The 144179-nt window shown below is 39.9% G+C and overlaps 1 protein-coding gene and 1 long non-coding RNA gene across 2 annotated transcripts; one reads left to right on the top strand and one right to left on the bottom strand.

Annotated features, from left to right (window-relative positions):
• Nucleotides 1-1126: 1126 nt before the first annotated feature.
• Nucleotides 1127-59201, bottom strand: LOC121378324 (histone acetyltransferase KAT6A-like). The gene is made up of 6 exons (XM_041506435.1): nucleotides 58146-59201; nucleotides 18791-20112; nucleotides 12297-12511; nucleotides 10247-10877; nucleotides 9200-9875; nucleotides 1127-8788 (listed from the first exon to the last, which is right to left on the bottom strand). Exons 1-6 carry the CDS (start codon nucleotides 58683-58685, stop codon nucleotides 8603-8605), a joined length of 3570 nt encoding a protein of 1189 aa, XP_041362369.1. The 5' UTR covers nucleotides 58686-59201; the 3' UTR covers nucleotides 1127-8602.
• LOC121378325 lies at nucleotides 22291-93549 on the top strand. The gene is made up of 3 exons (XR_005958706.1): nucleotides 22291-22433; nucleotides 90827-90990; nucleotides 93420-93549. It is a non-coding gene; the product is annotated as an uncharacterized LOC121378325 (long non-coding RNA).
• The last annotated feature ends 50630 nt before the right edge of the window (nucleotides 93550-144179 follow it).

A 144179-nucleotide genomic window follows, 5' to 3' on the forward strand; every position in this document is an offset into this window, starting at 1 on the left:
AATAAACATTCCTGTATCAGTGATTGCAATTGCTTCCATTAGCAAACCAATTATAGATTTTGATTTCTGTTTAACGACACCACTAAAGCTCATTGATTTCTTAATAATCCGCTAATGAATGTTAAACATTCGGTAATTGTGACATATAGTCTTAGAGGCAACCTGCTAATTCGTTCATAGTTTGGTATAATATATAAAATAACATTTTAAAAAACCGTCTCGCCTTTACAACACAAATCGACCGATCTCACAAACACACACAATCCGCATATTTAGCTCAGTCGGTTGAGTGCACGCTTGAGGTGCTTGCGTCGCAGGATCAAACCACCTCGGTGGATCCATTCGACTGATTGTTGGGGTTTTTTCTCGTTCCATGGTGCACCACAACTGGTAAAAGGCCGTGGTATGTGCTTTCGTGTCTATGGGAAAGTGCACATAAAAGATCCCTTGCTGTTTTATGAAACATGTAACGGGTTTCAGCTGATACGTGACAGAATTACCAAATGTTTGACATATAATAGCCGATGATTAATTCATCAATGGTGCTCTAGTGGTGTCGTTAAACCAAACAACCTCTAACTTTAGCCATCCGCATATGCACAACTTACATGTATGTACACGTAAGCATTGTCACAAGCACACACACACACACACACACACACACACATACATTCTCACATGCATTAAATGTAGATAAAAGAAAGAAAGAAAGAAATGTTTTATTTAACGACGCACTCAACACATTTTATTTACGGTTATATGGCGTCAGACATATGGTTATGGACCACACAGATTTTGAGAGGAAACCCGCTGTCGCCACTTCATGAGCTACTCTTTCCGATTAGCAGCAAGGGATCTTTTATTTGCGCTTCCCACAGGCAGGATAGCACAAACCATGGCCTTTGTTGAACCAGTTATGGATCACTGGTCGGTGCAAGTGGTTTACACCTACCCATTGAGCCTTGCGGAGCACTCACTCAGGGTTTGGAGTCCGTATCTGGATTAAAAATCCCATGCCTCGACTGGGATCCGAACCCAGTACCTACCAGCTTGTTGACCTATGGCCTAACCACGACGTCACCGAGGCCGGTAAAAAAATGTAGATAAACAAAGCAATAAACGAATGTTTTATTTTTGTGATATGTTTTATTCGTGCCGAATTGTTCTTGTACTGTCCAAACGAATATACATGAACATTTTGACGAACACATACAAACGTAATTATTCCTGACAGTACAATGCCGCGCCCATATGTGGGCGTGGTTACAAATAAATAACTAAACACAGCATGGTGAACATCGCGAGCAACACAAATGGATTTCTGCAAACAATGGTTGTGTCAGCGTTTAACAAAGAAAGATATTGGTGACAATAGGTACTGACCGGTCGTTGCCCACCGCAACAATAGTCAGTCGTCATGACATTAATTTTCCAGTTATCATCGTGTGGAGGCAAACTGGAATTGGAAATCTGCATCAATCTGTTTTGTTTTAAAGGAAAACAAAATTAAATTGTAGAATTTCAATTAGTAGATGATGAGTACAAATATGGGGAAAACCACTCTTATAAATTTTGTGGAACTGCCCTAAAATACCCTCGACCGTTCTGCACTGAACACATTTAGGTCTATCATCATAGTTATTATATTATTGCTAATGTTGGTATTGAGCGTTAGAGAAGAAAAACAACAACAATGGCACCGCTTAAGCTACTTGTATCGATTCAATTGAATACACCTTCCCACAAATTAAATATTTCATTTCAAGGTCTTTGAAACTAGATCGAATACTCTATCGTAGTAGATATATTTTGATATACTAGCCGAGGTATATAGTAATGTGTTTAGGAGGCTCAGCGCTCGCGAACAGTTTCATTGTACCATCGTTTTCTATCATATCATATTCGTTCTAACGTCTTGCGAGCGACCGCAGTGGCTCGCCCTCTTGAACATGCCTCTGACTACAACGGGAAATAAGGCGGGCATAGTTCATGGAAAAGCACTCGCCTCACGTACGCTATGTCTTAGGATCGATCCCCAACCAGTGCCAATGATTTATATATGCATGATTGTGATATGTGTTTTGGTGTCTGTGGGAAAATACAAGTAAAAGACCTTTGCTGCTGTTCGGCAATAGCAGTAAATGTGGTGACAGCGAGTTTTCTTTCTAATACCCTAGACTAAGTGACAACATAACCGTGTGTTAGACAACCAAATAGCATAGATTACAGTGTCCTGCACGGTTTTCCTTTCCTCTCAACATATTAACCATCACTATTGCTTGTCCGGACTGTTGTGTCTGTAGGTTTATAAAAAACAAACAGCGATTTACAATTCAAGATATGCAGAACGATTCAAAGGATTTGCTTTTGAAGATTTAACAAAAGTATTTTCTGGTAATCCTGTTCCGTTACACCAGAGCCATACGAAATACATGGTGTCAAATGTGTCTGGTGTAAATATTAAGATTAGTCGTAAGGAAATCATTATTATCTAATCGTTTTTTGTTTTTTTACTTTCTCCAATGAAAACGCACCAGTCAGGTTTGTAGTTGTAAAAAAAAAAAAGGATAGGAGAAGAAAAAATAATACATTTTCACTGATTTTGTACAACTACATGGCAGGCAATAAATATTAATAACCCACCAATCATACACAACGGTTAGGGGTTATTCACACATCACACATCAGAGCAACAACTAAAAATTGGGTGGTGCCTTTTCAATGGAGATCAGTATAATTTCAATGTCCTACCAGTCGCTCGGCACATGATCTTAATATGCAAACAATACAATATTCTTCAAGTTCAAGGAAACTCACGACTATTCACACATCACATGGCAATCATATGACAACAAATGAAGTTGAGTCTGGAATTAGTTGTATTACAGTGTTCTCATAGTACTTGACAAGTACTAGAAAAAACACAAAAACACCTCCCCTGAAATGCTTTTTGGGACATCCCTAAATGCTGAATGCTGCAATCGCATGGTAATTGTTTTTATTGTAAACATGTAGACGTTCCACTGTGAAAACGGACTCCATGAATGTATAGAATGCGAGATGAATATAACGTTAGGTACACCAGAGCCCTCCTGGTTATGCGCAACATATGAACCAAGTGCTCTAGATGGCAATGTATTATGATGGAGTTTGTTGGAATTGTCAATGGATGATTATGCTCGGAATATGCAATCCGTGGTGACGCCCGAAATGCTGAATGCAATGCTGAGTATATATGATGAATATTGTGGTTAAAAGATAACTAGTGGTTATTCTGGATATATAATGGATCGCTATGCGTGAAATGAACAATTGATTGTTACGACTGAAATGTGCACGGCGTGGTTATATTGTAGTGAATTGTTAAGGTGGAATGGTTGCGCTGTAAAAATGTTATGGATTGATACGGTGGAAATATGTAAGACACGGTTATGCTGGAAATAATCAGTTTTGGAAATACGCAATGAGAATAGTAATAACTGTAACCTATAATGGATGGTTTACGGTACTCGGGAAAATATGTTTAATGCCCAGTTCTCCTTCTATTAATGTCTAATGTGTTTATCGTATTGGACCGATATGAACCACGTGATTGCAGCATACAGAATTATATGCTTCAGTGTATTATGATTCCAGGATTCATGAACCTACTTTACTACAAACGTATTGCAAAGTAAAATTTTCAAGGGAAACTCGATCTCCAACACAGAACAAACGCCTATCTACAATCTGGATCACCCTTCTACTGTTAACTAACAACACACATGAGTAGATTCTGTACACACATCATAAACTGTGCATAGTTTGCTTAATGCATAGTGCGGGACATCTCTGTTAAGCCCTTCGACAATCAGACACAAATCACATCCTAATGTCCGTCTATAGCGCGTACACTACAGCTCGTATTGTATAGCACACGTACGTTATTAAGCTCGTACGTTAAAGCTGCAATCTCGTGTACGTTTGTTTCATTATTTTCCCATTTAGAAGACAGCCCAGCAGACATAAATAAGGTTAGGCTGGATTGCCACCTGGGACGCAGCCCACAAATTATAGACATCTCATCAGACTCGTCGCTCAGAGCTCGAGAACAGATCCACGTTAATAATTATTATCTTACCACCCAGCACCATTGTTCCATATGTTTCTTCATTTACGTCATATGATGATGTATTAAAGTCCATTACGTCATATGATGATATATTAGTCCATGAGGTCATATAATGTTATATTAAAGTCCATTTTAACATTAAAATGGGGGGGGGGGGGCTATTCCACTGGAGGTTTTTTTGTGTGTTACAAATACAATCATAACGAGAGACCTCAAGTCTTCAAGTCTTACTCCCATTTTGTATGAAGGCAGTTGACGATAACAGCTGATATACCAACAACACATGAGTTTATACCAAATGCAATTGTGTTTGTATTTTGCATTAGTAAATAATGTCATAATAACGTGGAGCGAGATTGCAACTTTAAACGCTCTAACGTTCAGCTGAATAAACACCACTAGGTCCAAACATCTTTTTATTAATGTTCACTGCGAATGAAAAAATAGAATCTTGATTAATTTGGCATTGTATTGAACGTTGACATTCCACCATCAGTATTGTTAAAGATTAGCAAACATGCCTGAATTTTAAGAGACTGACACGAGTTCGCCGCCATTGTAACGTGTCTTCAACATACATGGCCGTTTTAGCGTTAATTTCAGTGTTGGTATATCCAATTTGTTTTTGGTCGTCATACTGATTGTAGTTGCCCAAAATGGATTAATAATTTCGAAGATACAAAAACACACACACAAAAAAGATATTATGAAGTAAAATGAAATTTGGGCTACTTGCAAACAATAGAACGACCAGAAACACACTGAATATACAGATAGCGATATTATAAACAAGCAAATGTTATTAATTTGGAACTGTAATCATCAAAGGGGCTCTCTTTGTCGGAAACATCTTACAAAGGCAGCAAACCCAGAATTGTTCCTTTAAGGTACAATATACAGTGCACATATATAGTCCAGTATAAACATACACCACACTATTATTAATTGAACAACCCGTTTTAAAACGTAGAGTATAAGATGGTTGCACGGAGCTAGACAGATAAAACGTTGTGTTTGAGCCACCATCGATCAAAGGCAGCCCAGCAGACGTAATGGTAGGATGGACTGCCACCTGGGATCAAGGTCACGAATTAAAGACGTCTAGGCAGACGAGAAGCCTCGCCACTGATAGCTCGAGTTGATGCCACGTATTTATAAAAGTTTATTAACGCCCAGACTAAAGATTTTAATATTAAATCAAGGCTCGAAATTAAGTTTGTGGAATGAGAAGCAGTTTTAGCTTGTGACATTTTAATCCTGAAAGCAAATGCTAAAAAATATAAAGTTTACTCTTATTTTTGTGTAATGATATTTTTCTTCCCTTTTCAATACAAAATTTTATTTACTATTATTTAATAGTCGTTGTAATGTCGGTTTTGTTGACCTGAATCGTGATCCATTTTTAAAGTTGGAAAGCAAAAGCTACTTGCGAAATTGATTATCATAAAATATATTGTGTATTTTGAGTGTCAACTGCCTCTTGACCCCTACCTCTTGACCCCTGCCAATTTCAAGCCTTGTAATAAAGTATGACCCATCCAAATTGCATGATATCGTTAAACTGACGATTTCGCTCAATTCTTGAGTGTGGATGTTAATATTTTATAAGCACAGGCCCAGATCACAAGTCATGGCAGTGTGATGTTCGCAATTCAACAGTGGCTGATGATTTTTCAATTTGATAAAACTGGTAGACCTATATTTTGGTCACTTTGTAGCATTTCTTTGTTGTTAGGTCCATACCAGATGACCATATGCTACCTAATGCTGGCGTAACAAATCCATAGACTACCCAACTGTAAGTACACTTTGATGCCATTTAACTGTCACAGAATTGTCATAAAGCCAGTTATATTTGTACATTGCTCATTTCCACTATTAACTATGCCGAGAAAAAAATCCATTTTACGTTTTAGGACTGGACTGTCTTGTCAGAAACATTAATGCTAATGATTTTGTGCTCGTGTTTCTATTTGTTTGTACACTTATCCTGAAACTGAGACCCCGTAAAACATAAATACTGTACAGGCATGTTGCAGACCAATGCTACGTCTTCAAAGACAAACGTGATCACAGCTGGACAATACGTCAGTAGGCCATGGACCGCGAGTCTGGGCCGATTAGGGCAGATACAGGTTAGTAAAAGTAATTCTGGTCCGTAGGTGCTGATAATCTCAATGTATCTGGGAGGCCAGAATACTCGTGCATTGCCTCTCTGTCCAGGATGGTATCATTCCACCAAGGATATAGTCCATAAGTCCAGGGTAGTGTCAGTCTGACAAGGATACAGCCTGCGTGTCTAAACAAAGGTTAGTTGACCCAACATACTCTTCGACCGTCCAGGACACTCATCAGTACAAATATAATATAGTCAGTCCACTCAAGGATATTTCAAATAACTTCAGGAAGTTGCCAATATAACCGGTGTAGTTACAATCTTCCCTAGATGCGCCATTGCCGCCAAGGATATGAGCACAAACAGGATATGGTCAGAACTTTGTTACTAAGTCCAAACTGAGTCTTTTCAATAAGCCCAGGATACTGCCAACCTGCTAAACATTTTGTCCAGTCTGCCTTTAGCTCACCTTACTCTTTACTCTTTCAAATACAATGCATCTGGAAACCATGTGATGTTTAAAATGGATGATGGTGGTGATGATTAATAGTTACAGATGATCTTCTAGGAATGTTTCATAATAATAATATAAATGGATGACCTAAAATGATAATGAAACTAAAAACGGTCTTGGTTGTCTTTCCGTGTTAATCTACAACTAGTTATTTACATTATAAGCAGGTCCAACCTGATGAATTAAAAATGTTTTCTGGATAATGGTGTAGAAGACCATCCTACAATATGATTGCTATTAAAGATATTTCATCCTCCAGGAATTCACAAAAACAACTCACTTAAGAAATAAAAAACTAAGGTTATTCCACGATGGTACATTCCATACATACATGATACACTGGAATGGTAGAGTCACAAAATACTCATATTTAGTCTTATGATAATCCAGTGATGAATGAATAAATACCACGTCTTAAACATGTGGCACAATTTTGGAAAACAAAATGGTTTCACATCACTGAACAATGCTGGGATGTGTTGAAAAATTATCGACTCCAGTGCAATACAGACACATAGTTTTGTAATATCATGGGTTATATTAATACACCCACATTTTCACCACAATTGTTTTGAAGCCCATGCATCTTGCATAGGTTCTTCATACGGGCAGTATCCATATGCCCCAAAGAGGATCCTAACCATAGTGGTCTGACCAGCGCGTTTATAAGGCTTGGCCAGGATTTTAATAAAGTTTAGTCCAACATTGTCCCTGCCGACCACCGCTTATAATACTATATCCGCATGTTGAAGTCCACCTCACATAAATAGCTGAATTCTGCGGCCAAACAGATAAGCTGTTTTTCTGTCCTGGAGAACTCTTTGAGTACATTGTGTCATATTATGAGTTGTATCCTGTGTTCAACAGAATGATATACAGCTGTTATCTCACACACGGTAATTCATAACGATACTCCATCTATTTTGCAATGAATACCAACGCCAAGTGTTTCTTATCGAATGCGTAATGCACGGCTGTTTACGCGTAATATAAGAGTGTGTGTCTTTCTTGTAGTCGACCACTCATTCCCGCCATTCTAGATGGTCTCGTCTGCGCTATCGTCTGTAAGTCCCATTGTGGGAATATGACGATCAACACGTCATGCATGATGTCTTCTCAAATCCCAGTAAGTTAGATTTAATCCGTTATAACCACAACTGCGAATATTCCTCAATAGATATCCCATGCTGCATAGTATCCGAGAAAACACACCAAATCCGTAATCCAATTTTATCTAATGCACCAAATATCCAGTGCAAAATATTGCTTGTCATCAACCATTGCAAAAAAGTTTATTTCGGTCTTGTATCAGTTAAGTGTTCAGTTTTGACTCCCGTACCTTGCCAAACTTCATTTCAGAAACACCACATTCAGAATGATTCTAGTTTTGAATCAACAACAGGGGGTGGGCGTGATTGGAATTACGTTGAACTGTGCATGAAATGGCACCCTGTTTTGTCTTACTCAGAAATAAGACTTCCAAACGAAATAGGGGATATATGCCCACAACGCCCATCAGCCACCACACCCAAATCCTTATCAGACATTTGCATTTGTTATCTTGTTTACTAAGATTCCGTAACCGTAGTGTCTCCTCGTCAGAAGATGGTGGACACACACAAAACCACTTCTCCAAGAAACACTACATTTTCGTTATAGGCGCGTTTGCATATTTCCGTCACTGAATCTCCTTCACACAAACATATTTCAGAACATCAACGAGGTTTACAGTAATTGGGTCACGTCCATATCGTACCGTTATTCTCTGTTTATTTAATTCTCTGAATCTCCTTCACACAAGCTATATTTCAGGACACCCGTGAGGGTTAAAGTTAACTGGGTAACCGTCCATCTCGTATCGTTATTCTCTGTTTATCTTCTTCCTGCAGTAGTCACACGGGACTATCTGACTGATGTCCTGTAACTTTCTGGCAATGGCGCCTGTGAGAATGAGAGCCGACCCGAGCTTCATGCCAAACGATTTGGTCAGGTGATCTGTTGTCAGCAGTGGAAGACTTTGACCATCAACGCGGTAGCGAAGGAATATCTGGAATATGTCAAAAACGATATATTTTACAAAATATACGTTGGATAAACATTTACTATTATATGAAAAGGAATGTTTGTTAACAACGTCATAATTTTTTTTATCCTATGGTTATTTGGTGTTTATCCTATGGTTGGGGTGAGAGAGAAACAGAAAAGAGAGAGAGAGAGAGAGAGAGAGAGAGAGAGAGAGAGAGAGAGAGAGAGAGAGAGAGAGAGAGAGAGAGAGAGAGAGAGAGAGAGAGAGAGAGAGAACAATATTAAAACAGAAATCCATTATATTCTTCATTTAAACTATTATATTTTCGTTAGTTTTAACGTTTGGAGAGGAGAACACCTCCTACCTACGCCAAGATCCGCTCCTGATTGAACAACAAATCGGCTTTGATAAACACTGTGGGTGATGACCTACCTCTGAGTACACAGAACAACTATCGAGTCTCTTCACGAAATGACACACGTCTTTGACAGACCAAGTCCGTATATCGTCAACATGCTTGAGACCGCACGTGCAGCCCGAGACGCCGTTCTTGCGTTCGTAGTCTGACGCCGCCAGAGACCCGGACTTGCCCTCCTGGAGACTGCGCCTCAATGTCTGGGAATGCGAGCCACTGTTCGCCAGTTGATTCTGTATAGCTTTGGCACGCAACGTGGCGGCGTCGCTGCCACCCAGACTCGACGATCGCCCAGAATGGACGTCGCTATTTCTCGACGTCTTCTGTTTTTTCGTCGATAAGTCGAGCGCCGATGAGGGCGTCGAGGAAGGATGTTTGAGACTCTCCTTAGAGGTCCTGGCGCTGCTGTTGAGGTTTGGAAAGAACTGAGTGAGTCTCGTCATCTCCAAGGAAGGAGGTGGAACAACGAATGGGAAACAGGATGACCACATCTGCTGTGGTAACAGGGTCCCCGCCAGTGGAGAACTGCTGGGGGCGGGCACACTCTCGGGTCTGGGGTGGGTTGCTGCAGTTGTGCATGCTATGAACGGTGATGGGTGGGATGCTGATGACGGCTTTACACTGATGCTACTGCTGCTGCTGCTAGGATGATTCGTGGTGTGGTGACCGTGTGCTGCAGGGGGGTTCTGTAACCTAGAGAGGAAAATACAGAAAAGCTATTATTAAATGAGCATAACATTTTGGTCATGTGAAATGTATTTCTGGGTACATAATCACCTAAAAATACCGAAATACTTCCAGGATTCCAAAATCCTAAATTTTTAGATCTTGTTTGGAAGCAAGCAAATACTTCGTGTTCGTGAATAGTCTAAACATTGTGAGTTGTCATGGTTACCATCTTGATTATACCTAAGAATGTCCTTACAAATCTCACTATTGTCAAATGAACACATTGGTTGTACACTAATTAATATTCTAAGTTAGAAACTTAAGCTGTAAAACAACAATGCCGTTAACAAACTCCGTACTTGATACAAAACAAAATTATACAAACTGTAACTCACTTGGATTGACTATGCTTGTCCAGCTGTCTCGTGTCCGGCACGTGTCTGTGAGCTGGCAGAGCTTTCGTCGGCAGATGTTGCGACTGACCATGACTCGCCTGATCACGATGATGGTGGTGCTGCTGCTGGTTGTGATGGGCGGATGCACGCTTCTCGGAACCACCACTTCCGATCTTCTTCTCACCACCATGCTTGCCAACGGCGACGACATTATTATGCTGCTGTGAGACGACGCCACCAACATGCCCGGGATGGCCGCTGCCTCGAGTGATCCGATCGTGGAGCTTGCCGATGAGCAGGTTGTTCTCGTGGATCATCTGCCGACTCCTGCTCTCCGCCATCACGTACTGCTGTCTCGCCAGCTGTTCCATCGTCTGCATGTAGTGCAGCTCCATCTGGGCCCTGTGCTCGGGCAGGCTGTAGATGCTGAGTTCGGGGATGAAGGGGTTCATGTTCTGGGCGATCATCGACTCGAGGTTCTTCTCGAACTGGCGGTGGTACTTGGACAGCTGGTCGTGCGCCTCGCGGCTCACCTTTTCCAGGTGTTCTGGAGAAGGGTAACCAAAGGGGAGAAGACTCGCTGGGTATCTGAAGGCGTTGTGAGGTCGATCCTTGGAGATGACATCTTCAGCTGTAAACATATATAAACATGTATACAGCCTTGTTTGATATATATCGATATATACTGTTTGGTATATGGAAGGAAGGAAGGAAATGTTTTATTTAACAACGCACTTCAACATTTTATTTACATAGATATTGAGAGAGGAAGGAAATGGGTTTATTTAACGACGCACTCAATACATTTTATTTTCGGTTATAATGGCGTCGGACATATCGTTAAGAACCACACTATATTGAGAGAGGAAACCCGCTGTCGCTACTGCATGGACTATTATTTTCGATTAGCAGCATGGGATCTTTTATATGCACCATCCCACAGACAGGATAGTACAAACCACGGCGTTTGTTACACCAATTGTGAAGTACTGGCTGGGACGAAAAATAGCCATTGGGGTCCACCGACGGGAATCGATTCTAGATCGATCGCGCATCAGATGAGCGCTGTACTACTGAGCTACGTTCCGCCCCCACTTTTTGGTATATGGTAACTTAACAAGTTTTATTGACCTGAGACTTATAGTTTGTGAGAAAATTATCTAAACGTTAAACTTCAACACAAAAGCCGTAGGATAGGCAATACGTATATCTGGCTTTTTTACTCCGTGTCAGCTTATTATAACATCACTTACAAAATTAATACAATATATAAACACCTGCAGGTTTTAATAAATACGTGTATTCGACATCAAGGGTTGTTGTTAAATGCAAAATACTAATGCCAAATATCTCGTTATATATATATTTAAATACTTGTTTAACATAAAACATTGTCAACAAGACTACACAATAATTTTTGTTGCGAATTTTGAGATTGAAAGATTCCGCGCTTGGAACGTCAGTTTTATCCAACTACAACAAATAATTAACAAATGGCTCAGAATGAAGGAAAGTTTAAACAGGTTATCTCCCTTGCGCCATATAACACTACACGGAAAATGATTTGTATTATAAACCTCGCAGGAAAACTCTTTACCATGTGCGCGCGGTTTTTGGCGTGACGTTAGCGCGGTATGGGTGCAGGACACGAAAAATAAACGTATAAAAATCGATTCTGTTGTTAAGAATAACACTATTTCCAGGCCCGTACGCCGTATATGTGGGGGGGGGGGGGGGGGGGGGGGGGGGGGTAATCGACGGTCCAAAGGGCCAGAGTTGCTAGGGGGCTCCAGGGTCATGCTTCCGTGAAAATGTTTTTAATCTAGAATGCAGGAGATGCATTTTCAAATTTGTTTTTTTTTACACATCCACGGACAGACCTCGGCAGACTACGTAAAGAAGCGCGCAGTTACAGAACAATAACTCACGATTTTCGTGCTTATACCCAATTAAGGTTCAGGCACGCTGTCCTTGGACATGCCCTGGCTGGCTGTCCAGGACAGGGGTTAGTTGTTAGTCCTTATCATATAAAGCCTCAAAGGTTGGTTACCTGTGACCGATTTTGGTTTGGGCGGATCTGGTTTTTCCCGTGGTTTGGGTACACTGGGCGTGGGCGGTTCCACTACAGGTTCTCGGGGAAGGGGAGGGCGAGATTTCTCACTGGGTACTCTCGGCTCGGGCTCGCTCGCCGGTTTCTGACACTCTCGTTCCTTGGATGTCCTCAGTATGTCGATAATACTGCTAAGACGGGACTTGCCCTGTGAACTGAAGAAAATGAAGGAGAAAAAATCCATTAATCAGTCAAATCAAACGTTTTCATGACGATGAATTCTGCAACACTATATTTAGCTTTGTAGGTGAAAAGTTAAAATCTTTGAAATCTTTCTACCTTCTACCTTTGAAAAGCTTTTGTTGGAAACTGTCTACGATATGCGTCCTTGGTCGATAGTTGAAACAAAACGTCTTGACTGTATGCGAAAATTCATTTAAATGATGATGATGATGATGATGATGGTTAATACACAATTCTAAATTAATTCCTAATAATTAATCACACAGAACCGAAGCATTAGGGGAGAAAATTCCTTCAAAATTGTTTGTATTCTCTCTCACTCACTCACTCACTCACTCACTCACTCACTCACTCTCTCTTACTCTCTCTCTCTCTCTCTTACTCACTCACTCTGTCTTACTCACTCACTCTCTCTTGCTCTCGCCCCCCCCCCCGTGTGTGTGTGTGTGTGTGTGTGTGTGTTAGTGTGTCTCTCTATCTGTGTGTGTGTCTCTCTCTGTCTCTCTCTCTCTCTCTCTCTCTCTCTCTCTCTCTCTCTCTCTCTCTCTCTCTCTCTCTCTCTCTCTCTCTCTCTCTCTCTCTCTCTATGTGCGTGCGTGGGTGCACACATTCGCCTAGTCATTCTTGCTCAAAACACAACATTATCACGTTCATTCATTGAAACCCCAAGCTACCTCTCAGTGCCACTGTTAATATTCCCACTTTCTTTTGTGTCTGCCATAAAACCTATGTCCTTTGAAATTCAATACGCTGAGGAATCGGGGCCTGTTGGCTACCATTTCGATATCACATTAGCACCATTGTAACCGCGAAGCGATCTTAAATCCATTTCCGGCAGTACATCCTGAACGAACGTACTGCGTCATAAAAACACCGGCTGGTCAACGGGCTAAGCTTTTGTTACAACGCACGACGGGTGAATAATTTACTAAAAAGACGATGGTAATATAGTACGCCATGCTTGGTTTCCCGTCATTTGTGTGTAACAGTATTGTGTGATTTTTTTTATCAAAGATTTGTAGCAGGTTCATGGAAATAAGCGCTGGTGGACGCTTGCGCTCTGTACAACACTAGGACTCGTTCCATGAAGCGATGTTAGCGCTAACATCACCTCAAGTGCATAAATACACTTAAGGTGATCTTAGCCCTAAGATCGCTTTGTAGAACTTATCACTGTGCGATAAATCTGAGAGTTCGCTAGCGTCCGCGGGTGATTCGCCTCTCCTGAACATGGACCGGGTTTAGTTCGCTAAATCATTTACGTCATGGATATTGACGGGGCAAATGCAAGATTTACCTATGAATTTGAATTCTGATAAACCCAGAATGCATTGGAAAATGTTTTGCAAAACAGAGTAACAGAGTTCACGCCAGTTCAAAGTGTTGAATGGCTTGGTTAGAATCGTGTACAGAAGAACATCTGCGCCACATTTCGTCAAAATCCATTCTGGGCTTCAAGTTAAAATGACAAAATCAATAAAGACCAAGGCGACCATATACGGCGCCGTAATTAGAAGGGGGCAAGGGAGATTTGCCCCTGAAAAACAAGAAAAAGTACACATTCAGTTTAAAAGTATCTTTTTTGTCGCTAGATTATACCAAGGGGTACATTTTCATGGGAGTCAGAAACGGCCGGGGGGTGTGAGTGGAAGGAGGGGCACTAGCTTTCAACTGTAATTATATGTTTTAACCCAAATCCACATTTCAGACCAATTCCTGGCATCTTCTAACACCTGTGGTTTTAAAAATATGTTTTATGGGACAGGGCTTTTGCCTACAGCTTTCTGCAGTGTTGCGTTTAACTTGCAATAAATTAGGCCCCGGTGTCGTGTACCCTTATTGTTTTCTTGACCCCGTGTTAACTTTGGCTACGGACGACACAACTATAATGAAATCAAGAAAAGCCATGGCGGCCAGATTTGGAGAGAAAATATCTGATTTGAATCCAATTAAAAATTAAAAAATAAGTTAAAATAAATCGCGAATACTTAAATACTTTGTTTTTTATCCCAGGATACAATTAACTCGATAAATAGACTGTCAAAATGGGCGCAAATTGTTCACAAAACAATAATAATTTTAACAGACACAAAAACTAATAATTTTAACAGTTGCACAAAACTATTGGAATTCAAACTGAATAATTTTAAAATAAAATAAAATTAAACTGAACTAAACTAATGCGTTTCTTTTGCTGTTCGGTATATTTCAATGAACTAAAGGGAAATGACATATTCCGTAAACATTTCTGCGGCTAAACACAATGTGGATGTTTTAAACCGTTTTTCTTGGTGTTACATAAATAAATCATCCTTTGTAATACAGTACACGCGGCGTGCTGCTGGATTACGTTACTTAGTAACTCGTGTGCACCTACAACGTGAATAGTCGCCGTCTACTGTCTGGGTTTTTATGAAGAGAGAGATCTGCATTAAGACTGCTTATGACAAGATAAAACCCCGATATCGGGATTATTTATAATACCATGAGATATGAATAGACAATCCAGGGCCGTACTAGTGGTGCTCATGGGAGGAGGGAGGGGGAGGGGTCAGTCTTGATGATTTATTTCATGTGTTTTTTCAGAAACGTACAAAAAAACAATCATAAAATTTTTGGTGCACACCAAACGGTTATGCCTTGACCTTCTATAGACATTACGACAACCAAGAAGACACCGGGTATACACTAATTAATATTCTTACACACCCGTTGGTGAGAACACCATGCGATATTTTTTTATAATACATGGTTGTTCACACATGTACGTGTGTTAACAATTTCAAGACAAACGACTGGCTGCTCCTAGGTGATGACCAAATCACCACTGCCATACACCCAATGAAAAACTACACGATAGAAATCGATTACATTGTGACGTATAGTTAACCTGACAATGGATCTGTGACGCGTAGGTTAACTACTATGTACAACGGCTGTAAACAACTTTTGGTCGAAAAATATGTTAAAATTTGTTTAAAACTGGTTTTCGAGGATATGTAAGAAATAGAATAATACATTCGTGTCCGTTAGATACAATTTATCTCACAACTCGTTGTTTAATAACGTATCAAACTCGCTTTCGCTCGTTAGATACATTTTACAACAACTCGTTGTGATATAAATGGTATCTAACGGCCACTCATGAATTATTCTCTATGCAAATAACTCGTTGTGATATAAATGGTATCTAACGGCCACTCGTGTATTATTCTCTATTTCTAAGCACGGAATCGTAAGTCTCAATCAGATGTCCAGTACAATGTCATCAGGGGACCATGCTCCTTTAATACTAAATGTCACATTCTCAACATGCTTGATAATAGCATCAATACCTATAAATGGGTCTGGGAGCGGGACGTAGCCCAGTGGTAAAGCGCTCGCCTGAATCGCGGTCGGTCTAGGACCAATCCCCGTCGGTGAGCCCATTGGTTTATTTCTCATTCTATATGTAGTATATCAAAGGCCGTGGCATGTGCTAAACTGTCTGTTGGATGCTGGATATAAAAATTCCTTGCTAATAATTTAAACTTTAGCGGGTTTCCTCTCTAAGACTATATGTCAGAATTATCAAATGTTTACTAACTAGTTAAACAAAACAAACTTTCTTTCTTTCTTTTTAAAGTGACTGTCCTGAGTTTTCAACCCTAGCAAGACTTCCTGTTTCTTTCTATTTTTTTAAAAACACTATCTTACTGTAACATTCTTTAAATATAGCATTATAAAGATAAATACATTTTGAATGTCGTTTGGCCGAATTATTTAAAAGTTTATATGGCCGTTGGAAGACATAATAAATTCGTACGTACGAAATTATTTTAGAAACAAATCGATATTGAGGTATTACGAAACATTACGATATCCACAAATGCACTGTTTATGGAAAGAAAGTTTGTTTTGTTTAACAACACCACTAGGGCACATTGATTTATTTCTTATCGGCTATTGGATGTCAAACATATGGTCATTTTGACACAGTCGTAGAGAGGAAACCCGCTATATTTTTCCATTAGTAGCAAGGGATCTTTTATATGCACCATCCCACAGACAGGATAGCACATGCCACGGCCTTTGATATACCAGTATTGGTGCACTTGCTGGAACGACAAATAGCTCAAAGGGCCCGCCGACGGGGATCGATACTAGACCGATCGCGCATCAGGCGTGCAATTTACCACTGGGCTACGTCCCGCCTCTTATTTATCGATGTATGTGTATTCTAAGCATGGTAAAATTTAATTTTAATTAATCAATTTGCCGAATATATTTTAAAATGACTACAAACTCAGAACAGTTCCTGTAAATGATGACGAAACCAAAATCCATAAGAAATACTAACGGCGGCTTTTCTGTTGTTGCCAGTGTAACAAAGAAAGGGAAGAAACCGGATTCCGGGGATTCGGGCGCGGTAATTAGAAAAGCCATGCTAGAAGATCAAGTGGCCTAATAATTGTTGTTGAAAGACCAGACCAGTCGAGAAACTAGACGTATGCTGGTCGTTGAGTAATCAATGTCAGTTGCGTAACACGTGAGATAACGTAGATATTACGTATTGATCGTGACCACACGTTCACAGTCCCACGTCAGACAAATATTTACAGTATCAACATCATGACGCAACTGTTTCATGATCTGGAACACGTTTTTCGACAACCGGCACGACACCAGCGTCGGCGGCGCAGTGAGTGGGACACATAGGCTGCGGTGCTCTTCACTCGACTAGGGCCGTACCTAGCCAAGAATAATCAGGCCGGGGGGAGGGGGCGGGGGCAGGGACATGACCCCCCCCCCCCCCCCGAAAAAAAGAAGAAGAAAAAAAAGAGGAATTAATCCAGGATCTTCTCCAGTTTGAATCAATGGTTCACGTAAATTTAGGACAGATTACAGACATGGATTCAGATACCCAGAGCGGGAGTTGTTTTTAGTTGATAACCATCAAGTTGTAACTACTAGTATTTGTTTTAAGAATTAAAAATGATAATAATAAAAAATAAAAATAAAACCTAAATTCGTCCCCGATTGTAATAGACGTGAATAGACCATTTCTGGGTTATTTTTATTTATTTATTTTTCATTTTCTACTTGTCGTTTTATAAGTGGAGCATAGCTAAACCATTTTCACAATCCACCAGAGACCGAGTACATAGTTACGACGTTAGAGAATGACAGAAAACAAAGATTTTGTAACTGCATCAGATCGACTAGCTCGCACTTTTTGAACTCCGCCTAGCCCTGAAGTCTATTTGCCCTCACGCCGTAAGCGAAAAAAAACATTCCAGACAAATCGCTTCTGCACAATGTAATGCATATCTGAAAAATCGCATTAGTTTACGCCAGTCGTTTAGCGACGAGTACAATTACAAGAGCGCTATTACCAAATGGTGTGCTCTAACAATATACCCCGAGCACAATGCTGAACATCCAGTCACGAGATTGGAGATGTCACTCGGACAGCGACCATCCCAGCTATTTACGACAGTAACGAACGAACATCTGTATAAAACACGAACAAAACGCATGTTTGCATTATTGTTAGGAAATGTTCACGATTATACATTTTCCCCCACGATTCGTGAATAAGTTTATTTTGTTTAACGATACCACTGGAGCACATTGTTTTATTAATCATCGACTATTGGACGTCAAAGAAATGCCACACGATAACTCTAAAGATAAGGGCACAATCATTTGGACCATCATCCCTTCCGCAAAATCCTTTAATTCAATGTTAACCCCCATTTCGCACTTTAGCGATGCTCGGACCACACTTACCATATCTCTTCTGTAGTCTGTCCAGAAAAAGCGTTAATCCCAGTTACAGGTGGATTTATATACATTTTAACAGTAATTTCTTGCTTCTATCAAGACTCAAATACCTGGGCTGAATGTCATGTATGATAATATAATATTTGGATTATATGAACATGGGTTAATGGCTAGTTGTTCGTGGTTACTGAGAGAGACGTTAAAACTCATCCTGGGCGAGATTCGGTACCAGGAGACGAGCCCAGGACCTGCCAGGCTTATGACTAATGGCTTAATCAATACGTTACCGAGGCTGGTTTAACGTGGTATTTTTACCCCCGTATAATACTGAGCACCGGCCGCTTTTTTTTACGTAGAATACTGACCCGTTTCACGTAGAACAACTGACTATTTTGCCATAGAAACGTGACCGAGGGTCAGTATTCTAACGGGGTCAAAATACCACGTTACACCGGCCTGCCATACTTGTGCACTAATTTATTTACCTGTTGGCTCTGTCAACGCATCTTCTCGCCGGACTGGCTGGCGGTGTGTTGGCAGGAGTTGTCACTCTTTCTGCTGGAGATCCTGGGACATTTGCCGCTTCTCCAGTTGTGGAACCGTCCTTAATATTATTATCGCTTGGCTTCACGAGCTTTTCCTCTTCTTCTACTTCAGCTTTAACCTCCTGCAGCTCTTTGTCCACAACAGAATCTTTCTTCACATCCACGGATATCGTTTCAGTGGAATCCTTCTGCTCCTCTTCAGAATTAGAAATGTCGGCGTCTACTTTCGTCGTATTATAAGACCGATCGTCAGATTCGTTACTTTCTGTCATGAACTTGATCGGGCTCGGCGTATTGCACTTGATCGGCGAGGCAGGCTTACTGTTCTGTTGATCCTCTGTTGTATTTCTGATGACCTCAGCATCGTCCTTCTCGATCTCTTGTTCAATTGTCTCGGCAATCTTGTCCATCAGCGTCGAGCACCCTATTTCCTCTAAAGGTTTCGGTACCTGGATAGTGTCCAACATGGATGTTGACTTGGCATCATTAACAATCGCGGTCGTTATTGGGTCCGTTTTTTCACTATTCGTTGAAGATTTATCGTCCTTGTCGGCGTCTGCGAGATCCGCGTCATCCTCTATTTTGTTGTCACTGGAGAGGATAGCAGTGACATCATTATCCGTATTGTCTGTCCTTATTACCTCGTTCATTTCCACGCTTTCTTCTTCTTTGGAGAATCCATTAGAAGATGGTTCTTGCGTCTTCTTTGCGTCATCAACCGATGACTCTACAGTATCCATATCTTCTTCTTCGTCATCCTCCTCCTCTTCTTCCTCATCCTTCTCAACCTGGTCAGTGTTGTTAACGTCAGCGGCCTTCCCGTCCCCGTCGTTGTTTGGCTCAGTGTCGGAAGAATCGGACGAAGATTCCGATTCCGAGGAACCATCGGAGGACGAGGCCGCCGCCGTATCTTTACCTTCGTTGCCGGAATTATTTCGGTCATTTCCGTTTTCTTCTTCAGTTTCTTCGCCGTCGTCTCCACCACTGTCCGAAGCGGCACCACTCTCGGAGGCGTCGCCGTTCTCGTTTTCGCTTTCCTCGTCCGCACTTCCGTCCTCCGTACTGTCCTGATACTCGTCCTCTCCCATGGGCTCGGTTTTGCAATTCTCCGACGTGGCCTTTGCATCTTTTGAATTGTTTTCACATTTTTGAAGCTTGTTATTTTCTTTGTTGTTTTTCACTTTCCTTGGTCGGCCTTTCGACTTGGATTTACTCTTTGACTTCTTCACGGCTTGTTTCACGATCAGACTCGGTTTCTCGTCCTGAAAAATACAAGCAAATATAATCTTTACTGATAGTAATATCTACATGGGCCGGATCCAGGATATTGTAAAGAGATCAACAAATTCTAAAATGGGCAATCTGAGTTTGTCGAAGTTCTCAAAGGGTTTCAGGGGCAGCCCCGCCCCCCCCCCCCCCACCCACCCACCACAGCAAGTTTTGAAATATAGAATCTCAATTTAGTGTTCTCTTGTGGGTAATGAAAATATACCGCCCCCCTGCCTCCTCTTCCACCAAAAGTCATTAAAAAGGGCACTTCAAATAGACTGGGATGGGTCACAAGACCCCTGTGACCCCCCCTCTCCCCCCCTCCCTCTTTCGATCCACCTATGATATAGATGGTCAGGTACAGGACCGTACCCAGGGAGCGGGTGGTGTAAGCAAGACATGGCAATGTAAGGTCTCCTCCGGCTAGACAAAAACAACATCGCAATTAAATTAAAACTGACGCTTATTCGTATTCTTCGAGCTAGTGAGTGGGGGCACTGGGGGGGGGGGGGGGGAATAGCTCCCTGCCATCTCAGTTAATTTCGGCCACGAACTACGATCTAAAATAGCATCCGCACCCTTTAACGACCTTTTCATTTGTATTATTATAGTATATTATATCCAGCGTTTCGCTAGTTACGTTACACTGTTATATAATACGGAATATATATTACAATTAAATTAACTATATGACGCACAGTGACATAGGCGGTGGTGCATCTAGGATTCCATCAAGCAAATGGGGTTGGGTGCCAATAACAAAATGTTCAAAAAATTAGGGCTTTTTGTTGTGTTGTGTTTTGTTGTTTGTTGTAGTTTTTCCTCGAGTCTTTTTTTGTTTTGGGGTTGTTGTTTTTATTTGAGCGGTCGGGTCTCCATCCCTCCACCTGTTTTGTTTTGGGTTTTTTTGCCTCGCTATTAGTTTTACAAAAAATCATTATACTTTTCAATTTTGGCATGAGGCGGAACGGGGACAGGAGAGGGCATAGAGGCACAGTGGGGGGGGGGAGGAGCTTTGTTTTCCATTGACCGCCTCCCAACTGGTACGGCCATAAAACTGGAAAACATTTGCGTTTTAAGCGCCCCTACGGAATAACACGGAAAGTTTATTGGTGGTTAACTGGTACCTGGATCGCGTTACGCCGCTGTGACGACGTCTCAGCTAGTCTATTCACGTTATCAAAAGGTCACATAGTTATTGGAATGCAGACACTCGAGCGAATACTTGCGTTACACGCTACATATATCACAGTGACGTTAGTTCTGATAGGTATTCCATGCACGCGCCAGTCATCACGTTTCGCGCCAAAGCTGACTAATTTCAATGGGCGATATAGGTGTACTAGGTAAAAAAAAAACAAGAGGAAAAAAGCCCAACAAATCGGTGATATGTGAACCGTAGGTGGGCCATTTCATAATAGGACGGTCTCCTTTTATCCCGTCCGGAACACGACCTTTAAAGTGACAGTCGCTAGTTTTTTAAAACACTACTAGTGTCACTACGGCGTATTTTACACTATTAGAGCCGGGTTTTTTATTTTGATAATTGAAATGAGATATTATTTAAAATGTATTGTTTAGATTATCCATTTCAGTACATCCGAAGTGTTCGGGTCATCCTAGGCTCGTGCTTATAAAACGTTTTGAGTCCAAACGCAATCTCTAATGACGTCACATGCATACAATTTGTATGGCGTTGTCATGACATTAGTGTCTCAGACTCTATAAAGAGTCTCGAGTCTAGATTCTAAAAGTTTTATAAGCACCAGGCCTGGTGTTTCTAATACCACAAAATTCTTTTTGGGGGTATTTTTAAAAACACACGTACCTCTGAGAAGTAACGTTTGTGGAGACGATCTGCAGTCTATTTTTTTAAGGTATTTCCCCCATTTCAACGTCACAGGCACTTATCGTCTTTCACTCTGTTGTAACTTTATCCATTATATATTACAGGTTTGTAGATCAACGAAATTTAGTGTCCATTGTTTACACTTTGAAACTAGGGCCTGTGACTTTAAGAGCCAATGTCAGAAGATAGAACTACTTTGTGGAGACAAAAAAAAACTGTGGAAGTTCAGCATTGCGCCTAGGGCTAATGAATAAACTAGACACGTTTAAAACATTGTTTTTGTTTTAATATTATTTGCGATAAAGAGTGTTTCGGACGCGATAAAAAGGAGACTAATACGCCTCTGATTTAACCCAGGCTAAGACATCCGTGTCATACGATGCTCGGTAACTAATAGGGATATCCCGTATCCTGGTATTGCATCACTTAAATAAAGGAATGTTACAATCAACGGACCGGATTCACGTAAGTTGATCGTCTCATGTTCTGTTTCAGATGCGTTCAAGTCTAAAATCCGGACAAAATATGACGTGTGCAGGTATATAATACCATGTGTCTAAGTTCAGCCAGCCGTTTTTCGCTAAACGTTTGCAAACTATTTTAACTGTGTCCCAAAGTGGTCATCCAGTTTATTGTGTAGCGTAGAAACCAGTGTAGTAAACGTTAGTGACAAACGACTGGATGAACATACCTACCACACACAACATTGATCGTAAATTATTCAATATTCACGGTTGTTTAGGGCGATTAAGTAATAAATATTGTATTTTTCATAAATTCGGTCCTTGGTGTTTGATATATTGATTATACTGTGGTGTTGAGAGAAAGTGTGTGCATCACACAGAGAGAGAGAGAGAGAGAGAGAGAGAGAGAGAGAGAGAGAGAGAGAGAGAGAGAGAGAGAGAGAGAATCATTTATCCGCTTTACAATTGAGTATCCGATGCCTGTTTGTAACAAATGTACCTTACTTGGTCCTAAAACATGATATGGATGACGCTCTCCCCCCCCCCCTACCCCCAACCCCCAACTCTCTCTCTCTCTCTCTCTCTCTCTCTCTCTCTCTCTCTCTCTCCTCTCTCTCTCTCTCTCTCTCTCTCTCTCTCTCTCTCTCTCTCTCTCTCTCTCTCTCTCTCTCTCTCTCTCTCTCTCTGTCGCTATCGGTTTATGACAATCTCCTTAGTGAGAGCTATATTTATCCTGTTTTATTGTTGTCGAATGACACGCAAGTCCCGGAGCACTAAAACCGATTTCCGTCGAGGAACCCGATAAAAATGATCTAAGCGGCAATCACATGACGTGTTACGTCACGCCGTCAAGCGTAATCCGGCCATCTTGATGCGCCACGCTGACGCGACTTCCGTAGACTAATACCATCTTGGCCCGTCCATCACGAGGAAGAGGAATTATGTCTAGCCAGGAATTCATTTTCTTGTTAAAATAAATGTCAGTATAATTAAGTGTTATGAACTATCAAGAGACAGTTAAGGCGTGGGGGAGAGAGAGAGAGAGAGAGAGAGAGAGAGAGAGAGAGAGAGAGAGAGAGAGAGAGAGAGAGAGAGAGAGAGAGAGAGAGAGAGAGATGGAGGGGAGGGAGAGGAGGTGAGAGAGAGAAAAAAAAATTGAAAAAAAAGGACGGGAGAAAATAGAAAGAAAGAAGAAACTTTAAGGTCGTCGTACAAAAATAGTGTTTTAAACAAAAAGATTATTTTTTTTTATATAAATACATTTTTTACATTTGCGCAATAACGCGAAGCTCAAGTTGAATAATTCATTTCGCTGGCAATATTAAATTTCTACAGTGTGTAATCACTAATATCGATTATCTTGACGACCACGTGCTATTCCGTTGTTTCTTCGTCGACACGCGTCACAGCTACACCAAAATACATAATCGCATTTCTGCAGAAACAGGCACGGTTCACGACCATACCGTCCTTTATGTTAGGCATGGGATGGTCCCCTAACAAAGTTTGCTATACTCGACAAAATTAATGATGATATTTACGTTGTTTTTCTTTAAATATGGTTTAAAAAAAGATTTAAAAAAAAATATATATATAGCCTCTTCCGTTGTAAGGTGCCAGAATTGTGGCATGTTCTTAAAATTAATGATTTAAACAACAATTTAGAGCGAAAAAAAAAAAAAAAAAAAAAAAAAAAAAAAAGTATCGTTACGAACCACCGTGTAACCATTCCTTAATTAAACGAATGCGGATTTCGACGTTTTCATAACTGCACGAAAAATATTTTAGGTGTATCACGGGTTAGATTTTAGTGAAACTATATGTAGACGTCATATATATTAAAACTTGCTAACATGTTATGACTCAAGCAAAGAATTACTAAAAACTCTACTTGCCCTTTAATTCCCGCGAGCCTGATAGGGATCGGTGAGGCAAGTTAAAAAAAAGGTCATTAAGGTCCAAAGTTACACAAGGATAGGTCCCTTATTGTCAGTTTTAATATTCACGCCAAGACACTGACGTATCGCTAAACAATTTTACGGACTATCACAGTCTATGTCCGATTAAGCGGACACATGAGTCGACAATAAAAAAATAAAAAAAACATATACAAAAAATGCAGTAAAAAATGATTTCTTATCGCGACGAGTTCATCGACATATTTTGCGCCAAACCGGATTATTCTAACAACCCGTTGCAGGGGCGTAGCGTGATCTGGACCTGGGGGGGGGGGGGGGGGGGGGGGGGGGGGGGGGGGGGGGGGTTCGAATATGAACCAAGTAGACCTTTTTCTATTTTGTTTTTGCACCACCCCATATTTATAAACCTGTATGTTTTAGTACTGAAAGCGGACCATTTGCTTCAGCGGGGGTTCGTCCGAACCCCCCCCCCCCCCCCCCCAGCCTACGCCCCCGTTGTATTAAGCGGCCAGAGAAACACGAGATGCAAAATAATAAAATGTCTTGTTTCAGGAGGGCGGGACGTAGCTCAGTGGTACAGCGCTCGCCTGATGCGCGATCGATTTAGGATCGATTCCCGTCGGTGGGCTCATTGGGCTATTTCTCGTCCCAGCCAGTGCACCACAACTGGTATAACAAAGGCCGTAGTATGTACTATCCTGTCTGTGGGATGGTGCATGTAAAATATCCCTTGCTGCTAATCGAAAAAGAGTAGCCCATAAAGTGGCGACAGCGGGTTTCCTCTCTCAATATCTGTGTTGTCCTTATCCATATGTCCGATGCCATATAACCGTAAATAAAATGTGTTGAGTGCGTCGTTAAATAACCATTTCCTTCCTAGTTTCAGGTGGTGGTGTGTTAGACACAAAAGAACATTGAAATGTTGTACATAGACGTAGGCTGGGGAGGGTCGGATTTTTTTTAACAAACTGTCGCCACTGAGTCAAGTCAAGTCAAACTTGTTTTACATGCTTCTATCCACTAGGGTTCAGGCATGTCCCCCCTCCCCCCCCCCCCCCTCCTGGGTCCTATCCCTGGCATGGCCAGCGAGTTGACCCAGGGGAGAACGCCACTGAGGCTAAAACATTATTATTTATAATGCAATATTACGCTATTCATAGAGGTGTTCAGGGAAATATAAACAAAGGGGTCCGCTAGGATCATATTCGACCCACCCCCAGTTTTAGACCACGCTACGTCCATGTTGCGGTTTTGTGATTTTATGCTAACGAGGATTTAAAAGAAGAGAGTTGGTTGTAGAGTGGTTAATAAAAAAAATTATCGCGCCGGGTTCATCGACATATTATATCTTGAACAAAATGGATTAATCAGTTAGGTGATGTGAGAAAAGTCAGTGATACGACCTGTCCAGATGACATACATTCAACCAGTCGAAACACGGCTTATGTAAATCTGCTTACAGCTTAGTGCGTTTGGAATGACTCTTGAGAACGAAAGATCGCCGACTACTATCAGATCTTTTAACGTAAGCCGGTTATCCCCCCCCCCCCCCCCCCCCCCCCCCCCCAAAGAAAGATAAAAATTAATGTGCCCTTACTAATATCGTGCCATTATAGTATGACTGCAGATCTCCAGTTACTTTATTCTAGGTACTATTCTGTAACTTCCAACGTAAGTTACAGCCGTGTTCAGAAAACCGAGCGCTCGCGAAATATTTGACTGGTACCATTGTCTTCTATCATAGTGTATTTACCTAACGTTGGATGGGTTGGGGGGGGGGGGGGGGGGTGTTAATGAAGTTAAAAACCCAACATATAAATGTAAACAAAACGAAAACGAAACAAAACTGGGGAGCACTCGCTTTCGCTCGCCTTCCTGAACGTGCCTGTATTCATCTTTACAGATCCGTAACAAGGCGGTGGCCCTGTCTGCATCGATCAGTGTTCGTTACAGAGTTTATGGAAACCAGTCTTTATTTGAAAACATAATACACATCTGTGTGTTTTGCTCCAGTGTAAAATGGCTGCATTTAAATTACTAACACGGCTATAGACAGGACAACAGTGACTGCAGACGTGTAGTCAAAACCCAAAACCGATTTTCTTTAAGTGCTGCGTTGAACCTTAAGCTCCGAGTGACTGACGCACGCAGTCAAAGTTCGGAAAACCAGTCTACCGTTGACTTAGATTAATTTATGAGGACCAACGTCAACGCAAAGCAAAATCGATAAAATTCCCCAACGATAATGCAGCAAATTAGCCTATACCACGTAATCTGTCGCGGAAACAGACAGACTGCAATCATCCACTATTAATTAAGAAAAAAAAACTAAAAAAAAAAAAATGAAAGAAAGAAAAAAAACCCAGACTTTTTGATTGATCGTTATTCTTCAGTCTACTATTATGTTATATCTATAGAAAAAACCTTTCTGTAGTATAGACAATCGTCAGCATACTATTTGAATCTTTTATGAGGGTGAATTAATAAATGGAGGAATAATGGATGGAATGGATGAATGAATGAATGAATGAATGGATGGATGAATAACTATTTTACCAACACTTCATATTATCAGTGGGACCATTGCGCTATTTCTCGCTCCAGCCAATGCACCACAACTGATACATCAAAGGCCGTGGCGTGTGTTATCCTGTCTGTGGAATGGTGCATATAAAAAGATATCTTTCTGCTAATCAAAAAGAGTAGCCCATGAAGTTGCGACAGCGGGTTTGCTCTCTCAATATCTGTATGGTCCTTAACCATATGTCCGACGTCATATAACCATAAATAGAATGTGTTGAATGCGTCGTTAAATAAAACATTTTCTCCCTTCCTTCCTTCATATTATCAGTTACACATATTGGCTGGTTTGACATTGTTATTGTCTGAGGCGGGGCTGGTTACTGATGATAGAATACGCGCCTGAAGTGCATGGGTCGCACAATCGTCGCAGAACTAAGTGTCCAACAACTGCTACATCAAATACCGTGGTATGTCCTGTTCTGTCTATCGGAAAGAGCATGCAAAATAATATTAGCTGTATTTTCGGCAAAATTATCTTTTGTGGCAGTTTCGGATTTCCTGTCTCTCTCTATATTTGATGAAACATTTTTAAGGCGAGAAGTACTGTTTATCAACGCCCCCCCCCCCCCCCCATCCCTTATTATTAGGCCTTAATTTCTAAATTGTCCCCTTCATATTACAACTCCCACTTCCCCCAACCCCCTCCCGTCGCGGAATTGCCCACTGACAATGCCAGAGATCCAGTCCGGGATAGGCGTGCCTGAACATTTTGGACATGGGCAAGTAAAAAAAGAGTTCTCTTCCTTACCAAACCCCATGTTACCCCCTCCTCCTCTCCCCCTTTATAAAATGTTGGATCCGCGCCTGGCTATTTTATGCTATTGGATTTAGCGACGGCCTTGTATGCAGCAAGCGCCAACAGCTGTGTCTCGGCGACAGACACAAAAGGGGAGTGAACCATAATGAAAAGCAGGCAGGGAAATTTATTCAACGTCGTCAACATCATCTGTCAATATCTATTACCACAACTGTCGCTGACCCCCCCCCCCCCCCCCCCCCGCTCTATCTGACGTAACGAAGACGAGACACCGGTCTACTCACGTGACGGATCGTCAACGAAAAGGAAACAATTATTAGTTGGACGACACCCCCGCACGTTAAAACTACGACTCTTTGGTGTCTGACAGGGGCGGAACGTAGCCCAGTGGTAAAGCGCAAGCTTGATGCGCGATCGGTCTAGGATTGATCCGCAACGGTGGGCCGATTAACCTACGACTGGTATATCAAAAGTCGTGGTATGTGTTATCCTGTATGTGGGATGATGTATCTAAAAGATCTCTTGCTACGATTACTAATGGAAAAATATATATAGCGGGTTTCCTCTATAAGACTATATGTCAAAAAGTACCAAATGTTTGACATCGAATAACCGATGATTACTAAATCAATGTGTTCCAGTGGTGTCCTTAAATAAAACAAACTTTTATTTATTTAACTAGAAGATTAACTCCATTCAGAACCACAGCATGTCTAACATGTACAAGAAGTTGACGATAACATTTGGCAGCGAAAACACGAGTTTAATAAAAGTGTAGATGTGTTTGTATTTTGTATTAGTAAATTGTTATAACACGATCTGGAGAGTTTGTAGTATATTTCCGAATTATTCCTGGTCATCCTAGTGTTTCTAATACCACAAAAATGCATTTTTTTTTTTCATATTTAAAAACACACACGTACCTCCGATAAGTAACGGTTACTGAGACGAGCTCTAGTCTATTAAATTTATAAAGGGTATTTCCCCGTTTCAACGTCCGAGACATTTGTTTCACCCTAATCTAACTTTATCCAAACGTTTTACAGCTTTGTAGATCAACCAAGCTAGGGTCTGCGGCTTTAAAAATATGAAAACTAAAACTACAGACACAAGTCTTTTTTTCCTTTGCTTACAATAGGTTTATTGTTACAGACGAAACAATGGCACTAAGGCCGCTACCTCGAGTCTCGCTGTGTTTGGCAGACTGACAAAAAGAGTTTATATATCGGGTAAAGCCCGTCATAATACACAAAACACCATGAAATACAACTGACAATACCAATTATACATATCACGTTGTTTACCGTAAATGTGTCTTTTTTTTTTAACTTTATCCATTACCGTAAACCAGTCTAACCGCATAAGTTTACCACAAGTGAAAATGGTAGTAAACTTGGACGAGCTAATAGTCATCGGCGAATATCGGAACGGGAGGGTACAATGTCAGGGCACAGAAATGAAAAGAGTGCTTGTTTGGTGATACCCTAGGACTTCGTTGAATAACCTTGCAATAAGTGGTTGTGTCTAACAGTCGACAGTTGTGGTATTTAGCTTCGAGAAAATGGGAGGAAATCCATTGTCGCCACGGCAGAAACTGGTATTTTATTTGCACTGGACAGAACAGCACATACCACTGCATTCGTCGAGTATATGTCGAAACAGTAAATACTGGTACAGGTCATGATAGGTCTTGTCTATAAGAAAAATTGCATATAAAAGATCCTTTGCAGCAAATTGCTGCTAATAAAAATGTAGTGGGTTTCCTCTAAAACTACTAGTCAAAGGTTACCAAATGTTTGACATCCAATAGCCGGTAATTTGTAAATCAATGTGCTCTAGTGGTGTCATTAATCAAAACAAACTATACTTTTTTTTTCTTTTTTTTTTCCTAGTCATTATCGTTTTTATTATCTTCATCGTCGTCATCTTCGAAAATATATCGAAGGGGTATTTTGGATATTAAACCTGAATCCCCCCCCCCCCCCCCCCAAACCCACTTCCTTCTGATCATCTCCTGAGTCCGTCCTTGCAGAAGATTCGTAAACATTTCCTTTCGATAATGGCAAAATGGCCCTGTTAGATTGTCATCGATGTTTTTAGCTGCAAGGCAGAAGTCCATTTTGTGTGAAGTGCTTTCTTCAACGGACGCGGCCGCCCATTGTTTGTGAAAAGCTATTCCGCAAATCGCCCGACGTTGTTCGCCTCTGACAAGACGCGTACAGTAACGGAAATGTCTTTACATTACGGCGTCGCCTGGGAAGGGATGCGGAACGCGTAGTTAAATTAACAGACTTTTGGTAAGGTGCCATCCTCATATCCCATCGCGTCGGGACGCGTCGCATCGCATCACGTGACCTCGCGTCTCGTTCGGCGCGGCGGTCATTAATCGGTGAAAGATAATGACGTCGTTGCACTGGCGGGCCAAGTCCAACATGGCGGACGTTAGTTAGAGATAAATTCAACAATCTCTGGAAGAGCTTTATGATGATACTCAAACTGGTAAACCTTGGACCTGCCGTGACGTGAAGTTTTACAATGTAATAAAGGTCACTAACTAAAGAGCGGATCTAGAATTGACCAAAGGGTTGGGAATGCAAGAATTAAAAAACATATTTATTTTAATTATAATTATAATTATTATTAATTTATTCATTTATTCATTCACAAATAAGTGTCAGAAGATACCAGCAACAAGAAACAGTTATACATTAATTCGTCTTTCATCTGGTGGAGGGAAGGGGAGGGGGGCAAGGGGACGGGGCGAAATGCATAATCTTCTTCAGAGTTGGTAGCCCGAGTACTCTGACCGTAAACAGACCGGTCTCGGTGGCCTCGTGGTTAGGCCATCTTGCCTGTGGGAAGAGCAAATAAAATATCCCTTTCTGTCTGTCGTAAAATAGTAGCCTATGTGGCGACAGCGGGTTTCCTCTAAAAAAAAAAAAAGAGTGTCAGAATGACCATATTATATTTGACGTCCAATAGCCGATGATAAGATAAAAAAAAAAAATCAACAGAGCCGGTTTAAGGATCCGTGGGGACTAGCACAAATAACAGCGGGTCCCCCTTCCCAGGGTATATATTTTGTAAACCCCTCGGGGAGAAAGGATAAAATGACCCGGGGAAAATAAATGTACACATCACCACGGAGCCCCCGAAGCGCGGGGGCGGTAGAACATGCTACATGTGCTACTCACGGTGCCACTGCAATTTCACGCACCCCGCTTCTGACGACAGTTATATTTTATTTACATTTATTGAAATGGTACATTATTGTGAAACTAAGTTTCTCAAACGAAGATGTGGCACGTCCGCCCGAAGCCCCCAAACACTGCCCCGAAATCCGCGCCTGTAAACCGTAATCGAATCCTAACTCATTCAATAGGACTTGGATCAATAAGCAAGAAGAATAAGTCAATGCGGACATCTAAGTCGAGGATTGTGTTCGTTAGATCGATATCGGAACCGAACTCCCGCGAACAGCCGATCTATTAACGTCAAGATGTCGTGTGTAAACCAGCATATATTTTTATTTTATTTATTTATCTAAATACTCCACTCTGGCAAGCTGCCAAGGCGGATACACGGCTTCTCAAGCAAACGGAGCGGAAGTCACGCACGGCGCCGTAGACCGTTACTTTAATTCCCAGGTCCCGGCGTATCGATAAAGCAAGCCCGTTTCGAGGCACGGTCGTCGGTCTAAACAATTATTGTCAATATTAAAACACGGTTCGTTGCCATGGCGACTGACGTAAAACAGGGGTCAGCACGTGATCGCCCGGCGTAACTCTGTTTTGTGAAAACGAACCCGCGAGATTGCCGCGTGCCGATAAGCGGCGTGTTACGCCTCACAGAGCTCCAGATTTCTCGTCTGCAAACTGAACCGATACCGAGGTCGAGGCTATTGTGTGACAAAGTTCACGCGCGCTTCCCCCCTCCGGGCGCGCGCAACCCAAAACTCGTCTCCGTCGCTTCCTGTGTTGCAGAAAGCATCAGAGAGAGAAAATTACCATTATAAAACGATCGACCAGATCTCTTTATTGGCCATAAATCATGGGTGTGTGGGTTTTTTTAAGACAAAGAGACTGGCGACTAAAGTCCTCTGTTTAGTAGGACTTTTAATCGTGGTTATTAAACACGAATAAACTGTACTATATTAGTGGTGGAGTTTGAAATTTTTAGAAACAAACAGGGGATCCTGTTTCGCTGCGTTTCTTTTGTTCTTCAGCAAAGGGTAATGCCCACGCATATATTTACGGCGCCGTAATTTTTGCAGTGATAGAAACAGGGGAGGGAACTGCACGCAGGTACACGCTCTGTACCCAGGTTCTGAACAATACCTGTTTCCCTTCTAGCCTTCCCTCACCCCTTTTCCTCTCCTCCACCATTAGCAAGCACTATTACCTACTTCTTAAAACCGACTCTGATTGCTGAATTTATAAAACATTTAAGTAGAATCGGATATATTTAATTTAACATACTTGTGTCAAGTAAAAACTATTTTGTCACTTTAAAAACTACTCTTTCTCCTCTCCTTCCCCTCCCCATTAGCAAGCATGATTATCGATTTCTTAAAACTGACTCTGATCGTTGAATTTATAAAACATTTAATTTGAACCGGATATATTTAATTTAATATACTTGTGTTGAGTAAAAACTAGTTTCTCTCTTTAAAAAACACCTTCTCCTCTCCTTCCCCATTAGCAAGCATAATCACAGAGTTCTTAAAATCGACTCTGATCGTTGCATTTATAAACCATTTAAGAAGAGTCGGATCTATCTAATTTAATATACTTGTGTCAAGTAAAAACTATTTTGTCTCTTTAAAACCAATAACAGTAAGGTGCTGTAAAATGTTAACGGGAAAAACTGTGGACGCGGTACGCTAACCATGTCACGTAAACAAGATGTTACAGCGGATATAAAGACGAGCATAAACCAAACGCTGCGCAAGCGTTGCTAACGGATCAAATTAGTCGTAGATTCCTTAGCAACGTTACCGATCTGTCGCTTTTTTTTTCGTGATTATTTTAACAACCTTCGCCCAGTATTTTACAAAATCTTGTAGGAACTGTATTTGAATGTTTGTCAACGAATTACTGTATTCAAAATACGTTAATATAAATAGGTTTTAAAAACAAAATTTGATAAATCATACTAAAGTTATAATCTACTTTATAAAATATATTTTTTTGTTTTAACAATTTTAGCCATTTTCTTTTTAAAATTAGGACATTTTTCTTTCTTTAATATTTATAATTTTGAATAGTTAAAGTTTGTTTTGTTTAACGACACTACTAGAACACATTGATTAATTAATCATCGGCTACTGGATGTCAAACATAGTACTTCTGATACGTAGTCAACAGAGGAAACCCGCTACATGTTTTCCAATACAACGAGGGATCTTTTATATACACTTTCCGACAGACAGGAAAACACCTACCACGGTCTTTGACCAGTTGTGGTGCACTGGTTGGAACTAGAGAAAAACCAAATCAGCTGAATGGATCCACCGAGGTGGTTCGATCCTGCCACGCAAGCACCTCAAGCGAACACTACACAGCCCCATAACTTTGAATAGAATTTTTTTTTGATAACATTTTTTTTCCCCTGACTCGCCATTCTTGCACTTCCGTTTGGCGCCATCTCTAACCTAGGTAACGGGTAAATGCGGTATTTGCTATGTCAACGTTCAAAGGGCGCGTTCCGCTTCTCGAATGTTCAGTGGTGCAATGTATTTTCTTTTAATGGCTACGAGACGAACACGCACGGAATCGTTAAAACTGTAGGTCTAGTCGTGTTTGTTTTTTGTACATGATGAGTTAAGGATGTTATAAATTAGGAATGGAGGGGCAGGATTTAGTCCAGTGATAAAACGCTGGCCTGATGCGCGGTCGGTTTACGATCGATCCCCGTCGGCGAGCTCATTGGATTATTTCTCGTTCCAGCCAGTGCTCCATGACTGGTATATCAAAGGCCGTGGTATGTGATATCCTGTGTGGGATGGTGCATCAAAAAGATATCTTACAACTAAGGGGAAAATGTTGCGGGTTTCCTCTCTAAGACTATGCATCAAAATTACCAAATGTCTAACATCCAACAACCGGCGATTAATAAATCAATGCGCTCTACCGGCGTCGTTAAACAACACAAAACTAACTTTTAAAATAGCTAAATAACATGGCCACTTTAATTGATAAGTTTAACAGTAATCCAATGTGTTGATTTTTTTTTTTGATTTTTTTTACGGGGGGGGGGGGGGGGGATCTAGCTTAGTCGGTAGAGCACTCGCCTGAGATGATTGGGTCGTAGGTCGACCCAAGCTCAATTCCCAGTTTCAACCAGTAACTGTCATGACTATAAAATATTTTTGTCTGCTAATAAAGAAAACTGAGGAGAGTTTCCTCCAAAGTCTGTCTGTCACAATTACCAAATGTTTCACATTCAGTAACCGATGATTTATCAATCAATATGCTCTAGTGGTGTCAGAAACAGGGAAGGAACTGCACACTCTGCACCCAGTTTCTGAACGATACTTTAGTTTTAAAGAGACAGAATTGTTAACGCACTAGTCGTAGATAAACAAAACAAACTTTAAACTTTTGCTGGAGGTATATACGGAATACCTCTGGAATTCTTACTCCAGCATTCCAGACAATGGAACTGAAGACACGTCATAACAATGCCACATGTATCGGTTTTGTCGGTCAAGTAAAGGTCACAGTCGATCGGTCGTCTGATCGGGGACTCCGTCTGGTTTTAGTGCAAATTATGTTGTTATGACACGTGTGCTTATTTTCATCCTCTCTGCAAGTTCAAAAGTTAGAATATACCGAGTATTGCACCACACCCCGTATAATACGGCTTTCGTTTGTTATGTTTTACCGACATCACTGGAGCATAATGATGAATTAACAGGTCCGTAGGAACGATATACGGAGGGGGAGGGGGAGGGTTGGCACAATATCTAGTGGGAAAGAGGCACAGGACATATTTAACCTCTATATAGAGTAGGACAAAAAATACCCGTAATTTTCGTCCTCAAACCCGGTTCCTGATTAAAGCCGCACGCCCTAGTTCCATCCAGCGAAAATAAATTATAATTTGGTTAATCTACAAACCTGTAACACACTTAGATCACGTTTTTATCAAATGGAGTGAAAACGCAGGTTTTATATCGATAAATACCATGAGAATCCCCATGTCCCAATTGCTTGAAATAATTTTGAAAGTTAGTATTCTGATGTCACCGGTAGATGTCGCTCGAAGCTCAACAATGCTTACGTCACGACAAATTTCACAGAGTGCGCACAGACCTGGGGTGCGTTCCGTTCACCTCTCCTGGACATGTTCCAACTGTTCTGTCCTGGTTGTATCCCCTCTCCAGATATCGTAAGACTTTATGGGTTTTTAACGTTTTGTATCTCACAAATGAATAACAAGCAAACGACAACAAATTGGATGTTGATTGCGCGAACCGTGTACGAGAAAACAAACCGAACCAAAATGATAACGGTCACATGGTATATCAACGTCTGTGACGTTTACACAGGAAGATTCCCTCTAAAAATAGATTGGACCTCGCTTGCTTAACGGTTTTTTCTCGAGTGCGCGCGGCTTTTTAAGAAATAAAAAAAAATGCATTTCGTGGTTTTACAAACATCAGGATTACCAGGATTACCAAAAAGCACTTCAGGTGAATGGAAATGTGTATTCTAAATAATAAAATGTAAGTAAAGTGCAATTTTATTTGTGAAAAAATGGGTTTAATAGCGAAAAACAACGCCGTAATGGTTAACAACTAGCCGTAACTAGGGCGTGTCCCTTTAATCACAGCTTTTGAATACGAATTATTTGAATATTCGGGCTCCAGTCTTCAGAAGAAACCTGCTATATTTGTTCATTTGTGCAAGGGATGCACTTTCCCACAAACAGGAAAATTATATTCCCTAGCGAGTTAACGTAACTGCCCCACCCTCTAGACGCGTGTGTAGGAATTTGAGTGTGTGTGTGTGTGTGTGTGTGTGTGTGGTGTTGGGGTTTATACTGTCGTGATCAAGATCATGTGTGTGTGTGTGGGGGGGGGGGGGGTCATGATCTCCGCAAAACACTGGAAAAAATATTGCTTGAGCGGAGGGGGGGGGGGGGAGTAGTTCGACCCTCGAAATTCCCCATATATATAGGCCCTACCCGCTTCATTTTGACGCCTATGATCAGTGCTTCCGTATACATCCACTTGCAACAAACCCACGTTAAAGAAACAAGGCATTGTCCAACAATATTTAGCGTTCCTTTAATACCAATGACGTAATGTCTCTCCGTAGGAAACCAGCTAAGTTGTGCGACAAAAGGAAACTTCCTGTTCGGTTTTGTGTTGTCTCAATGACGCTCTGTTATCTAATATATGTGACAGTTAACGTCTGGCACCGTTACATAAACATGTGAAAAAACACTTATCCTTCAAGAGGAAGATTTCGCATTGATAGTATTTGGTACATACGAACCCAGTTGAAATGTTATCATGATCGTTTATATTACGTAGACAGGACATTACGTACCACATGCTATTAAACGCCTTGTATTTGCTATCTTAGCAACGTGCTGTTTTGCTAGTTTTGGGGGCAGCTATAGGGCTATATTAGTTTGCTATGCAGCTAGAGGTGGCGTGGGGACAATGCAGACGTCTTCGAAGTTAGGGGACACTCAATATCCTATGATTTGTTAGATCATGTTTCACGTGCATTACCCCAGCAGAACACACATCACAATATAATAACCATGTAGTACGTGTGGGCCTACCATAAAATATGATATAAAGATCTGTTTCACTTTTTGTAAAATCCATGCAATATTTTACGTTCCAGCTCCGCCGTTTACCGATTTCCATGGACCAACCTTTCGACCATGAACTGATTGGAACTGTTGTTGTTTTTCTCTCGACCTAGTAAACTTTACACGGCCGCTCCATTCCCGGCAATGTCGTGGATTCCATGTATTTTTATTAATACACTGACGCAACTCGATATTTTATGGATCGTTTACGACCACGGGCGAACACTGCTCATAAAAGGCCGATCCGGCCATAAACGAGCGAAGCAGATTGATGCATTTGTAAGATCACTAATGGCCGTTTTGAGGCTCGGTAAATGTTTTGTTGTTGTGACGTGTTGCGCGCCTTTTTCAACTGCGACCCCAAGTCGTCTAAGTTTTTAAAAACATCTTTCGTTGAGACTGTCACTAGTGTAGGTCTTATTATTATAGAATAAAAACGGGAGTGTTCAGTTTGTGTGTATTATATTAATATTGTGCTTAGTCTAAGTTTGGAAAACACGATTTCTACATCAAAGCTTTTAGCAGGAGGTAGCGATGGGTCATTGGATGGATCTCTGGTATACCAATATATTCGTAAAAATAAATAAATAAATATTTATATACATATAAAAGTAATTCAGTTTTAAGTATAAAACATTTTGTAATGTATATATATATATTTTTGACTAAAATGACGGACAGCTGTTTCAGTTCTACTGATGTAATTTACAATGACAAATTCATTATAGTCCTAGGGTCAAAACTGGCTATAATTCGTGCCCGATATTCGAACCGGAAGCTACAGGCACCGGAAGCTGCCAGTCGAAATGAAAACGTGCCGGACCAAACACGATTGTGTCAAACTACTGTGTGAATATATCAACGTGAAATAATTGCCTGTCCGAGCGGACGACAGGTCAAAAGAGTCTCCCGGCCTGTGGTGACGTTGACCGGACAAAACCTGGTCTAAAGATTTGACGCTGAAGCTTATTTTCTTCATCACAAAATGGCCGACTAAAAATTTTCATTTATTTTAAAACCTCTGCGCGTTTTTTTGGTATGAAAAAAGAAAGAAAAACAAACGTTGTTTTGAAACGAATTTCTTTCCGTACACAGACAACCCTCTGACTTGTCACTACTGAAAAGAACCAAAATGTTCACTTTACGTAATACATACTGTTTCGCGTAATAATCAAGTGTTTGGTGTGACCCTTGAAATAAACGGTGGGCTCTGTGAAGTTTCTTTTGTCCACTGTCGGTGTTTTGTTTCCACCGCGTTATAAGGGGCATTAACAAAGTGACCGGCAGACTAAAGGCCCCGCGGCGGCCGTCTTGCGATCGGTAAACACGATCTTTTAGATATTCGAACCCTGACACTATATACATATTTACAGAGCTATTTGTCAACGTCCATCCGTGTAGTCTAAGGAAAATGATCGATGCAAGGACATTTTTAAACAACAAATAATGACCATGGAGAGAGTTATTTTCTAACGTAGGTTGGGGGGGGGGGGGGGGGGAGGGGAGGATGAATCAGCGTCTGATTGGTTTTTGTTGTAAAACAATAATTTGTCAAATAATAGCAAGAGAAGAATCAATGAGGAGAATGTTTTAAATATTTATCCCTATAAAACCAATACTTTAGAATGTATTTTGTTGTTTTTAGTCGATTTCTTCTTTCTGTGGCGTACCGCAAGAAATAGGCCATCGTGTCTATTTTTTCCTGTCTGTTTCCCACCTCCCTCCCCCTCTCTCTCCCCCCTTTCGCCCCACCTCATCTCCCTAGCTGTCTCTTCCCCTTTCGCCCCACCTCCCTCTCTTTCGCCTCCCTCCCCTATCTCTCCCTCCCCCCCTCTCTCTCTCTCTCTCTCTCTCTCTCTCTCTCTCTCTCTCTCTCTCTCTCTCTCTCTCTCTCTCTCTCTCTCTCTCTCTCTCTCTCTCTCTCTCTCTCATTTTCTGCCGTCCTCCAACCCCCACCACACATACAGTTACGATCAGGAACTAACCATTTAATTCTCCAAATTTCAAACTAAAATTCCTCAAACTAACAACTTTATCTTCTAAATCCACATTATCTAATGTCTATCTAGTCCACGTGTCCTCAAATATTTATCCGAGTTACAATTTCTCAGTTTTTAAGACGAAGCGCGCGTTTTCTTTTAACATTCTCTGTCTAGAATGCCTAACAAAGAGGAACTTATGCATCCAAGTATACACCCCGCCATGTAATATTTGAACGAAGACGGGAAGGAAAACAACGTTAGGGTTGTTGGTTCATTATTGAAAAGGGGCGGCGACTCGACGTATTGACAAAACGCGCGAAAATGTCACAAGGGAGTCTGCAAACTATGCAGGCGCATTTCAGAGATGGCGATAATGGCTGTGCAAGTTATGTCAATCAATACCAGCTGTTCACCGCGCCAACAGAAAGAAACCATGATTACAGACTCTCCTCACAGACTTTACTTTCTCTTCTATAATTTACATATAGGTCATTTTCTCTAGTCTCTATTACAAACAGGTCACTGTTCTGAAGTCTATAATTCTATTTTTTTAAACTTTTTTTTAATTTAAAAAAAAAAAAATTGTATAAAAAAAATAATTGTAGTTTTGATTTCTATCATTACACACATCTTCTTTTGTTTGTTTTGTTTTGTTTTGTTTTGTTTGTTTGTTGTTGTTTTTTGTTTTTTGTTTGTTTTGTTTTATTGTTTTGTTTTCTGATCTGTAATTGTATATAACATGTTGTTTTCTCTATTTTTACATACAGGTTTTTTGTTTTAGTCTGTAGTAGATATACGTCGCTTTTCTCTAGTCTATAATTGCATAATAATTATATGTTGTTTTCTCTGTTATTACATATAGGTCTTTTCGTCTAGCGTTTAATACATTTATAGGAAAGTGCATCTAAGAGATCCCGTGCTACTAATGGAAATAATGTAGCGAAATTTCCTCTAAGATTTAGCGAAATTTTCTCTATATAAGAATTATCAAATATTTGCTATCCAGTGCGTTCTGTTGGTGTCGTTAAACAAAACAAAGTTTTACTTTATTAAATATAGGTTGCTTTTGTATAGTCTATAATTCGGAATCGTTTTTCTACTCTTACATGTAAGTCGTTTTCTCTAGTCTAATTACATATATGTTGTTTTCTGTGTTATTACATATATGTTGTTTTCTGTGTTATTACATATATGCTGTTTTCTTTGTTATTACATATATGTTGTTTTCTTTGTTATTGCATATATGTTGTTTTCTGTGTTATTACATATGTTGTTTTCTTTGTTATTACATATATGTTGTTTTCTTTGTTATTACATATATGTTGTTTTCTTTGTTAGGCCTATTACATATATGTTGTTTTCTTTGTTATTGCATATATGTTGTTTTCTTTTTTATTACATATATGCTGCGTTTTTTTCTTATCTTTAGTATATAAAGGTCGCTTTTCTGTTCTATAATTACGCACATGATATATTTTCTACTGTTACATATCGTTTTCCATAGACTAATGTGTAAATTGATTATTACTAATACTAATGTTAGGACATTTGTTTTTGAGGGTGGCTGGTTGTGGGAGGTGTAGTTGGCGGGGTAGTTTGCTAAAGGTAAAGTATTTATTTATTTATTTATTTATTTATTTCAAGTACCATTCAGTTTTACTAAAGGTAAAATACTTATTTATTTATTTATTTATTCCTCGTACGATTCAGTTTTGTTAAAGGTAAAGCATTTATTTTATTTATTTGTTTATTTATTCCAAGTACCATTCAGTTTTTTTTAAAGAAAAAGTATTATTTATTTATTTATGTATTTATTTTAATTCAGTGAGTGGGGTGGGAAACGGCGTTATCCCGTTAACACTGACACATCTATATCCCCCTCCCCACCACACACACACACTTAGCAACGTCCACCTAACGAGATAAGCGGGAGATCTGGTGCCCAAGGTCTTTTAGCTTTGACCTTTTTTTGTACACACCGACAAACGTGTTCTACGGACCCGTAAGCCGTGTTTACTTCCCTCCAACCACAACGTGATGTTTGTATGAGTACGGTCTCCAAAATAGATCACCTTCCTTCACGTACACATGTGTTTGGAAACCCGAGTCGAAAGCCAGATAAATCGCTATTTGCGTCGACAGTCTAACGCCATCTATCTCCAGGGGCAAAGAAAAAAGAAAAAGAAGAAAAAAAGCAGAGACCAAACCCGTCGGCCTGTCTATATGATACGAGACTTGTCTTTCACGCACGCGTTTTGAGTTCAGTTACAATCTGAATGATCCATTTATTAGTTATATATCATATACGAAATAACAACAAAATAATAGATGACACTGTATGATACGAGACTCGTAATTCACGCACGCGTTTTGAGTTTAGTTACAATCTGAATGCTCCATTTATTTGTTATATATCATATATGAAATAACAGTAACATAATAGATCATACTATATCATACGAGACTTTTATTACAATCTGAATGTTCCATTTATTAATTATATAATACATTTGTATATGAAATAACAATAAAATAATAGATGATACACATCTAAAAGGTTTTCATTGGTCATAAAAAAAAACCAAACAACCTAACAAACAAAGAAACTAAATGCACAATTTATATTGTTTGTGTTAGAATTCGCTTTTGTGATTTAGCGTATGAACGTTCATGAAACGGTTCATAGTTTAGTGTGAGACAATATTCCGATGAACAGTTTTCGTAGAAAGAGTTCATAGAATAGTACAAATTACATTTCCGTAGCGCATGAACCGCTTTTTAGTTCAACGCAAACTACGTTTGCGTAGTGCGTGAAAATGTTTGTAGTTTAATGCAAATTACGTTTCCGTAGTGCCTGAAAGAGTTTATAAGATAGTACAAATTACGTTTCCGTAGAGCATGAAACGGTTCTTAGTTTAATGGAGGAAATGTTATCGTTGTTACGAACACAAAACAGATCATATGTCATTGCACAAAACGTTTCGTCGATTAATATAGTTAGTGCATCAAACATAAAATGACTCTGTAGCTTTGTACATGAAGCGAGCTCGTACGTTAATGCATGAAGCGAGTCCGTACATTAACGCATTAAGCAAACCCTTACATTAACACATGAAGCGACCCCTTACATTAACGCATGAAGCGAGCCCTTACATTAACGCATGAAACTAATCCGTACATTAACGCATGAAACTAATCCGTACATTAACGCACGAAGCGTGTCCGTACATTAACGCACGAAGCGTGTCCGTACATTAACGCATGAAGAGAGTCCGTACATCAACGCACGAAGCTAATCCGTACGTTAATGCATGAAGCGATCCCGTACGTTAATATATGATGCGTGTCAGTACATTAACGCATGAAGCGAGTCCGTGCATTAACGCATGAAGCGAGCCCTTACATTAACGCATGAAGCTAATCCGTACATTAACGAACGAAGCGAGTCCGTACATTAACGCACGAAGCGAGTCCGTACATTAACGCATGAAGCGAGTCCGTACATTAACGCACGAAGCGTGTCCGTACATTAACGCATGAAACTAATCCGTACATTAACGCACAAAGCGAGTCCGTACATTAACGCACGAAGCGAGTCCGTACATTAACGCATGAAGCGAGTCCGTACATCAACGCACGAAGCTAATCCGTACGTTAATGCATAATGCGTGTCCGTACATTAACGTATGATGCGTGTCCGTACATTAACGTATGATGCGTGTCCGTATATTAACGTATGAAGCGAGTCCGTGCATTAACGCATGAAGCGAGTCCGTACATTAACGTATGAAGTTAATCCGTAGGCTACGTTAATGCATGAAGCGATCCCGTAAGTTAACGCATGAAACGAGCCCGCATGAAACGAGCCCGCATGAAACGAGCCCGCATGAAACGACCCCGTACGTTAGTATATGAAGCGATCCCGTACTATGACGAGTGAAGCGAAGCGTGTTGTAGATACCTAAAAATAAGATCATGCGGATCAATATTTTATATAGTAATTTTCCATATATGGAATGGCACCAACTACGCATGGGATAACGAAAACAAAACATATAGAAACAGAAACCAACATTTAGATATATGTTTTGTTTTCGTTGTATATATATAATATAATTGTTTACCCTACCATCTATACGCAATAATAAAACAAGAAAAGGGTTAGTGGAAACTAGGAGTTCTCGGGGGGGGTTTTCTAAAAAAAAATCTTTCTTTTTTCGCAAGCGGAAAAGTACTTTCTTTCTCTCCCTCTCTAAACAGCGTTATTAAATAACACAATAAAATAATCTGGGTCAGGTCAGCGTATTATTTAGCACAATAAAATTGATTGAATAGCCGTAACGCCAGCGCCCGATAGTTTTCGTCGGCGACGCTCAACTATTTCTTTGTTCTCGTAGCTACATTCGCTATGTAGCTCGTAAACAATTTTGTCAGAAAATACCCAACCGCACCGACAAAACCTTCTTCGTTTACGACGAACCGTGACTATCGTATGACGCTTCTGCGCTTTAGACCTAACCTTCTAGCAGACAAAGAACTTGGGAGGAATAGCTCCTTGCATGTGAAACGAAAAGATCCCATTTGATTTAGTGTCGACACAAAGACGCGCGCGCATGACCCAGCGTGCTCGGGGCGGTCGAAACGAACGCGTCCAACTTTTATGTAAAGCGATCCGACCAAGTTACGGCTCCGTAATTTGTTCGTAGCACGCACACGTTCCGGCGAAGTTAACTCGCTATCGCGTGCTATTCTGGGAAAATAGTTCATTAAAGAACTTGAGGTTATTTTTCTTCACGCCATTTTACAATGACTCACTTTCGTTGAGTGATGATGGACAACCCAGACACACCGTCCAAAAAAGAAAAAAAAAAAGAAAGACAAACAAAAAAGAGGAAAAAAAGAAAGAGTAAATATAGCTTAGTCACGTGGTATAATTACGTGATAGTTACTAGTAGGTGATAGATCGGCAACGCGTGAATGTTTTGTTTTTGTTTTGTTTTTAAACAAATTTTTTTCTTTAAAATCTTTAGAACTCGTCCTGTTCACACATTTCGCCTTTTAAAATTACAGTGTTCTTATTTTATTTGTAAATCGTTCAGCTACGCAGGCATTGTAAGGTGCCATTAACTTGGGGGATGGAGACAGCTATATATTAATTCGCCTTCAGCTGGGGTGGACCTATACTCTTGACAGTTGATGAGTGGGGTAGTGCTTTACACGCCTTCATTCATATCACATTATTTTCGTGATCATATCTAATTAAGGCTCAAGCATGCTGTCCTGGGCACTCACACACACACACACACACACACACACACACACACACACACACACACACACACACACACACCTCAGCTACCTGGGCTGTCTGTCTACGACAGAGGGTTAACTGTTAGTGGTTAGTGAGAGAGAAGACGGCGTCGTGGTCTTATACCTACCCATTGAGTCGTTAAAACTTGCTCTGGGTGGGAGCCGGTACCGGGCTGCGAACCCAGTACCTACCAGCCTATGTTCGATGGGTTAACGACGACACCACCGAGGCCGGTTTTAGACACCTACAGTATAGATGCTATATATGACTATATTTTCCCAAAAAATATATATATATACCTTGCGGGTCTGTTAGTGATGTGTGAAGACTCGAGAACACTTACACTCCTACCACCACGTAGATATTAAGTCCAGGGTCGTACCTGGTCTAAATAACGGGGGGGGGGGGGGGGGCAGCTGCTAAAAAAAACAGAAACAGGGCACGGTAACATAATTATTTCTCCACCTAAACAAAACGGGCACTTCTATATACTATAAAAACCAACAACACTTTTTTGGCATATTTCTGAGAAACAACCGCCTCATTGCTTCCCCTTCTCTCCCCCCGTCCGATACGGTCATGAATTCTTATAAATGGCAGGATGTTTTCGACGTTAACTTTCGTCACGTGGAATCGCATGCAGTTTCTTGGAGGTTTTCGTTTCCTGCCTTACTCGGTTCAGCCCCAGTTTTCGGCTGATTAACGAGTCATTCGATACGCTCTGGCTCTGTGTAATTTCCCCGCCGCATCGATACGACGGCGCACCACGTTAATAGGTACATTTACGGCCAGTGACGTCATCGCCGTAATGTCAATACTCGAGTATATCCATATCTTCTTATTATTTCACCGCACGTAGAACCCGACATAAATGTTCCCAGATGTCGGGTTCGCCGAATGAAAGACGAATAAAGACACGTTCTGCAAGCTTTTGTTTAAAATAGAAACTAGACACCATGGAGTTTTGTCATGAAATAACAATCCGTTGGTGTCGGGGTAAATAAAACCGGCCATGTATTCAATACAAAGAACGGACGTTTTAGAGGACAAACATGTTTTATTCAACGACACCTCAACATAATGCTTATCATTTAGCGACTATAATTGTGACTTAAGACTTCAGGCCTCAGAACGATTATTTCGTTCGCGTAACGATCACGCAAATTTAATTCAGCGTAACCTATGTTTCGTTCGCGTATTAACTTTAGGACATCCTTTACGTTAGAAGTAACGGGTTACGCACAAAATTAAATGGGCTACCTGGATTTATTTTCAATTCTCAGATGCCTGTAAATCAATAGTTTTAAAACTGCAAGCTCGGCTATATTATCACAATTTAAATCATAACAGAACGATGTAACATTATTTTTTGTTACCTTCGCACGCCACTTTTTGGAGATTTTTTCGCCTTATCTCTATCGTCGTCACACATAATGTTGTATTTTCTATTAAAGCGACTGAACGGAAAATTTATATTAATTCGTCTTTCAACTGAGGAACGGGGACAATGCATATAATTTTCAAAGTTGAGATGCACATGCCCCTTCCCCATTCCGACACCTATGCAAAAGCATTATTATAGGGCTTGTTTTGGAATGAAGGAAGGAAGGACACGTTTTATTTAACAACGCACTCTAACACATTCTATTTACGGTTATATGGCGTCAGACATATGGTTAAGGACCACACAGATATTGAGAGAGGAAACCTGCTGTCGCCACTTCGTGGGCTACTCTTTTTGATTAGCAGCAAGGGTCTTTTATATACACCATCCCACAGACAGGGTAGTACATACCACGGCCTTTGATATCCCAGTCGTGGTGCACTGGCTGGAACGAGAAACAACCCAATGGGCCCACTGACGGGGATCGATCCCAGACCGCCAGGCTTGTTTTGAGTTTGTTGCCACTATAACATGTTTCCGATTAATAAGACCTTTCAACGCCATAAGGCTCATATAGATTGGAGACGGCGCGTGCGTGCGGTCCCGATTAAAAAAAAAGAAAAAAAATCGGAATACATTAGTTTCAATGAGAGCGTCTAGACTGGATGCGTGCGTCTGCAAAACGAATGCGGCCAGCCACAGTAAAATAATCGTATATGGTTTATATGGTTTATATGCCCAAAACGCAACCCGCAATCACATCGCATTCCGCCTATATGAGCCTTATGGCATTAAAAGGTCTTAAAAGGTTAGGAAACATGTTACAGTGGCAGAAAACTGAAATCAAGCTCTAGGATGTCATTAATCAAAACAAACTTTAACTTTAATATGGAGGTCTTCACAGAAAGGATACCACATAGCACGACTTTTAATGCATCATTTAAAAAATAAAAAAAATGAAGAAGGAAAAAAAAAAGAGAGAAAAGCTTAACCTATTTTACATATAAAAATTATCAGTGCCCCTCCCAGCCCCCCAGTGTGTTTCTGTCTGCATTATGACGGACTGGCGGACATGATGGATTTAAATGCCACAAGTAAATTATTTACGCTTCCAGCGGCTGATCAGTTATTGATCGGGACGCAAGGTGCGTCCGCGATTGATGGCAGGCTATCCCGGCATGCCCTTGGGCCCCACAACCCGATACGTTCTCTTTTGACGACCGCGACAGCGGAATTCGAATTTGATACGAACATACGTGATTTTCACGATCAATGCGGAAGAGGCGAGACAAAAACAACGTGATAAGAACGCCGAGGTCAGGCGAAAAAGCGAAAAAGAAGACGAAGAACAAAAAATAAAGAATGTCGTTTGACATGGTTGAATAATATCTGTCATACAATTATTTATGTTAAATCATTAAAATGTAATGAGTTGTATAAAAAGAGAGAAAATAATTTTATTAATGAAGAAAATATGTATAATGTTCAAGACCCTTTTGCCAGTTTCCGATCGTTCTGATCGCTTCTCCCCTTTTGATTCGCACTGCCGACAGCTTTCTTTGTAGTTATCCGATACGGCACCCTCGCTAGGATCGTTTTTTTTGTACTCAGGTCCAGACCAACTACAATACACATATTGTGCTAAACATTACGTACATAGATGAATTCCAAAATTACATCGGCAATGGAAGCCGCCAATATTTATCACTTAATATAGTAGTGGCAAAATACACAATATTCGCATTTTGGGGAAAGCCCAGTGTTAGGCCATTACATCCGATCTAAACTTTCCGTTATAAGCACGGGTTGCATCTAGTAATATAACAATCGGAACCTATAGAAAACACCACAATGTCGCTTTTGATGGGAGCAGGCCAACTCGTCCCAAAACCAACTCGCCCCAGCGGTTGGTCAACTCGCCCCACACTGTTTAATCAACTCATATCATTACCCTTTTATTAATTAAATATACCAATATTTTAAGCAATAATGTACATTAAATATTGTTGAATATACACGCACAGTCAAAGTCCTAAAGCCTTGCCTGATCATTTCTTTAAGGATATAAGGAACAAACTCACAAACGTCGTTAAAATAGGCTTGACATTACATTGTAATTGATTATTGGATCTCCCCAATATAAAACCATTTTAATAGTGGAGTTTTACTGTAATATTAATAAATAAAATGACACTAAAGTTGTAGACGTCCATTTTTAATTTCGTCACAATTATTTACGGACAGTAAAGTTTGGGGCGAGTTGTCCAAACACTGCGGCGAGTGGCCCAAATACTGGGGAGAGTTGGTAGGGGGCGAGTTGGTTTTGGGGCGAGTTGACTAACATTCCTTTTGATGTCTATGTATCTTATGTGGTGGCTGCAGGTTGGGATGGACAGTAATTAATTGCAGCGCCATAAACGCATGTTCTTTAAATTCGACCAGTCATGCTATCTATCTAGCTATCTTACCAGCTTAGTACCTATCGCCTTGGGTGCCAACATATGGGGGGGGGGGGGGTGACGTCATGTTTTATTAATTTACAATTGGGTTACTAATGGGGGCACATCTAAGGGACTTCGCCCCCGGCGCCAATTACACTTGCGCCGGCCCTGAATCCGATTATTCCCAACAACTGTAATTACATAGGATAACAGCCCAGTCACGGATACAGAAATGTTTTCAGGGGGATCTCGGATTTCACGAGAGAAGAAGGCGTAAAAATACAACCAATGAATTTTTTTTAGACTAGGAAAACGAGATTACTGCCCGCATCGGTGGGATGTATTCCATGGGTAAAGCGCTCGCCTGATGCACGGTCAGTTTAGGATCGATCCCCTTTGGTGAGCCCATTGGGCTATTTCCCGCTCCAGCTAATGCTCCACAACTGGTGTATCAAAGGTCGTGGTATGCAGTTTCATTTTATCTTATTTTCGTGCTTATATCCAATTAAGGTTCAAGCACGCTGTCCTGGGCACACAACTCGGCTATCTGGGCTGTCTGTCCAGGAGAGTGGGCTAGTTGTTAATTGTTAGTGGTGAGAGAGAGAGAGAGAGAGAGAGAGAGAGAGAGAGAGAGAGAGAGAGAGAGAGAGAGAGAGAGAGAGAGAGAGAGTAGGGTGTAATGGCCATACACCTACCCAGTCCAATTCGCTCTGTGTTGGAGCCGGTACCGGGCTGCGAACCCTGTACCTACCAGCCTTATGTCCGATGGCTTAACCACGACGCCACTGAGGCCGGTGGCCGTGGTATGTACTACCCTATCTGTGGGATGGTGCATATTAAAGAGCCGCCGCCACCTTCGGAAAAAGTAATACGTTTATCTCGCCTGTTCCCATGGTTCTTGTAACTTTGAGATTGTACCTTTAACGCCAGGGCGATCCGCAACCAGTTTCCTGACGGTTGGGGAGTTTGGGTCATAGGTCAACGTTTGTGATAAGATTTGTCGGATCTTTGTATCCGACGTAAACCGGGCAGTCGTGCGGGATGGGATTTTGCGTCGGAAGTTGTCGGCGACAGACGTGATATTACGGCGGAGGCTAATCAAAAGTTGTTGATTAACCGAGCGCTCCACCTAGACGTCAGGTCTCGAGATATTTCCAGACGATCAATAAAGTAGGACTTCTCTTTTGAAAATAATTCAAGCAACATTAATTAAAAACGGTCGAAGATAGACAGTTCTCATTTTTCTTTAAAATAGACTCAGTCACGAGCTTTTGGCTTCAGTTCACAGGTTCTATTACCTACTGACACTGTGCCAATAAAAATATAGAAAAAATATAATAGTACATATATATATAAAGAAAACAATGAAAAGGGTAAAAAATAAATTAAAAAAAGCAACAAAAATAAGAGACGAAAATATAGAAACAAAGAATGAAACTGAAACAAGAAACTAACTTTTGAAACAGAAAATATAACAAAGAAAGAAAGAGAAATAAGAAAAAATGAATGAATGGCTAAATGAATGAAAGAAAGAGGAAAAATAAAAGAAAGAACCCCCCCCCCCCCCCCCCAAAAAAAAAAAAAAACAAAAACCCACATCTACATACATGTATAACCATTACTGTATCGCTTGGATTTATAGTTCTTTTTACGCAAAATTATATCATTACGTAACATGATATATGTGCACGATGATTAAGTAGTACAATATTGCGTTGTATCAACAGGTAGGCAAGACAGTTATATTGGCACGATAATTAATTGTTATGCCTGCGTTATAATATATTCTCTCCATGTGCGTGTTTATTTTGTTTGTTTTGTTTCTCTCCTGTCTGTGATCCGTTGCTGCTGATGTACAAATATAGCGGATTTCCTCCGAAGACTACGTACCATAATTATGAAATATTTAACATCCAGTAGTAGTAGTAGTAGTAGTAGTAGTAGTAGTAGTAGTAGTAGTAGGTCTAGTAGTAGTAGTAGTAGTAGTAGTAGTAGTAGGCCTAGTAGTAGTAGTAGTAGTAGTAGTAGGCCTAGTAGTAGTAGTAGTAGTAGTAGGAGTAGTAGTAGTAGGCCTAGTAGTAGTAGTAGGCCTAGTAGTAGTAGTAGTAGTAGTAGTAGTAGTAGTAGGCCTAGTAGTAGTAGTAGTAGTAGGCCTAGTAGTAGTAGTAGTAGTAGGCCTAGTAGTAGTAGTAGTAGTAGTAGGCCTAGTAGTAGTAGTAGGCCTAGTAGTAGTAGTAGGCCTAGTAGTAGTAGTAGTAGTAGGTCTAGTAGTAGTAGTAGTAGTAGTAGGCCTAGTAGTAGTAGTAGTAGTAGTAGTAGGCCTAGTAGTAGTAGTAGGCCTAGTCGTAGTAGAAGACCTAGTGGTAGTAGTAGTAGTAGTAATAGTATAGTAGTAGTATATTAGTAGTAGTAGTATAGTAGTAGTAGTAGTAGTAGTAGGCCTAGTAGTAGTAGTAGTAGTAGTAGTAGTAGTAGTAGTAGTAATAGTATAGTAGTAGTAGTAATAGTAGTAGTAGACCTAGTAGTAGTAGTAGTAGTAATAGTAGTAGTAGCAGTAGTCGTAGACCTAGTAGCAGTAGCAGTAGCCGTAGGCCTAGTAGTAGTTGTAGTAGTAGATGATGATGATTAATTAATCAATGTGCTCTAGTGGTGTCCTTGACTTTCTTTTTCTTGTTTTCTTATTTCTCGAAGGAGGCTAATATTACTACTTGTTGACGTTTCTGTGACCGACAGTCCTCACGCCACACCCGTCCACACCCACCCACACACTCTACCATTCATCCACCACCATATCAAGATACAATTACTACGTTATGATTACATTTTTCTCGGTTACATTTCCCTCAATTTCGGAGTCTGTACTATTCTGAGAAATCTAATCGTGTACTATTCTCATGACGCAAGTTGTAAAATATGTAAGAAATAATCTAACTAGATGCGCCATCGTATCAAAGGAAACTCGTATTTCCAAATTAATGATATAAAACTGTTTCGGAATTAATTTTGGTAGCATCTGTTGTCGTGAAGACAGGTCGTTAATTAAAGACGTATTCGCTCAGCTGTATGACTCAAAAATGGCACCCCCGACGGATTTGACCTAACAAAAATTTACCGACCCAGATGTGCGTACTATTCCAATGTTGGGACACGTCGCGGTCACTTGTAGTGGTAACAAAACAGTTCGCTTGTCACACACCGGTGTTTAGGTCAACCCTCGTTTTTTGTCGGTCGAGACGAACTTATGTTTGAGCATTTATGTGTTCAAGGAGGCGGGACGTCGCCCAGTGCTATTTAAAGCGCTCGCTTGATGCACGGTCGGTCTAGGATCGATCCTCCAGTCGGTGGGCCCATTTGGGATATTTCTCGTTCCGGCCAGTTATCTACAACTGGTGTAACAAATGGCTGTAGTTTGTACTATTCTTTCTGTGGGATGCGACATATTAAAGATCCCTTGCTGCTACTCGGAAAAAAGTTACCCATTGAGTGGTGGCATTGGGTATTCTTACTCATTATCTATGTGGTCCATAACCATATGTCTGACGCCATATAACCGTAAATAAAATGTCTTGAGTGCGTCGTGAAATAAAACATTCCTTCCTTCCTTCCTTCCTTCCTTCCTTTGTATTCAACTGACGAAAGCACATCAGCGCATGTTAAAGGGACATTCCTGAGTTTGCTGCATTGTAAGATGTTTCAGACTAATAAAATATTTCTATGATTAAACTTACATATTAAATATATTTTCTTGTTTAGAAGAATATCAGTGTCTGTATATTCAATGTGTTTCTTGTCGTCTTAATATTTGCAAGAAACTGGATTTTGTCTTCAAATAGTTTCGTACGTACGAAACAAAGTATATTAGAAAATAAAATGAAATTTAACCTAGTACAAATAATAGAACAATCAGAAACACGTTTAATATACAGCCACTATTATTTTATGCAGAAAAAATCTATTGGATATGTAATTACAATCGTTAAAAAGTTTCTGTTAGTCTACATCTTATAAACTGCAGCAAACTCAGGAATGTCCCTTTAAAGTTTGTTTTGGTAAACGACACCACTGGAGTACACCGATTTAACCTATTAATCATCGACTACTGGATTTGATTAATTGTGACAGTCTTAGAGAAAACCCGGTACAGGGGTCTTGTATATACTTTTATATAAAGTTCATTTTCAAACTGACAGGACAGCACATACAATAGTTTTTTAATATACCAGTCGTGAACTTTAAATGAATACAATAGCACGGAAACCCTACGAAACGCTCCAGCCTCTCCCGAATTCAACTAACACGACGGCTCCGTAACATTACGGAACTAAAATGGCTATGTCAGAGTTTGTACGTGACCCACAACAAGCGTGTTTGAACCTAATTATATGGAAGCACAAGTTCCTACGTACCTAAAATGGTACTTTTTCAAATTGTTATTGACGAGCAACGGCACCCCTGAACCGCTCGCCAGGTACGGCCCTGGATTTTTAACTAATGATGCGCATCATTGTGAGATGATCCCTGAATAGGTCACAACAAGTCGCTGGCGCTAAGACGGTCTATAGTGTAAAACGCAGTTCCGTAACTACTACGTAGTATATATAAATAGGTATTATTTCATGAACGTCAGCTATGTACGGAATTCACCAGTATTTCCTAACTTAAACTTTTGTGCGGCGCACCGTCTCGCAAATCTGATAATTTGCTTATCCTCTGTACCCATTATCTGAACATCGACGTGGGTAAGACAACGGAACGTAATATAACCACTAATAGTATGGGTTTCCGTAAAATCTATAACGGACGCAGACCAACGCACGCAAAGAAAATATAACTTTTAGTCCGGCACATTTTTGTCTTCATTTAGATACAGTATGATAAAAAAACCCACGTCTTTTTTGTCCTCAAGTAATGCTAGGTTTAGACTACCAACTGCCACGACTGTCCAGTTACTAATCTGAGCGCTCTTACAACTCGATTCTCCTCGTGTATTTTAATCTGAGTGCACCCGTCGTATTGTAAGTCGAGAGTTGGTGAAATTACAACGTAATTGTCGGGTTGGCCAACTTTCTGCTGGTAATTGACAGTCTGCACCTAGCATAAGGGTGGCTACAGCTGGTTTTCTCTCTATAGCTGGCTTTCTCTCTATAGCTGGCTTTCTCTCTATAGCTGGTTTTCTCTCTATCTAAACCAAATGACGCAATAGCCACAAGTTACAAATCTAATGACCATAGTCATACAAATATGCCTTTCCTTGTTACTGAACTATATTCCGCTCTGCCCTGTAATAGCGACGTAGCTGAAGATGGTAATAAACACAAAAATAATCACCTCTGATGATCGATCATCGTGCGTAATTAAATGTGCTTTTTAAAAAAAAGATGTGGCTATGGGTTAAAAGGAGTGTCAGTCACGTATGAAATCGAATCGTAGACCATTAACCGAGTTTACATCACTTTCAGGAAGTTAGTTAACTACTGATATATACAATACGACCTAAAATAAATGTATATATGAGAGAGAGAGAGAGAGAGAGAGAGAGAGAGAGAGAGAGAGAGAGAGAGAGAGAGAGAGAGAGAGAGAGAGAGAGAGAGAGAGAGAGAGAGAGAGAGAGAGGAGAGAGAGGGAGGGAGGAAGAGAGAGGAGTAAAGAAAAGAAAGAAAAATATGAAGGGAGAGAGATGAAGGGATAAAGAGAGAAAATGGAAGGGATGAAGAAAGACGGAGAGAGATGGATGAATGAAGAAAAATAGAGACAGAGAGATTGGGGGAGGGGAGGGAGAGATACAGAGACAGTTACAGGTTAACTGACAGAAAGCAAACGAGAAAAAATCCTTTTAAAAATTAATGGAACAGGACAGGACATACCACGGTGTTTAATAGTACATGTCCACCACGGACACTGGTTAAGAGACTGTGTGTGGGGGGAGGGGGGAGATTTTGGACGGGTCCACTTAGGGCGATCGATCCTGCGACCTATCTCACCTCAGGCGGGTGCTATATACCGCTGAGCAGCTATCTAACCCGCCCTTACTATTTACGAGGTCGTTAGTTTGTATCACTCTGGCGCTCCAGTTCACTCTGCACGTTGGTACCGGTTACTGAAGATGGCCATATGTGTTTAATGTCTAAGCGCGCTGATTGCGCATGACTTTTAACGTTTTCCGCGTGTTTGTTCGTCTGCGACCGGGTTTCTTTGCCATCGGCGGCCCCCTCCATTGTGCGCCGATACTCCGTGTAAATAAACACATCCTCGAAAGATCTGGAGCGTTTCGCGCCCAGGTAATATTACGTCGATTAATCTAGGTCCGAACCAACCGGTCCCCGCGGGAGTGATTATCAGATAAGCCAAAAGCCACTGGAGCATCATAAAATAGCGCAAATTTCAAGCTTTGCCGAGTCTCTTTCACACTTAAATAACCGGTTTGGCATCTTGCTGTTTTACGTATTATTATTATCATCGCCATCATCCGCTTTGCATTGGCTTTAGTTACTGAATTTTTTTTGTATGTTTTCTGGGGTTTTCTTTTCTTTTCATGTTTAGGTGTTGGTCCCTTTTCGCATGATCTTCTTTCATCTTAACTTTAAAGAAATAATAATATTATATATAAAAAAGATTATTGACTATACAAATTCGGGGCTAGGCGTTTGAGCAAAACATTTTACTAAATTATCTACTAAACTTAAGTTATCTTCTAACAAAATATCAATTATTACAGGTAAAATTTTCGTCAAATTAAAATAATAGAGGGATATATATATATATATATATATATATATATATATATATATATATTTTTTTTTTTTTTTTTTTTTTTTTTTTTAAGCATTCATAGCAATATCGCGTTCTCTAATAATGAAACCGTACGGCGTGACGAATAATTATTATTGATTTGAATTATTTGTTGTTTTATAATGTTCGCCACCATTACCAACTGAAGCAAAACGGCATGCGCGGAAATCGTTAAAACCCGGCCGATATGTTTGTACATACAAAGGAAAACCGAGGATCGATCGAGAACATAATGAATCCCGGTTATTATCGGGAGTTTGATGAAAAGTTTTTCCAAGACAATGCGGAAAGTTGCGGATAACGACCGGCCCCGGTCGCCATCTTGGTTTAAAGCCTGTTCCGCGTCAAACATAATCGATGCAGCTTATTGGTTGATTCGCTTAAATTTGGTCCGGCACGAGCCGGCTGGCGCTCCGTTTGCCTGGAAAACCCCGCGCGCGATAAAAGTCACGATTCTGTTTCAAAAAGGATTGACGACAGCATAAAAGAAAACGACGTCTTGGCAGCTTTGAGAACCGAGACGAAGAGAGATGGTCGCTAAATAATAAAATGCGAGGCCGACCCGACGTGAAAAGACGAAACAGTGGTAACATAGCGTGACCTACATTATAAAAAAAAAGAAGCACCTATTACAACGTCATGTGTGAATCGCGCGAACTTAATAAAGAATGGTGATCCGTAGTTGAATAATTGTAAATAACAAGAACCAAAAAAACCTACAAAAAACAACAACAAAAAAACAAACAACCACAGTATACAAAAAAACACACCCAACAACAAACAAACAAACAAACAATCCCCTAGCCCCATCCCCACACCAAAAACCCCCCAAATAAACAAAAACAAAACAATCATTAACAAAAACAAAAAGAAGAAAAGAAAGAACAAAAGTTCATCCTCCCACCCCCACCGAATTTTTTTTTTTTTTTAACGAAAATAATAACCGTTTTTCCCGCGATGAGCACCATTTTTTCGGTGTTACGTAAAATGCATTTGAAGCTTCTATAAATAGCATGACAACTAAAAACATTGGATTTGCCAAAACTGATAATTTCCGTAAACAAAGTGTGTTTAAAGATGTCGTAGCCAAGAACATTTTACAGTGCCTAAGAACTGGAGTTAGTGTCTTTAAATCGACAGGGAAACTGCAGTGCATATATACATGTATTTAAATTTAACAATCGAATAAATTAAATTAAATCGGTGTCGTATAAACCGCTTTTATTCCGAATTGTCTCAGCGAATTAGACGTGAAGATAGCTCAAGCACAGCTGCGGAGGGGGGGTCTTCAATATTTAATGTTTTATTTATTTTTAATTTTTAAATACTGGTATATTTATGCGCATAACTACAAACAGTAAAAGGCGCAGGCAGCAGTAAACCAATTTCGAATCACACATGTTGCCACACTATTCACAACACCTGTGACGCGACCTTCGAAATATTCAGGTTAGCAAACTGTCTTTCATAAAACCATTTTAATCAATCATAAAAAATATCGACCACCTTTTATATAACATATAGTTATCCCTTTTTGTCGACAGATGGTGTGTATCCCTTATAAAATTAGGGACATTGAGATTTTCATTCCATAACATTTCACCTTGGGCCTTTCCCACTTAAAAAATCCTGTATCTGTACATTCACAAAAGGAATAAATTTAAACATACAAGTGATCCGTAATTTGGGGTGGGGCGCAGAAACTGAGCTAACTGGCGCAGCTTAATGGTTGAACTAGCGGCGAACAGATCTGAGGCAAAATGGCTTGGGAGCGGAACGTAACAGCAGCTTTTGCTCGATTAACTTATTTATCTCTCTTTTACTAACACTAACCAATTAATTTTTGTTGTGTGCCCATAACACTGTGTCTAAACCTTGTTTGGATATAAGCATTACACTGTTCTTACGATTCCAGACAGGATAGCACATGTAGCCATTACTGGGAGACGAACGAGTAAGTTTAAATCTCAAAGCACGACGACTGCTACTGAGATCGATTTTTGTACGCACGCCAAGATATACATACTCAGACATTCAGACCGACATTCGGACGGACACCAGAGAGAGAGAGAGAGAGAGAGAGAGAGAGAGAGAGAGAGAGAGAGAGAGAGAGAGAGAGAGAGAGAGAGAGAGAGAGAGACCCAGACGAAGGGATGACGATAAGAAAGGACTGGATGTAGGGGTGGGAGTATAAGACTAGTTGGCCCCCTGAGAATCACACCTTTTTTTTTTTACTCCAGAAAATAGCATCCACATCTCAGGGTTTAATTTGTATAGTGTTTAATTTGTTTATAAAAAGTAATGCCTCCCCCCCCCCCTCCCGGATTTTAATCAGGGTACGGCCCTGAGGTCATGCTCCCTCCGAAAATATTTTGAAACAAAATTCCTTGGAGCTGGGGTTCGACCCTACCACACATCCCCTCTTTACACGAGCCAGCAATGACAGACACACGTAGATAACACATACAGACAGACACACACATTTCTTCCCCTAATATAAACATCAGTTTCCGTTATTTCGCAGCCGATCTCTACTCCAGCACTTAATTAACAAAGGCTGGTGACGCAAATCGCTAAACCTAATTATCTCAAACGGACGTTAATAATTCTAGAAAGTATCGCCGCGTGCGTGATCATCACCGGTATAATCAATATAGCCACCACGATCAAGATATTTCTGTTTTTCGTCGATATATGCCCTCCACTTACGGCGCCGTAGCTGCGCGCCAAATCCGCCATTCCGTAAACCGCTGAGTTGAACTTTTGGTGACGACCGACGAACAACAAAATTGTGAACACATTCGACACACAGCGCGATGTTTTTTTCCCCTTGATAAATAAAAGAAGAAGATACTTTTTTCTTTCTTTTTTTTCGTTTTTTTTAACGAAATCCTGTTATCTACGATAGCTGGAGTGTTTCGCCCACGTTGTAAATGAGGCGTAAACGTAGTCTACCTCGGTGAGGCCGTATCGACCAGCCGAGTGTGACCCGTTAATACTGGAACGCTAACCAGCTAACGGGCGTGTAGTCTCCGATAAAGCGCTACGAAAAGAGGCCATTTTTCAAACAGGCGCCGCCGCTGGCTGCCAGATAATGACGCCGAATTAAACACTATTGAAAAACAAGCCACGTACTTACCGAAGTGAAGGTCAGTCGCGTCTTAATCAGTAAACAATTCCTGCCGTTGTTTTCTGGTCACTTTTGTAAGCTTACGAAAATATACGGCTTGATAAAACAGAATAACGTATATATCAGGATTGATACGTTTTGAAGATTCCTTTGTTGTTGAAACACAGGGACGTGTAAAATTTCCGTAAGTTGTTTGGGGTTTGGGTTTTTTGACAGTAAAATACTTCTTAATTTAAAACAAAAGGAAAAATACTTATCAAAAAGGAAAGAAAGAAAGATGAAAGAATATTTTTAAATAGGGTAAAAGGATTTTTTTTTTTTTTTAAAAAAACAAACAAAACACAAAAAACAATACCTAAATGAAAAATACCCTAAAAGCAAATACCCTCCCCCCCCGCAAAAAACTCCAAAAAACCCCAAACAAAAAACAAAAAAGAAACCCCACAAACAAACAAAAAAACAAAAAAATAATAAAAGTAAAAACGTAGTAAACAATAAACAAACTGAAAACAAACACTAATAATAAAGAAAGAAATCAAGAGAACTAACAAACGCGTAAAAGACGAGCAACAGGACACTACGTACCGATGACGTCAGGAAGCAGCAGCTGTCACAGCGGCACGCCGTCGGATGGACGGCCAGGATCCCTTTGGTGAGGAGGAGCTTGAGACTCCTTCCAAAATGTCTGATTGACCTCTTCCAGTCTTTCGCCGTTTCCCGCCCGCTCACGAACTGGAACTCGTTGGGCGTCAACCAGGACCCGTCGTACTGAATGCACGACCCCTTACTGCCCTGACAGAGTTTCGACAGGTACATCTGAGCCTTGTTGGACCCACACTCCACCTGGAACAGAATGTCGTTGTCCCGAAAAATGGGTTTAAGATCGTCCCCTGCGTTTTCCATGTCCAACTGCGTACTGCCGATTCTGTATGTCGTGGGTCCAATCTTATTAAGTTTCGCGTCGTAATCCTTTTCATTAAAGTCGAAATTTTTTGGCGTGTCTACCTCACTACTTTCGTCTGCTTCGCAATTAAAAGCGGACGACACATCCTTCTGGACATTGTTATTGTCCGTCTTTACTTTCCGCGGTCTGCCCCTATTCGATTTACGGCGTCGCATCTTCATATAGAAAGAGTTAGTTAAAAAAAATTATCACAATTTACACACAACGACGACACAGTTAAAAATGATCGTCAACAACAACAACATCAACAACACGCGCACAAGTTTCGAGAAGTTACGAAGTATTATCCGGAAAGAGTAAACTGAAACACAGCTAGCGGAAAAAAGCCAACACACTCCCACAAAGTCCGTGTAATAAAAGTCGAGTGACGTCTGCTTATCGTTGAACTGTTTCGCCGACTGGGGTTTATCGTAAACGATCGGTATCGCTCCTCTCCGTGACTTCTTTCCAGTGACTGCGAGCTATTTACGACACCGAGCCAAACGAGACTTCTTTTCTAGGGCTGGACGCACTTGAGTTTCTCCCGGCGCTATCAAATTCTCTGTTCTCACAACCTCATAGCGTTATGGATTGATTGCACGTTTTTCTATTGAAAAGCCCTGAACGACAAAACTTGCGGGGACGCCGACCGGCCGGCTGGGTTTGTTGGCTCTGTGGGCTGACTGACAGGCAATGGGTTTGTGAACCAATTCGAAAAATTCTCTCCCTGTGATCCCAACCATCAAATGACATTGCATAGATAATCAATATTAATGAGTCAGTCGAATTCAGCGGTTCGGTCACGTGCGCTGATTCTTAAGTCACTTCACGCACGCATTACTGCGGAAGTGGTCATATCCCTTTGCGATAAGGGAGAGAGACACAGAGAGAGAGAAGAGAAAAAAAAAGTTCAACACGGAAAAAGATCGAGCGAAAAACGTGAAATCTGACGCGAGCCTAATCACCAGGCTATATGGCAATGAAGCCGTGACGCGAAGCGGCCGTCCTACGTGCGTGCGCAAACAAACGACCAAATATCTTTAGCAGAGGGTGTAACGGAAATATAGTAGCCCAGGCTGGAAAAAAAAAAGTAACGATGCCTTTGTCCTCTCCTTCACACAAAAGTTAAAGTGGAAAGAAACCCGGAGGCTGGTTGCGCTAGATCGTCCAGTCGTAAATCCCACCGCCTTAGCAACCCCCCTTCCCGCCCTATTTATCTCTTATTTCGGGAAATACTTAAATTCGAAGTGTTTGTGTTCCTCAATTGTTTACGTGTTTGATAGTTCGCTTACGTGTCAGTTTAGATCATGATTAAATAGGCGTTGTCGTTTGGGTTTTGGGAAAGCCATTCACGCGCAAAGTCCCGGCCGAACGTGAGCTGGTTGGGAATTGTATTACGGAGCCGCCAATCTCGTGATAAGGTATATTTCGACGTGCTTCGCGTCTCTCCCTATTATCGCCAACTGTTTTAAATGGACGAACTGCCCTTCCCGAAATAGTAAATTAACAGCCAGTATAAATTGTTAGCACGTATAGCAATCCGTTCGCCTTGCAAAATTCATGGCGGGCCCGTATTTTAAATAAAAGTTACGGAGCCGTCAGCGGGTTTCTGCACATAGAAAAATCATGCCCACGAAACAAAGTTGCGTGTTGCTGTTTGTCAGATTTGGATAAATCGGTCTCTGTCGAGACCATGTATTTGCCAAGTTTTGTAGCAGATTTATAATTGTCTCCAAATGGATGGCCAACGAGGGGGTGGGTTGGGGGGGGGGGGGGGTGAGACCATGTGCAGAGATAATTTGCAGCGATCGAGAAGTTTTATTCTCTTAAATCGTCTTTTTTTCCTTCTTTTTGTTTTTTTTGCATTTACAAAGAACATCGGATTAAAATTTAATGTTTCTAAATAGGTAATGTTAATAATTTATTTGTTTTTCAAAAAGAAATCGTTGACATTATATCTGTATGTGACATTTGAATGTAGATATTTCAATTAATATCAGGGCCATATGTACACCCCGTCCCCACAAACAGTTCCGTAACTGACGATTATCAACTGAACATAGGAGTCGCTGTCGGGTGAGAGGGGGGGGGGGGGGGGTGCACTGCCTATGTACGCCCCGTCCCCACAAACAGTTCCGTAACTGACGATTATCAACTGAACATAGGAGTCGCTGTCGGGTGAGAGGGGGGGGGGGGCACTGCCTATGTACGCCCCGTCCCCACAAACAGTTCCGTAACTGACGATTATCATCAACATAGGAGTCGCTGTCTGAACATAGGGGCAGTCGCTGTCGGTTCCGTGAGTGGGGGGGGGGGTGGGGCACTGCCATATGTACGCCCCGTCCCCACAAACAGTTCCGTAACTGACGATTATCAACTGAACATAGGAGTCGCTGTCGGGGGAGGGGTGTGGGGGGGGGGGGGACACTGCCTATGCATAGTGAACAGTTTGATCATTACGGAGTCGATCCTATCAACGTATTGAGGTTGAGAGTTAAATACGCATTTCTTAGGTATACCCGCTCCCTCCCTGAACTAGATCTTCTCATTCCCGGTCGGTATCCAAACGAAAGAAGAAGAAGAAGGAAATGCGTTATTTGACGACGTACTCAACACATTTTATTTACATGGCATCAGGCATATGGTTAAGAACCACACAGATATTGAGAGAGGAAACCCGCTGTCGCCACTTCATGGGCTACTCTTTTCGATCAGCAGAAAGGGATCTTTTATATGCACCATCCCACAGACAGGATACTACATATCACGGCCTTTGTTACACCAGTTGTGGAGCACTGGCTGAAACGAGAAATAGCCTAATGGGTCCACTGACGGGGATCGATCTTAGACCGACCGCGCATCAAGCGAACACTTTATCAATGGGCTACGCCCCGCCCCCAAACGAAAGAGAAATAAAATAATACGAAAGAGGAAAACAACACACCACAACTAAACATTCATAGTTATTTTATAATAATATTTATAGTTTATTTATATCAAATTTAGGTTCAGTCACGCTGTCCTGGGCACACACCTCAACTATCTGGATAGTGGGTTAGTTATGTTAGTGATAGATAAGTTTGAGTAGTTGCCTTCCATCTACCGTATTGAGTCATTATAATCACTCTTAAGTGGAAGCCTGTACCGGGAGGCGAACCCCGTACCTACAAAGTCTTAAGACCGATGGTTTAACCACTACACCATCGAGGCCAGCACAACACACCCAATAATTTATAAACATCGTGTGACGGGCTGAACGGATCGCTTTGTTCTCCATCGAACCCGGGGACTTTTTGTTCCATTAAGCCGACCCAATTACCCAACGAGTACTCCGGTCCGCCTTTTGTTCCACTTTACTTCTCACCATGACAACACATTCGGGTACTATTGTGTTGCTATTTTGGAGGTTTTGAAAGTGTTGTTTCAAACGAAGAAGCGATAACAAACGGGGTAGTGTTTTAAACGGCAACATCCAGTATACTAGTATTGGGTGTAATTTGTTTTACACAAGAATAGATTTTAAAAAATAAATTAAATTAAAATAAATAATAAAAGTTAATGTAAATATGCATTAATAGAACGTGCTATGTCATAGCTACAAATGCCATATTTCGCTATTTTCACAATTGTTTGTTATGAACAGTCGGCAGCTAAATAGGGCGATCAGAAACAGAGGTATTGCACAAAGACAGCGAACTTGCCGGCGACGTAGTTTGGCATAGCGTTACCAAGTATTCGCCTCCGTTTGTTATTCACAAAAGATTCGCCAATAAAATATGTTTTCTAGTAGTAAGCTCAATTATTTGGCTGTATTTAAAAAAAAAATTGACATACGATTAAAAGTACTACATGTATAATGTTTACATTTCAATGCAAAAGTCAATAAATAATTTTGGCGAGAAGCCGCCATTATGCAACTTCGATCATATAGCACCTTTAAACTATACCTATGTTTGCATTTTGCATTAGTAAATAATGTAATAATAGTTATAGTGTGGCGAGATTGTATTATAATCGTTGGAATATTATCTTTTTTAATATGCCTGCAGTTTCTTTTTAGAAATACTTGAATGGGTGTCTGAAACTGAATGGTGTTATATTGAATCAAAAGGAAATTGAGTAATAATATATACTGCAGTTACAAAAGAAATGTGAATTTTAATTTAACTTTTTACAATTTATTTTAAATAATTCAGTATCTATTAGTTTTCGTATCAACTGAAATTATCGATATTAGGCCCATTTTGATAGTTTATTTACTTAATTATTTTATTATGAAAAAATATAAAATACTAGTATACTAAATATTCGAGTACCCTTTATTGTTGGACATATATTGTATACTTATAATATTATAGTATCGATTTTGAAAAACCGGAGATTAAAAAGAAAAAACAACGACCTATAATCCCAAAAAATCCAGTGTTTGGGGGGGGGGGGGGGGGGGGGGGAGTGCCATTTATTCAAATTGGGGGAGGGGGGGGTTTCGCTCCAATCGTCTTAAAATGACTGATGGGCGTGGTCGAAATTGCGCCACTCAAACACGAAAGTCAATGTATTATACCATCTAATACTTCATAAATGTGAAATATGTGAACACTTAGTGAACATTTAGCCTTCATGGCAAAATGTGTCAAATTAATTTAACGTGTTATTTAAATTAGAAATAGTTCATGGCAAAATACGCATTAGAATATTATGTAAATTATAAACAGTTCCAGTTTGCTTTTTAAAAATAGATTATTTGAAAATTTATAAATAACCTATAATTTATTTATCCTTAGCCAGGTTACATTGCAAAGGCAAGTTACAAAATGAAATATTTTTCAGGATTTGTTTTTTTTACGGAGAGGGTGCAAAGTTTATAAAGGGCACCTCCAGTATTCAGGGATGGATGTAACGTTTAAAAAAGGGCAATTAAGTATTCTTCAGTACATTAATACATAATTATCTATATGGTAATCTTCAACAGAAATAACAAGATCACCAACATATTGCATGTTTCCCACTGAACAGGCAATCAATGCATTGTATTTATCTGGGCACCATCCACCCTCTGCGCCTAATTTTAATTTTTGATACATGCAATTTAATTTGAAAGTGTTTTGGATCTTTAAAGGATTTCAAACTCCAGAAAGTTGAGGGGAAATGAGAAAATAAAATATATTATAAATTGTTTAATATCAAAACCATATTCTAGATTGCAGCTTTAATGTACATTTTCCAAAGGGTTGAACAACACATTATAATTAAATAAATACAAAAGCAATACAATTATAAAACACCAGAAGTGTCTAGCGGGAACAGTCGATCCTAGGAACCTTCGTACCCGAAGCGAAGACTGGATAATCGAGTGGAATTCAGCTTCCGGAATCGTCGTACCGTAGAAAACTTTTTGTTAATAATAGTTAATAATAGTTGTAGATCGTAGTATAAGGTTCTGTGGATGTTTGTAAGTTTTAATATAATTTTTATTTTTTTAGATTATGTAACCAAATCTGCATTAATATATTTATTATTTAAAAAAAAAAGAAAAAAAACCCTAACCCTACAACAACGACGACGACATCGTCAACAAAAACAACAACAACACAAAAGATCATGTTTGACATAGTATATGTAGCTCTAAACAGCGCCTGTGTACCACGACTGGTATATCAAATTCCGTGGTATGTGCTATCCTGTTTGTGGGAAGGTACATATAAAAGATCCCTTTTGGAAAATTGTAGTGGGTTTTCTCTGTAAGACTATGTCAAAATTACATAATGTGCTTTAGTGGTGTTGTTAAACAAAACTAACTCTAAACAGCAGGATAGGTCTGCCCTTAGCGGACATGTCTGAACCTTGACTGACTGTGATAATGTTAAACAATATCCATCTATCCGTTCATCCATCAAGTCAGCCAGAAATCCATCAGCATATTAATAGTTCAATGAATGGTTTTGGTACATATCGAAATAAATCACTCTCTCACTCACTCACTCACTCACTCACTCATTTTGTTTAACAAAACATAATTCATATCCTGAAATATTTTAAAATATTCAAAATAGTTTTCATTTGAGAATTCATAATTTCTATTTTGATAGAAATGAAAGGCAGTTATATTTGCGTTTAATAATAATGGATCCCAATAATACAAACTTAACTACCGACACTGAACAAGTTTAGTAAATGTAGACAGAACTACCTAGTAAGGAAGTAAATGTTTTATTTAACGAGGCACTCAACACATTTTATTTACGGTTATATGGCGTCGGACATATGGTTAAGAACTACCTAGGAATATACATTCTAGCCGTCATGGACCGAGTTAAGGACTTAAAAACCTTTTTTTTTTTCACCGCAAGATTTTCCTTGCATTAACTTTCGGCAGTGACCTTTCTAATAAACCGACGTACCGTTTCCGGGTCACGTGACCAGTACGGATGTTTCTACACCTGGTTCTAGGTTTTTTATTGCGCGCGGGAAAGCATTTACATACGTCTGCTTATTTTAGTTTCATATTTTTCTACTTGTCGTAGTTAAATTATTTACCACGGTGTACAATGGTGAACGTTGATTTCAGCTACAGAAGTTAAAGTTTTAAATCTCACCCTAGTTAAAGGCACATGGCATCCTGAAGACAGCTTTGCAAGGATCGACTTACATTGTACTAATTCTTTTTCAGTATAGAGCGAACCTTCTCTGTGGAGTGATTAGGTTTCCCTCGTCTCAACCAGTGCACATTGACTGGTATATCAAAGGGTGTGGTGTGTGTTGTCCTGTTTATGGGGAAATGCATATAAAAGACCCATGGCTGCTAACAGAAATGCAGCGGTTTTCCACTGAAGACTACGTGTCAGAATTACCAAATGTTTGAAAATAGCCGATTATTAATTAATCAATGTTCTCTATGACAATCGTTTTCCTCTTCAGCCAAGGAAAGAATGAATTACATGTGAAAAAAGAAGATAACGACAGAGAGACCAGTTAGCCGAGGTGTATGCCCCATGACAGCGTGCTTGGACCGTAATTGAATGAAACTCAAATTTAAATGAAATTAAATTCATTAACAATTAATTCCACTCTCGTTGACAAACGTCCCAGATAATTCGAGCAATGTGTGCCCAGGACAGCGTGCTTGAACCTTAATTGGCTATGGGCACGGAAACCAAGTTTAAAAGAAAAATGAAATGAAATGAACTATTACCATAGTATCATCTGCACCCTCCCGTTTTATTGCCATTTTACATCGCCTCACCGGTGCGAAACCAGTCTATTTGGCGACCCGCGGTGTTGGCGAGGTTTATGAACAAAACACCAGTCTAGTTCGGGGCTTCTGACGCCCACGGGGTTGTCTGACGAACTGTTTTGGCGATCTTCACCTCTTCGTGTTGTGCTGTCTGAGCAGAACACTAAACAAATATCTACCGACGATAGTCGTCAAAGAATGGACGCACATATAAAGTCGGGATTCAGTTTGCGAAAAAAAAAACCGAAACGAAAGATAAACTATTAAGTAGTAGTAAAATTATTTACATTAAAATATTAATGTTTACTGATTTAAACTTTCTTTTACAATAAAAAAAAGAAACAAAGAAAGACACCTCCACCTCCAACAAAAAAATTCAGCAAAAAACCCATCAAACAAACTGAAAAAACAACAACAAACAAACAAAAACATGCAAACAAACAAGAACAAACGAACAAAAACAACAAAACCACTAAAAAAAACAACAACCCAAAACCACACAAACAAAAACAAAATCCTAATAACAAACCAAGTAACAATAGTGAGCAAAGAAAAAAGTATTTACGTGTTGGTGGCCAATACAAATGCTATAAGAAGAAAACCCGACACACCTATCTAAAACACAGTCAGCTGGTTGAAATCAGTACCTCTACCCGCATCACATTTTGGTCTGAAATTGCATGCACGAAACCTTTAGGTTTTTTTCGTAGTTTCGACTACTTCCTTTTTGTTTAGCAAAAAAAAAAGTCATGCTATTTGCACACGTCTTTCTCAAATATCAGACAGCAATTTCCATGGAATTTGATACAACGGGTCTAAAACACGGACTTGGAAGAAAGAAACCCCAAAAGGGGATATAAAACGAAATGTATATATGTATCATGATTACAGAAATCTGACAGTCATGCGCGGCCCAATTCTAAAAGTATTTACTGAAATGTGATACGGTTTTTATGCTGAAGTACAATCTTTCCGGCAATTGTGTATTTTCCCCACTTTGATTAGAGTAAATTGTCTCACTTTCCTGCACTCCAGGCCTTCTGTCATCTGATAGCAGAATACGAAACCGGAAGTAGATCTCTAGCACGTGCTTAAAATGTTACGTAATTGGATCACGTTTTCTGTTTCGTTAAAAAACATAAAAAAACACACCAAAAAACACTCTCCCCCCAAAAAACCCCAAAACAAACCCACAACAAAACAACAAACAAACAAGTATATGCATACACAATGACTTCGCTTTGCCGTAGCATCTCTTCGAATTTTCATTGTGTAAAGTCTGGGTTTTGACAATGTAATTAAAATTAGCTCCACTGTTAGATCTACTGGTAGACCAGTAGAGCTAATTTTAATCAGATTGGGGTTTTGACCAAGAGATTTATTCTGTATTCGAGAAGTCCTGTTAACTAATGATAAAGTATAAAAAGAGAACTAGATGGCTTTTTCATTTTTAATGAATTTTGATTTTAAAGTATCACCTTATAATAAATTGGAATTTCAAAAGCAGGGATTTTGCACTTAAAGCTAATTGTAATTTCTCTTATTAATCGTCTGGAAATTTTCGGGATTTTCTATACCCGGTCGTGAGTTTTCGTTATTTTCCAGTCTCGTTCGTGAGTTTCCGGTATTTTCCGTGATACAATGGGCTGCCACGTTGAACCATGACCCGTGGTTTATGACTTTACAACAACTGTTCAGAAAGTTTTATTTGAAAAAGGATGACGGTAAAACCCGTCGTTTACTAATAGGCATAACGTAATGAAAATTAGCATCGAAATTATTAATAAATTTCAGAGCTTTTCGGCCTGCTTGTGACTTCGATTTTCTGTTTCTGTTTGTATCGTCGAGGTAACGACCTTTCTCCTTTATCCGTTTTCCCCTATTCCATGCGTCGTCTTGCATGACATGTATCATATGATATGGTAGAATATACTGTACGTATAACACGGACAAATACCATTCGATACCGCACCACAGCGAGTTGCACGACAATACAACACGACACCACACAACAAAACAACACGACACAACCCAACAACACAGTCATATAATCTGTCGGTGAACAAGACACTAAGCCATCACTAATTCTGATAATCTGTGGCCTATGAAACTAATCAAGATTATTTTATAATGTTTTCCTTGGTTTCTTTCTTCCTCTTTCTTTCTTTCTTTCTTTCATCTTTCGTTCACTGCTGATTGTCCAACCGTATTTCAGGTTATTTACGAATTGAAAGAAATAAGTTTCGACGTTCTTACAAGTATGAACGACACAACCGAAATTGGTTATGTACTTCATACTTCCATGAATTAGTACATTAATATAACATCAAATAGCAGTCGAACTTTAGCTCAGTGGTACAGCGCTTGCCTGATGCGCGATCGATCTAGGATCGATTCCCGTCAGTGGGGCCATTGGGCTATTTCTCGCTCCAGCCAGTGCTCCACAACTGGTGTAACAAAGACCATGGTGTGTACTATCCTGTCTGTGGGATGGTGCATATAAAAGACCCCTTGCTGCCCATGAAGTGGCGACAGCGGGTTTCCTCCCTCAATAACTATGTGGTTCTTAACCATATGTCCGACGTCATATAACCGTAAATAAAATGTGTTGAATGCGTCGTTAAATAAAACATTTCCTTCCTTCATTGAAAAAATTTGTTTTCCGGGAACCCGACCTACCTTGTAAAAAGGGCCGACCCTAATTTGTTTTCGATGTATGTCGGATTGTTTTTGTTTTTTTAAAATTATTATAGAGGTGACATGTACGGGCGAATTTAAGACAATTTAAAAAACAAGCCCTACCTATTGATTTATTTTTGCACGCCCCTAAAACACATTTATTTTTAGGCCTAAGATGTCTGAGAAAGCACATTAATAAAGAATAAGGGAACTAATGGATGACCTTTGTCCCGATCTTGGTCAATATGCACTTTAATTGTAAGATTTAAGGTAAACAGCTGATGCTGTAATGCTATCTAATGTTATAGCACCAGCTAAAGAATCCAGCTTTACAAAATTAGCTGCTCTTGCTCAGTATTTGTTTTTGTTCAACGTTCCCTCTCTGGATCCATCTGATTCAAAGAATACTTGTACAAGCTCTTTAGAACCAGCGTGGTCGTTACGACATCAGCATTAAGGTGGCAGGTTCCTGGTTCGCATCCTAGAACCGGCTACCAATGATAAATCATTTGTGTTTTAATGGCTCATTAGGAAGGTGACACTAACTTGTCTCTCACTAAAAACTAACTACTAACGCTAGGATACCAAGTGACACCACAAAGTTGGCCAACGTTCTGCTCTCACAATTTCTACGACTGGCCCTGTTGCTAGTCTGAGCGCTCTTACAACTCGGTTCTTGTCGTATACGACTTCTTCTACCGATTAGTTGTTAATCTGAGCGCACCCATCGTAAATTGGCAGTTGGGGAAATTACAACGCAACCGTTGAGTTGGCCAACTTAGTCGCCCTGTGCTGGAAAGACAGCCAAGGTATCTGAGATATATTCCCAGAACAGCGTGCTTGAATCTTAACTGGACACAAGAACGAGCATTTTTACAGAAACAGTCGTTAACATATACATGTATCATAATTCGAAGCTAATTATTATTTATAAGTAGTAATAGTAAATACTCTGTTGTTATGAATGTTTGTATTAATTGGTCCATGTATATCATGTGACTTAGACAACTGACGTGGCGGGGCGTAGCCCAGTGGTAAAGTGCTCACTTGATGCGCTGTCGGTTTGGGATCGATCCCCGTTGGTGGGTCCATTGGGCTATTTCTCGTTCCAGCAAGTGCACCACGATTGGTATATCAAAAGCCGTGGTATGTGCTATCCACTAGAGCACATTGATTAATTAATCATCAGCTATTGGATGTCAAACATTTGGTAATTTTCGTAGTCATCAGAGGAAACCCGCTACATTTGTTCTAATGCAGCAGGGATCTTTTATATGCACTTTGCCACAGACAGGAAAACACATACCACAGTCTTTGACCAGTTATGGTGCACTGGTTGGAAATAGACCAAAATCCTATTCAGTTGAATGGATCCATCGAGGTGATTCGATCCTGCGATCCAAGCACCCAAGGTGAGCAGACAACCGACTGAACTAAATGTTTTTAAAAACCAAATTGCTATGTCACTGTGTACCAGAGAAACTGATTTAAAAAATGTTAATCCGAAGAATAAATTAAATAAATGTTTAATAAATCGCCTGAAGTTAAATGGATTGGTCACAGACTCGATCTCTTTTGGACCTTTCGCTTGTTCTAAACAGCGCTCCTGGTAACGTCGTGATGTGTGCTGCCCTGTTCATGGGCTTCTAAATGGGTCATATGTCCACTTTTGGCACGGAATCAATTTTTCATATATATATATATTTTTTGTAATCTTCGGAAACCATTCCCTACTTAGCTAGTTGGTGGGGTGAGGGGAATTTAATCAGAAAAATACGGGAAAGTCTTTTAAGTTTAAAAGTGCTTGAGAATACTCTATAATATTATTACGGGTCCTCATTTTTTTTTGACTTCCCCTCATACACCAGGGCTCGAACATAACGACGGCACTGACGGCAATTGCCGTCGTTGAGATATAAATTGCCGTAGGTAAAGACCATCAATGGCAAAATATATACACCTGGTGTACATTGTCTGCCAATATTTAACATTTGCACATTTGAAATATGTCTACATAGAGCAAAATAGCCTTTCAGTCATGTTTATTTGTCACTTTTTTAAAAATTGCCATAGGCAGGTTAACAATAGCCGTCGGTGAGACGTTTCACCCATAGCAATTCTTTTAAAAATTGCCATGGGAAACAAATTGTTAAGTTCGAGCCCTGCATACACGGGCGGGACGTAACCCAGTGATAAAGCGTTCCCTTGATGTGCGGTCGATCTAGGATCGATCCCCGTCGATCTAGAATCAATACCCGTTGATGGGCTCATTGGGCTATTTGTCTTTCCAATCAATGCTCCACAACTGCCAGTGTAACAAAGGCCATGGTATGTACTATCCCGTTTGTGGGATGCTGCATATAAAAGATTGCTCCCTTCCTGCTAATCGGAAAGTGTAGCCCATTGCGCTGTGACAGCGGGTTTCCTCTCTCATTATCTGTGTGGTCTTTACCCATCTTTCCGACGCCATATAACCGTAATTAAAATGTGTTGAGTGCGTCGTTAAATATAACATTCCTTCTCCTTCCTTTGCCTTCTATTTATTTTCGGCTATGTACGGCCATGCCAGGCCAATGTGCTTGAACCCTACTGGATATACTAGTAAGCCCAAAACAATAGCTTAAAGACGTAAAGCGCACACCACGTTTTGGCTATACTAGTGAGCACAAAACAATAGCTTAAAGACGTAAAGCGCACACCACGTTTTGTGATAGACAGTGTTACTGTTATGACGGATAGTGCGTGTTTCAGTACGGCTAGCTACACGGATTCTCGTGGGTCATCCGAACACAGGATTGGAAACCGTCTCCGTGAATTAAAAGCGATTAGGTTCGAGTAAATTTCCATCCGCCGATAGCGCTCTAGTGCGACCCGCCGACCTCGTACGACAGCGCCTTTGTTCGAGAGATTTACTGCACGCACCTCCAACGTACGATTGGGCGATAGACGTGACTCGTAAACACCATGGCTATGATAAACACCGCCATTACTATTACTACACCACTACTACTACTACCACCACCACCATCATCACCACCACCACGACCATTATCACCAACCTAACACTACCACCACCACCACCACCACCACCACCACCATCACAACAAAACACAACAAAACGCAACAGCAACAACAACTACTATCACTACTACTTATACTTCTACTACTACTACTACTACTTCTACTACTACTACTACTTATACTTATACTTATACTTGGGGCGGGACGTAGCCCAGTGGTAAGGCGCTCGTTTGATGCGCGTGCGGTCCGGGATCGATCGTTAAATAAAACAGTTCCTTCCTTCATAAGCGCACGAGACAGGGGACAGGGGGCAACTGCGCCCCCCCCCCCCCCCCCCCCACCACCACCACCACCACCAAGTACTGTAGCAAATCCTCAAATTCGGGCAAAAATGATGGATATATTCGCGGGAAAATGAGCCTGCCTTTTCATCATGTACTTTCATCATTCCACCAACAATATTAGATGTAATCCATGTAAAAGTGCGTAGTGATTCGTTTGCAATCCAATATATTTGTTTGGCGGTAATGCTAATATGAACAAATGTCGTTATTCAGATTCGGGCATTTTTGTTTAATTCGGGCAAAAATCAGCCTGCTCCCTAGAAAAATAGGAGGCGGTACGCCTATGTTAATATTAGTCGTAATAGTAGTAGCGATTGTAATATTATCAGTATTATCGTAATATTAGTTATCGTTGTCGTCGTTGTCGTCGCAGTACTAGTAGTAGTAGTAGTAGTAGTAGTAGTAGTAGTAGCGATCGTAATAGTAAGAATAGCAATACTAGTAGTAATAGTGGTGATAGCAAAAGTAGTAATAGTAGTAGTAGTAGCAGAAGCACTAGTTGTCGTAATAATAGTAGTAATCGTAATATTAGTATTCGAAGTAATTAATAGTAGCAGTCTTAATGGTAGTACTCGTCCCAGCCAGTGCACTTCGATTGGTCTATCAAAGGCCGTGGTATGTGCTATCCCGTCTGTAGGATGGTGCATATAAAAGATCCCTTTCTACGAATAACCAATGTAGCGGGCTTCCTCTCTGTGACAGTATCTCAAAATTACAATATGTTCTAGTGGTGTCGTTAAACATAACAAACTTTACTTTTAATAGTAGTAAGAATAATAGTAGTACTATTCGTAACAGTTATCGTAGTGATGATCATAGTAGTTATCGTAGTAATGATCGTATTACAGAAGCAGCAGTAGTAGTATAAGTATAAGTATAAGTATAAAAAAGAAAGAAATGTTTTATTTAACGACGCACTCAACACATTTTACTTACTGTTATATGGCGTCAGACATGGTTAAGGACCACACAGATATTGAGAGGAGACCCGCTGTAGCCACTTCATGGGCTACTCTTTTCGATTAGCAGCAAGGGATCTTTTATATGCACCATCCCACAGACAGGATAGTACATACCACGGCCTTTGTTAAACCAGTTGTGGAGCACTGGATGGAACGAGAAATAGCCAAATGGGTCCACCGACGGGGATCGATCCTAGACCGACCGCGCATCAAGCGAACGCTTTACCACTGAGCTACGTCCCGCCCCCGTGCGCTTATGTCTACTGACTCATATTAATACTACGTATATTGTATTGTACTAGAAGTAATCTTAATGCTATCAGTTGCGGATCCAGAAAATCAATTTAGGAGGGGTTAGGGGCAATGACATGAGGCGGAATGCCAAGGGAACTTTGGGGTAAGTTTGGAGGGGGCTTGTAAAAAAAGAAGAAAATTATTATATATAATAAAATTGTAACTGTCGTAAAATTCAGGGTGTGTGGGCCGGGCCCCTAGGCGCACTCCGCTCCCTAGATCCGCCTCTATTTAATCAATATATTATTAAATCGACGCGAAACACGTCTGTCTGTTAACATCAATGCGCGTGCGTCACTGTTGGTAGCAGAAGCCAACCAGTATTATTTTCGTAGTAACTCAACTCCTCGGAGACGCTTTACGTAAAAGATGAACTATTTATACTCCAATAAAGTAAATGTGGCGATACGAGCGAGAGGGAATGTCAATAACAATGTTACATCCCGGTTAACGTCACGTTTTCTACTTTATTACATGGATATCTTGCTTCTTTTTGTTTTGTTTATGTCTCAGTTCACCTGTAGGCTACATCACATTGAACTGGGTAGGTAGTTCGAGGATTAGTTTGTCACGTCACCTAGAACAAGAGTAATAGTCAACATTTTTTTTTAAAGCTTGTCAAAGTTTATTTGTAGGTTGTTTGAGTAAAGTAAAGGAAAGTAATGTTTGTTTATCGGCGCACCACCACAGTTTGTTATTTGCTGTTTATTAATGTAATAGTTTGGTTATTCTGAGACTTAGGAGATGGAAAAACGCGAAAGAGAGAGAGCGAGGACGTAAGCGCGTGCGCCTGTGTGTGTGTGTGTGTGTGTGTGTGTGTGTGTGTGTGTGTGTGAGAGAGAGAGAGAGAGAGAGAGAGAGAGAGAGAGAGAGAGAGAGCAAGAGAGAAAGAGAGAGAGAGAGAGAGAGACAGAGAAACAGAAAGAGACATACGGACAGGAGAGGAAGAGAACGACTGCCATAAGCGTACGAGAAAGGCCGTGGTATGTGCTATCCTGTCTTTGGGATGATGCATATAAAAGATAACTTGTTGCTAATGGAAAAAAAACATGCATTGAGTTTCCTAAGCGTCTTATATCAAAATTATCAAATGTTTGACATCCACTAGCCGATGATTAAGAAATCAATGTTCTCTAGTGGTGTCTGGAAACTGTTTTAACGTTCGAAAATAAGAAAGAGGATGTTCTACACCGTGTGTCGATTTTCAATGTCATTGTATCCGTCATTAATGTCTCATACTGACGTATACCCTTTTGTGAACGCAAACATCACGCTACGTTTTGGGCGACGTGTGCACAATTGAATTACTGGACGGTAACCGAGTATCAATTGAGCTTTGACGTTCTCTGGTTCCGATATTCTATCTTGGTCTCGTAGGTAATAACTTTACTCACCGGTGAAACACGTATTCGCGTCCCGTGGCGGAATAATACGTGCATGCATTATAGTAACCCTTGTCATATCATAGCGCGCGCGGAATAATTCGCCGGGATAATCAGTGGATAAATAGGTAACTGTAAACACGCCAGTGTAGTTGTGAAAGGTACTCTGACCCTATACACACACGCGCATGTGTCAGCGATATGTCAAATTCATGATTCGTAAATAACAATTAGGAATAATAGTTTTAAATTGATGTTTGGCGTCAATGCAGCTAATGCTATGTCTCAACTGTGTCTATTCGTTTTACACATGCTAAAGTTTGTTTTGTTTGACGAGACACTACAGCACATTGATCTATTAAACATCAGCTATTGGATGTCAAATATTTGGTCATTTTGACATAACACGCCTTTGACATATAGTCTTAGAGAGGAAACCCGATCTTTATTATGCACCATGTCACAGAGATGATAGCACACATAAAATGCCTTAGATATACCAGTCGTGGTGCACTGGCTAGAATGGGCCCACCGTCAGGGATCGATCTTAGACCGGCCGCGCATCAGGTGGACACTCTACCACTGGTCTACGTCCCGCCCTCGCGTGTCAGACGTAGGGTTTGGGCTGGTGGTTGGGTGAATGTGGCTGCATCTCCACTATAGAAAAATTCGTTAAATTTAAAAATAATAATTTCAAAAATCGAACAACTGCTGAACATTTCCATATATACAAATGTGCGTGCGTGCGTGTGTGCGTGTATATATATATATATATATATATATATATATATATATATATATATATATATATATATATATATATACACACACACACATATACATATACAATGTATATTGATTTATTTCGATAGTGTCTCAATAGAAATGTATCGCAACTGCTTAACAACTATCGATAATTTCGATAGTATACATAGTGAATTATGGTCAACGACCAACGCACTTCGTGGCATTGCTCCAAAAAAACAAGGTAAATTATATACAAATTACAATCAATAATACGCTGTCAGACGTTTCGCCCCCAGTTCGCATCACGTGCCAATTCGCTCGCAACTATTTGTCAGTTCGCCCCCAACTATTTATCAGTTCACCCCCAAAATTGCGCTAATTCACCCCAGTTTTATTATAAATGTCCGGTATTAAATAAAAGTGACTTTGGGCAAGGTTATTATTATTTTCTATGTGTGTGATGGGCGTAAGGCTGAAGTAGAAAATTAGGATTATAACTGTTTGCTTGGTAATTTATTAATTAAAATTAATTGTAAAAGTCGGGGGGGGGGGGGGGGGGGGGCACATTGATTTACTAATCATCGATTATTGGATGTCAACCATTTTGGTATTTTTTAAAATATAGTCTTAGAGAGGAAACCCGCAGCACTTTTCCATAAGTAGCATTGGATCTTTTATATATATCTTTGCAGTTATTTTTCTTTAAAATCATCCAAGAAATATTTTAAAAAGAAACTTCAAAACAATAAACTAGAATGTTGAAATAATAATTTGCAACGACTTTCGGAACGAGTTTTAATCATTGAACATTCTAGGACCAGAGATTCAATCTTAGTTAGCTTAACCAGTGGGTACCAGCAATTTTCAAAACCATGGTCTGAATCAATATAATTTATAATTGAAAACGTGATATCTAAACTTGATACAGAACAACCAACGGTATCCATACATGATCAGATCTAAAGTTTATTTTGTATCTGTGCAAAAATAATTAAAAGGAAAATATTAAACTAATTAAAATTAGATTAATTTAACTATGCTTTGAACAACTGGGCCCTGACAACCACAATTCGTGAACGGCTATGAGTGTTCCGAGTATAAAACCAGGGGCTAATTGGATCAGTAAAAATAGACTCGTGAGACAGCTGGACACTTTGATGTTTGTAACCATTTCGTGAGGACAATACGTGTGTAAATGTCTGTATTTTAATAGACATTAAATGGACATTGGGGATTTTTGTAAACTCAGATTTGGAATTTTGACCTCAAAACTGGGAATAAAAATGACATAGACGTTTGGGGAATAATACTGAATTTTGGAATCTAGCAACAACATACCTCCTTCAACCTCCATATGAGGATTACCTTTAATACCACCATCACCCTTCATGTTACTACCACCCTCCACGACCTCCACATCGCCTCCACCCTCCATTTCCACCTATTCCCCATCACCTTTCGTCAACCTCCATACCGCCAACACCCTTCATGTCGCTACCACCCTCCACGACCTCCACATCGCCTCCACCCTCCATTTCCACCTATTCCCCATCACCTTTCATCAACCTCCATACCGCCATCACCCTTCATGTCACTACCACCCTCCACGACCTCCACATCGCCTCCACCCTCAATTTCCACCTATTCCCCATCACCTTTCGTCAACCTCCATACCGCCATCACCCTTCATGTCGCTACCACCCTCCACGACCTCCACATCGCCTCCACCCTCCATTTCCACCTATTCCCCATCACCTTTCGTCAACCTCCATACCGCCATCACCCTTCATGTCGCTACCACCCTCCACGACCTCCACATCGCCTCCACCCTCAATTTCCACCTATTCCCCATCACCTTTCGTCAACCTCCATACCGCCAACACCCTCCGCCGATATGCATACGTCCATCAATCGCCATACCATCACCCTCCATCAATTTCCATCTTGCCATCATATTTCATACCGCCACCATTTGCCATATAGCCATTATACTTCATACCTTCATTGCCTTTCATACCGCCATCGTACTTCATACCACCATCGCCCTTTCAACTGTCACCACTTTCCATACTGACACCACTCGATATACCGCCATCATACTTCATACCACCATTATACTTCATATCGCCATCATCCTTCCTGCCGCTATCATACTTCATACCGCCCTCGTACTTCATATCGCCCTCGTACTTCATACCGCTATCGTACTTCGTACCGCTAATGTACTTCGTATCGCTAGCATACTTCATACCGCCTTCGTACTTCATACCGCCATCGTACTTCATACCGCCTTCGTACTTCACACCGTCATCGTACTTTACACCGCCTTCATACTTCACACCGCCATCGTACTTCATTGTACTTCATACCGCCTTCGTACTTCACACCGCCATCGTACTTCACACCGCCATCGTACTTCATACCGCCTTCGTACTTCATACCGCCTTCGTACTTGATACCGCCATCGTACTTCAGACCGCCTTCGTATTTCAGACCGCCGTCATACTTCATATCGTCATTATACTTCATACCGCCATCATACTTCATTCTCTCATTATCCATCATCAGCCTCCGTACCACCTTGACTCCATATCGCCATCAATCTATAGTGACTCCCCCCCCCCCCCCCCCCCTTACGCATACACATGTCTCCAACAAAATTCGATGATGAAGTATTATTATTATTATTTTATTATTACGTCACGCATTTGGTATTCGTCGACAGAGAACCACCAGGGAAGTATTAGCTACGCGTGAAACCGCTGATCGGTATGGACTGATATATCATCGCTAGATAAACACAATCGTATATACACGATCACGCGAATAGCGTCACATCCGACTCGGTTGCCATGACTTCGGCAATGTACCGATAATATACGCGTCACGGGAGTACAGGCCTAACGGTCGTGTCTGTTACGGGAACGTCGAAAAGGGTCATTTAACTCGGGAACAAAATGCCAAGTCCGTGTTCGTTATTGTTTTACGGCTTACTAACATCAAACACAGAAATATATGTTCAGATACTAGTGTAATAGCCTAATAAAGAGTTCGATATCATAGTTGCAAAATAATGCCATATTGCGTTTCTTTTCCGGGTTTTTAAAAAAATATTTATTTGTTAAACCACAAATTAATTAATGGAACGCATTGTATGTAATATTTGCATAACTAACTCGAGGATGTAAACATTGTTATGTTCTACCATTGGGGAAGGGGATATTGCGGTTTCCGTACGAGTTCATTGCTAAAACGTTTTCAAAATGCGTCATTTTGAGGCATGTTCAGGATGAGCAAACTCGGCCTCTCACTAGACTCGTAGATAAATATGATGTGATACAACCCCTACAATTAGGAAACGTCCACGGCGAAATAAAACAAAAACAAAACCCTCAAAAACAAACAAAAACAAAACAAAAAACACAACGAAAAAAATATCTAATGTAGTGCACGGCATTGCCAGTTGGTGTGGACAATTGCAGGAGTTGGTGATAGAAGAAGAAGGTACCAGTCAAATTGTTCGCGAGCGTTCGGTCTCCTGAACACGTACCTGGTAACACAATCTCCATGTCATTATGTGTGCCAAACATGTCGGTCATACTCAGTTGATTTAAATGTTGTTTTGTTGGGGTATGGAGATATTTCTCTCAATAGGTAAATGGAATTTGGTTGTCAGTTTTGTAGGCATGTAGCTGAAGGTAACAAACAACATTTTGGCGAAGAAGATCTCACTAAAAGAGCGCCAGCAATGAAACAGGGTATTTTGCTATCTTTTTGTACCTATATATCACGTTTACAGTGTATATGAATCCTAGCAAATTTTAAAAAGAACTGACAGATAATTTCATTACACAATTAAAGTCCTTAGGGACGTAACTGGGATTATTTCATAAGTTTGAGTAATGATGCAATTTTTCATGATGATGATGATGATGATGACGACGACGATGATGATAATGACTAATGATGATTGTAATGGTGATGATGGTAATTATCATGATGGTGGTGATGGTAGTGATGATGATTGCGATTGTGATGATGATTATGGTGGTGTGATGATGATGATGATGATGTCGACGATGATGACGATGACGACAACGACGATGATTATAGCAACACCTATATTTCTAACCTCTATATTTGTTAGGTTGTATTGTTGTAATTAATAAGTCTGAGAAACAGTTTAGAGCTTCGTTGCAGGAACCGTTATAAATGAGTAAACATTTGTGATATTGTGATATTGTTTCTATCAGATATAGCGGAAACTGGTTAAAATATTTGCCCGAATGTGTCGGAATTTCCATATAATATGTGTATATCAACATTGTCAGAGGGGAGGGCGACATTGTGTCCGACATTGTAAACTAAAATGCGGCTAAAGGTCATAAAGTCGAAATCCGCCGTCACGTGACTACTTAATATTCATTCCACAGTGCGGTCTCTATCGACTACTTATTGATTCGGTTACCCACCGCTTCTAATTCCTCTGGTAATAGTCGATCTGCCATCCACTGACTGAATTATTAAGATTCTATCTTAAATTGTCGATACTCATCCAGACGCGCTCAAGTTGGGAGGTCAGCTGACCAAAGAGATCTACTTTTCAGTACCACGTACAGGCGCGGATCACGGGGAGGTTGCTGTGACGAGCACCTTCTCCCCTCCCCAGACCCAAGTGCGAGTTTAGTGGGGGTGGGCGGTTCAAGTCAATTTGCTTTTTCTTTTTGCAATATATTTTGACTCGATTCTCTATATAAACATCGCTCCCCCTCCCCCCCTCCCCGTATAAATTCCTGCATATGGCCAAACCACCCCAAAACTTAAATCCTCTACATAATGCATATTAATGTACTTTGAAATACTGCCCCTGCGTTTGCTGTAACCTCACCGTGGTGCAGGGGTGTAACATTCTCTTTGAGAATGGCCAATACAGCGTAAAATTCAGTATCCGTAAAATTCGGTGATATTTGTGTTTTTGTACATTTCTTTACACTGTTTTTGTTTAAGTCTTGAATTTTTATATTGATGTTGATCATAACTATATTTATTTGCATTACCATAGTTTGACATCCAATAGCCGATGTATTTTTCGTGCTGGGGTGTCGTTAAACATTCATTCATTGAAATATTGTGCACTTTTTAGACGTTGCTTGTTCAACGACACCACTAGAGCACATTAATTAATTTATCATCGGCTATTGGATTTTTTTTTTTAGACGTTGCAGTCGCTCTTGGCGTCTACTAGTACCTATCTAGTTAAAATCTGAGGCACGTTCAGGAGGCCGAACGCACGATGTCGCTCGTTAAACTGTTTCAAGATCTATTATCAAAGTTAAATTAATGCGATGGGATGTGGTGGAAATTAGTCAAATTGAAATCACTATCCAGCAGACCTAGCGATCGCAAGTGCTCGCTATCGCTCGCTCGACTGATTTTTGCGTCTAACGCTAATTAATGTGATGAGATAGGATACGATGGAAACCAGTCAAATTAAAATTGGAAACATGTTCAGGAGACCTAGCGATCGCGAGTGCTCGCTGTCACTTGCTAGACTGGTTCTAAATTACAGTGATGAAAACCAGTCAACGTATTCGCGAGTGCTCGTCACAGAACTTACTGGTAAATCTAATTTCCCGTCATCAGAATAACCAAAACCAGTCTCGCGTTCAGTTGATGTGAACACCCAGTGACGCTACGTAACACTTGATAGCCTGGGCGTAATCACAGCCAGCTGTTTGTAGTTAACGTGTGGTAGACTGAGTTTTACGCTGCACATAAAACAGAATGACCACTTCGAGAATCAGTCAAAATAGCTTGCCAACGTTTAGTGAAAAACGGCTGGCTGAATGTAGACCTGTTTTGTTTGTTTTTGTTCTTAATGTTGCTAGGGCAGGAACCAGTTAAGAATCTTGCGAGCGTCCGCAACAGCAACAACTATGTCCTGAACGCAGCCAGTGTTATCGAATAACCAGATGACATTTTGTTTGACTGATTAAAACTGCTGACATAGCCGGGCCAGTATTATTAGTGTTAACTAAATGTGGGGGTGATTTGTTGGTGATGGATCATTACCTAGACAGGAAACCGTATGTGTTTTATTTCCAAATCCAAATAAACTAACAAACAAACAAAACAGACAAACAACAAAACAAACAAAAACAACAAAACAACAAAAAGAAACAACCAAACTAAAAACAACCATCCAAACAAAACACAAACGAAAGAAGAACCCGAAAATCACATGAACACCCCACCCCCCCCCCCCCACCCCCACCCCCGAAACAACAGGTTAAAGGAAGGCTAAACTCAAATACGAGCCTTGCTCAAGTTAATCCGGCGAACGTTTCGCTAACGTTCGCGAACTGTTTGATTGGTTACCGACTAGATGACGTTAGCGACACGCGGTTGACTGAACGTACCCCTGATGTGGTGGAAAGATGCATATTCATTTGCCCGTACTCCGCGTGCGTATACGTATATGCAATCCATAATGCATAGTGTGATCGAATACGCATACGCATACGTACACGCATAAATGGAATATACTCAACCTATTTGCATAAAAAGTGACAGTTACGTATTACGCATTGCGAATTACGTATACGTATTCGGATTACGGACAAGAGGAATTTGGGCCTAAGTAGCGGACTATTACACATCATGCTCATTCGATAATATCTACCATGGATGTCCTTGTGTGATTAGAATATACATTTACTAAACGTATAAGCTACAAAAAGACGCTAGCGACGCTTATTTCTGTGTGTATATTTAATTAAGGTTCAAGCATGCTGTCTTGGGACAGTGGTTAGTGGTTAGTGAGCGAGAAGTCGGTGTAGTGGCCTTACACCTACATATTGAATCGTTAAAAATCACTCTCGGTATCGGCAATCGAACCCAGTACCTACCAGCCTTAAGTCCACGGGCTTTACCATACACCACCAAGGCCGGTGTACGGTTCACAAATGTTAATTACATTTAAAATGTTGTAGGCCTATACAACAAACAATGGAATAGGCGGGATGGCCAATTACTGGTGCGAGTTGATCAATCACTGGGATGACTTAGTAAGGAAAGACAAAAAACTATTATTTAACGATGCACTCAACGCATAAAGAGAAAGGAAATCCGCTGCCACGATTCCATGGGCTAGTTTTTCGATTTGCCACTGGGATATTTTATATGCATCATCTCCCAGACAAGGTAATACACACAACGGCCTTTGTTACACCCGTTGAAGAGCACTGGCTGGAACGACAAATAGCCTACTGACGGGGATCGATCCAAGATTGATCGCGTATCAGGTAAGCGCTTCACCGTTGAACTATGTCCCGCCCTAAAGGGTTAATAACGGTCGAGTTGACCTACTTCTTATTCAGATTGTAGGTACACCAAGATTGATTTTAGTAAATATCATACCAAGTCGTATTATGTATGGGTCAGAGTCCATAAGATGTTTATCTGGGCCCGTTTCACGAAACGATACTAATACTATTTAGAGGCGGATCCAGGATTTTGTAAAGGGCGTCACAGAAATTCTAAACAGGGCAATTATAGTTCGTCGATGTCAAATGATCCAAGCTCCCAATAGGAGCGAGAACGAGATCAGGGAGTAGGGGTGGAGTGGGGGCTTCGCGGCGCCATGTTCCCCGTAAATGTTTGAAATAAAAAAGCTCAGAGACACGTGTATATTGTGAATGATGAATTAAAAAAACAACAACCAGAAAGTCAATTAAAATGGCATTCAAACGAGCGGGGTTGGGGCGTCACGGGACTCTTATGAAGTCTACCACACACTGTAGATTCACCAGTACTAGTATCATATAACATGTCCATGGGAATTTAAAATTGATCCGAGCCAGTAGTAATCGATATTAACGTAGATGTCAAATGAAAGTTAGTTGATGATTTGAAAATTTGGTGTTCAAACACATGTGTCAAAATGGATTTGATTATATATTAGTACATAATACCTTAATATTCCACTCGGCGTTTGATGAAAACAAATTTGAAGTGTTTAGGCTGCACGATATTCAGATGAAAATATGGGAGATAACTCTCATGTATTATTCATTCAGCAATTATCACGTCGGAAATGACCGAAAGTCACAGTCATCAAGCGTTCCGTATCTACGAGTCTCAACATGTAGATCAATATGTAGATATAAATGTAGGCTCGATGGATGGACGGTCAAACGGACGAATGGATGGATCGTGGATGGATGGATGCTTGGGTTGGTAGATGGATGGATTGATGGGAGGGTGGGTGGATGGATGGATGGATGAATGGATGGATTGGGGTGTGGGTCGATGGATGGATAGATGGATGTTTTACATCCATTACATGTTTAATGAGTTGATATTGATCATAAGATCGAACCCCAACCACGACTGTTATATGTATTGTCCTGTCTTAGGAACGTGCATATACAAACGACCCCTTGCTGCTAATGAAAAAACGTAGCGGGTTTTCTCTGAAGACTGTTCGTCCTTCTGCAACATTGTTCTGCACCACTATAATATATATGTAGATGCTAATGTTTTCATTGACATTATCATAATGCTGATAACTTGTAAAACTTAACGCATTAAAGAACTTGAACTTGAAATGTTTGCCATTCAATAGTCCATGATTAATGCACCAATGACCTCTTATGTCATTAAACTAAATACACAATGTGACATTAACTTTTAAATTAACAACGAAATGACGTGTCTTTAAATTTTGAGTACCGAGACGTATTAACTCTTCTTTACTCTCTGTCCGTGGACCTGCCCTTCACTTTTGTCCCTAATTTAAACAAGAGACGTCGAACGTGGCCTTGCCTGAGTGTGGACATGTGGCACTGGTCTGCGATCGTTTGACATTTACGGCGTAGCACGCGGCACGACGCCAGTGCAGCGCGCGTCATCACGCAGGCGCATTCCTGTCATCCGTGCAAGCTGGCGGGACACGCCTCGCCAATAAACATGGTCACAAGGAAAGTGTGGTATGTTTAAAACCGGTGCAAATACCCGCTGTGAAGCGGAGAAATATTAATTCAAGGACTCATCGGCTGAAAATCTTCACGCCAGTGGTCCGTACCAGGGAATTATTTTCTTGTGTTATTCAGTAGACGACAGGGTCGTACCCAGTGGGAGGTGGAGGGGTGTAAGGGCGGTACTCCCCCCCCCCCCCCCTCCATCGTCCCAGAAATGGGAAAATGTGCCCTTTTAGTTTACAAGTGCCCTTTTTGTCTAGCTGGAAAAAACATTCTGTTGGCAAGCATTTAAATAATTAAAATCGTCTTAAATTAAATATGTTTGTAAAAATAAATAGCTATATGAATGAATGGATAAATAAATAAAAAGAACATTTAAGGAAACAACCAATCGACTCATTCGGAAATCTTCGGACCTGTTCGTACCACAGATGTTATATAATTTTCGAAACCTGAGGCATGATCGAGGGGGGGGGGGGGTGGGTGGGGGGTGTCACTCGCTAGACATTTCTGTGCTCAACGTTAAATGAATCTGACATAACAGACGACAATGCTACCAGTCGTAGCACTCACCCTCCTGAACGCACCAAAGATAATAACAGGCCACGTCTGGCTACGTCAAAGGGCTCCAGTTTAAATTATCGGCAGACGTTCATAAATAACGCGATTAGCTATCTCACATGCATCATTTGGAGGGAATATGTCGGCTGTTCGTATGTAAATTAGTTCAGTCGGATCGCTTAGTTCATCTCTAGATGGTTGCAGTGTATTCCCTTAAAGCCGCAGTCTTGTCTGTCCATGTTATAACTGATTTTGAGAATCGGCTGGAATTTTATTATCGATTATCGGTTATAATCGGTTGGCACCAACCAATCAACTATCGATTACACAATCGGTTAGAATTATATGAACATAAGAAGGATTTGAATTATAATGACCACGCACTTCTTGTCATGTTCACCATTCAAATGGCTAATTTTACCTTTAATAACAATTTAACATATTTTTCTCTTTAGATACATATAAAAAAACAAAAACAAGCCCAATCCCCACCATATTTACATCAATAAGATCGTCAGAATAGGAAGAACTATTACAGTTAACATTTTTCAACTCAATCGATTATGGATTTTTATAATCGATCATCAAATCGGTATTGCCAAATCGATCTTTTTTCGATTATCATCGATCATTGTAACATCACTAGTTATAATAGTATAATAATATAACAGGGAAGTGTATTATTATATGGGTGCTCTGTGTCACGACACGTGTAATATATTGTTTACAATATTGTTTACAACCGATTACAAGGGCGGCTTGCTTCTAACAAAATACAGAAAATACATGATCCAGTACATATGAGCCTTAAGACTGTTAACGCCCTTTCTTTCTTCACATCTATGAACACTAAAGAGAACCAGTCAAATCAAAGAGATCGGGGTTTCCGGCTGACAACGAACTTAAAATACGGAAATTAACGAATGTATCGATACAGGTAGGGTGTATCGTAATACATATACGAAACTCGTGTTAGGATTCCTGTATTACCCTCGCTCTCGCAATACAATAATCCTGACACTCGTTTCGTAAAATCAGTAGACACACAAGCTCGTATAATAATCTCTATTTATTTGACATATGAATCACAATATATCGGTATTCCGATAATATCGCAAATCTCTAATAATTGTTTTAATGGAATTTACCAACACAACGGCTGCTGTTAATAATAAAATCGTTTGTTTTAGCTATCAACGTATATTCCCAGCTGCCTCGATACGTCACACTGGTCTGTTGCCATATTTCATTATTGAAAAACCCCCACCATATTTTTGTTTTGTTGTTCTGTTGCTGTTGTTGCTGCTGCTGTTGCTAGATTAACCACTCTTATCTACGGTGACGCAGCGTTCAGTTGATTCGAGCGCTTTGTTGCGTTACGACTTCCTCGACTAAAACAGGTCCTTTTGTATGACTAAAATAAGACATTAAAGATGTTTTCCTGTTCAGAATATCAGTGTCTGTTTAAACAAGGTGGTTGTTGTTGTCTTAATGTTTGTAGTAGCTCAAAGCGGATTTCACCGTACAATAATATCCAATCATATCATACGAACGAAAAACATATATCTTACGAAGTAAACTGAACAGTGAAAGTTAAAGTTTGGATTGTTTAACAACATCACTAGAGCACATTGATTTATTAATCATCGGCTATTGGAAAGAAAGAAATGTTTTATTTAACGACGCCCTCAACACATTTTATTTACGGTTATATGGCGTCAGACCACACACATTTTGAGAGGAAACCCGCTGTCGCCACTATATGGGCTACTCTTCCGATTAGCAGCAAGGGATCTTTTATTTGCGCTTCCCACCATAGCACAAACCATGGCCTTTGTTGAACCAGTTATGGATCACTGGTCGGTGCAAGTGGTTTACACCTACCCATTGAGCCTTGCGGAGCACTCACTCAGGGTTTGGAGTCGGTATCTGGATTAAAAATCCCATGCCTCGACTGGGATCCGAACCCAGTACCTACCAGACTGTAGACCAATGGCCTAACCACGACGCCACCGCGGCCGGTCAGCTATTGGATGTCAAGCATTTGGTAATTTGACATATAGCCTTAGAGAGGAAGCCCGCTACATTTTTCCATTAGTAGTAAGGAATCTTTTATATGCAACATCCAACGGCCTTTGATACACCAGTCGTGGAGTACTAGCTGTGCCCATCGACGGGAATCGATCCTAGACCGACCGCGCATTAGGCGAGAGCATTACCACTAGGCTAGGTCCCACCCCAAAATGAACAATGACTGCTACAAACATTAGTACACGACTGCATATACATTGGTATTCTAAAACAAGAAAGGGGCGGGACGTAGCCCAGTGACAACGCGTTCGCTCGATTCGCGGTCGGCTTGGGATCAATCCCCGTCGGTGGACCCATTAGGCTATTTCTCGTTCCACGCAGTGCACCACGACTGGTAAATCCCGTGGTATGTACTACCCTGTCTGTGGGATGGTGCATATAAAAGAACCCTTGCTGCTAATCGAAAAGAGTAGCCCATGAAGTGGAGACAGCAGGTTTTCTCTATCAATATCTGTGTTGTCCTTAACCATATGTCTGACGCCATATAACCGTAAATAAAATGTGTTGAGTGTGTGGTTAAATAAACAATTTTTTCGTTCTTTCTAAAACAAGAAAATATAATTAATATGTAATTTTAGTCTCCGAAAAGACTGTTAGAATGAAACATCTTACAGAGGCTGGAAACTCAGTGCAGTCTCTTTTAAATAAAATATTTCTTCCTTCCATGAACAGAACAGAACAGAACAGAACAGAGCATAACTTTATTCGCACAGAACACCACCGGTGTTACATTCGAGGTGGTTTACAAACATTTCGGCAGCAAGTATACTACTTAAAAGTATAATACCATCAAACATTCAAATAACTAAATAAATAAATAAATAAATAAATAGAGAGAAAGAAAGAATTACGGAAGCTTTATGTGACTAACATATATTTTCTATTTCCATATACATGTACTATTAATTTCATTATTGTTTGTTTAATTGGTTGGTGGGTTCGTTTGGTTATTTATTTATTTATTTATATTTTTTAATCATTATTATTTTTAAACGGGTGAATGATCTAGCTCAGTCGGTAGAGCGTTCCCCGGGGGTGTATGTATCGGTGGACACATTCTCTGAATGCGTTTTCCCCGTTCCAACCAGTGTCCCACGATTTACGCATTAAAGACCATGGTATGTACTGCCCTGTCTCTGGGGGGGGGGGAGCACATAAAAGATCTGCTGCTAGTGGAAAAAAATGTAGTGGGTTTCCTCTTAGAAACATGTCACAGTGACCAAATGTTTGACATCCAATAGCCGATGATTAATAAATTAATCAATCTGATCTAGTGGTGTCAAATAAAATAAACGTTAACTTTCATTATTTTTCTTCTTCTGTTTTTATGTTGGTATCAAAGAGAGAATGAAAACAATTCTCTGGACCATAGAATATTTGGAAATATTTTATTGATAAAGAAACGTTCGCACCTATTAGCCCATAATAACGCGTCTATAGTTTTTGGACTGATGCCAAAATGAAATGAGATCGGCGTTTCAGCGACGCCGCTTAGCAGGGACAGGAAACAGGGCTGACTTAGACAAAAAGAACACGAAGAAAGTAAATAGTATAATAGTAGCTGGTAGGAGACGGCAAGACCCGAACGCTTTGAAATCCGTTTATGTGCGTCATTTCGTGCAAGTTCGGTAGCCAAGTACGTCAAAGCCAGGTACCTAATGGGAAATACACGGCATAGCTCTCTCACATTTACGGCACCGTAAATAATGACAAAATTAAATCCTAAATCAATTTCGGGTTACTTCCGGAATTGTGGCTCAGTTTTTGGAAATGACAGAAATAAATAATTGTAAATGCTTGTGTAGATCGATCGAATATCGGCGGGTAAAAAGCGGTCTCTTGGACACGTTCCCTGACTAACGCAAACAAAAGACTGGGAGTTTACCGCGTGCAGACGTAGGGCCTAATGTATCATTATCGCAATTTCGTTTCCCCTTCTCGACATGTTTAGGAAATGCCGGTATGTTATTTATTTTTCTAACACAGTATTTCAGTGGACGCTGTCAACAGACATCCTATGGAAATGAAGTTTGCTTTTGGTATTTTCTTTCACCAACTAGTCCCAGGCGTGTGTGCAGGGAATTGTGCAGGGGGTGGGGGGGGGCGGGTCTGTAGAGGGGGTTGAGTCATGCTTCACCGAATATATAGATAAACAGACAGACAGACAGACAGACAGACAGACAAGACAGACACACACACACACACACACACACACACACACACATATATATATATATATATATATATATATATATATATATATATATATATATATTATACACACATACACACACACACACACACACACACACACACACACACATATATATATATCTATATCGCAATCGACTACACGGTTTGAGAATGCCATATAATCGCAATCGTAATCGATTACAATGCTATTGTAATCGTAATCAGCGATTACTTTCATGATTACTCATAATTATTTACTAAATTTAGATATGTTTAGCATCAACTCCAGTAACAAGGAAGGAAATTATTTCTTTAACGACGCACTCAACACATTTTATTTACGGTTATATGGCATCGAACATATGGTTAAGGACCACACAGATATTGAGAGAGGAAACCCGCTGTCGCCACTTCATTGGCTACTCTTTTCGATTAGCTGCAAGGGATCTTTTATATGCACTATCCCACAGACAGGATAACACATACCACGGCCTTTGAGATACCAGCTGGGGTGGGGTTAAACATTATTTTTGACATATTGTCTTAAAGAGGAAACCTGCTACATTTTCTTCGTTTGTAGCAAGGGATCTTTTATATGCATCATCCCACAAACAAGGTAGCATATACCACGGCCTTTGATATACCAGTCGTGGTGCACTGGCTGGAACGAGAAATAGCCCTATGGGCCCATCGACGGGGATCGATCGTAGGCCGATTGCACGTCAAGCGAGCGCTATAACAACTGGGCTACGTTCCGCCCCTACGCCTCACGTTAAACCTCGCCTTGAACTCTTTTAACATGTTCATATACCGAACACGCCTGACTCGGGCTTAACCTCTGACGTCACCAGTGATTAAGTCCGGGATAGGAGGGGGGAGGGTAAGTTTGAGGTAGGCGGAATTTGGAATAAAAATTTAGAAGTTAGGTCAGAGACCTAAAGCTAAAATAAAATAGCTGAACATCCTAATCATGTCTGGCAAAAAAAGAGAGTTAAAGGCATACTGTCACGGATTTAAGAGAACACAAAGAGTATGTACATTATGTAATATTAATGAGACTGAGAATGAGTTTCATTTTATTCTTCAGTGTCCACGATACGAAACTTTAAGAAATAGATTTATTAAGAAATACTACTCCAAGAACCCCAGTGCTTTTAAATTAATACAGCTATTGTCAACTACAAACAATAAGGAGATAAATAACCTTGGCAAATACTTACTACAGGCGAACAAAATGAGGGATATGCTATTACTACAAACAACTTAATATATCTATATTTGTGTAACCCATATTACCGATTGTTTATATATAGATATAGATGGATTGTTTTATCGGTATATGTGTATGTATTTATGTAAGTCATTCTCCACCATTGTTCCGCACTATTGTACATAATATTGTATTTCATTGTTATAATGCTGATAAGTTGGAAAACTTAACGCAATAAAGAACTTGAACTTGAAGGACCTTATTTCGCTAAAAATGGATAATAAATAAAAATTACATTAATTGTTGGAAACCAAATCTAGCTATTGCATCACCGTAACTGAACCATGATGGGAGTGGAATCCACGTCAACCCTCTCGGCAATTTTAGTTTTTGAATTATGGACCATTGCTATAATTCAATTATTTTTTACAAAATATCATTAATAAATGGAGTATGGTGGTTATGAAGATCGTTGAATAAAATACATTTAGGGACAAATCAATTTTTTTTCTTCAGGTAATACTTTGTTGAGGAGTTCTTGTCGAAACAGCCCGTTCCGCTCAGCAGTCAGGTAGAAGTTGTTCGTTTCGGCCACCGTTTGAAGCTGGTACTTCCCTTTTTCAGATGGAAGTTGGAGCCAAGATGTTTCCTTAAACGGGGCCGTTGATCTGGGATGCGCTGGTGACGTTAAACCAAATGACCACATTGGTGACCAGTCAAATAGTTTGCGAACGTTAGCGTCGATTGCTGTTACCGAACACGGTGAAGACTTGAATAGAAACAAAATTGTAAGTGACCTTTTCATAGTGTTATAATTAAAACTGTGCATTTAGAAAAGAAATTTTGAAAGCCAAACTCCGTATAAAAACTGGGACCTTAAAATCTACGACAAAATCAGCGAAAGAAAAAACAACCAACCCCCCCCCCCCCCCCCCCCCCCCCCCCCCCCCCCCCCCCCCCGACGTGGGGTTTTCAGTGTAATTTTTATTTTTATCCAAAGATGCCCAAGAAAGTGATGTTTATGCCTTGATGGAGCACAATACAGTTTTGCTATTCATGAGTTAATTATACATATTATTGTGTGTGGTATTGATAAGTTTGTAGTTGGCGTAAATAAATGTCAAAGTTTGAAAGGAGATAGATATGGATCTTTAATGCGTATAGGTATCCCCCTTCACCCCCGACACACATACTGTGATACATTGTCAAACAGTTCTTAGTAAATAATATATATACTGGCATCCAAAATAAACTATACCAATACTATGAGAGACTACTGTGTTGCATGTTTAAAACATGTAAACTGGCGATCAAATGAAAATATACCAATTATTTTTTCAAAGTATTAAAAACAACACAAAACACAAGCTGATGCAAATGTTATATTTTGAAAGTATAATAATTTGGCGATAAATAAACACGAGTATACTCAATAAAACCCATAAAATGATAATATCACAGTTCCCAACAGCACTAGGGGTGAAATGTGCGATTTCATAAAGGACCACTCATAACGAAGGTGAATAAATTTGACCACAAAGAACATGTTTCAATGGCATGCATGTCCACCATGTGCACGTATGCAAGCATGGACCCGACGTCGGACAGATTTCCGTCATTGACAATAAGGTCTGTCCGCCGTTGGCCACAGATACCGCCCCAAACCATCACAGATCCACCACCAAACGGTTCAGTCTCCTGAACACAGCACGGAGCTGTTCTCTCTCCTGCACGTCGGTATATCCGAGTCCTGCCATCAGCTCTGAATAACTGGAACCTGCTCTCATCAGAAAAAAGTACACGTTGCCAGTTCCGATGTTGCCAATCTTGAAACTGACGTGCTCAACTAAAACGTCGAAGTCGATGATGCCTCGTCAATGTCATCCCTCTGAATGGTCGATAGGCCCTGCTACCATGCTGTCGTAGTGGACGACGTACATTGTGACGACTGATGACATGTCCAAGGCCAGTCGCTGCAGATGACGTCATAGTGAGGAATCTGTTACGTAAGTGTAAGATGCGGAGATGGCGGTCCTCGTTGGCGGTTGTGACGCGGGGTCTTCCACTTCATGGTCTGTCAGCAGTCCTGCCAGTCACCCTGTAACGCTGTATCAACCTGGTGATCATCAATTTTGTGCAACTCAGGATTCTTGCCACATGGGCATAACTCGCACCCAACTGCACCATACCAATAGCTCTCTCTCTCGCGCGCTCTCTCCCCCCCCCCCCCCCTCCCCCTTATGTGCACGAGTATCATGTTTCTCGTGCAGTATAAATTTGATAAATAAACTTATTTTGCACGTGCAGCATCGCCCAAACGCAGCAATGTGCGACTATTCGTCACTGATTGCATTACAACGAACAATACTGGAACCTATCTAACCTTCCATGAACGTGTATTGTGTTTATTTATAATAAAAATAATTGGTATACTTTCTTTTGATCGTCAGTTTATGTTGGGAACAAAATTTCATTTCTTAAAAACCGAAACATGTATTTCCATTATTCAAAGTATAAAGAGCAGTTTTAAAACATGTCTTGGTAGTTTCTTTTGGACGTCAGTATAGCCTATATATTATAAACACTTTATGTTTGCTGCATTTAGTTCACTTTCAACTAAAGGTTTTGTTTGTTTTATTAGTCTGTCGTGACATCCAATAGCCAATGTATATTTTTATGCTGGTGTGTCGTTAAACATTGTTTGTTTGTTCGTCTGTTGTTTTTGTTTGTTTTGATTTTGTTTTGTTTGTTTGTTTGTTTGTTGTTGTTGTTTGGTTTTTTGGGGGTGGGGTGGGTGTAGTCCGTTGTTGGGGATTTTTGGCTTTGGTTGGGGTTTAGGGTTGTTTGGTTGTTGTTGTGTGTTTTTTTCTGGGGGGTGGGGGGTGATATTTTTTTCTTCTTTTTTGTGAGGGTAGTTGGACTGTTTTTTGTTTGTTTGTATATTATTTAAAAAAAAAAAAATAATAATAATAATAATAATAATATGTCAGATCACTGGGGAACAGCACCCAACGCAACCACCTTGCTACTCCATCGCCAGGCCACCAGGTAACCAAAACATGCAGTGACGGCATTAAATAAACACTAAAAGACAATTTTGGCCTATCTAATCTAAATAATTCTATCTAAACAAAGGTTAATGTACTCGTGGTAGAGCGTTAGAAAATATACGTCGAAATAGCTCTGCAGTTTCCTGACAACGTTTTTCCTGTGGCAGGAAGTGAATGATTTCAATCGGCGGAGCTCCCCAACGACGGAACCACAGTGCAGTTCACTTCTGGTACTAACCAACACGAGCTCAGCGGCGGGTCAAGGAATCGTTGGTGTGTGTGACATGAAAACTTGTTGTTGATCCACGGGTGGTGCTGTGTACCTTTGAATTGATGTTTCATTTGAAAACGAAATTGGAACAAGACATATGTCATAATATTGTTTGTTCTCTTCGAAATGAAAATGCCAAAAGTAAAAAATAAATAACTAGAAAGAAAGAAACGGAAGGGAAGTTCACGACCTTCAGTTATCAATATTTGTATTTACGGTCTTACCTAAAGGGACAAGCTCAGTCGGTTGAGTGAACGCTTGAGGTGCTGATTGAGTTTTTTCTCGTTCCAACCAGGGCACCACAACTGGTCAACGGCCGTGGTATGTGCTTTCCCCTCTGTGGAAAGTGCATATAAAAGATCCCTTGCTGCATTTGGAAAAATATAGCGAGTTTCCTCTGATAACTACGAGTCAGAATTACCAAATGTTTGACATCCGATAGTCGATGATTAATTAATCAATGTGCTGTAATGGTGTCGTTAAACAAAACAAACTTTATAACGTAACCTAAGAGCGGATACAGACATATGGATTCAGGATGAAGATGACACAACTGGGTCTGCTTTGGAAGGGAGCCTCCTTCACAGAACATACAAATTAGAGGTTGTTTAGACGACGTTTTATACACATAAAATGATTCATAGCAGTTCGATTATTGCAACTGTAAATAGTTTGTGAAAGTATTGTAATACACAGGGGCCGGATACAGGAAATATTTTTGTTGGGGTCTTATGGAAAAAGGACACATGGACCAACTGGGGAAAGGGTAAGCCAATGGAAATTAAAACAACAACAACAACAAAAACCGTTTAATAAACCCACAACAAACAACGACAGAATAATGAGGCACTTGAATATATTTAGGGAGACGAGACTCCTGGTTCAATCTTGGATCCAGCTCTGCAATATTAAATTTATTAAAACCATTAAATCTGCTGACCCTAGTTCCAGAGGTAAATACCTTGGGCTGCTACAAACACCATGGTGATCAAGTGCCCTGCTTATAAATCGGTTAGGGTTTAGACTCAATACTTCTGGTCCTCAAATCCACGGCGTTCGAATCCTGGTTGGGGTTTATGGGTGTTTAGTAACTATTAGTACCAGTAACCACTGTAATTGTCGTACATGACGTTTCATCGAGTGATACTAACTAAACACCCGTACACTCCAACCAGGGCCCCGTTCCACGAAGCGATCTTAGCCCTAAGATTACCGTAAGCGCATAGCTACCCTATGACCTATCTAAACCGGATACCTCGTCCCGTGGTTGTCCGGTTTTGGGGGTTCCCTTTAGTTACATTCAGTGTTGGACTTTATATAAGACATCTTTCTTTGAATTTCAAGAGTAAAGACACTCTTGTACATCAGTGAGAGCCCAAACAAGTAAATGCTAAATTAGGTAGAGTATCATTAAATAGATATTTACAAAATATTTACTCTTCAGTTTAATATGAAAGAAATAATCGACGAAAATAATTTTCATTCTATTTCCGACACTACTATAGACGTTTATGTATTGCCATTAGAACCGCCGCATATGTCGTGTTGTATTGACGTAGATATACTGTCGTGGCTCTTCTCGTACGAGGCACTCGTACTGTGTGTCGTCGCCTTTATTACCAGACGTTTATATCTCTGTATTACCATTAGAACCGCCGCATACGTCGCGTTGTGATGACGTAGATATACTGTCGTGGCATTTCTCGTACGACGCATTCGTATCGTGTGGCGTTGCCTTTATTACTAGACATTTTTAGCTCTGATGACGTAGACATACAGTTAATACCATTACACTGCCACTTATATCGTCCTTCCGTCCACTTTGGCGCGTGAGGTGGTATAACAGGATGTGCAAGGGTGTAACGAGATACATCCGGGGTATTGTTTACTGGCTGTATTCAGCTTGCCTCGATCAGTTTAATGCATGGACTGACATAGAAAAAAGAAAATATTCTCTTTTATTCAATAGGCTTTTCAAAAATATTATGTTTCTAGGAACCCGACTCTACCTAGAAAAAAACAGGGATTACCTTAATGTTAATGTTTAAAGTTTTAAGTTTCAATGTATTTTTTTATATTTATTTTTTATTTAAGAAACAAACAATTAATATGTAAGTGAAAAGAGTACATATATAGTATGTAGTATTTTATCTGGATCTGTTAGTATGATGGGGCGGGACGACTGGTATATCAAAGCCGTAATCAAGGACAATACACAAACATCAGTTAACATACGTGATAGGATTGGACATTAAAATTAAAACATCCCAGGGTTGTAGTTAGCTGGGGTTAAGGAGGGTCAGTTGAATCTCAACACAAATGAGACAAAAATGCCCCTTTTAGTTTAAAAGTGGCTTTTTTTTGTCTATCTGAGGAATACCCTCTATTTCTGTACCTTGGATGTTTTTGTACTACCACCCACTTGTTTCAGCCTAGGTGCGGTCCTGTATTTACAGTTAATAGGAACGTTTAGGTCAGTCAAGGCCGTAGGAAGCGGTACGGTTGACTATATATTTATTTATTTAAAAACAACAACAAACAAAGAAACAAAAATCAACAACAACCCTCTTCCCACCCCCACCCCCACCCCCCCCCCCACCCCCAAAAAAAAGAAAAGAAAAAAGAACCACGTGGACCTTTTCTATTTTGTTTTTGCACCACCAGAAACTCCTGGGGGGGGGGGGGGGGGGTCCGAATCCCCCTAACTGATCATTTTATTCAAGAGAAAGATGCTGTAATAGACAAATCTTCTAAATGTCATACATATAAACAGTTGACAGACACTTTTTGTTTACAATATTACCTTAGAATATCCATTCCTGACTGTTATACAACACTAATTACAAAATGTCGTGTTTCTTCCCATCATCTGCTCGTTGAAGAAGAGAGATATTATGACATAGAAAGATCAGAAAGAAAATGTAAATTGTGTAATAAGGACGACATATAAGATAAATATCACTTTATCTTGATATGTCCACTGTATATAGATCTACGATCTCGTTATATTAAGAACTATCATTGGTTCAAATCATCTGTGTATACAATTGTACAATTAGTATCTGTGCAAAACAAAACACAACTCTGGACTCTTGGTAAATATCTCAAACAGGCAGCATATTTACGTTCTCCACTCATTTGAATGTCCATATTCCAAATACACAATCTCTCATGTATATATTACTATTTATGTATCATTTTGTATTTTATGTCTATGAGCCGCAAGGATTAAACCAAATAAACTATACTATACAACTAATGTTATAATATTTTTATCAATATTTTCCCAATGTTTTCTAATATTTATATTATAACTTTTTTTCACAAATGAACAAATAACTGTATTCGTCTCCAGTGTTTGTATTGCAGAGTTTACGAAATCTATTCTACGGGAACATTAAACCTGCCAGTTATCGGTAATGTTAAATTTGATATGCGCAAACCTGTTGTCCAATATCTATTTCGGTCCGATAAATCTCCATGATGCGTTTCAGAAAGAAATAAGTTATTAATAATGTATACATTTGGTTCCTGTAAGAGTACTACTAACATAGAATATCCGGTTACTACGTTTTGATATCGTAGTTATTTGGCGAGGTTTAGATAACGGTGTAACTGGCGAGCTTCAGCAAGCCTATTACACCGTTATCGAACCGAGCCAACTAACCATGATATCAAAACGTAGTATCCCGATTTTTAAAAATAAAATTTATCATGCAACACCTTTCAAGTTATATTTTTGTAATATGTTTCATTCAAAAAGCGGTGTAGGAAGTATTCGTTTTATCGTGTAAAAATTACTACAGGAAGTCGAACAATAGCAGGTGCCCGAAAGCCTAAAAGTTATGTATTTCCAAATTTTAAATAAAATACTTTGATTCTATTTCAAAGTCTGTTGTGTCACAACATTACAATTTTTGTATCTTTTGTTTTGTGAAAATAAACTCAAGTTTGTCTGTGACCTGAAGATGATCTACATCACTGGCTGCTAGTGACTGTGACGTCAGACGCTGTTCCAATGTAAACATTCTTTGCAGGAAGCTACTTGGGTTTTTTTTTGTTTCAAAATGTTTGAATTTAAAATGTTGGCTAGTTCCGAATGAGAACGAATAATGGATAATTGAAAAATAAGAGGTAATTTGACGTTACAGGAAGTGTAAATGTTATATTTATTTATGCAGTTCAACAATTACTGCCGTAAATAGATGTTTGAAAAATGAGAAAACGACCTACCTGAAAATTGAGCAAAAATCCGTCATGCGCACAACTCATTTCCTAGTGACATGATAACACATTCTAGTGACATGATAACATTTCGAATTATCAGGTAGGGGTTATCAGGTCAACAGGAAGCATGGTTGCATGATACTATGCGAGAACCAAGTTTGTATGTCTTTATCGCAGTTTTTTGTTTTAGTTCCTGTGTATAGATAAACATGAAATCAGTTTATATGTAGATGTTGACCGTTACACACGTTATCTCAAATTAGTTACGTACTCCCTAATGACATATTTTATTATTTTCTATACTCAACAAAACTGATTAAGAGCCAGTAGATGTGTTTGGAATGTTTCTTTAAATATGGTTTTAAAAAATAAAGATTCTTCCATTATAAGGTTTCGACGTCATGATAGGTTCTTGTTTTTAATGATTTATATAACAATTTAGAGCTAGGCCTAAAAACATTACAAGTATCATTACGAACCAACATGTAACGAATTCTAGTGGAATGCGCATTTCGGGAGTTTTCATAATGCATGCAGTGTTCTCGCTGCTCCATTTAAACGGGGCGGTTCGCCCCACTGTTGCTCTTTGGCGCCCTCCTTTTCACGTTCTGCCGCCATCCTTTAATTTTCTCTGCTCCTCTTTATTTTCCCTCACCCTACTATATTTTGCAGTACCTATCTCCGCTATTGTATATTTGTCTCGAAGCTGAAACATATCTTCCAGTATTGTTGTTTTTGTTTTTTTCAAATTCAATAAAATTATTTCGAGAAACAATAGATAAGGCCATATTTTAGTTTTTTTAATTTCAACTTTGATCAAATAATTCAAATTATCTCACGATATTCGCAATGCATTAACGTGTTTCTTTTAATTAACTCTAACACTAAGAAGAAGTTTGTTTTGTTCAACGACAACGCTGGCGCACATTAATTAATTAATTAAATCATCGGCTATTGGATGTCAAACATTTGGTAATTCTGACTCGTAGTCATCAGAGGAAACCCGCTACATTTTTTCTAATACAGCAAGAGATCTTTGATATGCACTTTCCCACAGACAGGAAAGCACATACCACGGCCTTTGCCCAGTTGTGGTGCATTGGTTGGATCGAGGAAAAACCCAGTCAGCTGAATGGATCCACCGAGGTGGTTCGATCCTGCGACGCAAGCACCTCAAGTGAGCACTTAATCGACTGAGCTAATTCCCGCCCCTTAGTAAACGATTCCCCTAGTCTCTCGTTTATTATTTTATTACACATAATATTAAAGGTGCAGACCCTAGTTTCAACTCGTAAAAATGGAAACTAAATTTGGTTAAGTTACAAACCTGTAACACATTTGGATAACGTTACAAAAGAGTGAAACAAGAGTTTTTGCCGTTATTTTACTGTTATTTTTCAGACGCACGTACGTTTTTAAAAATATTAAAAACACATTTTGTGGTATTAAAAACACCACGATGACCAGAAACATTTCGGTTGTACGAAAATGGATTACCTTTACAATAAAATATAAGTAATGTTTGATTTCAGTTATTATAAACGGCTCTAATAGTGAAAAAATATCCATTAGTGTTTAAAAACTAAGGTCTGTCGCTTTAAATTGCAAAATTATCTTGGTTTGCTACCAAAATGGTTATCAATACCTATTACAAAACTGAGGTTAGGTCAGAACTATAACTTAAAGCAATAAAGAACAAGAACTGTAATTACCAAATGGAAAAAGCTGGTGGGGGAAAAAGAATACAAAAAGAAAGAAAATGCATTTCTTGTGAGCAATTTTGAATTAATTGACGAATACCATTATATTTTGTATTTGTCCATGTTTTCCCGATACCCGTAAGGAGAACATTGAAGCCAAGTATTCTAAATTAAAAGCTCATGAATTGTTTAATAGTAAACGTTTGTCAGCATTTCGTAATAAATATCTTTAAATAATTTTCTTAAATTTTAAAATGAGCTTTTGGAAAACACTATATCCTCCGAGTGTAATATTATTATTATTATTATTATTAAAAATTATTTTCTTCATCTCGTCATGTATTATTCATGAAGTAATTATAGGATATTAAACGAGCTTCCATTTCCTATCATGTTTATGTCCCGTGTGAAATAGGGTTTTTTAATTGTCATGAGCTTTAACTAGTGACATTGAACATTATATCACGAGGGACATAAATATCATATGAAATGGTAGCGAATTTAATATCATATTTATTACCCATAATTGATTATAATTTATATCATTTGACGTTCTAGTGTGAGATAACATTTTGATATGAACCAAGTTAGCCAGATATGTTTAACTAGACTGATAATAAATTTTGTACTGGCACTATTTGGACGTTTTGTACTGGCACTATTTGGACGTTTTGTACTGGCACTATTTGGACGTTTTGTACTGGCACTATTTGGACGTTTTGTACTGGCACTATTTGGACGTTTTGTACAACAAACTATTGATTGATTGATTGATTAATTGTATTTCTTTAGGAACAGTAATTGAACAAGGTACATTCATCCATAAATAATAATAAATTAATTATTAACACCGACAAGTTACTTAATAACTAAAATTAAGTAAAGACGAAGAAGTAAAAGAAGACAGTGACGATTTTGACGACGACGACGACAGCAACGACGACAACGACGACGAAGAAGACAAAGAAGAAAATTTTAACAAGAAGAAAAAAGTTTAAAAAATAAATCAAGTGCGAAGACGAAAATAATATATTTATCTTTTAAGTGCGTAATAAAATTACGAGTACACGTCATACGTTAAAATAGTCCCGGCTATCGATATCTATAACTCTAATATTATGGGCGATGCTCGAGTGATGCATCTAATCAAAAAACGGGAAACGGCGAACCACATGTGTTTGCTCATTAACACAGGATCTCCGATAGCAGTGATAAAACAGATGGGTCTTGTTTTAAGCCCAGACGGTAATTTTCGTACGTCGCCGCGGGAAGCCGGGAGGAAAATAGACTTATGTAACACACCTGCGCGAGTTACGTCACCCGCGGAACAATCCGTCTTCGAGGTGAGACGTGGTAATCGCGTCACAACGATCGTAGGTTGAACAGGAGAACCGACCGAGCTTAACACCGGCCTCGGTGGTGTCGTCGTTAAGCCATCGGACATAAGGCTGGTAGGTACTGGGTTCGCAGCCCGGTACCGGCTCCCTCCCAGAACGAGTTTTAACGACTCAATGTGTAGGAGTAAGACCACTACACACTCTTTTCTCCCACTAACCACGAACAACTAACAACTAATCCACTGTCCTGGACAGACAGCCCAGATAGCTGAGGTGTGTGTCCAAGACAGCGTGCTTGAACCGTAATTAATAAACGTGAAAATAAGTTAAAATAAATGAAGCAGTTTATTTACAATCAGGCCGTAGTATAACGATGTTAAAGGGACATACATAATCATTTTAATAGATGTAACAAGTTTATAGCATGAACTAACACGTAATAACACATGTATTTATTTGTATCGGATAGTAATTACGTCGGGTTAAAGATATAGAAAATACTACATGAGTGGTCGTTAGAATACCATAATGTTATTGTACGAATTTTCTTTTAAACGTATCTGACGAGCGAAAGCGAATTGGATACATTTTTAAACGAGTTGTAAGATAAATGGAATGAATGAACGAATGTTTAACGACACCCCAGCACAAAAATACACATCGGCGATTGGGTGTCATAAACATGTGAAGTATATGGAAATATTGTATAAGATAACTTGTATCTGATGGACGTGAATGTAATATTTTATTTCTACGAATCCTTAAAACCAGGATTTATTCAGTGTATTTTTTCCTTTATATATATCTTCCTTCTTTCGTTGTTTTCTTTTTGTGTTATGTGTTCTTTAATTCAATTATTTTAATGTAATTTAGTTTTATTCAGTTAGTCAGCAACATCAGTCAGTCAGTTGGTTTTATTTATTTATTTATTTATTTTATTTATTTATGTATTTATTTATTTATTTTTGCCTATTTATTTATTTATTTGTATTTATTTATTTATTTATTTATTTATTCATTTATTCTGTTCGATTGTTGTTTTAGTTAATTAACTTAGTTCTTCTTTATTTACCGCAACGTATATAAATTCTCATGATTCTGTTGACAGTTCCCGACCTGTGACCCATGACCAACATGGCCGCCACCTACCAACCTCAGTTAATCTAATCTCGGTAAGCAAATAACGCGTATATCGATAATTCCTCAGTCCGCGATAATATCATTAAGATTACGTTACGTCGGTTCACGTTTCCAAATCATAATACCTCGCATATCGCATTTCAACGCGTCGTTCTTTGTCCGTCTTAATAGTGGCGGGCACGTCAACAAAACATTTCGTATTCTGCCGCACATATATACACAATCAAGACCCGATATCTCGAAATGTTTATTTTCGCCCCGATTGATAGATTTGCTTGGCCGAACGTCGAGACATGTTCGAAATACTTCACCGCACGAAACCCATCGCCGATTGAAGGTCTATCTGACAACGATGTGCAGTTGCCTAGCAACCTGTGTTTTACGATCCCGTGTTATGCTACGAGGAACGACACCATTTCAAATTATCCGTACATCCCCCGAAAGCAGGCTCCAGCGTGGTGTATAAATATCCGTAAATACCAACCGGGCTATTTCTCAACCCGCGAGACATTATTTTAAAATCTAACGCCAACCTTTCCGAATATAAACCTTTTGGAGCTGTTACTATATTTAGGGTGTGTGTGGGTGGGTTCTGGATTTGGTGGGTGAAGGTGGGGGCACCAACATTATAATTATTTGTTTGTATATTTATTTATTTATTTTGAAAACTATTAAGTTTGTGGTTTTTTAAAATTATTATTAGGCCTATTACAGAAATTTTGCAATCGCACGAATACGATTACTATTACAGTTAACTACTTGTAATCGTAACTTATGGTCATCAAGACAGAAATAATATTACATTTTGTAACAATGAATAAAAGCTGTACATGATGGGTTTTGTTTTCTAAAATCACAATAATATGACTGTTTCTGTGTAAACATTGCAGGGTAGAGATATTAATCGGAAAATAAATCGGCTATCCTGTGGTTAAATGCATTTATATTTTAACGTCACTTAATATATGGGCAAACTAGAACACAAGCACAGTAAATCGTAAAAATTGTTTGTCAACATAGTGTATTTTTTAATTGAACGTTTTAATTTTTAAATAAAAAAAGGTCGCTAAATATCTTACAGATAGATCCATGGGTGTCATGTATTTCAGAAATGTAGCCCTGCCATGCCTACGACAAGCACGGCGGAACATGGGTGGGTGCCTCTAGCCTTCCCACTCTTCGCAATAATTCTGAATAAAAATATTATTGGTAGTAAATCTTAAGGCATACTTGTAGAATGCAGGAAACTGCATTTCAGGACATCTAGTTTTAAAACGTTTACAGGGAAGCATACACGCGAACCCACTAGAAAATTTGCTTTGCGCCCTCGATCTCAATTAGGCCCCCAACCCCAACGTCTACTTGCTTCCACCGTGCCTGTAGTATATACTAGTATACGATATACTACTGCAAGTATTTATGACAATAAAACTCATTCAGTTAGAGTAATGTTTATAATGTTATAAACGAATTACTGTTCTGTTTTACTAAATAAGGTATATTAGTTATGACTGACATACTCTTGGGGTGACCCCATTAAGTGTGGTGCCATGTATTATATTTTTCTCTCTCTTCTAATATATTTCCTGTATCCGCCTTTGACGGGGCACGTCATACACTCGTATTCCTGGTAAAAAAAAATAATAATAATAATAAATAAATAAATACACATCCTGAACGGCTGCATTTATTTATTAATTATAATCGTAATATTTGCATTCAGTGTCGTAAAGTTCCGAAACAGGAACAAACAACAAACAGGAACAAAATTTAAAGTCCAGCATGATTTTTATTTATTTATTTTTTGTTTAAATTTTTAATTATTATTATTATTTATTTACTTATTTTTATTTTTGGTTAATTTTATTTATTTATTTTTATTTTTGGTTAATTTTATTTATGTATTTATTTATTTATTTATTTATTTATGTATTATATTAAGGGTCGAAGTTACGATGCATGCATCTCTTAGTCACGTGGAAATTTCCTAAACACTTTGTATATTCAATATGTTACGGTAAACGCGCGTCTTTAGCCAGAATCGCACAAGTTGTATTCTTAATGAGTTTAAAGATGTTACCTCAAACTCACATAATGGCGGCTTCACACCAAACTTATTTATTTTAAAGGTGCTATCTCAAAAACTGCATAATGTTGGTTTCACGTCAAAATAATTGATCACTGCTTTAAAACGTAAACATTATACCTTCAACATTGGCCCATAAAACATTATAACTAAATGGTTTAATTTACTAGTAAAAAAACCCCAACAAATATTGGAAATCCTTCAGTGTGGATGACCGACAGAATTGTCCGCGTTCAGTAGAGGCGAACACTCCGCAACGTTACGCCAGAGAATATTGCTGACAAGTTTACAAGCATCTAACGTGAACACGCGATGAGCATCTTTCGTAAATTCGGCTCTAAGTGTTTTCTGAGCGCCATTATGAATGCTGTAAGATTTATGATTATGACCACTCTCATAGCCGTATCAGAATCCGCCATCTTGGAATTGATCCATTTTAACTACACCAGACCTCGCCAGTTAAGGGGAGATATCTCTCTCTGGCTCCTCATCACTCCCCTGAGACTACTTCAAGGGGAGTCATTGTTAGCTTCCCTTAGCATGTGAAGTTAAAAACAGGTACTATAAAAGGATTACATACCAATGCTCACTATAGTGATATGTTAGGCGTTTATTTGTAATATTAGGAATGAGGACCCATATTCACAAAAAGGTGTACAGTTACGTCTACGACTAGCACTTACGTCTGCCGTAGATTTACGTTTACGTGCAAGTTCAATCCTTGGGCGTTCGTCATCGCGAACTGCTTCAATTATTAGCTGCCATTTTCTGCAAATAATAGTAAATAACGGTGATAGTGCTTGATTTATTATATGTACACGACTTACGTGCAGCGTTAGTTGTAACCGGAGGCATTCTTATATTTACGTCCAACTTTACACGAAACTTACGTTTACGTTGTTTTGTGAATAGATCTTCAGTCGTAGATTTACGTTTACGTGTAAAACTAGGCTTACGATGTTTGTGAATATGGGTCCAGCTGTCATATTCATAATTTTTGGGCACGCCATCTAAATTAAGCTATTCCATTTCAGTATAAAGTCAAAATTGTCCTTATAAATTGAATACCTTCTGTCCGATGCTTAGCCACTACTGGCCTTGCCTGACACTGGACGTGGGATGGAGGTGCCAAGACCTATAGTCTGTTCCATCATTCTATTAAAATGTTTTTTGTAAATAATTTCAGTTTGGTCTGACGTAAGAAGAAAAGTAAAAGTGTTTTGGAAATAACAAACAAATACAATTTGTGTGTGCAATTTACAAATCAATCGGCTCGGAAATAAATAACTTGTAGTAAATTAAATAGTATGAAAAAAAATGCGATCCCTGTGGGACGGACTATAAGTTAGGGGTGCCGTTAACCACTCAGCTAAATTTAGTTGTTCTTTTTGACGGAGATGTCTTCACTTTTCTGTGATCTGATTTTGATAAGACTATTTATATGTTATTCTCTGTATTAAGGTGTACCGGAATATATTTTAAAGAAAAAAAGAAAGAAAGAAAGAAAGTGTAAATTGTTCCTATTCAAGCCTTTGTCCGGAGATTGACATGTTTAAAACGAGTTAAACACGTTCCATGAGGGTGTACACAACACGAACTTAGTACAGTCGTATCGCAGGAAGTCTTATCTCACCAGTGTCGTGCGATATTTTGTTTATATCAAGGGATCTTTGTGACACTTCACAATCGTTTTATGGTTATTAGAATTAGTTATCACAACTGATAGTCGTCGAGATGCGTCATTGTTTTAGCGTGGTCAACGATTAGCCTTTATGCTTATGTCACACCAAAGTAGTTCTCAAAACGTCCTACCCCGTCCTAAAAAAAATCGTAAAACGGGCTGTGGTCGGGGTAGAACGTGTAACTTTGGCCAAATAATTCCTAAAATACGATGCTAGTTCGTTCATAAACAGTCCTCAATACGTCCATCTCGTCTTTATCCTAGCCGCAGTCCGTTGGTAATAAAGTTCAGGTCGGGTAAAATTGCCCGTTCACCTCATGCGGACAACGTTTCCAGGCAGTCCAAGCCCGTCCGTAGTCAGTTTAAACCCGTTCTGAAATAGTTCTACCTCGTTCCCAATACGTCCAAACCCGTTCTAACTAGTTCTTAACTCGACCACCTCGTTCCCAGACAGTTCACCTCGTTCTCACCACGTTCTCATCTCGTCCCTAGTGCGTGCGGAACGTAATTTCAATCGTGTCCTGGCCCGACTTCTATAAATACCCAGCGCGTTGTTGCCAGTCCTGTCTTGTTCTGAATGTGCACGTAAAACCCTATGATATGACATGCCAGTCCTCATTCACGTTCGCCGCTTCAAGCTGTACACATCAACACATCCAGTCAACGACAGTTCCGACCATCTTCGATCATCATGCCTCCAAAGAGGAGTGGATCCAGAAAGACGGGTCGTGTGAACGCAGCCAGTACTACCCCAAGATCCCCACGCCCCGCTGAAGCCCATGCAGATCCCCCCGAAGTTGCTGTGCCTTCTGAGCCTGCCCCTGAGTGTGGGATTCAAGAAAGACCTTGAGGAGGAGAGACCTATATCCCCTGGACCCTCTGATGCCTCTGCCTCTTGCTCTGCTTCCAACAAAAAATGTATGAAACCAACATTCAACATGTTAAGGGCTGCAAAGTTATCCATGGTTCTGGGAAAAAAACTTGAAAATCTTCAAGTCAGGAACAGATGTGCACTGCTAGAAATCTTGAGCCCAAATGATGAACCAGTGAGGAAACGGCCGTATTTATACCCTACCTTGTCCTATCGTACTGCAGACGGGGTGGATGTAGTAAGAACTGCGTGAGAACTACACAAACGTACTCAAAATGAGCAGAACTTAATGAGAACCTACTGCGAACTTTTAGAACCGTGCAGAAACGTGTTGCAAACTCCTTCAGAACATTTTTATTTTGTTTTGAACGTATTTGCACGGAATAACGACTGGCTAAGGACGTAATGCGGTGGAGTTGGGTCTGTCTGCGAACGGGATGAACGAGTTACAAACGGACCCGGTCGGTGTGCACACGTACTGCAATTGATGCCCGACTGCACCACATCCATAGTAGGATCGAAGTACGGCAATTCCGTTTGTAGTACGTCCATCTCGTTTTTAGTACGTTGTCACTCCGTCTAATTGCAGAACGGGATGGCCGCCAGAAAATTTTGAGCAGGCTCGAAGTTCTGGAGCACCCTTCCGTCCTAGCCCGTCCATGAAGTTCGTAAAAAGACCGTAAAAAGTTGCTACTACGTCCACTCCGTTCGCACACAGTTTGAGCCCGTTCGGCAACATTTTCAAGAACGTAGTGAGAACTAGTTTGGTGTGATGGAGGCATTACCCACACAGTGAACATTTTGTTGAATATCGCGTCGCGATTCACTACACAAGTTTCAGATATCGCTACACAATTTAAAAACATTTAACAGTAGTTACTAATCAATTTTTAGTGGACTAGAAATATTGCTAATCAATATATTGAAAACAAAATGTTCCCTGGCACAAACTCGAGATGTCATACGTAAAACCAATACCAATACTGATATTCGTATTCGTCGGATTTGAAAATAGTTGTCGAGACGAATTAATGCTTGAACGTGGTTAACGATTAGCATCTACCCACAGATTGGTGATGTTATATAAGGGAAACAGATAATATAATTCAAGAAGAATTAATACTCTATTTAACACGGTTTAAACAAACATTTCTTGCCTTTCTTCGGATACAGCACCACCCATCGCACTCCTGACGCGACTATCCCTACTACTGATAATTTCTGGATCGCTCCTTAGAGAAAACGTACATAATATCATTTTACGTGCGTCACTGACCCCGGTGCTCATACTCAGATAAGGGATTTAATTATAACGCTAAATTGAAATTTCTCAGAAAATAAGAAGATGAAAACAAATGTTTAGTCTCGCTTATCACAGCCATCTAGCATATACCGTTTGAAACTTGTGGCGACCTCGGGTCACCCAACAATAAAGTCCAAGTTGTGGAATATAGATTATTTAAGTTTGAAGAACTATCCTAAGTCTGCAGCCATTGTAAGATGTATCCGACTAACAAACCCTTTTTGGCGAACCAATTGTCTCTTTTTGGGGCGGGAAGTCGTAGCCCAGTGGTAAAGCGCTAGCTTGATGCGCGATTGGTCTGGGATCGATCCCCGCCGGGCTATTTTTCGCTCCAGCCAGTGCTGGTACATCAAAGGCCGTGGTATGAGCTATCCTTTCTATGGGATGGTGCTACTAATGGAAAAATGTAGCGGGTTTCCTATCTAAGACTATATGTCAGAATTACCAAATGTTTGGCACCCAATAGCCGATGATTAATTAATCAATGTTCTCTAGTGGTGTCGTTAAATAAAACAAAGTTCTTTTTTAAAAACCTTTTGGCGACTATAATTATACAGTGAAACCCCTCAAAACTGGACCCTTTGTAAACCGGAATTCCCCACAAAACCGGACATTTTTTTATGGTCCCCTTTTTAAATATTAGTACAGAGTATAACCTCTCGAAACTGGACACTCTAACAAGCTAGCTGTTTTACTTTGTTCCGTGGGTGTCCGGTTTAGAAAGGTTTCAATGTATATTAAATACATTTTCTTGTTTGGAATACCAATTACAAATACCAATTAAACAAAACAAACTTTAACTTTAATCCATTTTAAAGCAGCAATCTCGTCTCTCTATCTTAGAAAACATTTACTAATGCAAAGCACCAACACAACTGTACCTTTAATAGTTTCGTTTGTTTTCGGTATCAACAGGGGGCGGGATTTAGCTCAGTCGGTTGCGTGCTGGCTTGAGATGTTTGCGTCGTAGGATCGAACCACCTCAGTGGATCCATTCAGCTGATGTGGGTTTTTCCTCGTTCCAACCAGTGCACCACAACTGGACAAATGCCGTGGTATGTGCTGTCCTGTCTGTGGGAAAGTGCATAATATAAAAGATCCCTTGCTGCATTAGGAAAAATGTAGCGAGTTTCCTCTGATGAAGGTTATATGGCGTCGGACATATGGTTAAAGACCACACAGATATTGAGGGAGGAAACCCGCTGTTGCCACTTTTCCTCTGATGAATACGAGTCGTAATTGCCAAATGTTTGACATCCAATAGCCGATGATTAATTAATCAATGTGCTCTAGAGGTGTCGTTAAACAAAACAAACAAATTATCAACAAGTGCCATTAACTGCCTTGATGAGTTAAATGTCTTAAGTCTCGCCGTTTTTTTAAATACACTGTACAACTAAAACCGGCCTCACACGATGCATTTTTTGCTGCGATACAGCACGATGAATGATGTCACTTCGTATCTTGGATAATATACAGTGATCTTATCGTAGAAGATCGCACAGAAAATCTTCGCATACGATTTCTTTGTGGACATCTTTGGCGAAAGACAGCGAAAGTGTAAAACTGTGACAAGAGCGTTCTGCGATACAGCACGATTTACTACATTTTGATCACACATGGTGTGATTACTCGAGATACGACTCGATCATCTGAGATACGATTGATGGGCCTTTCACACGGTGCGATTACTCGAGATACGACTCGATCATCTGAGATACGATTGATGGGCCTCTCACACGGTGCGATTACTCGAGATACGACTCGATCATCTGAGATACGATTGATGGGTCTCTCACACGGTGCGATTACTCGAGATACGACTCGATCATCTGAGATACGATTGATGGGCCTTTCACACGGTGCGATTACTCGAGATACGACTCGATCATCTGAGATACGATTGATGGGCCTCTCACACGGTGCGATTACTCGAGATACGACTCGATCATCTGAGATACGATTGATGGGTCTCTCACAAGGTGCGATTACTCGACATACGACTCGATCATCTGAGATACGATTGATGGGTCTCTCACACGGTGCGATCAGCTATATTACGATACGACACGACTGAAAAAGTGTGAACGTTTTCAAAACTCTACGACCCGACAAGATACGACTCGATGACATCGTATAGTAAGTATCACCACACGATGCGATTCCTTGGGATATCGTGTCGTACCCGTCCACAACTCTACGACCCGACAAGATACGACTCGATGAGATTGTATTGTATACAGTCGTATCGCAGGTATTATCACACTGTGCGATTCCTTGGAATATCGTATTGTATCTTTACAATATCTTGTCGTATCGCAGAAAATATTCACCGTGTGAGGTCGGTATAAATATCTGCGCCCTGCTTTCATGCGGTTTTATCCGATCACCATCTTATATCATCAGGTCCTATATTTTCGAAGATATCTTAGCGCTACGATGTCGTAAACCCGTCGTAGGCTATGACGTCACTATGACGTGTGTTGTAAACCTGTAGCCTGGGTAGGAAGATCTATTTATTTATCTATCTATCTATCTATCTATCTATCTATAACAAGTATCCAGTTTTGAAATTTTATCATGATTCTGAGAAGAATTCCATTATGCTGTATTTGAGCCAAAAACTGAGGCACAATAAGTATGGAGGTGCAGAGTCAGAAACACAAGTCAACATGATTGATGATGAAAAATGTCATCTGAAGACCACAGATGACATTCATGACACAAATCATCAATAGCGGGTAAACCCGCCACGTGCCTGAATGACAGCTTCCACCCTTCGACTCATCCCTCCAGTAAGTCGTCTGATTTGTTGCATGGGCAACTGCTGCAATTCTCGATGAAGAGCTGCCTCTAATTGTGCCAGAGTCTGTACAGGTGGGGTCAGTGCCTGTACTCGACGCCCCAAGATGTCTCAAACATGCTCTAGCGGATTTAGGTCAGGACTCATGGCCGGCCAGGGCAGGGTCGTCACAGCTTCAGTTTGGAGTAAAGCTGTTACTGCTCGGGAACGATGTGGCCTAGCGTTGTCATCCATGTACAGAGATCTGGTGGCGAGTGGATGGTTGTCAAAATGCGACACAGCAGGACTTTACGAATGTACCGATCACTATTGAGGTTGCCTTGGGTGGTGACAAGATCCAGCATACAATCATGTGACAGGCAACTCCATCACATTACCGAACCTTCACCATACGGGGTCGTAGGTCGTATTTTCCTGGGTGTGTAGGCAGCATTTTTATGCCTTCAAACTCTCAATCGGCCATCTGTGACATGGAGCAGGAACCGGCTTTCGTCGGACCAATGGACTCTTCGCCAGGACCTCAAATTCCTACCTCTCCGGGCCAAACACCACGCTAAACGGCGCCTTTCATGGTGATCAGCAAGAAAGGGACGCTTGATGACCGTTCTGGCCTTCAATCCCGCAAATTTCAGACGATTCTTCACTGTTCTGGCTGACATCCGTCTATTGGGTAACCATTGGCTCTTCAGAACAGGAGACGTAGGCAAAGGATTGACGACGTACGAGCCGAAGCAGGGCCCTGTCCTCGCGCTGTGACGTCATGCGAGGTCTCCCTGACCGTGTGAGATCCTTTACAGCATTGGTATGCCCGTGTTTTCGTATCAGTCTGATGATTACGGTGTAATGATACCCCAGTTGACGTCCTGTACTTTTGAAGGTGGCATGATGCACGTGCATGTTGTTCTGTTGTGGGACGTCAAGTTGTCATTGTACTCTCCTATTTCGATGGAACACCATTCTTGACATATTCCTCACGTAATTTGCAGTTTTTACAAATGGGGCTATTTCAGTACTAATTATATCTAGGGGTGCTTATCTTTTTTCTTTGTGTATATATATATAACGCATGTAACATGGATCTATATATATATATATATATATATATATATATATATATATATATATATATATATATATATATATATATATATATATATATATGACGTCATATTATTTAATTAAAATGAATGTCCCTTTTTTTCTGAAATAGAATCTTGCTATATCACCGAACCACCATTCACTCGATCATTATTGAAACTGAAACTGTCACGTCTGGTCGGTCACGTCTGGTCTGTCACGAAAAACATCAATCATTTCCCTTTCTTCTGTGACGTCAACTGGTTAATAAATTATCGTGAATGGCATTAAAGTTACAATCTCTCATCATCATTTACTAATGCAATATAGAAACACATCAACCGATTTAATTATCATGCGTATGGACGCTGTCGAGTACTATCGCCAACCGCTTTGATACAACACAACAATCAGTTTATATATTTAACATGCATTTTACGTGTTTTACGTGTTTTGCGAAACCCTTTGTAAATTTAAATTTCAAATATTAGGTGCATGGCAAATTTGTTGGCAATATCCACCTAACATAATGTCACAGAATGTAAATTAAATTATTTGGTTGTAGTTTTAAGGGTATATAATTGAAGGCATAATGCTTACATTACAAAGCCAAAGTTAAGCAACTTTGAGATAGCACCTTCAAACTGAAAGTAACCACAACACCGGTGGGGTTTTTTTGTTTTGTTTTTTTTTGGTTGTTTTTGTTGTTTTTATTTTTTTTTTATTTTTTTTTATTATTTTTTTTTTTTTTGTGGTTTTTTTTTTTTTTTTTTTTTTGGGGGGGGGGGGAGGTTTGGGGGGTTATGGTTTGAAATCAGAAGCATTGATATCGAAGGAAGGAAACGTTTTATTTAACGACGCACTCAACACATTTTATTCACGGTTATATGGCGTCAGACATATGGTTAAGGACCACACATATATATAGAGAGAGAGGAAACCCGCTGTCGCCACACCATGGACTACTCTTTTCGATTAGCAGCAAGGGATCTTTTATATGCACCATTCCACAGACAGGATAGTATATACCACAGCTTTTGTTACACCAGTTGTGGAGCACTGACTGGAACGAGAAATAGCCCAATGGGGCCACCGACGGGGATCGATCCTAAACCGACCGCGTATCAAACGAACGCGTTACCACTGGGCTACGTCCCGCCCCCATTGACAATGCAGACCGGTTTTAAATTTAAAAAAAAAAAATTAGTGGGTGGGATGGACGCCTAATAACGCATTCCAAGGTGGAAGATTGTGACACCAATCTAGTAATAAAAAGTTGCCACATTGGAACCACACATGGAGAACAGAAATAACTACTGCCAGAACTATTCCGTTGACCTCAAAATAGTTTTATATGCTTGGAGAAAGGAAATGTCTAGACGTGTTTAAATGGCATTTTGTACAGTTCCATTTAGCGTTTATGAAAGTAGGCGTCTCAGACATTACCGATGAGTGATTACTTAAAGGTACATTGCCAGAGATATTTATAATACTTAGATATACAATTAACAACAATGATTAAAGTAAATATTTTAGACATTTTTCTGTGTATAACAAGGTACAAAATACGAAAACCCCACCTACAGAATATTTAAATATTAATCATTGGCTATTCCATGTTAAACATTTGTAAGTCTGACCTGTCGTCTTATATGAAACCCGCTACATTGTTACATTTGTAGCAGCATATATACACTTTCCCACACACCACGGCCTGTGATATACCAGTTGTGGGCCATTGGTTGGGACGGGGTGGGGTGAGGTGGGGTGGGGTGGGGGTAGAGAAACAATCAGATAATGATTCGACCGAGGGAGTTTGATCCTAAAACGGAACCCAAGATCTCGCCTTGACTATAAACTTAGGTCGTTCTGCTGTCCAACGATATAGTAGACATTTAATCTGTCCTGGAAAATACTTTATTGCACCAGCTACATGGTCGAAATATCCCGTTTATCATCGATATTCTGTTATATACATGTACATGAACTTGAACTATGGCTACGAAAGAAAGAAAGAAATGTTTTATTTAACGACGCACCCAACACATTTTATTTACGGTTATATGGCGTCAAACATATGGTTAAGGACCACACATATATTGAGAGAGGAAACCCGCTGTCGCCACTTCATGGGCTACTCTTTCCGATTAGCAGCAAGGGATCTTTTTTATGCACCATCCCACACAGGATAGCACATACCACGGCCTTTGATATACCAGTCGTGGTGCACTGGCTGTGACGAGAAATAGCCCAATGGGCCCACCGACGCGGATCGATCCCAGACCGACCGCGCATCGAGCGAGCGCTGTACCACTGAGCTGCGTCCCGCCCCCTATGGCTACGGTGCCGTAAATAGAAACAAATAAATAATTCTTCGTCCTTTTCAGGTAGCTATTTTAAAAATATGCAAGACGTTTATGGTAGCGAACGGTAATTCAGGGATAACAACGTACACATAGTGTACTCCTTTAGTAGGCCAAATGCCTTGCGATTTAATCTTTATTGGGGGGGGGGGGGGGGGGGGGGGTAGCCCAGTGGTAAGGAGCGGGAGATAGCTCAGTGGTACAGCGATCGATCTAGTATCGATTCCCGTCGGTGGACCCATTGGATTATTTCTCGTTCCAGCCAGTGCAACTGGTGTAACAAAGGCCGTGGTATGTATTATCATGTCTGTAGGATGGTGCATATAAAAGATCCCTTGCTGCTAATCCAAAAAAGAGTAGCCCATGAAGTGGCGACAGCGGGTTTCCTCTCTCATTATCTGTATAGTCCTTAACCATATGTCCGGTGCCATATAACCGAAAATAAAATGTGTCGAGTGCGTCGTTAAATTAAACACTTTCTTCCTTCCGAATGGTAAAGCACTCGCCTACTGCCGGTCGGTCTAGGATTGATCCCCATCGGTGAGCCCATTGGGCTATTTCTTGTTCCAGCCAGTGCACCATCACTGGTATATCAAAGACCGTAGTATGTGCTATCCTGTCTGTTGGATAGTCCATGTAAAAGATCTGATGCTACTAATGGAAAATGTAGCCGGAATTTCTCTCTAAGACTACAGGTAGTACAGTACTAAACCAAATAACTTCCGGCTGGGTCAAAGTTCGAGGTGCACCGAGCTTTTGATAGAGAAGTGAACACCACAAGTCCTGTGATTGGTGATAAATGTGAGTGTGTTGGCTGTAAAAAAATTAGTTTCATCTGGCAAAAAATGTATGCAGTTTTATTTCATCTAGTACCACTGTGTCAAGTAGCCTTGTGCTTGAAACATGTATGGGGTACCTGTAAAAAACCAAAAGTACTCAAATTTTGTACGGAACTAGGATAGTCATAGACGCTACCCGTTATCTCAGAAATAAGCAGCTTGACCTCCAATTTTATCCGTGGCGTTTATGTCGATTGATACGCTGCAGGTAGGAGTTTTAGCCACATGTTACTATTGTTGTCTATGGGATTTGGTTTGTATACATTTGGCCTACTAAAGGAGTGCACTATGTGTACGTTGTTATCCCTGAATTACCGTTCGCTACCATAAACGTCTTGCATATTTTTAAAATAGCTACCTGAAAAGGACGAAGAATTAATTATTTGTTTCTATTTACGGCATCGTAGCCATAGTTCAAGTTCATGTACATGTATATAACAGAATATCGATAATAAACGAGATATTTCGACCATGTAGCTGGGGCAATAAAATATTTTCTAGGACAGATTAAATGTCTGCTATATCATTGGACAGCCGGATGACCTAGGTTTAAAGTCCAGGCGAGATCTAGGTCAGTCTAAAATTAACGAGCTACTCTCGATTCACTAATATCAAAACCTATATTAGCTCGGCCATTTACCTTTCGACCGACCGTTCAAAATTGAGCCAAATTCCCTCAATCAAAATTGCGCACCCTTTTCTCTTTGGCATTATTGATTTAACTGCTCCATTCAAATTCCATAGCACCACCATCACCCCCACCCGCCTGCTACCGATTTGATCGGGCTGCTGGTGCTCCCTTGCAGGCGTGCGCTACAACAGCTTGTTCTGAATGTGCACGTAAAACCCTATGACCTGACCTGACCTAGGTCAGTCGCTACAGCGCTCGCTCGGGGTACTTGGGTTTTAGGATCGAATTCCCTTGGACGAATCATTATCTGATTGTTTCTCATATAAAACTATTTTGAGGTCAACGGAATAGTTCTGGCAGTAGTTATTTCTGTTCTCGAAGTGTGGTTCCAATGTGGCAACTTTTTATTACTAGATTGGTGTCACAATCTTCCACCTTGGAATGCGTTATTAGGCGTCCAAACCAACCCCTAAATTAGTTTTTTACAAAAAAACAAAAAAAACAAAAACAAATCAAAACCGGTCTTCAATATCAATCTTTCTAATTTCAAACCATAAAAAACCAACCCCCCCCCCCCCCCAAAAAAAAAACAACAACAACCGGTGTTGTGGTTAATTTCAGTTTAAAGCTTAACTTTGGTTTTGTAATGTAAGCATTATGCCCTCAATTATATACACTTAAAAAATACAACCAAATAATTTAATTTACATTCTGTGTTATTGCCGACAAATTTCCCATGCACCTAATATCTGAAATTTAAATTTACAGAGGGTTTCGCAAAACACGTAAAATGCTTGTTAAATATATAAACTGAATTATATGTTGTATCAAAGCGGTTGGCGATAGTACTCGTAGCGTCGATACGCATGCTTATTAAAACGGTTGATGCGTTTCTATATTGCATTAGTAAATGGTGATGAGAGATTGTAACTTTAATGACAGACCATTAAATCGTTAAATAAAACGTTTCCTTCCTTCGATATCAATGCTTCTAATTTCAAACCATAACCCCCCCCCAAAACTCCCCCCCCCAAACCCCCCCCCCCCCAAAAAAAAAAAAAAAAAAATAAATAAATAAATAAATAAAAACAACAAAAACAACCAAAAAAACACACAAAAAAAAACACCGGTGTTGTGGTTACTTTCAGTTTGAAGGTGCTATCTCAAAGTTGCTTAACTTTGGCTTTGTAATGTAAGCATTATGCCTTCAATTATATACCCTTAAAACTACAACCAAATAATTTAATTTACATTCTGTGACATTATGTTAGGTGGGTATTGCCAACAAATTTGCCATGCACCTAATATTTGAAATTTAAATTTACAAAGGGTTTCGCAAAACATGTAAAACACGTAAAATGCATGTTAAATATATAAACTGATTGTTGTGTTGTATCAAAGCGGTTGGCGATAGTACTCGATAGCGTCCATACGCATGATAATTAAATCGGTTGATGTGTTTCTATATTGCATTAGTAAATGGTGATGAGAGATTGTAACTTTAATGACAGACCAGACGTGACAGTTTCAGTTTCAATAATGATCGAGTGAATGGCGGTTCGGTGATTTAGCAAGATTCTATTTCAGAAAAAAGGGACATTTATTTTAATTAAATAATATGACGTGTATATCATATCGTATATATATATATATATATATATATATATATGTATGTATGTATGTATGTATGTATGTATGTATGTATGTATGTATGTATGTACGTATGTGTGTGTGTGTGTGAGGTTATTTATAGTAGATTATCTGACCTAGGCTTTACAACACACGCCATAGTGACCTATATCGTGACGTTGCGTCACATGATCGCCCACTCAGCCATTCCGTCTACTAGGCGGAATCGCCCAGTGGGCGATCACGTGATCTACGTCACGAAATAGGTCACCGAGCTTTGTAATTATTGCGACGGAGTGTCACGTAGCGTAGCTGAATGTGGGTGCTGTCGGATTTCTTTCTGTACTATGTGTATTAGTGATTAATATGTGGATTTTTTTTAATCAGTTAACTCGAAAATGATCGATGTAAAGGTATTTGACGTCAAACATAGGATTGTTGTGGTATTAGAGCGGAAATCTTTGCCAACTTTTTGGTTGTCGGGAATTGCCAAAAAAATACATAGCTTGGTCTCTGACTGTAATGAGAGCGTATTTATGTCCAAATGTCCGTCTAGCTCTCATACAGTCAGAGTACTCGGGCTATGATTGCATAAGATTGTGATCGGATAAATCGCATGAAAGCAGGGCGCAGATATTTATACCGACCTCACACGGTGCATATTTGCTGCGATGCTACACGATGTTGTAAAGATACGATACCATATGATGTTACCTGCGATGCGACTGTGGACAATACGATGTCATCGAATCGTATATTGTCGGGTCGTACAGTTTTGACCGGATACGATACCATATGATGTTACCTGCGATGCGACTGTGGACAATACGATGTCATCGAATCGTATATTGTCGGGTCGTACAGTTTTGACCGGATACGAAACGATATCATAAAAAAAATTGCATCATGTGATGATACTTACGATACGATCTCATCAAGTCGTATCTTGTTGTGTCGTAGAGATTTTAACGGATACAATACAATATCCGTAGGAATCGCATCGTGTGATGATACTTACGATACAATCTCAGTTGACAGTCTGAACCTAGCATTAGTCTGACCATTTCGGAGAGTGTTCACGGCTGCGTTCAGCTAGACCTAGCAGAAAAACGTCCGCTAGACTGCTTTATGCGCTTCACGTTAAACCCAATGGCCACGTTGGGAACCAATCAAATAGTTCGAGAACTGTAGGGAAACGTTCGCTAGCTGAACTTACTTCTAGCATTGCTAGTAGGCACTTGTAACTAACCACCTACTATATTTCACCTGCATATTATCAAAAGTTGAACACTACATATTTTAAAGGTGGAAAATGGGTTGGTCCCTTTTTCTAGGTTTGGTCGTGTTCCCGGAAATACACAACTTTTTGTTTACGCCTAATCGCAGTTCTGTTCATAGACATAAATCCTGTTTTGCCGCAATTCTGATATTGTTTCCGCTTCATAACATAAATAAAGCGTTTTTTCTTGTGATCAACACGCCCCTCTTCACATGCTAATACCCTCTCCTTTTTGTTTGCATTTGTATAATTTTTTTCCTTGTGTCGGTTTAACTATCTTTCTTTTGTTCTATCTGTTAACATGCCTCGGGCACTAAACTCTTGTCGGTTTCAAGAGTATTTCATTCCACGTCGTTTCCGTGACACATGCATTAACACGACACTGAACAGGCGAATATCAGAAACTGATTTGTTGAAATACGTAACTGACGCCTACGTGTGTCGTGCGTTAACGCTTTAGTCTCGCGTCAATTATAATAATTCTAGCAGTGCACAGTATTATTAAGACTCAAATAGACTGTGTGCGACTCGTGCGTATGGTTCGGCTCAAAACAACACAAATATTAGTTTCAACGAGAGCGTCTAGACTGGATGCGTGCGTGGATCGTGTATGGTGAATATGCCCAAAACGCAAACGCAACAGTCGGACCGCACGTACACAACGAATGCAGTCTGTATGAGCCTTTATGCTACTCGAAGTTTGCTAAAGATCATGAATTCCGGATTGTTTAGCGTTAATATGTCCCGCATTAATCATCACGTGATACGAACGTATAACAGTTAAATGTTTAATGATAGATAATTGCTTAATTGTCTATTGAGAGCTGGAGAAAATGAGGTACAAGGTATGTACAACGAAAACCTGAAAACTGTATTTCGGGCGATCACACGTGAAGATCAACAATGGTGCGTCTCCGACTGATGTGCAACAAATTAAAGTTTGTTTTGTTTAACGACGCCACTAGAGCACATTCATTTATTGATTATTGGCTATTGGATGTCAAACATTTGGTAATTTGAGAAACAGTCTTAGAAAGGAAACACGCTATATTTTTTTACAGTCATTAACGATCCTAGCAGACTGATGTGAAGATGTACTGACGTCCACGAGGATGAAACCAGGACCTGAACCACGTATTGTGTAACGTGTGGATCCAATATTGGATCCCTGTCGCCGACATCTGCCATTGTTTCTTTTGGGGTTTTTGTTTGTTTGTTGTTGTTGTTGTTTTTTGTGGGGTTTTTTTTTACTATTTAGACATTGATATATTCTTCACCAACCCAATACTAAAACGATGATCACCAAGGCAAAAAAAAAAAAAATATGGGCCGAATTTACGAAGCCTGTTTTTTTTTTTAAACGCCTGTGTAAACGTATGTATTTAACGACGCACTGAATACATTTTATTTACGGTTATATGGCGTCAGACATATGATTAAGGTCCACACAGATATTGAGTCTGAGAGAGGAAACCCGCTGTCGCCACTTCATGGGCTACTCTTTTTGATTAACAAGGGGTTTTTATATGCAACGTCCCACAGACAGGGTAGTACATACCACGGCCTTTGATATACCAGTTGTGGTGCACTGGCTGGAAAGAAAAATAGCCCGATGGGCCCACCGACGGGGATCGATCCCAGACCGACCTTTCATCGAGCGAGCGCTTTACCACTGGGCTACGTCCGCCCCTGTAAACATACGTAGTTACACGTGTGTAAGACGTAAACAGGCTTTGTAAATTCGGCCATATACGTTGCTGCTCTCTGGTCATCGTACACGTCGATTTTAACCATCGCGCGTCAAGGTTTTTTGTTGTTGGTTTTTCCAATTTCCTGCGGTAGCTATTACAGCGTCATTTATACCAAAAATAATGCCGCGCTGCTTCAGTAATATTGTGACATACTCTCTAAAACAGATTCTGTTGCTCTGAATGATAAGCGGGGGGGTGTTGTTTTATTTAACAACGCACTCAACACATTTTATTTACGGTTATATGGCGTCAGACATATGGTTAAGGACCACACAGATATTGAGCGAGGAAACCCGCTGTCGCCACTTCATGGGCTACTCTTTTCGATTAGCAGCAAGGGATCTTTTATATGCACCATCCCATAGACAGGATAGCACATACTGCGGCCTTTGATGTACCAGTCGTGTTGCACTGGCTGGAGCGAGAAATAACCCAATGGGCTCACCGACGGGGATCGATCCCAAACCGACCGCGCATCAAGCGAGCGCTTTACCATTGGGCTACGTCTCGCCCCGAGTAGCAGGGAGAGTCACCGAAGAAATCATACAGCGTCTTGTCCGTATGTCATCGCTGTAGTGACTTCATTTCTCATCCGATTGTCATAAAACTTCATATCGAGGAATATGATCATGATATCTTGAACTTGAACTAAAGTAGTGTCGGAAATAGAATAAAAATTACATTTGTCAATTGTTTCTTTCATATTAAATAAATATTTTGTAAATACCTGTTTAATGATACTACACCTAATTTAGCATTTACTTGTTTGGGCTCTCATTGATGTACAAGGTGGAGATATGTGACCTTTATTCGAACAAACTATAACACATTTTGTGTCAGTTTCATTTACCCTTAAACAAACTTTTAATTTAAAACTGCAAGATAACTGATTATTTTGAATTGCAGCATAAATTATTAATTTTGACCAGCATATTTAGTGAATATAAATTCAATATAAATACAGTAGAAATTTACACAATCTTGCAACCACTTAAAGTTTGTGATAAAGATTCTCGAATAAAAATGTATTTTCTACTAGTAGATCAAATCATTTCCTACAATAATTTTTGGGCATATAGTTAAAGGTGTAGTCTTTAAATGTTAAAGGAAAATTTAATAAAAACATGATTTGCAGTAGCCGTCATTATGCAACTTTGAGATAGCACCTTTAATACAGGAAAATAGATCACAAACTCAAAATGGTTCTTGACAGATTTGCTCAAAAGTTACTTATAAATGTCTACAAATATTTTGTTTTGGAGAGGGATATGGGTAAACCATCACCAGAAAGGGTCCCTCACATATTTTAACAGTAATGAAATTGACATATGTTGACCAAACTTTGTTATAGTCTGTTCCAATAAAGTGCACAAATCCCGTTTACCGACATATTTCTTTTAATTTCAAAAGTAAACACCACCGTGTACATCAATGAGAGCCCTAACAAGTAAATGCTAAATTAGGTAGACTATAATTAAATAGATATTTACAAAATATTTACTTGTCTGTTTAATATGTAAGAAATAATTGACGAAAATCATTTTTATTCCATTTCCGACAGCACTATAGTTCGCATTTCGCCTCTGCGACAAAGGTCAAGGTCGCTGTTACTAAAAATAAAACGTACAATGTCACCGCTCTAACGACTTCATTGTAAGTTGTAAAGCGCTCGCCTGAACTAGTATCGATCCCCGTCGGTGGGCCCATTAAGGTGTTTCTCGTTCCAGCCAGTAAATTCATGACTGGTATATCAAAGGTTGTGGTATGTGTTATCCCGTCTGTGGGATGGTACATATAAACGATCCCTTGCAAATGTTTGGCATCCAATAGTAGATGATTAATACATTAATGTCTTCTAGTGGTGTCGGAATATGATCTTGAATCCGCGAGGGAATTTGCAGAGTTTTCGATGACTTGTCAGTTTGAACGAATCCAAGGTGTTTCTGGTCGTCCCAGCGATCGTGGTATCTTAAAATTAGTGGGGATGGGGTGTGTGTGTGTGTATCTTAAAATTAGTGGGGATGGTGTGTGTGTGTGTGTGTGTGTGTGTGTGTGTGTGTGTGTGTGTGTGTGTGTAGGCTTTAAAACTGAATCTTAACAAAAAAAACGAAAAAAAACCCAACAAACAAACAAAAAAAACCAACAACAACGAACAAAAAACTTTAGATAGCAAACAAATTTTGCAGGGGTCTAAACTGGCTAAACGTCCTGCCGGACATTCGGTCTGGCAAGCTACAAATTTTTCCGGACCGAATAAAATCCTGTCTGACCGAACAAGATCATAAAGCATTTATATATAAGTATATATATATATATATATATATATATATATATATATATATATATATATATATATATATATATATATATATTACCTGTCTGACGAGACAGAGGCAGTAGCATATCCCGGTCCGTGTTGATGTTAAGGTAAAAATAAAAAAATAAAAAAATAAAAAAATAAAAATAATAATAAAATAATAATAATAATAATAATAATAATAAAAAATAAAACTAATAATATAAAAAAATATATAATAATAATAATAAAACCTATCATAACGACAGTATTTCGACTACTGATTTGAGTTATTTCCCTTTGTCTTACGTAGAATACTTAGACCTTTAACCCGGAAGGAAATAATCTGAATAGCATATTCCATAACCAATGACGAATAATGTTATCACCTCACTGGACTAGCAATCATACATTTGCACGAAGAAATTTGAACATCTGCCAAAATGTTGAGATAATGGGCGTGTTTGTAAACACGATAATCGTTAGGTGTGTTGTGTGAATACGTGTAGACGTAAACCTGTTGCCGGGTACCATTATAAGTATCTTCATTAAATTTTTTTTTTTAAATGTCATGCGTCAAACTTCGATTTTGTCGATGACTAACTTTTTTTATATTTTTTTATCCTGCTTACTGTTTGTATACAGAAACATTTCATGATAATGTTAATGCAGTTTGCTGGTGTTCATTCCTGGCATTTTATAAATAAAATGCAAAAAATGCAAAAAATAAAAAATAAATAAGCAAAAAAAAACAAAAAAACGCACACACACACACAAAGAAGCTAAAAATACCCCCCCCCAAACAAATCAAAGCAGCCACCCTTCCCCGAAATAAACAGAAAAAAACCCACCAACCCTCCCCCCAATACACACACACACACACACACACATGTATATATATATAAACAGTTGACAGACACGTTTTGTTTAGAATATCAATTCCTGACTGTTATACAACACAAAATACAAAATTTTGTATTTCTTCTCATCATATATATATTTGGGGGGGGGGGGGGGGGGGGGGGGGGTTGGTGTTATATAATATTGAAATACCCCCAAAAAGCAACAACAAAAGACACTAAACAAGTAAACCAACATAATATAAAGAAAATAAATAAGAAAAGAAACCCCAACAGGATACAGAAAATAAACAATGTAACACACAAAAAACCCAAGCAACAAATAGACGATCTCGTCTCGTTCAAGTCACGTGCAAGTCTTGCCAGTGGGCTGCCTGTTTAAAAACAATATCTGCAAATCTAAAACATGACTTATACAATCATAAAACTATTTATTTAAAATCGAAACACACCCTCCCCGAAATGTATATAACTTATATACATTTGGGAGGGGGAGGGAGTAACGTTTGCTATTTGACTGAATGTCGTAGTTAAGATGACGCGTTTTAAAGTTCTACATCGATCTTGCTACAAATGTCTATAATGATGCGGAACTGACGCTGAAATAATCAATCTTTGAAAACTGCCATCGCAACTGTTACACTGGAGAGAGAAAAAAATCAGCCCGTTTTTCCTTCTGTGATTACGTGTCTAATAAAGGTCTGGAATTTATTTATACTCGGTGACATAGCAATGTAATTATTTTCGGACCTCTAAAGGCGTGTTCACGACTTATTGAGTTCGTTAGCGTTATGAGGTATTTAATGCATCCAAGTGACGCACGCGACTCGCAGACGACATTCAAAATTTAAAACCCAAGCTAGCAGACGTTCATTGCGGACACGCCCTATTTATTTATTTAATGGCCGCATTTGCTTTGTCACAGAACATCACGCTGGCGGACTTTACATATTTGCTAAGCAACCAGGTCCGGACAAGGGTTTTTTGGGGTGGTGGTAAATCGATGCATAGGCGTCGAAGGAAACGTTGGGGTGGGGTGGGTAGAATAGCACCCAAACTAAACTCTAACGATTATGCATAGTCCTTCCTCAGAGGAAAGGCGAATTAATATATCACTAATAAATCAAAGCGCCCACCCCCACCCCACCCCGCGATCCCAACCTACCGACCCAGTTGTCTATAGCGAGGTATTTTGGCATTTGGGAGTTTTTACAATTTAGTGACCAAACTCGATGTCATATGACTTATAAGATGTTATTGACATCCAACAGCCGATGATTAATAAACCAATGTGCTCTAGTTGTGTCGTTAAACAAAACAAACTTTTCTATAAGACGTTAACAATATACAGATTATGAAAGTCCTACCAAATCGTGAACCTTTTTAATGTGCGCAAGGGAAAGGGCAAATATTCGTTTTAGGGGTATGTTGGCACTCTTTAAAATTACAAATCAGGTGCGGATAAAAGGCTATTTAAAAAAAAAAAAAAAAAAAGTCTTAAAGGCTCGTCTGCGATGCGCTTTTCGTAGCTGATGTTGTTGGGAAACTTTATTTATGGTGGATGGGCAACTACCCACAATGGCGGATACAGAAAATCCAGGGGGGGGGGGCAATGACATGAGGTGAATGCCAAGGGAACTTTGGGGAGGTTTGGAGGGGGGGTCGTAAAAAAAATGAAAATTAATATATAATAAAATTATAATTGTCGCAAAATTTAGCCCCCCCCCCCCCCATCCGCCTCTGACCCAGCTTAGGCTACTCTACCATTAAGCCAGACATATGGGTAAGCACAACATTCTTAGTAGCATCTCCAACTCCCCTCCCCCAAATGGGTCTCCAGTCTGTTCCTCAGCTGACCTTTCTTTTTCTCTCTCGTTTCCTTTCTCTTAGCTCCATGTCACGCGCTACTTTAATCGAATCTAAAATCTACGGCACGCACACGTCTGCCAACCTCGGGCCTCTGACGTCACGCCGCTGATTAAAGCAGTAAACGAGTCAGTTTAGAGTGACAAGAGGCACGGTCGAATCGCCGTGTTTGAACGGATTATCTCGAAGCGATGAACACGCGCTCGGTAAAACCCGTACGGGCCCGTAACTCGAGACACTGGAAAATTTTCCTTGCCTCTGCTATTGCGTTCAAGCGCCCGTAACCACGGCGACAGGCGAATTTGGGAATTATCATTTCCGTTGATAATCGAAAGCACGCCACTAAGACACGCAAACTCAACACGGCGGTCCTAGACTTAAAATGTCCGTTTCGATAAGTCTTTGCGCCATGATAGATTCTGGTCGCCCACTGCCCCTCCCCCCCTCCCTCCCGCCGCTCATTACGTGTATTGAGATCACGTGATTTACCCAATGGCCAAAGAGAAAACGTAAAAGCAATGGTATTAATGAAATGCAATTACAATGTTTAGATTTATTATTTGGCGGCTACAAAAGATTTATTATTAACTTTATACTTATAATAGGTCAGGGTGTTGCGAACGTGTCTTGTCCGTTTAGTTCACTAAAACTATAGATCAAGCTTAAAGTTGTATCAACGTTGGATATTAAATGAAGGGCGGATCCAGCAAATATTTTGCAGGGGAGGGACTAACGAGAAAACGACACATCAACCAACCCGTGAAAAGGGAATCTCAATGAAAAAATTAAAACAATAATAAAATAAGGGCACTTTAATATTTCTAAGCCCTGGTCAGCCTCTGATGATCAAAGCATTTATAAATTTTTGTTTTGAAATGTATGATTATACCTTAATTTAAAATAACGACCAAGTTAGAATCAGTAATTGTTTCTCTCTTTTTTTCTCTTTTTTTTCTTTCAAATCTGTAGGTTACTATATATAGTTAATACGGTATTGACATTTTATTGGCGTGACGTCATATTTACTGCGTACATCTGCATGGCGGAGAACTGACTTCTAGGCCTAATTGATAGACATGCGTATTTGTTTTCTTCCTGTATGTCAAAGAAAGTAAAGTTTGTTTTATTTAACGACGCCACTAGAGCACATTGATTTTTTTATCTTATTATTGGCTATTGGACGTCAAACATATGGTCATTCTGACACTGTTTTGAGAGGAAACCCACTGTCGCCACGTAGGCTACTCTTTTACGACAGGCAGCAAGGGATCTTTTATTTGCGCTTCCCCACGGGCAGGACAGCACAAAACATGGCCTTTGTTGAACCAGTTATGTTTACACCTACCCATTGAGCCTTGTGGATTTGGAGTCGGTATCTGGATTAAAAATCCCATGCCTCGACTGGGATCCGAACCCAGTACCTACCAGCCTGTAGACCGATGGCCTAACCACGACGAAGCCAATGTTTACGCTGAGTGTCAGCGCATTACATTCTTGATGTTCTCGAGTTAACTATGCAAAAATTATGTTTAGGATGGATTAATTTGGTGTTATTTATCGCAAATAGGGCCTAATGTGAAAAAACCCAAAACGTAGAACTATTATACTTGCACGTATGTAAAAGCGTACAAGGAAAAGCAAAAAACAGTTGTTTAACAATATCTTGGCACATATTAATGTACAGCTCTTTAGTGTGTAACGTGTTTCCAGGCCCGCCGGAACCGGGGTGCCGTGCCCCCTCCCCATCCCCCACCTCCACCACCCCACTCAAGACGAAAATTTATGTTTTTGTCCTACTCTATATAAAGATAAATATATGGCTTGTACCACCCCACAAACACCCCCATCCCCCCCCCACTCCTACCCCACCCCAACTAGAGATTGTACCCCATCTCTCGCTCTAGATATTTTTCGTACTGGCTTGGTTTCGACACTTGGTTTGGACTGTCAGAGAGGAAACCCGTCACCGCCAAATGGGTTACTCTTACCGAATAGCAAAAAGGTTGTGGTATGTGTTATCCTGTCTTTGGGATGATGCATATAAAAGATCCCTTGCTGCCAATCGAAAAAGAGTAGCGACATTTAGTGGCGACAGCGGGTTTCCTCTCTCAATATCTGAGTGGTCCTTAACCATATCTCCGATGCCATATAACCGTAAATAAAATGTGTTGAGTGCGTGGTTAAATAAAACATTTCCTTCTTTCCTTATATACTTTTCCACAGGTCGGAAAGTACATACCGGTATTACGGCCTTTATGTACCAGTCGTGGAGCAGAAAAAATCGCAATTGGTCCACTGGGGGTGATCGAGCCTACGACCCACTGCACGTCAGGCTAGCGCTCTGTCATCGAGCGACGTCCCACGCGGCTTACCGATTATTGATGGAGTCGTTTCCGAAAAATCCGGAATTTTTAACCCATATCCGGAATTCCGGAATTAATGCCAAATATCCGGAATTTTTTCCAAATTCGCTATCATTATTTATTTTTTGAAGCAACTATTTCTAAATATATTTTAAATTTTCTATATTTTTAAATACCGAATTTATTAAACAGAGTTTATCATTCTGCATTCTCCATTTCAACCTGAACTTGGTATTATTGACGTTTGTCTATTGGCTGTATTTGTCAACAGCCGATCAGTGAAAATGTTTTTGACAATCGAGTAAACTGAAGCCATGTATGAAATTTGTCTTGCTTGCTATGTAGTTTACAGGGGCGTCGGAAGCAAATTAATATTTGGGAGGCGGATGTAGATCGAGCGAAGCGAGGGAGTGCTAGGGGGCATTGAATTCTAGATGCCATTCCTGCATTCTGCTGCATTTAAGATACAATTTTAGTAGGTATCTCATACATATTTTTGTAGCAAAAGTACTGGTAAAAAAAGCATATTTCACCGATAATTTTATGTCAATGAAAAAGTTTGATTTGTATGAAGTCTCACCATCTGTACCCTTTTCTTTGACGTATTTGGAAGTGTGCAAAATGCAAATACCATTTTACATGTGTGTAAACTGTTTTAGAATGTATTACAAAATAATAAACAAATAACATGGTACAGTCAATTGTTGCTATTATATGAAGCCAGGGTATTGAATCACCTTATAAAGTGATGAAAACATGGGCCAAGTGAAATAACTCAATTTAGCTTTTAAATTACAACTGTCCTCCTACACATCAATAAAGTTACTAAATGATAGCCTATATCATTTAGTAGATTGGCCTGGGCTTTGACTCAAATTACATCATCTAATTAAAATGTTATTAACAAGATAATCACTACATTGCACAGGGTGCTTGTAATGTTTACCCAAATCATGTCCCGATCCCGACTGTGCACCCAAAAATTAAAGGTGGGTTTTTTGGTCCAAATATTGGGGCGGCGGCCGCCGCCCCTGCCACTCCAGTTCCGACGCCACTGGTTTATGTATTCATTTTAAAGATATTTCAAATATCATATAGTAATTACTACGGGCAGACATCGGTTCTATGGTGATGCATGCAACTTCGCCACGGTGTGTAAAAACCTGAACATATAACAGAACACGTGCGAAAAAACAAACAAAAACGATCCACAATTCTCTTCTTAAATTCTTTTCGTATGCTTTCACGTGCAACATTTCACTAAATACTATTTGGCTACCAGTAATCTGTGATACATTCATGACATTAATATTAATTAATTAATATACCTACCGATCTTATTCAAGTAAGTTGAACTATAAAAAAATGTAAATGTTTACAAACCATTGTTACTTAGATTTTGCCGCGAAATTAACCACAATTTAGTTCGTCCCCACTGATGAAATGGTGCAAATGTGGCAATGTACCTACATAAAAATAACATTGGTCCCAAGTTTGTCACTTTATTACTAATCTGTAGGTGGGAGTGAAACTGTACTACACTATTTGCTAATAAAATGGGGATTTTAGGGTGATGATGTTTGGTGTGCGTGTGTGTGTGCGTGTGTGATAATGCTGTTAATTGTTGTACTAGGTATAGTAACTTTATTTACACTGATATATTTAGCATGTTTTACTAGACAAGCCATAAAGTAGGCCTATGCTTAAAAAGGAAGTAGAAAAATTCTGCCACTTTCGTGGATTGATTTATACTTCTATTATTGAATACATAACATTCTAATAAATAGTACAACTTTTTTTATTGTTATGTATCTCTTTGGTTGTAATTTTTTTTAAATATGTCAAAATATGACGCTGTTTAAATTATTTTTTATATTTTTAAAAATGGCGTTTTCGCGTGCTTTAAACTATTGTTTTGAAAGGGGCGTTCGCGCGCTTAAAAATTAAAATACCAGAAAAATTCCGGAAAAATATTTCCATTAGGTTGGTCACCCTGGTTAGGTCAGGTCAGGTCATAGGGCTTTACGTGCACATTCAGAACAAGCTGTTGTAACGCACGCCTTCCTGGGCGCAAGAGCCTGCCTCGGCCGGCTCTTCCGTCCAGGACAGGAAAGGTGTGGGGGGGGGGGGGGGGGGGAGAGGAGGGACCGCCTGCACTGGCAGGTGCAAGGGAGCACCAGCAGCCCGACCAAGTTCGGTAGCAGGCGGGGGTGGGGGTGATGGTGCTATGGAATTTTGAATGGCGCAAAGTATTATGCCAAAGAGGAAAAATGCGCAAATTTGGTTGAGGAAATTGGGCGCAATTTTGAACGGTCGGTCAGAAAGAAAGTTCCAGAGCTAGTGTAGGTTTTGACATTAGTGAATCGAGAGTAGCTCGTTAATTAGACCTCTATGATGCTGTGGTGTCTCCCTAGGTTGACATTAGTGAGTCGAGAGTAGCTCGTTAATTAGACCTCTATGATGCTGTGTTGTCTCCCTAGGTTGACATTAGTGAATCGAGAGTAGCTCGTTAATTAGACCTCTATGATGCTGTGTTGTCTCCCTAGGTTGACATTAGTGAATCGAGAGTAGCTCGTTAATTAGACCTCTATGATGCTGTGTTGTCTCCCTAGGTTGACATTAGTGAATCGAGAGTAGCTCGTTAATTAGACCTCTATGATGCTGTGTTGTCTCCCTAGGTTGACATTAGTGAATCGAGAGTAGCTCGTTAATTAGACCTCTATGATGCTGTGTTGTCTCCCTAGGTTGACATTAGTGAATCGAGAGTAGCTCGTTAATTAGACCTCTATGATGCTGTGGTGTCTCCCTAGGTTGACATTAGTGAATCGAGAGTAGCTCGTTAATTAGACCTCTATGATGCTGTGGTGTCTCCCTAGGTTGACATTAGTGAGTCGAGAGTAGCTCGTTAATTAGACCTCTATGATGCTGTGGTGTCTCCCTAGGTTGACATTAGTGAGTCGAGAGTAGCTCGTTAATTAGACCTCTATGATGCTGTGGTGTCTCCCTAGGTTGACATTAGTGAATCGAGAGTAGCTCGTTAATTAGACCTCTATGATGCTGTGTTGTCTCCCTAGGTTGACATTAGTGAATCGAGAGTAGCTCGTTAATTAGACCTCTATGATGCTGTGGTGTCTCCCTAGGTTGACATTAGTGAGTCGAGAGTAGCTCGTTAATTAGACCTCTATGATGCTGTGGTGTCTCCCTAGGTTGACATTAGTGAATCGAGAGTAGCTCGTTAATTAGACCTCTATGATGCTGTGTTGTCTCCCTAGGTTGACATTAGTGAATCGAGAGTAGCTCGTTAATTAGACCTCTATGATGCTGTGGTGTCTCCCTAGGTTGACATTAGTGAGTCGAGAGTAGCTCGTTAATTAGACCTCTATGATGCTGTGGTGTCTCCCTAGGTTGACATTAGTGAATCGAGAGTAGCTCGTTAATTAGACCTCTATGATGCTGTGGTGTCTCCCTAGGTTGACATTAGTGAGTCGAGAGTAGCTCGTTAATTAGACCTCTATGATGCTGTGGTGTCTCCCTAGGTTGACATTAGTGAATCGAGAGTAGCTCGTTAATTAGACCTCTATGATGCTGTGGTGTCTCCCTAGGTTGACATTAGTGAGTCGAGAGTAGCTCGTTAATTAGACCTCTATGATGCTGTGGTGTCTCCCTAGGTTGACATTAGTGAATCGAGAGTAGCTCGTTAATTAGACCTCTATGATGCTGTGTTGTCTCCCTAGGTTGACATTAGTGAGTCGAGAGTAGCTCGTTAATTAGACCTCTATGATGCTGTGGTGTCTCCCTAGGTTGACATTAGTGAATCGAGAGTAGCTCGTTAATTAGACCTCTATGATGCTGTGTTGTCTCCCTAGGTTGACATTAGTGAGTCGAGAGTAGCTCGTTAATTAGACCTCTATGATGCTGTGGTGTCTCCCTAGGTTGACATTAGTGAATCGAGAGTAGCTCGTTAATTAGACCTCTATGATGCTGTGTTGTCTCCCTAGGTTGACATTAGTGAATCGAGAGTAGCTCGTTAATTAGACCTCTATGATGCTGTGTTGTCTCCCTAGGTTGACATTAGTGAATCGAGAGTAGCTCGTTAATTAGACCTCTATGATCCTGTGGTGTCTCCCTAGGTTGCCCATAGGGCCCTTAAAAAGGGCCTCACCGCTTCTTGTCGTGGCATGACAACCCAGGGGAGACCTGTACAATTGTGTAGATTGGGGGTGGGATAGGGTAGGCTGGTATTCTTTTGTCCAGCTTCCCCTGAGTGCAGTGCAATTGTGTACTCGGAGCCGGTATTCTTTTGCCCAGCTCCTTATTAGAGTACGTGCTGGGCCATTAAATGGGGGCGGGTGCATTGTTATCACTAGTCAATGCACCCTATGTACTGTTGCGGTTGTGCATGCTGTCTGTTTGTAAATCCAAGTTTGGTGTTAAGGTTGTTTCTATTGTCCTAAGTCCCTATTCTAGTTTAATCAACGGCAATCCAAAGCCTCCCATCCCCCCCCCCCCCCCCAATCCTTGGATTATAATGAAATACAAGGAGAGGGGGGAATTATACTAGCCTAACTATCTAGTTTGAAGGGTTTTACCCTTATAGTGTGAGTACTGGTTAAAAAGCCTAGTGCTTAGCATTCTTAATTTGATTACCAGTAAAAAGTATCTATTTAGGTAGGGAGTCGACTAAAGACAGAAAGAATAATATGTCAATAACTTTATACATGAACTAAGTCAATTTCGATTCTCGCCCCATTAAAGTTTTAACTATGTTGGCAATTGTTGTTAACATGAATGATGTCTTACTAAGTAACCTTACTTATTATCTATCCAGTTGCCTGTGAAGCTGGTTATCTGGTTTCTTATCAGTCTCTTCTTCTGGGACCCTAAGCAGGGCCGTAGCTAGGATTTTTTGTTGGGGGGGGGGGGGGGGGCAATTAAGTAGTTAATAGTCTAAAACTTTTTTTTTTCGGGGTGGGGGAGCAACTGCCCCCCTGCCCCCCCCCCCCCCCCCGCCCCCCCCCCCCCCCCCCCCCACACACACATACACTAGCTACGGCCCTGCTGAGTCGTTGTGTTCTTTTGTCCTTATATACTGAACTCTAGTGGAAATGTATCACCCCAAGTTTTAGATGTTATTGCTATCGGATGTGTGAGGTTGCTATTAAACACAATAAACCTAACACTTACATACAACTTTTGGGTTATTTACTGCCTACTAGAGGAAGAAGTTTGTTTAGTTCAGCGACACCACTAGAGCACATTGATTTATTCCTCATCGGCTATTGGATGTGAAGCATTTGGTAATTCTGACATACAGTCTTAGAGGAAACCCGTTACATGTTTCCATTAGCAGCGATGGATCTTTTATATGCACCATCTAATAGACAGGATAGCATATACCACGGCCTTTGATATACCAGTCGTGGTGCACTGGCTGGAACGAGTTGCCTACCAGAATACATTCTGTCATACAAAATCAGATAAAGATATTAATATTTCTTCTCATATCCTTTTTTACAACACTAAACATCTCATTGGTGCGTTTTTATTGGAGTTCAGTATAATATTCAGTGTTCCACAATACTGGTTTATCAAAGTTGTTCGGAAATCACGAGTAGGTGTGTGTGTGGTTTTGTGGGGGTTGTGTGTGTGGTTTTGTGGGGGTTGTGTGTGGGTTTTTTTTTATCCTAACCAGGTTACGCAATAACTATGAATCATTAACATGCACCTAGACGTTTGTTTTGTTTAACGACACCACTAGAATACATTGATTTATTAATCACCGGCTATTCAACATGCACCTAGAAGACAACTTTACTCTTATTGTAATAAAGGGGTGGGGGTGGACGTGGGCGGGATGTAGCTCAGTGGTAAACCGCTCGCTTGATACGCGGTCGGTTTGGGATCGATCCCCGTCGGTGGGCCCATTGGGCTATTTCTCGTTCCAGCCAGTGCACGACGACTGGTATATCAAAAGCCGTTGTATGTGCTATCCTGTCTGTGGGATGGTATATATAAAAGATCCTTTGCCACTAATAGAAAAATATATCGGGTTTCCTCTAAGACTATTTGTCAAAGTTACCAAATGTTGGACATCCAATAGCCGATAATTTCTCAATCAATGTGCTTTAGTGGTGTCGTTAAACAAAACAAACTTTAACTTTTTGTAATTACGGCTAATGAATTAAAATGTCTTTAATACAATTACGAAACAGGGACGATAACTTTGAATATTTGATAAAATACTTAGTCAAGGCCTTGATGACAATTACTAAATCTATCACTTAATACACACGATCATTTTAACAGTTTTCGATCGTTCTGACCGCTTCTTCCTTTTTGATTTGTACTGCCGACAGCCTTCTTTGTATTTACCCGATGCCGCATTTCGCAAGGATCTTTTTGCGCTCAGGTCCAGTCAGTGGCGTAGGCGGGGTGGGGGTGGGGGGTGAGGGCGATAGAGGGACACGGGGTCATGCCCCCCAATTAAACCTTTTAAACAAAAAACACCTATTAAATTTCATAAAATCATACGTACATGCACACATACACACATACATACATACATATATCTATGTATGTAACAGTCAACCTCGACATACAGACAATATATAGATATTTATAGATCAATACATACTAGCCAGTGCCAGGTCTAGCTAGTGCCAGGGCTGATCGACCGCGTAGATTGTAGGCCCCATGCATGTGGTTGAGTTAAAGAGCATCCTTTTTATGGATGCCTCGATAGCTCAGAGCGCATCGTGGTTAGTCTCGCAATTTGCGGGCGATTCGGTGCCACAGGTTCGAGTCCCAGCAACGGCATGAGACAATTTGTGAGGCCAGAAAGGATTTAATTATCCCCTGTGCCAGTGCGTTAATATATGTATGTAACAGTCAACCTCGATATACATAGAATATATAGATATTCATACATCAACACACACACACACACACACACACACACATATATATATATATATATATATATATATATATAAGGGTGTGGTCCCCCCCCCCCCACTCCCAATATAAAATCCTGAGGGTCCAGTCGACTATCGTACACACATCGTGCTAAATATCGCGTACGAAGATGAATTCCATTAATACAACCGTAATGAAGGTCGCCATATTTGTTACTTAATTCACAAATGGCTTTCTACACGATAGCAGTGTATATAGTATCAGCTAATGAGGACTGGCTATCTACACGTGCGTAGCACGTATTACATCTATTAGGGTTAGATACGTTGGAAACAGTCAGTCAGTTTGTTTGCAAGCGCTCACCATCCTGAACACACAGAATCTCATTTTTCGTTTTTATTGGAAAGGTTCCGTCGATTCGTTAAAAACAAGAGATGCCTATCGCCAAGTTGCGTAGTATTTTCTATTGATATATTTGACGCAGCCCATGCGAGGTGTAAGAGACACGGCGTCGGCGGTCGATAGCTAAGTACTAAAAGACATTACAGATGGGTTATTAGCCGGTATTAGGCTTATTGATCGCTTTCTTCTCCTAGGAAGTTGATCGCAGGTTATCGTGTTCGCCTGAGGTGCCACATGTCATGAGTACGAACTCCCATGGAGGTCGGAGGACTGACTCCTTACAATTAGTGGCACCTCGGATAAACCTACATTGATGTTTGTAAGGCAGGGTAGCACATACCAAGGACTTTGGATCAGGATGTTACTAGCAGAAGAAGCTGGAGCGACTTTTGTTGTTTGTTTGTTTGTGTGGTTTTATTTGTGTTTGTGCTTATTGTTGTTTTTTGTTTTTGTTTTTTGTTTTTTGTTTTTTTTCTGTGTTTTGTGGGGGTGGGGGTTTTGTGGTGTTTTTTGTGTGGTGGTGGTTTGTTTGTTGTTTGTCTGTCTGTCTGTCTGTCTGTCTGTCTGTCTGTCTGTCTGTTTGTTTGTTTGTTTGTTTGTTTATTGTTATTGTTGTTGTTGTAGTTTGTTTTGCTTTTGTTTGTTTTGTTTTTGCTGTTGTTGTTTTTGTTGTTTGGTTTTTGGCTGGTTCTTTTCCTAATTTGTTTGTTTATATGTGTCGTTGTTGTTGTTTGTTCTGTTTTGTTGGGTTTGTTTGTGTTGTTTGTTTGTTTTGTTGTTGTTGTTGTTGTTGTTGTTTGTTCGGTTTTTTTGGGGGGTTTGCTCTTCTTTTTTTGCGGGGGGGGGGGGGGGGGCAGTGGGCAGACTGCGCCTAGCATGTGTGCCACTTAGTACATGCGAAGTAACATATATGAACAAAAGAAGAAAGGAAACAAAACAGAAGAGAAAGAATTCTACGTGTATCCAATTATGTGTTTATTATCAAATAGCTGCCAGCGTCACGTCTTGTATGTTCTCGAGAGCTCCCCTCCCCCCCCCCCCCTCGCCCCAACCTATCCCATTCGCCCTCCCTATGCCGCTTTGTTATAAATAGCAGCTATTCAGTTGTAATAATATATTGGTTGTAACGTGGTATATAATTAATGTCCAATAAATTTCTGTTCACAGAGTTATCACGGACCGGCGAATGTGAAAGCCAAATATTATTTACTTGCGTTGAAACCACGCAGTGGTCAAATAAATCTTCTTTTATTTGTCATACTGGTAGGTGTTCGTGTAATATTCATAAACAGTAACGCTATAGTGCGCGACACGACGCACTGCTGACACGTTCATGGCGGTCCCGTCTGTGGGAAAGTGTATTAAAAAAAAGATCCCTTGCCGCTAATGGGAAAGAAAAAAATGTAGCGATTTTTCTCTGGGGACTACGTGCTAGAATTATCAAAGTTTGTCCAACCAGGAACTGATGATTAATTAATTAATTAATTAACGTGTTCGATTGTTTGTCGTTAAACGAACAATTCATGGCGATAACTATATTGGCAAATGTAGCTAAACAAAAATCGGGGCCGTACAAGAAGAACAAAACAGTGCCCCTAACAGTAGCGGATCCAGGGGGTGGGGTGGGGTCCACGGTTCCGACCACCCCCCCCCCCCCCCCCCCCACCCCGTCTTTTGTAAATTCGAACATGATTTGTTCAGCTGTTAAAGGTGCACTGTGTACAAGGAGAGATCAGTCATCACATTTGCCCCCCCCCCCCTTTCAGAAATCCTGCAACCGTGCCTGCCTAACCCTCCGAATTTTGTTTTTAGTTTGAAAGTTTCCTTTTGTAATTGTTGAAGAAGAGAAAGGGAAGGATCTAGCTAAGTCAGTAGAGCGCTGACTCGAGGTGCTTGTGTCACAGGATCGAATCTCATCAATGGACATGTTTTCCCATTCCAACCAGTGCCACATAACTAGTACATCAAAGGTAATGATATGTGCTGTCCTGTCTTTGGTAAAGTATATATGAAAATGCCTTGCTGCTAATGAAAACAAATGTAGCGGGTTTCATTTAAAGACCATTGCCAGATTTATCCAATGTTTGGCATCAAATAGCCGATGATTAGTAAATCAATGTGCTCAAGTAGTGTCGTTAAACAAAATCAACTTTAACTTTAAAGGTTAATGCAGTAGCCGATTATTATTAAATCATTGTGCTCTAGTGGTGTCGTTAACAAACCAAAAGTTTTGCTGGTGAAGTCAAGGCAGGTCGTAAGGCTTAACGTGCATATTCGGAGCAAGCTGTACGTTGTAGCGCACGCCTGTCATGGACGCATGTGTCAACCCATGCCGGCTCCTCCATCCAAGACAGGTATATGTCTCTATTCTCTCTCCCTTTTTTATTTTATTTTATTGCTTCCTGTTTAATGTATGATAAATTTGGCCTTGAAGATGTTAGCGGTCAGTGGTTTGGACTGACGCCATATAACCGTAAATAAAATGTGTTGAGTGCGTCGTTAAATAAAACATTTCCTTCCTTCCTTTCATTTTCTTCAGCGGTATGGAAAGAGAACTAAGGACGAAGTGTGTGTGTGTTAAACAATTACAGAGGATATTGTTACATTTAAATATTTTGTATGGAAAAAAAACAATGTTGTTTTTGTCTTCCCTTTTTGCATTTTTCATCCGTCACTTTCGTTACCATAGCAACCTTATAATGTAGTGACGACTTCACGTCCTAAAAAAAAAAAAAAAAAATAAGCATGTCTCGTGTTTTATTGTATTTTCGATACACATTATAATTATTCAACAAAAAACTTAATGTTTCCCTGTGTCGATTCCAATTTCCAGTTTCAATTGTAACGTTCACGCTAACGGCTAGTTGTACTTTTAATAAACATACAATTTTCTCTTATGCAACGAAGCGTGACAATGACTCTCTAGAAGTAATTATCCGTTACTGCAGTGACCTTCAAATCTATAACTGATATTTAATACATAATATATTGTATAGAACTGAACTGTAATTGTCAGGAAAAAATGAGGGTTGCTAATAAAAACATTAATTACATCTCTTAACTGTTATGTGCCATCCACCTACCCATCCTGCCCCCGATATTTTTGCAGATAAATTGTCTGTCAGGTTTTACACTTTGTATTGGTGAATTGCCTGAATATGTTAATACGCTGATTTTGTATCAGTTTTATTAGAAGACGTTAACATTATCGGCAATAGGAATTGATTTGGTCCATTGGAACCTACAACGCAAGTGAGGACTTCTAATTTAAAATCACGAATCCGTGCCTGAATATGTCAGGACTGTTCCGGAAATAATTATAGGGGGCGGATGTCAGAGCTAGACCTCGTCATTATTCCTACATGTCAACTGGGTCTCCGGACAGGAGCGGAGAAGTATTTGTCTAGGGAAGGGGATGCAACTTGAAAAAAGGCATCTACAGCCACGTTCACACTATCGTTTTTAGTTCGGACTAAAATGCTAGTGTGAACGCGGCTTACGGTATTCAAAAGCAGATCTCGACGTGAAACAAATGCTCTACTAACTTTTCTGGAGCAGTTTAACATATTACCATATTGATACCGTATAAAGAAACAAAATACAATGCTTCTAACATACTCCTTGTCAGCTCTCCAGTCACTTTCATCAGGACCCTCGGAACTTCTGATTAGACAACTGCAAGAAAAACTGAATGCTCTTAATCAAAGCTGCAAGGTGATACTATAGTGGATCCCTGCACATGTAGGAGTTGCAGGCAACGAAAAGGCCGATCAACTGGTCAAAGCAGGCAGCTGCCTCCCACAACCCAACTCTTCCATATCATACAGTGAAGACAAGACATTCCTAAAGCGAAACTTCAAATGTGATTGGAAGACGAGGAATGGTGGATACAGCCCTGACTGACAGCATTAACCAACTAGACAGAAAAGAACAAACTTTAATCTTCCGTCTACGCACTGGACAATGTGGCCTAAAGAAGCACCTGAAAAGGATAGGACATGCAGAGGTGGCCCAATGTGAATGTGGTGTTAAAGAGCTAACACCGAAACACGTTCTACAAACCAGCCCACACCTAGAAGATAGAAGAAATTCGATAGAAAGTCTGGACGGAAGACACGCCCCTCAACACCAAACTCTGGGGACCTGTCGACGACCTCCGGAAGACGGCAAACTTCATTGCCACATCCGGTTTACTGATATGACGGCCGTGAAAAGATTGAACGCAGAAGAAGAACAAGATACCATATACATTCATATGCTAAGGGGAGTGATCGAGAATAGCCAATTGTAGGCCTATAGCAATCGTAATGACACTTGTATCCTGTGACATAGCCTTTAGTCTGAGTGGAGTGATGTGGAACGAGACTGATACCTCCCCTGAAACGGCGAGGCCTTCAGAAGTGCACTGTCATCATGCAGTAAGTAAATGATCATCTTCCGAAAACACTTCCAGCCGTTCAAGATATTGCATGTCTCAAAAAAAAAAAAAAAAAAAAAAAAAGGCGTACAGGCTCCCATTGTTATAGGGGTGGGGACAGGCTGGGTTTTTCCCGTATTAAACAAAAGTGCCCGAAGCGGGATAACAACATTTATTCATATTATCATCACTGCCAAACAGCTATATAGGGTTATATACGAATGACTAGGCATTTTTACATGGATTACTAATTACTAATTTTGCGTGTGAAATGATGGAATTACATAGTAAAAAGGTCTCAGGTTAAAACATTTTGCCCGAATATCTCTATCGTTTTTCCCGAATTTGAGGATTTGCTCCAACACTAGCGGGGCAGATGCCTCACAAACCCCCGCCCCCCCCCCCCCCTCCCCCACCCCCAGTCGCGTACGCTTATGACAAGAAGAAAACTACAACAAACCAACCAACCCATACACAACATCAAAACAAACATAAATTGATTATATACATTCGTTTGGGGGAAATTCGGGGTGCATGTGTGTGCAGCTCTAGCCCCCACGCGCTAGGTCCTTGCCTTGACATGCTACCTTGTGTTTGGTGATTGTTTTAAAGTCAAGGGGAGGTAATTTCATATCGTAATCTACATACGTGTGTTTGTGTGTGTGTGTGTGTGTGTGCGCGCGCGCGCGCATAATAGTAGTTGTATTTCTAAAATACGAAGTTTGTTGCTGTTTAACGACACTACTAGAACACATTTATTATTAATCATTGGCTATTGGACGTCAAGGATTTGGCAATTTTGACATAATATAGTCTTAGAGAGGAAATCCGCTATATTTTTCCAACAGTAGCAAGAGATCTTTTATATGCATCATCCCACAAAAAGGATACTACATACCACGACCTTTGATATACCAGTCGTAGTGCGCTGGCTGGAACGAGAAATAGTCCAATTGACCCACTGACGAGGAAAGATTCTAGACCGACCACGCATCAAGCGAGCGCTTGACCACTGGGTTACATTGGGCTACGTCCCACCCCGTAACGAGATACATTTCCGTTTTTGTTCACTTTATGGTAGTGACATTTTGTGGTGTTTTGGCATAGGCATATGTGTAAGATAAATCGTTAATATTGACTTTTTATAAGTCTACATACACTTGTATGCCGTCAAAGATGATTTATATATATTGAAAAAAACACACCCTAAAGTTGCTTAATTTTCATCCACACTGTTTTATTTCCCATAACATTCCTCGATACACGTTAGAAATAATAAGGTATTTGATTGTTCAGCCGCACAAGCATTGGCTGGAACGGGAAATAAACCAATAGAAATACCCAGATTCTACTACTACAAGCGGCGGGATGCAGCCCAGTGGTAAAGCGTTCGCTTGATGCGCGGTCGGTCTAGGATCGACCCCCGTCGGTGGACCCATAGGGCTATTTCTCGTTCCAGCCAGTGCTCCACAACAGGTGTAACAAAGGCCGTGGTACGTACTATCCTTCTGTGGGATGGTGCATATAAAAGATCCCTTGCTGATAATCGGAAAGAGTAGCCCATGAAGTGGCGACAGCGGGTTTCCTCTCAAAATCTGTGTAGCCCTTAACCATATATCTGACGCCATATAACCGTAAATAAACTGTGTTGAGTGCGTCGTTAAATATAACATTTCCTTCTACTACTACATCACTTTAAACGCACCCCCCCCCCCCCCAAAAAAAAAAACCCCACAAAACAAAACAAAACAAACATCCATAGCCTATAGTGATCAGGTGTAACTCAGTGGTAGAACGTTCGCCTGAAATGCGATTGGTTGCAGGATCGATCGCCCTCAACTGACAGCAGTTCATCCCGTTCTAACCACTGTCATAACACAATTACCTCAAAGGCGTGTTTACGGGAAACTGTATACAAAAGAATCTTTGCTGCTTATCGATATGAGTAAACTGTGTGACGGTAGCGGATTTCCGTTCTCACAACACATGTCAAAATAGCCATATGTTAGCCACCAAACAGCCGTAATTTAAAATTTTGACATGATTAATTAATCTATGTGCTCTAGTTGTGTCGTTAAACAAAACAAACTTCTTTCAGCAAATAGGGCGGGACGTGGTAAAGCGTCCGCCTGAGTTATTTCTCGTTCCAGCAAATGCACCACGACTGGTACTATTATCCTGTTCAATTATTTAGACCCAAAGTTTTTTGCAAATGTTACGTTTATGTCCTATTCGAGATTTGTTTTCTTTGCATTTACATGAAAACAAACCCAAACCCCGACAGGTTTTATATACAAATCATCATATAAAATGCACGAAGTTGACTTAATTCCACTTTTTAAAAATCTCTGTGTCTTTTGAATGCACGTTATTTCTCCTATAAATAACTAAGGTCATTTGCATATCAAAACATTGGGATCTGAGGCTACGTGAAGGCCATTATAGCTTGTTTCACTAAATCAAGGTTATTATTGTTTTGCAGTGTGTAACAGCATTGTCTAATCTTTCCGTTAAACATAGATGTAAACAAACAGAACATGTAACCCTTTCTTGTAGGTGCATTATATTTAATAAATTTAGCTAATGTATTATGTATGTTTTTTTATTTTATTATATCAATTATATATTAGCATACCATACCTAACCTAACACAACTGAGGTGTAGCACAGTAATAAACACAAATCACCTCACACATCGCAGGAATGTGCTTTCCAAATTTATAAATAAATTTAATGCAGGGCCGGACCCAGAAGACCGGGGGGGGGGGGGATAAAATGTCAAAGGCCACCAACATCAAATAATAATAAAAATGTTATTTAATTTGCCTCTAAATTGGGAACTCATACGTATATATATATATATATATATATATATATATATATATATATATATATATATATATATATATATAGTATTTAGGGTGGTGCTAGGGGCTGGGGTTTGGGTGTTGGGTGTTGGGTGTTACATTTGTAATGCGAAAAACCAAAGGGCTATTGTTCGGACTCGTATGGGTTCAACCACTTTTTCATCCCGCAGACACAGCCCTGAATGTTCAAAATACGATAGCATTGCTTGGTCAATAACATCATTATTTCGATCTATGACTGCACGTGCTATTGTAGCAATGTGTAAACCACGTAAAATACAAGTTAGGTAGGGTATATAAATTCATTGAAAATGTATTAGTCGACATTCTTGTTATTGTTATTTGAGGAAAAATATGGGTAAATCGAAAAACACTTCAGTTGATGTAAAATCGTGTGTGTTAAGAACGTTTTCGATTATTTTGAAGATGAATATCAGCGCGGTAGACCTAGGTATGCTTCTTATCGAATTGTCGATCGAGTTGCCGCTGCACTTAAAGTTTCGGTTTCAACAGTAAAAAGAACTGTGAAAAATCTAAGCTCTACGAATCCAAGCACAGAAATCACTGTTAAAAAACGCGACCGAAAACTCATCGATTTATTTGATAAAGATGTTATTAGACGACGAGTATACAGATTTTATAGAGAGGGCGAATTACCTACATTACATAAGATTAACGTGGCTTTAAGGGAGGAATGTGGAATCAACATATCCATATCAACTTTACGAAGAACACTCCATGACCTCGTTTTTAAATACCAACATATGTCTACAAACGGAAAAGTGATTTTTGAGGACGCCAATATATCAGACAGGAGACTGTCCTATCTCCATGAAATATCCAGTTTACGAGACCAGTGGTATTTAATAGTGTATCAAGATGAGACCTGGGTGAATGTCAACCACACAACATCCCACCACTGGACAGATATCCACCCGGGCACAAGTACCGCCAATCACCTGCCGAAATCAGACGCTGCTGATCGAGTTCCTAAACTGTTCGGAAGGGAAAAAAGACTTATTATTTGTCATGCTGGCTGTGATAAATATGGATTGATAGATGGCTGTGAATTGATCTTTGAGGCTAAAAAATAGACGGAGACTATCATGGTGAGATGAATCATGAAAATTTCATCAAATGGTTTGAAGAACAACTTATGCCTTCTCTATCAGAACCTTCTGTTATCGTCATGGATAACGCAAGCTACCACAACAAATTAACTGAGATTACACGATGTCATGCACTAAACGCTAAAAAGGAAGACATTCAGTCGTGGCTACGAAACATGACAAAGCCAGTTCTTTATGAACTTGTGAAAAGTAACAAATGTGCAAAGCAATTTGTTACTGATGATATTGCTGAACGCCATGGGCACTTGTGTCTAAGACTGCCGTCAAGACATTCTGAACTCAATCCGATAGAACTGATCTGGAGTCAAGTCAAAGGGCACATAGCTCGTCATAATGATGGTAAAATGACCACGGTGCGGAGAGAACTTGCACATGCATTGAACTCTGTCACACCTACACACTTCTCTGACGCAGTTAAACATGTAATAAAGATCGAAGAAGGTTTTAGAAAACAAAATAGTTTTATAAGAAATAAAATACCCCCTGTGATAGTCCCCCTTAACGAAGATAGTGATGAAGAAATAAATTCGTCGACTGATTAAGTTATTTCTCCATACCCATCAGGAGTATTACTTTAATGTATGCATGAACTCTTTAACACCAAAAACAATTTATTTCCATATCATTCACTATCAAACAACCTAACAACCTATAAACTAATCGACTAGAAATGCATATAGACTACACATACATACGAGAGAAATGTTTATTTAACGACACACTCAACGCATTTGATATACGTTTATGTGGCGTCAGACAAAACGGTTAAGGAGCATTATGACAGTGAGAAAGAAACTCGCTACCGCCACATGGGCCACTGTTT

This window comes from Gigantopelta aegis, chromosome 8 (genome assembly GCF_016097555.1).
Source record: "Gigantopelta aegis isolate Gae_Host chromosome 8, Gae_host_genome, whole genome shotgun sequence".
NCBI lineage: Eukaryota > Metazoa > Mollusca > Gastropoda > Neomphalida > Peltospiridae > Gigantopelta > Gigantopelta aegis.

What these genes read in the sequence shown, in the direction of transcription:
- LOC121378324 (XM_041506435.1), bottom strand. Translation starts at nt 58,685, where the DNA reads ATGAAGATGCGACGCCGTAAATCGAATAGGGGCAGACCGCGGAAAGTA. An exon ending in GACAAGCATAGTCAATCCAA is followed by an intron (nt 9,876 to 10,246) that starts GTGAGTTACAGT and finishes TTTCCTCTCTAG; the next exon opens with GTTACAGAACCCCCCTGCAG. An exon ending in GTTGTTCTGTGTACTCAGAG is followed by an intron (nt 8,789 to 9,199) that starts GTAGGTCATCAC and finishes GACATATTCCAG; the next exon opens with ATATTCCTTCGCTACCGCGT.